At 47.4% G+C, this 103,382-nt stretch overlaps 1 protein-coding gene across 1 annotated transcript; it reads left to right on the top strand.

The window, feature by feature from the left end:
* The first annotated feature begins 12,202 nt into the window (after positions 1 to 12,202).
* On the top strand, positions 12,203 to 85,855 carry PDLIM1 (PDZ and LIM domain 1). The gene is made up of 7 exons (XM_006263962.4): positions 12,203 to 12,340; positions 34,497 to 34,648; positions 56,360 to 56,444; positions 73,460 to 73,656; positions 79,561 to 79,715; positions 82,843 to 82,960; positions 85,312 to 85,855. Exons 1-7 carry the CDS (start codon positions 12,245 to 12,247, stop codon positions 85,496 to 85,498), a joined length of 990 nt encoding a protein of 329 aa, XP_006264024.1. The 5' UTR covers positions 12,203 to 12,244; the 3' UTR covers positions 85,499 to 85,855.
* The last annotated feature ends 17,527 nt before the right edge of the window (positions 85,856 to 103,382 follow it).

The raw sequence follows: 103,382 nt of genomic DNA, 5'->3' as shown, positions 1-103,382 counted from the left end.
TTTGTTTTGTTTTTGCTGTTTCAAGCTTGAAACGCAATGAAACAGCTTTGAAATGAAAGACCAGGAGAAACTTTGCACAGCCCTAATACTTGGTAGACATATTGGCCAGTGTTGTAACAGGCAGAGTTTGTGCCAACCTTGTGGGAGGGTGGGGGGGGAGCACATGCAGTTTTGAGAGTGGTGTGGGGGGGAGGGGAAGCACAGCAGTTTTACCCATGCCTACAACTCCTAAACAGTGCCCAGCTGCGCTGGCCCACCCCAGCCTTTGTTCTTAAAGTAGACCATGTTGGAGTCCCTGGCATGGGTAAGCCATAGGGCTGCTCTTCCTGCTAGGGCACAGACTCTTTCAGGGTGAGGGGTGATTCTGGTGCCCCTTCTAACTTGGCACCTGGGGCAAGTGCCCCTGTCACCCACCCCTAGCTATGCTAGGGCTTTTGGGGAGCTATGATCTAAAGAAGGAAATGTTGCCTAAAACCTTGTCCAAAGCTCTCCTAACGATGCAGTCAGTACAATAAAAGATATGACAAAAAACTCTTTCCCTTTTAGGATGAATCAGAAGAGGTATGAGAGAAGCTATATGGAAGGAGACAAGAAGAGGGCTTGCTGTCTAACAAAATTAAAGGGATTATCATTGCTATACATAAGTACATTAGAGGGGAAAATGCCACTGCCAGGGAAAGAAAAGAACTATTTAAGTTCCAGGACAGGGTAAGCACAAGAACAAATGTGTTAAACCTGACAATGAAATGAAGACTGGCAATTAGAAGAAGGTTCTGACCCACTCAAGAGGTGAGGTTCTGGAGCATCAGGCATAATGGAGGCAAAAACCCTAACTGTTTTTAAGATGGAGCTCAGTATGTCTATGACTTATACGACAGTGCCTGCAATAGCCATGGACTGCAAGAGATCCTGTGCATTTAGCTACAATGCACCTGTTGGCGAATGCTCACTGCTACACAACATTGTTTTATTAATCTGTAATATGTTGGGCCCATTCATATAAATTATGTCCATGGACCCGGTCTATTTGACATGCATATGTGCATCTACATCCTTAGAAGAAACAGGGGCTGGCTCTGAGCCAGAGCTGCCATCAGCCCTGCATTGCTTTGGCCTGTACCAATGAGAAAGGAAGCCTATTGACGTGTTTTATGAAAATCTAAGTTAGGATATGCTTCTAAAATACTGACACAGCTCCACTCTGGCTCAGAAGTCTCCTAGCATAACTCAGGATAATGTATAGTGGCCCAAAAGTTCATAAGCATAACTGTGGCTTGCCAGGCATGTTTAGCAGGGCACTTTTCACCTTGCCTTCATTTTGTGACTGGTATGTGACAGGCCTAAGGTACAGCCACAAGGGGGCAGGCTTTTGCATCCCCGAGTTTCCAAGGCCAATGCAAAAGTAATAAGAAGGCACTTGTTTACAGACACAACTTGGTATTTACTATGTAAAAAAGATTCACTATCCATTGCTTTGCTTGGTGTTGAAGAGTCAGTGTCATATCACAATAGGATCCCAACCCCAGTTTGGGCATCTAGCATCATCATAAAACTAATAATAGTAATTAGAGATTTAGTGGGTGTGTCTACATGAACATTAAAGCTCTTTTTTCTAATGAACATTAAAGTTAGTACCTCCGATCTGAGGTACTAAACAAATGCACATGAGGCTGCCTTAGTGCACAGTAACCAAGGCACATGGTTTTAAAGTGATGCTTAATGCACTGTAACCTTTTTACTGCACATTAGCATAATTGCACGGTTTTTTTACTTGATGCTTTAATGTACAGTAAAATAGGCTACACATGAAGACAAGCCCACTGGGCACATCCACATGTGCAGACATGTGCACTTGCAGCAGCTCAAATAGGAGTGGCACAAATTTCAGCTGGGGATTTTTGCCTCAGCACACGTGCCCCGACAAGCACTTTGGTGTGGGGCAAGTTGAGCCACTAGGGGCAAAATAACCCTGCCCAGCTCCTCCCAGATCTGCAGCCAGGAGGAGCTAGAGGCTGTGCTGGCCCCTGAAGTATAAAAATCTGCCCTAGCAAGCAACTCAGGGCTACTTTCTCTCAGGAGCTATGCTGACGATGGGTATGTCGATGATGTATTCCTCACCGTCCAAGACTCAGGTGACCTGGCATGGGTGGAGGCCTGCCAGGCATTGTACTTGGCAGCCTCCACTGCCCAGGTCAACTGGGTCAAGAGCTTTGGCCTCACAGTGAATGACAGGTGGCAGGGGGGCTCACTTTCCCGCACACTCTATGGGATCCACTGATGCGTGGGCTCGCTGCTCTATCTGGAGGTCTACCTGTTCCCAGCAAACCCCTTCCCACTGGAGTACTGGCACCAGCTGGAGGCAAGGGTGGTGAAGCAGCTCTGGGCATGTGTGGGACTCCTGGGGTGCCTCTCCCTGCGTGGAAGAGCACTGGTGTTGAACCAGCTTGTCCTGTCCATGCTCTGGTACCACTTATGTACCCTGCCAGTACCTCCCAATGTCCTGGCTGGGCTCCAGAGACAGGCGCTGGAGTTTTTCTGGCCAGAACAGCACTGGGTCACTGCGGAGGTCCTGAGCCTTCCCTTTCAGGAAGGCAGCCAGGGCCTGGCTTGCCTGCGTAGCCAGGTCCTGATGTTCTGCCTTCAGGCCCTGCAGCAACTGCTATAGAGTGTCAGTAGCCATGCAGCATAGGGCCACCTAGGGCGTGCCTTCCTCCGCTACTTCTGGGGGCTCCAGTACAACTGGCAGCTCCTTGGCCTGCAGGGCTTCTCCCTGCAGGACCTGTGAGGGGTACCAGAGTTCTATCAGAACCTCCTCTGGGCCTGGAGGATGGTCTGTGCCTCCAGGTGCCCTGCAACACTTGTCCAGAGTGCCGACCTGCTCGTGAAGCCCCCCCTCTGGAACCCCCAGCTGGAGGTGCCAATGGCAGAGGCACCCCAGTTGTGACAGAGGTTGATCCTGGTTGATCACCTGTATTGGAGACCTCCTGGACTATGATAGGCAGGCATGGGTGGACCCCACTGCGCTGGCCTAACACATGGGTCTACCCACGATGAGTGCGACCTGCTACCTAGTCCAGAAGGTGAAATCTGCCTTGCCTCCCAATGCCCTTGCCTTTGTTGACCAGGTCCCGCTTGATGGCAGTCCCTGCCCCCCAGTGTCATCCAGCCTACTGGAATTTGTCATGGGACCAGCACCTTGCCCAGCCTTGTGGTGTTTCCCACTCCACCACCTGAGCTGGCTGGAGGACACCAAACCAGTCCACTTTTCCACCATCCATCACCGCCACCTCTACATACTTGTGCACCGCAAGATCCACCATGCTGCCCTTGTATCCTGCCCAGACACTAAGTGGTGGGACCTGCTTGGTGAGGGCATAGCTGGGACACTCCAGTGGCTGAGCCTGTACTCCACCCTCATCCCACGAGCCACTGGGGACCTCAGCTGGTGGCTCCCCCATGGAGCCATTGACACAAGCATGTATGTAGTGAGATATGCAGACACCCTGGTCTCCTGCCCCTTCTGTGGGCAGAGAGAGACCCTGGCACACATGATACTTGAGTGTACCAGGTTGCAGCCCCTCCAACTCCAGAAATTCTTCCTGAAGTTCTGAATGCACTTCACCCCCCACCTTTTTATTTTTGAGCACCCCATCCATGGCCCCACCAAGTCCTGAGACCTCCTGGTCAACCTCCTTCTGGCCCTGGCCAAGTGGGTACTGTATGTAACCAGGAATGAGGCTCTGGCCGGGAAGGTGCCTGGGGACTGTGGGGCTCTCACTAGTCTGCGCACACCTCCGAGTGGAGCACCATTGGGCGGTGACCGCCGGCTCCTTGAATGCCCTTGAGGACCGATGGGTGCAGCCCGGGGGGGCTCTGCTTGGTGACCCCTCAGGAGCATTCATTCTCATGTTTTGACCCTTTGCCCACATGACACTCCCAGCCTGTTTTTTGCCTTTGTTGTCCCAAGATATTTAGTTGGATCTTCCACCCCTTAGCCCCACACAGTAGGGGCTATTAGTTAGCTGGGTGGGCCTTAAGCCAACTTGGGGGGTCTTGATGCTGGCCTACGGGCAGCTGCCAGGGGCCAGGTAGAGCTGGGGCTGGGGGCTGGGTGCCAGGTGACATCAAGGTGACTGGCAGGGCCAGCACAATGTCCAGGATGTGGCGTTCCTCAGTTACCTTCACTGCCTAGTGCCCCAGGGCACACTGGTCCTCCTGGGCCTTGGCCAGCCACTCCAGGAGGGCTAGGTGCCTCTTCTGGAGGGCAAGCACCCTCTCCTCAAGGGCAAAGTGCACCCAGTCCCTCTCCTGCTACCTCTTCAGGTCTGGGCTCACCAGGCCTGAGGGTCCTCCAGGTACTCCTCTGCCACAATGAGCAGCTGCTCCAGCATCACTGTGCAGTCCTCGGTCTGGTGCTGATGGTGCCACCACTTACAGAAGGCACCTACAGCTGGTGGCAACGTCCTTGGGCCCCCATCTTCGCTGGCGGCTGGTGGGTTTCCCCTGCATGCAGCTGCTGGTCCTGCAGAGCAATGGCAGACAGGCTCTTTGTGAAACTTTGCAAATTTTCAGAGTCTCTGCACCCCCTGGCCTCAGCTCAGAGACTGTGTGTGCACAGGTGCCCAGGGACCTGTAAGTTGCCCAGGTGGGCCCTTTTACAGGCACCTACTGGCTGAGCCCTCCTTCCACAGCAGGGGTAGATGGGCCATTTGCCACAGGCAGCCTGCCTTCCCCATAGCCTACCCAGGCCAGGCCAGGGCTGGCCCCTGCCAACAGCTGCTGCAGTGGCTCCAGACCAGCTCCCCCACTAATCCTCCCTACAAACCAGGCAGTTTGCTCCTGTGTTGCCAGGCCTGTGGTGCCTGGGTTCTGGGCGTGAGGGCTCTCACCCAGCTGGATTAAAGAGCTGGTCATGCCCCCACCCTCCCCCCTGCAGGCCTCTCTGGAGAGGTGCCTCTGGACAAGGTCCTTGCTATATGTGGTCTGTGCCCCAAGCATGCCTGTGGTTAGAGCATAGGCAGAGGGGGAAAAATTATTTGGGGGAGTCTGAGTGCATGCATGCATGTGTGCATGTGCACCCCCTTCCCCCTGCCCAGCAGGTAAATCTGTGGGGGAAGGGGCGGGGGGAGGGCCATAGGGGGGTAGATTGAGGGGTGACCTCACCCCCCTGTGCAGGGCCCATGGCTCCAGGCATACAACCCAGGGGCAGGTGGGTGAACTGGTGTGGACATGGGCGACCATGGTGCACCCCACCCTGGTCCTCCTCCCTGTGTGGGGCTTACTGGGCAAGCATGGTCAGACTCCATCTCCAGCTTTGGAGAAGTGATTCTGCTGCCTGCGGTGTCCCAGTGCACCAAGGCATGGCACCTGGCCACCTGGGCAGTGGCCTCCTCCAGGGAAGAGCTGGAGCTGGTTGGTTCTGGGGCCATTCTTGGCTTGTTCTTCTCACTGCTGGCCACTGCCGGAGTTGCCAGGGAATGTGGTGGCCTGGGCTGACCAATCTGCCAGATGAGGCCGAGGGTGGAGCGCATACTGGGACCTGATGCTGGAGCCCCCGCTGAGTCCTCATGCTCTCTGGGCTGTGGTGCAAGATACAGCAACCCACCCATGCTAGAGAACACATGCTAGAGAACTGGTCTAGCTTCTGCAGGAAGGGCATGGACCTGCAGGCAGCCCCAGACCACCAGTTGTTGTCCCTGACTTGGACCCACTGTGCCTGTGCCTTCACCTTTAAGTGGCACAGCTGGCCGGGGTGCTGGTGGCCACATTTCCACGTGTGCTCAGCCATGGCTATGTATATGTGGACATTGGCCCTCATGGGCCCAGACAAACTGGCATTGGACCTCCACATTGCCTCAAATGGCAATAAGGTCTGTGGTCTCCTTCTCAGTCCAGTTTGGCCCCCAGGTCACTGTCTCCACCATGAGAGCCTGACGTGGCAGCTGCTGCCAGGGGCCTCAAGGGGTCAAGCCGGGGCTCTGGGTGCCAGTGTTAGTTGGCATATGCCTGCTAGCATGGGGCACACTGCCTGGGAGGCAGACTCTGCCCATTAGGAGTCCCAAAGGTCACAGCTGGGGTACACAGAACTGCAGTGCCCAGCATGTCCGTGCATTGGTGGGGCACAGAGCCTATGGGGCAGGCAGATGCTAGCACAGGCTCTGGGGGTCAGGCCAAGAGTCCAGAAGCCAGGTTCAGACAGCCAAAGATCTGTCCCTGCTACATGGCTGCAGAACCTGCCAGCCATGTGGCTCAGCATCAAGCAGGAGGCTGGCCAGGGCTCTGTGTGCTGGCACACCCTGCTAGTATGGCTGTCCAGGCACAGTTTACACCCAACATCAGCGTCTACATGTGCACTACTGCACATTAGTTTAACGCATTATTTTTTTAGTACTTGTATCTATTGGTAGTAATGAAAGGGGCATTAGACTAATCTAATGTGCAATAATTGCCATGCACATATAGACAGTGATGTTTTACTGCACATTAGTCTAATGTACAGTAAAGTGTCTCATGTGGATGTGCCCAACATGAGCGTTTGTGAGTCTGAGCTCACTTCATCACATGCTGTGGATCCCACTACCCAGAATCCCTACAGGAGTTTTGGTCTGTTTGTATGTAGAACATTACAAATAAAGCCTAGTGGATAATAATAAGAAAACCTCAGTCGCTCTCCTTAGAGCAGGGCTGTCCAGCCTGCAGCCTGGAGACTTCATGAAGCCTGCAAGGGAATAATTGGCAGCCCCTGGGCTCCCTCCCAGCTGCTGATACCCGCCTCATTGGGCAAGCTGCAGCAACAGTCAAGGTCTCTAGGCTCCCCCTCCCTCCTCCAGCTTCTACTTCCTCCCCACCCCAGGAAAACCTACAGCCAGGGGCACCCTCATGGTTTAGTACAGTGCAGTGGATGTGGGTGCCTACACAACATAGCCTGGCAGGCCCATAGCTTCTGTTGGTGCAGCCCACACAGTGTTGGACAGCCCTGCCTTAGAAAATCCCATGGAATTTCACAAATGAGAAAGAGATGACACCAGAAATGTGACATCCAGGAGGTGAAGAGAACTATGAGAAATGTGACACGGGGAAAAGTGTCACAGGGCCTCTATCATGTCCTGTGGCAGTGCTGACATGACTCATATTGTGGAGGAAAATTCTAGGCTGTTTCCAAAACATGCTTCAAAACACATTCCCACACATCTGTCTTCTCAATGACTTGTCCCAAGCAGGTTTGGATAAGCATGAAAGGGAATCCATCAGTGTTGCTCTCTTCATTGCCAGATATTTAATCATAGAAAAGTAATGAAGACTGAATGTTTGCTACTGAAGTCATAACAGACATACAATAATGATTGTCCTGCACCCACCCAGATGGCTTCTTGCAAACAATTGCTTTTTATTTTTTAACCAAACTACGCCGTATATAGATACTTGAACTCAACCCAAGAGCACAGACACTGTTGCATGATTTGCCACCCTGGTGGCTGGCCTGTCACCACAATGGTTGTACTTCTGAATGCTTCTGGAGCACACTGTTAGCATACCTGGCCCTGCCCCTGGACAATAAGTTGAGGAGTTTGAATAATGAAACCACAACAAGAGCACCCTTATGACTAGTTGGGACTCTATCCACATGGTTTGTGTTGACTCAAAACAGTCTTTGTTAGTTTGTTTTTCTTGGTTCAGCCAAAACAAAACTCAGTGATTCACAATTGTACCCTACTCTACTCCTTGGGGTGCTGAGACGCTGTCCTAATATAATCAGTAAATCCTGATCTATTCTCTTATCTGAAAAATGCCTCAACTACTTTTCCTAATTTCTCTCCCCTTCTCTGAAATATTCTGTGGGTACAGTTAGTATGAATGATATTTTACAGACGAGAAGTGAAATCCCACACTCCCTGGGGCTGACAGGGGTGGTTGCTACATGATGAACTTTAAACTTCCTTCAACTTCTGTCACTAGAAACAAAACCTTCAAAGCATGAGTTTTATTCCAGGCTTTGAGAAAAGCCAGAATCTTGCTATCAGGCCCTCTGCTGATATAAATCAGAAACATTATCTTTTCTTCCACTGTGCTATCTGCTCACCAGCCAGTAATTAGTGGCCCTGAATAAAACTAAAACTTTTATGTGAGGCCTGGAGCAAATACCATGCAAAAGTCTCACCTTCCTCTTGGGTTTTTGACTGCTTTATTACTGTAAACTGAATACTTACCACCTGCACTTGCTTCCTCTGGTTCCAGTTACAAGGGTTATTAAAATGGAAGAATTCTTTTAAAAGGCATATTTTATTGGACACCAGTTATTTTATGGGGCAGTTGCAGAAATACAACATGTTATTTTACAGAGTGATTAGACTCTTGGGGTGTTTATAGATGTGCTTGGGGGGTGGGTGGAGGGAGCGCTTAATTAGATCGGCTATAAGAGCTGCTGTAATTAAAGAGCCTGGAGTATCATGCATATCAGTGTGCCCCCACTGAAAAATGGTGGCAGGGGCGCTTTAACTAAAGTTCGTTGAACAAGCTTTAGTTAAAGTGTCCCTACTGACATTTTTGAGCAGGGACTGATACACATGACGCTACTCCTGGATATAATGTTTCTGGTGTCATCTCTTTCACGTTTGTAATTACCATGGTCCAGCAGACTCAATTAATCTGGAATTACAGTGCATCAGAGCAGCCTTGCTGTACGTGTATAGGCGCCCTTGCATTCTATGATGGAAACAGAGTGGTGCAACACATAGGGAAACCTTATTAATATGCGACACTGATAGCAACATGATTGAATTTGTGAAAATGTAAGCATACAGTTCAGAGGTACAAAACTAAGAAATAAAGACACCATTTCCCCAAAGATACTTTGGTTTGAGCAATAGTTCTCAAACTTTTTAGACTCAAGGCATCCCCTAGGTGCCAGCTTTTGGTTTTCACCTAGTTTTTGACTACAGGAAAATAAATACAGCAATTTTCTCTTTGCAAAGAACTCAGAAAGACCGTAACAATCAGAATGTTTTTAACACTATGGATTCCTATCTGAAATCTCTGGGTTTATCTTGTGAATCATACCTGAACCCCTAACAGTGCTAACATTGCGTGGCTTGCTGTGGCACCCTTGAAAGGATCTCAAGGCACCCTGAGGAACCTCGGCATATTAGTTGAGAGTCACTGTGTTAGAGGATGCTAGTACATTTCCTGTGATTTCTTGTCAAATAAACCTTGGTAACACAACATCTTGAGCTATCATTATTATTTACAGTATATTAGTTCATGGGAAGGCTAGCTACAGTACTTTCACTTCTTGTGAGGTGAATGCAGGGGTGGATCTAGAGGGTGCAGTGGTGCTTTATTCAAACTCTAAAACCAACTCCTTGAGAGGAGCAGCAGTATTTCTATTCAGACAGCACTGACAATTGACTTCATGGCTCATTATAATCTATCTGAGGTCTGCTAATATCTCTTCATCCGATAGGTGTAAAGTGACCCCCTCTCCCTTTTAATGGGCTTGATGTTCCACTATTCAAATGATCCTTTCTTCTGCAATTCTGCTGTACAGTAACAGCAGCTAGATAAGGGGGTTCCCTGGGGAGGAGGCATGGGAAGAGGGCTCGCTTGCAATTGCCTCTCCTGCTGTCACTGTCCCCAGCTGAGCCTATCCCAGGAGCATTTTGGGCTTCTATCACCCCAGACTATGGGGAAAGCAGCAGGCAGGGAGTTTCATAGATTCATAGATGTTTGGGTCGGAAAGGACCTCAGTAGATCATCAAGTCCGACTGCCTGCCATGGGCAGGAAAGAGCGCTGGGGTTAGATGATCCCAATAGGTGTGTGTTTAGCCTCCTCTAGCCTTCTCTTAAAGACCCCCAGGGTAGGGGAGAGCACCACCTCCCTTGGAAACCCATTCCAGATTCTGGCAACCCTTACCATAAAGAAGTTCTTCCTCATGTCTAACCTAAATCTGCTCTCCGTCAGTCTGTGGCTGTTGTTCCTAGTTACTCCAAGGGGTGCCCCGGTAAACAGAGCATCTCCTATTCCTTGCTGCCTCCCCCTCCCCGCCTGATGAATTTGTAGGTGGCCACAAGATCACCTCTCAGCCTTCTCTTGTGGAGGATGAAGAGATCCAGGTCCCTCAATCTCTCCTTGTAGGGCTTTGCCTGCAGGCTCCTAACCATACGAGTGGCCCTCCTCTGAATCCTCTCAAGGTTGTCCACATCCCTCTTGAAGTGCGACGCTCAGAACTGGATGCAGTACTCCAACTGCAGATTGACCAGTGCTGCATAGAAGGGAAGCACCACCTTCCTGGACCTGTTCATTATGCACCTGCTAATGTATGATGAAATGCCATTAACTATACTGATCACTTTGTCACATTGATGACTCGTGTTCATCTTGATGTCAACAATGATCCCGAGATCCCTTTCTGCTGCTGTGCTACTGAGAGGGTCATCCCCCAGCCTGTAAGTGTGTTGGTGATTCCTTCTTCTAAGTGCAGCACTTTGCACTTGTCTTTGTTGAACTGCATCCTATTCTGTTCTGCCCAGTTTTCCAACCTGTCCAGATCCACCTGGATTCGTTCCCTCCCCTCTAGTGTGTTAACTTTACCTCATAATTTGGTATCATCTGAGTTGGGGGGTGGTGAGGGGGGCAGCAGAGACTTGCTTCTGAGCACAATGGGGAAGGAGGGGGATTCTTAGGTGCTTTGGAGACTTTCAAAAAGTCCCCAGAGGCTCCTGAGCTGGATCCAATCCAAAAAGGGGGGTGGGGGTGCAGCCACAGCCCTGCCTCTCCTCTGGATTTGCTCCTTCCCGCCTGGATTCAGCCCTGGGCAGTGATTGCTTTGAAGGCAACGCTGCTAAAGTCATGGGATTTCCCCGAGTCTCCAGTGTGTTTGTGCCTACTTTAGAAGGTCAAGGCTGCCTTGCCAGACACTGCCATCACCTACATTGACTAGGTTGTGCACGAAGGCAGCCCCTGTCCCCTGGTACCCCTCAGCCCCCCAAAGCTTGTTGTGAGCTCTCTTCCTCAGCAGGGCCCATGGCACTCCCTACCATACCATCTCAGCAGGCTGGGAGATACTAAGCTTACCTGCTTCCTTACAGCCCATGACTCCCAGCTCTACACGCTCATGGTCTGCACCCTCCATCATCCTGTCCTCATGGCCCGCCCACACACTAAGTGGTGGGATGGCCTTGGCGAGGACAAAAAACCCTGGAGGACGAGCCTGTATTCCACCCTGATCCCCCAAACCACCGCTGGCAGCTCCTGCACAGAGCCATTGCCACAGGTCAGACACCCCTGACACCTGTCCCTTCTGCAAGCAGAGGGAGATCCTGCTGCAAGCCCATGTGGCGTGTGCCAGGCTGCAGCCCCTTCATTGCCTTCTCCAGACTCCCCTGCTGAGGTCCTGGTTGCACTACGCCTCACCCACAGAGCCACCAATCCTGGCACCTCCCGGCCATAGCCAAACTCGCCATCTACCCGCCCAGGAAGGAGGCACTGGCTGGGGGGACCCTGAGAGCCATGAGGCTGTTTTCCCGTTCCTGGTCCACTCATGTCTTGGGGCAGGGTTTCACTGGCAGCGTCCACTGGCTCCTTTGATGCGTTGAAGGCCAGTGGGTGCTGCTTGGTGTTCTCTACCCGGTGTCCCCCCTTGGGGCACTCATCCTGCACCCGTGACCTCCACTCCTGTCCCTGTTTCACCTGCTCTCTCCCAGGTCATCCGTGACTGGCCCCCTTGTCAAGGGGGCTTTGGCGCAGGCTCTGGGCTGGCACCTCAAAGGGCCTGGGCAGCTCCCCCCGGCCCTGCCGAGCTTGCCACGCAGCCGAGCAGGAAGGGAAGGAGCCGGGGGCCGTTTGCCCGTCCCTGGTCTGCCCCGTCTCCGGGCAGTGCCCAGGGGGTCCGGGTCGCGGCGCAGGGCGGTGAGGCAGGCCAGGGCGCTGTGCTCGCTCCCGGCCCCGGCTCCTCTTCGCTTGTCCCCGGGACCCGCCCGGCACCGCCGGCCAGCGCGCCCCATGCTTCAGTGCGCCCCGGGGCCGGGGCCGGGGCCGGGGCCGGGGCGGCTGGTGCCCGGCGCCCCCCACTCGCGCGGCGGGTCCTGCGCGCCCCTGGCCCGGGGCAGGGCGCCGGAGCCCTCCGCGGGCCAGGGCGGGGCCGGGGGCCGGGCCACACCGCAGCCCCCGCCCCGGGGCGGTGCAGCCGCCGGCCGGTCCCCGCAGCCTGGGTGCCGGCCCGGCCAGTCCCGTCCCGCAGCCGCAGCCATGAGCACGCACCGCGTCTCCCTGCAGGGCCCGGGGCCGTGGGGCTTCCGCCTGGTGGGGGGCAAGGACTTCGAGCAGCCGCTCACCGTGTCCCGGGTAGGGGCCGCGAGGGCCGGGCAGGGCAGGGCAGGGGAGGGGAGCCCCGCGCCACCTGCCGCAGCTCAGCCCCTCGCTCGGGCTCGGCTCGGGGCGCCGGGTGCGTGCGTGCGTCTGTGCGAAAGCCCTGTGCATGTGCGAGCCGGGTGCGTGTGAGTCTGTGTGCGTGTGCCAGCCGTGTGTGTTTGCATGTGTTCACGCAAGCTCTGCGTGTCTGTGAGTGTGGGCCGTGTGTGTGTGTGTAAAGGAGCGCACTTATACATGGCATCTGCTGTGATGGCCTTCCGTGTTCCTGGCACTGGATCACTTCCCATCCTGAACAAGGTTTGCAGCTCTGAAGAGTTCATCACCTGAAAGAGATTTAATAGAGAAGTGAAGTTATAATGCCCTAGGGTGAGTAAGTCCCAGGAGGGATGTGAACTGATTAAATGTGTGTAGTCACCTATGTTTCAGTGACTTGAATTGCAATACACGCCCCCCCCAAATATTGTAAAATACCTTATTTTAGTAGAAGTGGGGCTTTGGGGCTGTGCTGGTGAGGATAGATGCGTGGCCAGTAGTTTTTGGGAGGTTTTAAAACCTTTGTGTTGTTTTAAGAGACCAAAGGTACATCCAGGGTGACGTAATGCTGAAAGAGACAGGGTCAGAGGTGTGGGCAGGGATTGTGTGATGTAAAACCTTGAAAATGTGGCTCAGTGCCCTGGTTGAACACCTGCCACTAGGCAAAAGCACCTTTTGTTTTATCCTGTTTTTGAAACAATTTATTTTAAAGTAGTGCTAATTTAAATGGTTAATCTATTGTAATTAAGATAGCATTGACATAAGGACTTCCCCCCCTCCCCCCCCCCCCCCACACACACACTCTGTAAATACTTACCAGATTTGGAAATGCTATATTACAGGGCTTCCTCACTGGACTTGCAGAAAGGAGAGAAAAACAATTCTTAAGGAAGAATAATTAGCCTCTATTTATCTTAATGACTAGCTGAATCAGAGGCTAGGATGATGGTTTAATTAGCAACTTTCAGGGCTTGGAAAATTCACCTAAATTTGAAGTCTAAGCCTTCTAGCCAGAAACTGATGCTGTGGCAGATGGTTGGGGAAAGAGGTGATTCTAGATTTCAAGACTATTGGCAGCATTACACAGTACAGTGGGAAAATGTCAAGCCTGGCCTACATTCATGCAGCCACTAAGAGAGCTGCACAGGTGGTTGTGTGAAAGTAGGAGGGTTCCCAAAGGAAGTTCAGCATAGAGACAGCTATAGGACTCTGTATATAGGATCATCTGTTGTCTTTATAACTGTAGAGTCTGAGAGCTGCACATACACGTTGATGACCTGAGGTACAACTCCCTGTGAGATAGGAAGTGTCTTCTTTTTGGAGGTGGGGAAACTGAGGTACAAAGAGAGCTCAGCCAGGCACTTTCATCCAGCCCATGGCACCCCCTAGTGAATTGCACCCCACCTAGCCCCTCTGCCCATGAAGGTGGGAGCCCATGTGTACATACACCTCCAAACATATCCTATTGCACCTCACTCTCACCTTCATGGGTGGAAGGGCCCAGCCAGCATGCAGCTTCTGGGCAGAGCTAGTGGGTGCCAGCCTGTCCCGCAGCTGCAGCCGCAGCCATGAGCGCACACTGCGTCACCCTGCAGGGCCCGGGGCTGTGGGGCTTCCACCTGGCAGGGGGCAAGGACGTCGAGCATCTGCTTACCGTGTCCCGGGTAGGGACCGCGAGGGCCGGGGCAGGGCGGGGAGGGGAGTCCCCTGCCACCTGCTGCAGCTCAGCCCCTCACTTGGGCTCGGCTTGGCTGGGGGTCTGCTCTGCTTCCCTTGCCTCCTGGTTGCTTCAGACAGCAGGTAGGGAAGTGGCAGGGGTGGGGGCTGAGCTGCAGCTGGGCAGGAGCACGGAACCTGGGGCTGGAGATGGCAGCAGCATGGAACCTATGCCCAGGGGGGCAGCAGCAGCTTGGGTGAGCAGTGTGGGGGTGAGGGAGGGCTGGGGGGTGTGGGGATCCCCCCCACATTTCCCCCAGAAGATGGTGGCAGTGGCAACAGCAGCAGCAGCATGTAAGGGTGCTTGTGCCTGGTGTTGGTGCTAGTGCCCAGCGGGGCACAGCTCTGGCCAGCACTGCACGTTGCAGTAAGGGGTGCAGCCTCTGCCGGGCAGTCTCTATTGCTGGTATTCCCCACCACGCGTGAACAGCCCCCACACTCGCATGGCACTGGAGGCAAGCCCCATGCACTGAAGCTGGCTGCTTTTCCTGCCACCCAAGGGAAGGCACCTGGGGCATCCCTCCTGTAATGCTCAGCCCCGGCAGGGAAGGCAGCCAGCTCCAACACATGAGGCTTCCCTCCCATGCTGTGTGAGTACAGTGGCTGTGCGTGCATGGTGGGTAGCACTGACAATAGAGACTGCCCAGCAGAGGCTGCACCCCTTGCTGTGATGTGCAGTGCTGGCTAGACTGCGCCCCGCTGGGCACCAGCGCCTGCACCTGGCATGAGCACCCTGAGTGCTTCCACCCACTGCTGCTGCGCCATGGGGAGAGTGCAGAGGGGAGTCCCCATACCCCCCACCCTCACATCCCACAAACACCACATACCCACACCCTTCCCCCATAACCCCCCATATATACATAACTGCCCAACATACCCTATGCCCCAACACACACAGCCACATCTCCTCATAACCCCCCACACCTTTCTACCCTGCTATATACACACACACACACATCCACACCCCACCACACACACACACAACCCCACAATATACAAGACTAAGAATTTATTTTTAAGTTATTATGTAATCACCTTTACATACAGTATACGAACACAAATCATGACAAAAATATTTTTTGTAATAAAATTAAAATATGTTATAGTAGGTGTTTTGACTTTTAGTGTATGAAATTGGTTTTTTTTCTGGTTCTAAGATGGCAACTCCCCTCCCAAAAGGAGTATTTCCAGGGTGAAGGGTGGGGGGACTTCTGGTGGCAAAGGTCAGGGGTTAGGGATGGGACTTCCAGTCCAAAGATGATAACCAGGGGCGGGGCAACTGTCAAGGGGTGGGGCTATCCATATGGCCCTTGACAGCTCAGCAAAACTCGTTAAGCAGCCCTCCACCTGAAATAATTACCTGCCCCTGTCTCAGACCCTACAGTTATAAAGACAACAGATGATCCTATATACAGCATCTACAATCTATAGCTATAGTCCTGGCCTCAGCATTGCATTGGAAGCCTGTAGCAGAGCCAGGAACTGAATCCAGATCCCTCCATTGAGAACCTTCAGTTCTTTTCATCTCTCTCCCTGCTCACTGTGGGATGTTTCAGTCAAGTGTTTAACAAGGATTTCATTACCCACAAAGTAATAGCTGTAGAAGTCAAGTTTGTGTGATGGCCTCTCAGGTGGCTGGATTGCTGCTGAGCTAAAAACTATTTTCAATAATGGAGATCAATTTAATGTTACTCTTAATTGAAAAATCTGACTGGCTGATAGAAATCATAACTGACTCTGGCCTGTGACTACATTGTGCCAATATTTTAGCTTTCATGTGCCAATTCCTTTTTAAGGCCAGTAATAAAACCCTCCTAAGAGATCAAGAGAATTGATTTTTGTGAAGGCTACTATATATGCTTGGTTTTACAGGCTATTCTTAGAGGATTTTTTGAGTAACTCCCTTACATTAATGTGATGTTTAATTCTCATATTTTGCTTTCATTGTTAGCTAAAACCCTCCGCTTGTGTTTACAGATGCTTTTGTAAACTTCTGTTGGCTGCCTTTCCACGTCTCCATCAGGAAAAGAAAGAAAGCAAGCTAGGAAGTAGGTTAGAGGGCAGTTACAAGGGGAGATGTTGCAACAAAATAATTTCATTTGTTGTCCCCAAATGGGTAAAGTGAAGTCTGGAGTATTTTGCAAGGTGCTGAGTTGTTCTCATTAGTATTACCCACTGGATTCATACATCTGGCATTGTGCGTATTGTTTGTCTATGACAGGGGAAGCCAAGTTCTGGCATGGGCAGCCTCTGTGTGTGACATGAAGCTGTAAGTGGAGGGAGAAAATCTTATTGGGGGGGCTGAGTAAAACTTAAACTTTAAAGACACACACACACACACACACACACACACACACACACACACACTGCCCAGCAGGTAAGTGTGTAGGGGGGAATGGGCACAGGGGAGGGAAGGGGCATGGGGGCAGATTGAGGCCCCCATGGTGAGGGAGTAGGGCAGGTGCAGGGGCAAGGGCAGGGGCTGGGTTGAATGGGGCCCTGGGGTGGGTCATGGGAGAGTCAGAGGCCGGGCGGCTCATCCAGGAGTGCGGGGTCTCCTCCTACTGTGCACACCCCTGGGGCAGGTTGAGGGGCACATGTCCCCTGGATCTGTGTGTGGGGCAGAGGTGGGCTGCAGCTGTGGGCTGGGGCTCTGCCCTGCTTCTGGTGCCCCAGCAGCTGCTCAATGCCACATGCCTCCCGTTGCTGGGCAGGCAGGGGCCTCAGTGCACCCAGCACATGGCAGGCGTGGAGTCGCATAGCTGCTGGGGTACTGGCAGCGGGGCACGGAGCTCCAATCCACAGCAGCAGCCTGCCTCTGCCCTGTGCACAGATCTGGGGGGTGCACGTGCCCCTCATGTCTGCCCCAGAGGTGCGCACAGTGGCATGAGTCCCCTGCACCTTTGGATGAGCTGCCTGGGCTCCAACCCTCCCACGCCCCACCCTGGGGTCCCATTCACCCCAGCCCCTGCCTCTGCCCCATCCCCTTCTTCACCATGGGGGGCTTGATCTGCCCCCGCCCCCATCACTTCCCTTCCTCCCCACTTCCCCCCTACACACTTACCTGCTGTTTAGGGTTACCATATTTTCAGGATCAAAAAAGAGGACACCCGTGGGGGAGGGGGCAGGGAGCCAGCAGGGGAGACAGGGAGGGGTATATGATTGCAGGGGTGGCAGTTATATGCCTGTGCCCTGCCTCTACCCCTGCACTCCTAAGCCCCTGCCCCTCACTCCTAAGCTCCAGCCCTGCCAGTGCCCCTCACTCCCGACCCACAGCCCTGCCTCTTCCAGTGCTGCCTGTGTCCTGCACTCCAGACCTGCAGTCCCTGCCCCTCAGCCCTGTTGGTGCCCCTCACTTCTGACCCAGAGCCCCGTCTTCCCAGCCCTGCTGCCTATGCAGCTACTGCCTGTACACATGCACACACACACACATACTCACTCACTCACTCACTCTTACTTGCCAGGATCCGCATGCATCCCTCCCTCCCTGCTGCAGGCATCAGAGCCTGCACCCAGGCTGCAATGGAGGGGAGGGGTGCACACAGACACAGATGAGCAGCCAGAGCCTGCAGGCAGCCAGGAACTCAGCCTGGCCTGGCCATGTGCGGAGCAGTGCTAGGATTACCATATGTCCGAGTTTTCATGGACATGTCCTCTTTTTTGGCCCCCTGTTCTTGTATCCAGGTGGGTTTTTAAAATCTGAGCAAATGTCTGGTTTTTGCTTTGCCTCTGCTTCTCCCAGGCATGAGCAACTTGGATGCTTGGGGCTGGGAGCAGTAGGCAAGGTGACTGGCTGTTGGAGGTCACATGCTCTGTGAGGGTCATGGGTAGGGCTGGGGTAGGGCAGGGGTAGGGGTTATGGGTTGGGAGTGAGGGACACTGGCAGGGCTGGAGCTTAAGAGTGCCACCGCTGGCCCACATTTTGCGGGGCTAGGCCCCATTAGCCCTGGCCTTTCACCGCCTATGCATGCAGCAGACTGGGGAAGGGACAGACAGCACTGTGGCAGGTAAAGGAGGGAGCAGAAAACAGAGCAGCAGATTGGTTAGGGAACAGAAAGGAGAAGTGGAACAGAGTGTCTCTTGAGGAGGATGTGGGGCTAATTTGTGGCATGCCTGCCAAAAGGGTTGGCCTCTGCTGATCTATGACTTGTGTGTTTCTGTTTTATTTGTACTGTAATAACATCTAGTGCAGGGGTGGCCAAAATGACAGATCCGGCCGACAGCCAGACTCCATTTCCCACGTTGAGATTGGCCCCAGCAGCACTGACAGGGAGCACAGTTGGGCGGGGAGCTGTTTTGTGGTGGCCAGGACTGGGATCTTGTAGTGGTGACTGCATGGCCTGGAGCTGGGGCACAGCTGTGATCCACTGCCTCGTGCCCCTGTCTGGGTTGTGCAGGCATGGCTCTGTGCTCCAGCCCCGGAGCAGCACGCCATCCAGCTGGATGCCCTGCCAGTGTGCTGGGGCTGGTCTCCATGGAAACCCTGCACCCACCCCCATGTCCCCGCCCTTCTGGGGTGTCTGTGGGAACTGGCTGCAGCAATGTGGGCAGGGGTTGTTGGGAAATGGAGTCTGCCACAGGCCCGATCTGGCCCATGCGCTGGACTTTGCCAGCCCCAATCTAGTGTCATATTCCCTTTGTGCTAGGCATCAGGCAGGTAGATTTGTACCTTATAGACTAACTAAATCAGAGATGTATACTATGAACTTTTATGAGCTGCTGTACATCTCTGACTTAGCTGATCTTACAGCAGTAGCAGGCAAAAAAGATTTTTTAAGAAGAAGCACGTTTAATTTGATAGCTCTTTAAATGTATAGTTCTGCTTCTTGCTGTTGTCAGTGCTGATGGGTACATAATAACAGGGTAGCTTTTCTGCCTTCAACTTCACTAATAATTGCAGAGTTATTCATGTGAGATTGTGGCTATAAGTAAAGCTAAAGAAAAAAATACAAAAATGATTGCATGATTTATTTATTCTTGTATTTTACCCCCAAGGATTCGAGACATGCAAAGTTGGTTTTTACTTAACTTTTTTTATTTTACTTTCACTTAATATTTCAAGTACTTGCTTTCTCCCCTTGAGTTCATTAGCAATGATGATAACAAATGGTAGATTAAATGACTTTCTTAAGGATGTTTGTTGTTGAGAGCAAAAGTCTCCTGAGTCCCAGTACAGTGCCCTGAATGCACTGATAGCAGCAAATGGCATTGAGATCTTATTTTATTTTAGATGAGAGAGATGCAAAAGTCTATCATGTTTCCACTGTGCTTCTTATCGTTTACTTAGATGCTTGAAACTGCTTCGGGCTCCAGCATGCTAGGGTGTCTTCTCAGTCCAATCATAGTCTGCTCCCAGATCTCATTAAATCACTTGAGTCATTGGTATGATGTTTGGAATGGAGCAGGGAGGAGTTCTCAACACCTCTTCACGATACTTTCATGCTGAATTCAACTTCCTTTTTCAAAAATGTCTCCAAAAATATTTTAAAGTTAAGTCAATTGTTTCAAGTTCTTTTTACATAAAAAACAAACTACCTTGCATGGGCATACTAGGAAGCAAATTTAGATCAGTTTGTTCATGCAGACAGGGCTTGGCCCCATGTCTTTGTTAATCTTTTGAAGATGCTGTGCTGTGGATTGGTAGGATGCATCTTATCTCAAGTACTTTTCAGGCTTTGGACTGACACAATACAGGGTAGTGGATTTTTGGGAGTTACTCTGTGGCTGTTTCCCCCCTCCCCTCCCCCAGATAATGTCCTATGAGATTAGTGGATCTGGTGAATGGAATTAAATCAGATTTTGAATGGGAGGAGGCACTGATAAGCAGGGATCCTGGTTTTCTCTGATTAAAAATTGCAAATTCTCTGATTAAAACCCCCAAATCCGTGATAAAAATTAAAGGCCCTCTACAGCGCTGCTGGTGCCCTGCACTTCCCCCCCACAGCCTCAACAGCCCTCCTGATGCCCCTCATAACAGCCCCCCAGACCCACACATGCAGGCACAGACAGGCAGACACAGAGGCACACATAGACACTGATACCTGCCCCGTAGGTAAGTGTGTCTGGGGGGGAAAGGGAAGGTGCTGGGGGGTAGATCAAGAAGCGGGGAATGTGTTCCTGTGCCCACTCCCAGGAGCAGGGCCAGGGGGTGAGGGCAGGGGTGCCCCTCTGCAGGGGGCTTTGTGGGCAAGTGATGCAGGGCGCAGTGTGGTGGTGCCCGCCATGTGCGGGCCGCACACATGCCGCCTGGCTGGCTGCCCAGGGGAGAGGGAAGGGGAGGCTTGCATGCGGCTGGCTGCACAGCTTTATGGCCAGCTCTGCAGTGGCAGTGAGGGATGGTGGCTGGCGGGGCTGGGGGGCTTGCTCGTGGTGGCTGCTGCCACTTACCTGTGGGGCCGTGCCGGCGGAGACGGCCACTGCATACAGAACCTTCCCGCGCCGCTGTGGAGCCGTGCCCAGAGCTGTGCGGCTGGGTCAGGGCGGCAGTAGCAGTGTGGTGGTGGTTGGGTGGCATGCAGCCATCCCCCCACCACTGTCCCACCCGCACGGCGGCCATGGCCACCACCACACTGTAAAAGTCTATTTGTTGGGACATATCATCAAACACTTTGCATCCCTAAAACACTGTGCAAACTAGATAACCAGAAAACTGCATTTTCTCTGATAAAAACAGGGAATCCGTTGTTTTCTCTGTTCTTCCATGGGAAACAGGAAACTCGGATCCCTGCTTATAAGGTAGATGTCTATATAAAGGGCATACACATCATAGAACCCTCTCTGACTAGGGACTAATGAAACATGGATTATTTTCTCTGTTTCATTTCCATCTTATGTTGAGGAACCTCCTGGACTTGCTTATCTTCCCAGTTGCAAATGTCTGGTCTTATCCTATAAACCCATGTTCTTAACCTAATTTGTGTTCAATGCTGTGCTGATCCTAAACAGATTTTTGATTGAAATAATGCAGGCTCTATGGATTTTGGCTTCAAACCATGTCATATCATAACAAAAACAGTCTTGCCCATAAATTTAAAAAAATCCACTGTTTTCTCAATAAAAGCAGTTATGTGGCAGTCCAGTTTTGTGGACGTGTTAAAGATCTTTGGGATCTCAGTGTTATGCCTATCACTAATTTCAACTACAGCATCCTGAACTAGTCTAATGTACTGTCTAGTAATGAAATTCAGCAGTAGAGGTAGCAGGAAGTAAAGGGAGATAAAGGGTTTTTTGTTTTTTTTTTATTGCATTCATAAAGTTTATTTAACCTCAGTTTTTTCTGTAGCTTGGGCAGTGTGATTTAGAGTTATAATTTGGATTTTATTGCCCAACATTAGACTTGGGGTCAAATCCTGCTTGCCCTATTCAAGGGGAAAACTTGGCCCATTTAAATGCATGTGAGTATGCGGTGTGAAATTGGCCCTGGCATAAACAGCTGCAATTTTCTTTGCATCAGTGCAGATGTAGCTGCCTGTGCCAGGCCTGAGATTGTCCTGAGATTGCTAGAGAAATATTTGAAGAAAAGAGGAGAGGACCAGCTCAGGGGAGCAAGCTACAGGCTGCCTTGAAAAGAAGAATCATTTCCATGTAGTGAGCTGCTCAAGGAAACTGAACCCTACGGACTAGCTCTTTATTCACCCTCCCGAATATGGGGAGGATTAGTCATAATATGCTAACATGCCTTGGGGCCACGCCAGAATCTAGGATGTAACCTTTTTCCTGTGCAGAAAGAATAACCTGCAGTCATGGTATGAAATTTAAGGAGAAGACTAAGCTAGATATGGGATGGGCTTTTACACCCAGAGAATATCTGGAATGTTACACTGTCTGCCAAAGGAAACAGTGGGTGCGGTTACTTTAATAGGTTTTAGGGTTGGGCTGGCTTTCCATATGGAGAAGATAGCCCGTGTGTGTAAGCAAGGAGAGAGCTAAGAGCCAGGAAGGGGGAATGTACCTAGGATTGTATACCTACCACAGAACTATCTAGTTCTAACACTTTGGTGTTTCTGATTAGAGATATATAAGGCTTCTTCTTCCCCTTGTCTTTCAGATGTCTTGTTAGAGGCAACAGGCTGGGAAGGGGCTTTGGGGAGGTGCAAATGTGGCTTCACGTAGTCTTCATACGTACATTTCTGAAGGATTTTTACCAACCAGTTCTTGACACATGAATTACACTCAGAGTACATGGTGCTACAGCAAAACTAAACCTTGCAACATTTATGGCACAGCTTGGGTGAACAGAATTATACTGTCCATGAACAGTGAAACAGTTAACTAATGGGCAAATGACTCGAGTTATTTGTAGAACACCTGGCACATCAGGTAGATGCAGTCAGTGACTTCTGATCATCCAAAAGATGACAGAACAGCACTTGCTGACTTTAACGATAACTGAAAGCCAGCACTGAACTCCACTGTGAGAAGGGAAGGAGTAGGTTATCAGGTAGATTGTTCAATAGAAATACTGTGTCTCAGCACTCCTATCACAAGATATGACAGGGGGGCCTTGCAACCCTTGTATATATGTGTGGTTCTGTTGACTACAATGGGGTTGTTGTCTAAAATATACAGGTATGAGGACTCCTTGTTCCTGGTCAGTAGGGAATTTTCCTGGCTTGGTGTAAGGACTAAAGCTAGCAATTTGTGCAGAACCCACACTGTCATTCTATGCATGAAGGTAATCTGTCCTGTCCAGTGCAGTCTGCCCTGGCTGTACACAACAGCCATAAGGCCATAAAAAGTGAGGGAAAGATCTCCTTTTCCTTCTTTCCAGCAACCAGAGGGGTTCAAGCTTATCAGTAGTCTGAAGTGGAAAGCCAGGTGCAGTGAGAGCACCCTAACAAGAAATTGTGGAGCTCTCTTCCTGTGGTATGTAGGTCTTCTCATCAGTTGGTTGTTTCTAGACTCTGTGCAGAGATAGGCTCACCTCATTTTTTTGTCATATCCCCATGTCTCCAAGAGTCCTTCTGTCAAGAAGATGAAATAAGGAACTTGTATACAAAATGAAACACAAGGCAGCCATCACACCGAAGTGTGTTTACTTTCACCTTGTAACACAGCATTAGTACAGCTGCTTTGAGGAAGCTGTCTGTGGGAGTAGGCGGGACGCTGATGCACAGTAGAACAATATTGGTGATGTAGGTCCAGATTCTACTGCATCTCCTCCACACTGCTCTTTTGTGAGTCAGCCTTAAAGATGAGATGATGGCCTGTTACAAAAACAGGTTCCTTAATGGATTTTCAGGGACTTGAACAGAGTGGAATAAATCACAGTTAGGTACCTGATTCCACTTGGATACCCAATAGGTGGAATAGATTCTGGTCCCCAGTCTCTCCAGTCTAACCCAGTTGTGGAGCTCTGCTTCATTCTCTTGCTGGTGAGTACTGTCCTCTCCAATTTCCAGTGTGTGTGGAAGTTTTCTGGTATGCAGAGATCTACTGGTGGATCAAGATCCACTGGTTGGTGACCACTGCCCTAGACTCTTGCTTGATGGAAAGCAATAGCAGGCCTTGTCTGCTGGTCCAAAAACAGGACCTGAATTTCCCCTTAGTACACCTCTGCTGTCTTAGTGATGGTGGAGGATTTAGTGTAGTCAGTCACAATGCAGCTGGCGGCTTTATGGTCCAGACACACATTGCACAGCTGCCATTTGGATGTTGGCTTAAACCCATTTCCTTACTGACTTGCCAGCTTGGCAAGGCTTCCCCATTTGTCCCTGATGCAATGCAGAATCAGATACATATAAAGTAGAGGCTTTAGAGCAGGGGTGGGCAAAATATGGCCCATGGGCCAGATGCGGCCTGTGAGGCCATTCTATCCGGACCGTGGGGCCCCTAAAAAATTTAGAGAATTAATATTTATCTGTCTTTGGTTCCTGTCAAAAATGACAGGAAGAAGGGGCAGTAGGACCCTAGGGGAAGCCCAGTGGGCTCCCAAAACAGCAAGGCCTGCCCTTCCCCACCTCCCCAGCCAGAAGCCCCAATAGGGGCTTCTGGTCTGGGACCATGTGGCTGCCCTGGCGCTGGAACCTCAGGTAAGGGGGGGGGGGGAACAGGGGAAGGAGCCCAGGGAAAAGCAGCCCCTCGCCTGCCCCGTGGCAGGCGCTCCGTGCTGCAGCCGCTTGCAGTCTGCATGGAGCTGTCCTGAGTAGGCACAGGCAGCCTCATGCTGGCTGTGAGTGGCTGCAGCGTGGGGCACCAGTCATGGGGCGGGTGAGGGGCTACTTTTCCTGACACTCAGCACCAGCTTGTAACCCAGCCCCGCTACCAGCCTGGGCCCTGTCAGGCCTGCACACAGCAGCTGCAGCCCCCCTGCTTGCCACGTTGGGTAGTGTTGGCTGCTGCTGCTGCCCAGAGCTTGTGTGCTAGGCAGCCCAGAGGTGGTGGTGGCAAATGCTGCCCGGTGCGGCAAGCGAGGGGGCCGCAGCTGCTGCAGCCATGTGGAGCCCCGACAGGCGAGCCTGGAGCCGGCATGGGGCCCAGGCTGGCAGCGGGGGTGGGTTACAAGCTGGTGTTGAGCGTGGGGAAAAGCGGCCCCTTACCTGCCCTGTGCCCAGCGCCCCGTGCTGCAGCCCCTCACAGCTTGCATGGGGCTGCAGCACAGGGCAGCCCTGTGTGGACTGCGAGCAACTGCAGCAGGGAGCACTGGCCAAGGGGTGGGGGAGGGGCCGCTTTTCCCCGCACTCAGCACCAGCACTCAGCACCTTCTCCCTTCTAGTGCAGGCCAGCCCAGCTCCACAGACCCCTGCCAGTCTGTGCCCTGCTCTGGTCCCTACTGGTGCTGACCCTGTGGACATTGGTCCCAAGATGGTGACCAGGGGGCGGGGCACCTGTCAAGGGGCGGGACTACCCACGAAGCCCTTGACAGCTTGCCAAAACTGGGTAAGCGGCCCTCCACCCGAAATAATTGCCCATCCCTGCTTTAGGGAGAGGGACAGTTACTGGTACTGGGGGTTAGTGGGGTGGGAGAGAGGCTGGGTGAATAGAGACTTATACCGACCAGTAGAATAGCTGCTAGAAACCCACCTTGGCATGAGACTCCCAGTGGCATCCTGGAAACTACACAATACCAGGCTATATCCACCTGGGGATTATCTACTGCTATAAAAAGGGGCAGGGCAGGGTGGCACCTGGGGTGAAGGTACTGCACTTTCAAGATGATGTTAGCTTGTTTATCTGCTAAGGGCTAGTAGGTTATTCACTTATCAGATTTCAAGTGTATTATTTTCCTAGGGAATAAACTGGAAATTTGCACTGTTTTCTTCAGGGCAGTCCACTATCTCCAGTGTCAGATGCCTGATTTTTTCCCTTTTCTACATGCGTGCTTTTTGAGAAACCAAACCAGCAGTTCTTCTGGGGGCCACGTGGTCCCATCCATTTAAATAAACAGGCTGAAGACAAACAGGAACATGATAATGGCCTGGGTATTGCCAGGGATTATTACACAATAGAGCACTGACTTCAGGGAAACTTGCTGCCACTGTTAAAACAGGTTTCTCAGGAGAGTAATAGAATTGCCACTTAGACTTGCTTTCTCCTGGAGCTAATATGTAGATAGGTCAATCAAAAGTAGCCTGCAATCTTCCTTCTGCTGCAGTGGCTGACTAAATATTCCCCTAACTTGTTGCTGTAGATGATTAGACGTCAAGTATCACAGAATGATGTGAAAGGAACAGCAGTGCCTGTTTTTCCTCTCTTAATGAGACAGGAAAATTTATTTGCCTGAATTCTCTCATAGCTTCTGATCTCTGCTGACCCAGCTGTATGCATTCATTGGCAGAAAGCATGTTGCTTAGCATAATATTCCAAATGCTGAACATATTACTCATGGCCAAACAGAAGCATGTGCGGGTGGAGAAGGATTACATTTAGTGTTTGAATTTGTCTCCTAGGTGGTGATGGATCTTACACCTATGTAGCCATTGGCTTGTCTGACCAACATCTGTATAACTAGATCAGTGGTTTTCGTTTTCAACATTTTTGGACTTGTTTCTCAACTAAAGAAAAATAATAGAGCAATTCTTTTGCTGCAAGTCTCAGACCACAATTAGTCAAAATATTTATTGACACTATGGATTATTCCTATTAGAAATCTCTTCTTTTATTAGCTGCTAATATTGTGTAGCACTCCAGGATGCTATGGCTCCCTGGTTAATAATTACTGATCTATTATCTCAGGTATCCAGGTTGTAGCCGTATTGGTCTAAAGGCAAAAGGAATCAGGACTTCTGGTAGAAGTGATAGCTTTTATTAAACCAACTAGATTTTTGAAAAAATGTCTTTAATTGCAAGCTTTCGGGCACAAGGATCCTTCTTCAGGCATGGGAGAGAAGATTGTACAAGTTCTCCTGGGTAAAAATGAAAGTTCATATTTCATAGGAGAGTTGAAGGTGTGGTAAACTCACCTGTTTGGAGCAGTTCATTTTATATGCAGATTGGGGTCAGAGAAATGTTGGAATAGTCTGTTTACCTCAAAGTTGTTTGGTGGTAAGCAGGGCGTAGTCGTATTTCCTTCTGGTTATGGTGTTTCATATTTCACAGAGGAGTAAAAAGATGGAATGCTCTTCTGGGCAGGTATTTCTTATGTGGTTAGGTGTCTCTGAGCTCTGTGATGAGGTTCTGTGATGATGCAAATTACCTTAAACAAAGGCAGAAGCAGAGTCTCAGGTTTCAGGTGGTCAAACTTGCTTCCTCCTTGTAAAATTATGAAGATTTAATTTAAAAAAATGGCTAAAATTCAGTATCTTCCTTGAGTCAGGTATTCAGGTCGTAGCCCTTTTATGTGTGGATCTCTTCCTACATCAGCTCATTTACCTTTTCTGCTCTTGTTTGTTTCCTGATTACCTTCTTCTGGCTTGTATGCGTGTGGACCAGTGGTTTACCAGGGGCTGTGGAGTCCCAGAGAGAAGTTGAAAGGATAATGCAAACAGGGAAAGGATGGATGTGATGCATTTGTGGATGGGAAGGGTTAGGCAACCCAGTAGAACTAGTGAATGAAACCGATAGACCTCCTCATCACTTGCTTCCTACCAAACCCATTGGGCCACTGTCCTTGATAATGCTGCTGAAGGGCGATCTTCCCTTTCATTCCATAGAATGCCAGATGTCTGTCACAGTGCAGTTTAATTGTTAAATTAGTTCTTGGTAGAAAGATCTCACTATATATAGTTGTCAGCCTCAAATCCTTGTGGTTTCTGACTTTCCATGGTGAGGGAGTGGCTGAGGACAGCAGAGAAGGCATATGGGATGACTGGTGAGTGCTACCTGATTTGGGAAGATCAGGCTTATTGGCAAACTTTGACACTGCTGTGGGGTAGGGGGTTAGTTGACATATGGTTACTTTTGGCTGAGGAGTCCCCTGTGGTTCAGTGGTAGACTCCTTATCTATCCCACAGGAGACCAGGGTTTGATTCCCAGACACTTATACAACTACAGCCATGGAGGCACCAAACATCTGGACTCAGTCTGGTTCTTGGATTCTGTCTCAGTGGCCTAAAGGGATGGTGACAGGTCTGGGTAGCCTCCACTCCTCCAAAAATGCCTGCCCAGGCATATGCATGGAAGGTCTGGGTGGCCCTCATGCATACACCATGATCCAGGAGATTGACAGTTGCCACCACATTTGGCTGATTATGGGACAGAATTTTCAGAGGCAGAGAAAGGGTTTGAGATGCTGCTCAGAAAGGGTGTTGGAGGTTGAGGGAGGCATGAAGCCTCCCTCTCCCTTTTCTTCCAACCAACCAAAAGCAGCTGGCTTCCCAATGCTAATTGAGTTACACAAGCACAGGCTGCATACTTAAGGTGGTCCAGCCTTCTCTCCCATGCCAGTTAATGAGGGTAGTTATGGGCTTGTCTACACCATCTCAGTACCATGCCTAAGAGTACTGCTGTGAAGCAGTAACCCAGCCCTCCCATATTTGCTCCTGTTTCATGAGTGGAAATGAGGCCACATTAGGGCAGCAGGAGTATGCCCCAGGAAGCAGGCCTGACACAGAGCTTCAGAGATCAGGGCTGTGGTAAGGCAGCTGCACTATCTTATTTCCAGGAGTTGGCATTTGTGCACAGTGGGAAGGAGTGGGCGGGTTGGCTTTCTGAGACACTTCTGTTAGGCACACCTCCGCTTTGTCCTTTGAACAGTGAGATGACCCAAAGTGAAAATGTTGCACAACTGTCTTTGAGGAAACAGGGCAACATACAGCAAAGTTTGTTTGAGAAGAGCCTCAGGCATGATGTTGCAGGAGCTGCTTTATCTCAACACCTTTTATTACGAGTTGAGAGAGTTTTCAGTGCTGAACAGAGATTGTGCTTGTGTGCGCACCAGCAGCTGTTGGCTGGTTACCTACAAAACACATGAAGCTGAGCCAATCTGAGCCAGCTCTCCTGCAAAGTCAGGTTCGCTCCCCTCCTCTTACTGCCTGGGAGCTTGCATCTTTCTCCTTCCTCCATCAGCCTTTCAGAGGCCATTTTTGTTCAGAATAATGTCACCTGCCCTTTTCATGTGGCTACCCACTCTCTTCTCCCTTCTTTTCATACCTTCCCACCGCCAGTCAGCATTTCCAGCTCAGTCTGCCTAGTGGTCAGGAGGATGCAAAAGGCAGAATGAGAAAGCAGAGGTGTAGCTACCCATTTTTGTGCCCTGAGCAGAAAAGGAAGGGTAGGAAGAGAGGCAGAGGGCCATTTTGCTGAGCACTAGAAAGATGGGGGAGGGCAGAGTCTTAGGCTAGGGATAGACATTACTCATAAACCACTTTAAGTGATCAGAAACTGGTTTAAACCTGTAACAGAATAGATGTTCACTGCACATAAACCTGCTTGAAAATGGCTAAAACTAGTTCAAGATAAACCTGGTTGAATGTAGTATCAGACTTAGCTGATTTGGATTAAACCAGTTAATGCAATGTCTGTCCCAGACCCCTTGCTGGTTTAAGTTAAATTAGACTCCCCCAGTATCCCAGCATGCTCTCTGGGCTGGGCAGGGCTCTCTGCTTCACAGCAGGGCTGGTCCCTTCCCTCTGCTCCCTGTCTGGAGCTCCAGCAGAGACTGCAGGCTGCTCCCCCCCCATCCCTACTCCCTGTTAAGCAGAAATTCCTCCCTCCCCTTTGCCTTGCTGAGAGGTGTCTGTGTATTAGCTAGCAGACCACATGTGCTGTGGCAGACAGGACAAAAGCAGAATCAACAGGTAGCTGGTAATGTCACTCTGTTGTTTTCTTAATGGGGTGATAAACACTGTGTTACTTATTAATTCCCTGCTGGGCTGGGGTGGGGGAGGAACCCAACCCTAATTGGAGCATCGTGCTGGGGCCTGGCCACACCCTCCTCAGCTCAGCACTGTGGAAGGGAAGGGAGGGCTGGTCTAGCACCCCCTGGCTTCTAGCCTCAGCCACTGCAGGTATTTGCCTGCATGGTCAGGATGTCTGTGCAGTTACAAACTGAAGTAGCCTAGCCAGGTTAGACTAACCTGCAAAGATTGAATCAGCTCAGGCTCAGGCTTTTTGGTTGTCTGTCCTGAAACTCATTGGCCATGGTGCAGGTATGGGTTCAAGTTGCAGCTCTGGGACAGGCTCCCCACACAGGAGCAGTGATGGCATGGGCATTGTGGCGGCCACCATTCTGGTGCCCCCTCTAAATTGATACCTGGGGCTGGTGCCCAACTTACCCACCCTTAATTAAGGTACTATGAAGAAATTCCAGCCTTGGTAAATTAGACAGAAATGTACCCAGCTGCGTCTGATCTACAATGAGGCACAACTAGCATAGGTCATTGAATTAACAAGCAGTTAGAAAGCTACGTCCACTATCCTCATGTCCTGCTTTGGTGGGGATACTTTCCAATATTTTGTCAGTTCCTTCTGGAAACCTCTTGCCCAATTGATTTTTCTGTGTCTTCAAAGCTGGCTCTCTGAATTGAGTTGTCATGGTGCATTGTCTTTTGACCTCCAGAATAAATTTAAGCTCAAGTTAATTTTGGAAATCTCTTATTGGGGTTTGCTGGTCAGCTGCTTCATTCTGCAGCTGAAAGTGAGCATTTTTCAAATAAGTTTGCATCCTGTCATCTCAGTCTCCTCTTGCTGCCACACACCTCTCTCTCCATCCTCCCAAAAGGACAAGTCAGGAACATCACTAAAACTTAGCAAAAGCACCAATAATAAAACCACAATCCTATCCTATTTCTTTAACGCTTGAAATGTCTTTCAGTGACTTCGCTTATAAGGGTGAGAATTTCAAAGGCAGCATTGCCAGGCATCTAAGATATGGCATGATCTCTGGTCTGAGTCAAATGGAGAAGAGAAGAAATTTTGTTACTCATTATTAATAATTTAAGGAGGGACTGGTTTACTTTAGCAGTCTGCTCTTGTTCTGACAAGTTTCATCCTGGCAAAGAGTGTATGTTCTGGAAGCAGCATGGTAAAGGTTTTAATTAAGGTGACATTTCGGGGTAAGTCATTACTTTAAGAAATACATAAGAATACCTCCCATTTTCAGTGAGTCGGCTTTTATCTTTTTAATTGTGCATCCTTCTGGCTTTTCATTAGGGGAGATGTTTGCAGTGTACCTGAATAGCATTCATCTTCCTCATGCCCAAAATAGCATTTATCTGATACAGCCACAATGCTAGCATTCCATACTGTTCTGAAGTGGGGAAAGTAGGGGAACACAATACCACGAGTGTTGATGGACTGGAACAGATATTTGCCCGCAGACCCTACTAACTCAACCTAATGGCATTTTGATTCACTGGGCCTTCTTTAGAAGGCTTAGCTATTTTAAAACCTTCGTTTTCTGTCTTGGTTCTGATATTTTTCTTAGTACAGGATCATTCCAGATAGCGGGCCTCAGAAAGCTTTAATCTATAAAGTTGCATAGTTTGGTGAAATTCTTCCAGGGATATTGGTAATATATTTTTTAAGCATTTGGCAATATTAGTATCCTCTCAGTTAGAGAGAATGGCAATAATCATCTGTAAACCTCACTGCTCTTTATGAATGCAATGCAGTTATCTCTGTTCTACAGTTAGAGAAACAGAGGCAAAGAAAAGCTAAGTGACTTGCCCAGGGTCACAGAGGAAGTCAGACTAAGTCAAATGTAGAACCCCAGAACTCCTCTGCACTGGAGCACATTGGCTGGCTCAGTGACAGTCCCAGTCTTCATATCTTTGGATCCAGACCTGATTTTCCCAGAGCTAGGTCTTGAATTTGGGCAGTCTTAATATTTCAAGGAGATAGATGTGTTGTGTTCTGCCTAGCAAATAGCATAGCTATTGATGGGGCATGCTGTCTATGAAAAGTTAATTTAACGTGTTAGGTAGTTTTCTGAACACTTTCTGAAGATCTCTGGATTAGTGTTAAATGTCTGTATCCAGCTATGGTGAAACACATCAGTGTCCACCTTGGCTTGACACAAAGCTCTGTTGTATAGCAAAGAGGCATAAAGGAAAAAACATCTAATTCCATGACACCCTTCCATGTGCAGGGAAAGTGTCCTATTGAGGCTGGGAAGGGATACCCTAAGCAGCCTCAGTCTGGCCCAAGAGACGTGACAAACCCATTAAACAGTGCAGCACCACAGTGATGTTGATGCATATCAGTGTAGATTTCTCTCTCTCTCTCTCTCCCCCTCACCCCAAGGGAAGTTCTTTGCCTTGCAGCCCATACTAGGCATGCTTTCTTTATATTCTGTAAACAAGGTATATTTATAACTGAAGGCTCTGCTGGGTTTCCTCAGATAATTCATAGCTAGTCTGGTGTGCCAAGAAGGACTGTGAAACCAAAGGATGAATAATTATGGCAGTAGGTTCTCAAGTTGGGCATGTACCAGCTCTCAGACTTGCTTTAACCTGTGCTTGTATTTTGGATCAGTCCACCCTTTTCATGTCCTTGGGCTGCCTGCATCAATAATTGATTAAAGCTGGTATAATCACTGCCTTCCTCCCCCAGAATCATTTAAGCCATATAAGACTTCCCTTAGCGGTTATGGAACTGCAAGTGGATGTTTGTGCTGTAGGCCGTGACTTTGCAATTGGATCTGTGCACACAACTCCCTCACCCCATTAAAATCACTGGAGCTGTATACAGGGACATCCATCTTTTTGTTCTGATGCAATGACAGAACCACTGGGGCTTAGTTTTTAAAAAATCTCCTTTTTACATGGCTCAAGCCAGAAGTTGGGGGGTGGGGGGAGGGGGGGTGCTAAAGCACAGCTCTCTGGCACATAGCCAGCATGGGCTGTGTGCTCACTTCCTCTTCCTGCTGCCTCTAAATTCTCTGGGATTTGCAATCCAGACTCACTGCAGCAGGACTCTTCAAAGTTGCTCATCACTTCCTGTTTTCAGGTGCCTCTGGGATTTGTAGTCCACAGTCACAGCCAGCACTAAGTAAGCAGGGCAGGGCAGCTCCATACTTGGGGGAAGGGAAGTTTAACCCCCGTCCCTGGCCCTAGACCCCAGCAGGGCTTTGCCTGAGGTGGGGCAATGAGCCAGCCAGTGAGGCCATGGAGCCAGTTCTCACTGCTCCAGCTAGGGAGCAGAAGGGCAGGACCAGCCCTGCTCTCTGGAGCAGACAGCCCAGCCCAGCCCAGCCCAGCCCAGCCCAGGGCTGCAAAATGCTGGGGGACTCTGATTTAACTTGCACCAAGAAGGGGTCTGGGACAGAAGTTGAATAAACCAGTTTGACCTAAATCAGTTAAGTCTCATACAACATTTAACCAGGTTTATCTTAAACCAGTTTTAGCCATTTTGAACCAGGTTTATATGTACTGTACTTCTATTCTGTTACAGGTTTAAATCAGTTTCTGATCACTTAAACTGGTTTATGTATCACTTCTGTCCCTAGCCTAGCTGTTTAACAGCACGGTAGTTTAGGATGAGAAGCAAAGAATACTGCACTGAGCTGAACATGGAAAGGGAAATTTTCTGAAGGCAGAATGTCACAAGCATGAGTTGGTTTTGTGGATGTAGGCTAGGATGCTGGAGTCAGTTCCACTGTTCTTACAAAAAGAGCTTTGCATAAGGGCTGATGAGTTACGTTTAGCTTCTTACCTAAAAGATTATACTTCTGGAAATGCTGCCCCCTCATCAGTCTGCTGATTAAGTCAACACTGTCTTTGGAGAAAATCAAAGTCCACTGCAATTAGTGGGAGTCTTTACATTGATTTCAGTGGACTTTGGAACAGGCCCATATTATAAGCATCTTATACTAAACTGCATGCTAGCTGGCTTATGATACCTGACTTGATCACTGCACAAAGTGGCAAGGAACTTCACAGATGGAACGAAAAGTGGCCATTAATGCCTAGCTATCCTCAGCGGACCCAGAGAATAGTTAAGGATGTTCCTTATTAAAACTGGAAGAGATCTTACCGCAATCCACTCTGATGCCCAGCAAAATATATTCTGCAGTGCTTTCTGGATCATTTTGGTATCCATAGAAGAATGGAAATCAGCCACAAGAGCCTTGGGTAGATACTCGAGTTCTGCTTTAACTAGGCAAAGTCCAGTATCTGGGCTTTTTGATTATCTGCACCATTTGTTGATCCTCTGCTCCTTTTTACCTTTATTGGATCTAAATGATACCAGATTTATTGCAGCCCTTGTGGAGGGGTTTTAAATTTCTGAAGCTCTACCATTTTATGCAACAGTCCATCCCGTGTTGCTTCTATTTATATCTTTATGCAAACTGCTTATTTCAAGCTGGAAATCCCACCTGGGTTCTTTTTCTGGGTCTTACTGATTTATTAAAAGCAAAGGTGAACCCAAACCAAAATCTTGGGTCTAAGCCTGACTCCCTGCCTCACTGTACGCTGATTTCTTAAAGCTTGTTCCAGAGCTGAGTCTTTGCATTTGGCCACTTTGGTGTTTGCTGTTTTTTCTATATTCTCTTTTTTGGGTGGACTGTATCTTTCTATTTGTAGAGCATCCACCTCCCTGATTGTCCGGTGCTGTACCCTCAATTTCGGTGCCATTGCTTATGCTAGATGTGAATGAGTCATTGGGTGTCTGCTCTGTCTCTCTCATATGTGTCCCCTCTTGTCTGTTGTTTTCTTTTGTTCAAAATCAGTAATTGAGGCTGAAAAGTACACATTTGAGCTTTGCATATAGGGAAAATGTAACGCCTCCATTTCCATATGGTTCCGAGGCAAAATGCTCGATTAATACTTCTGGCTATGGCAGGAAATTGAGGTTCAGATTCAAATTTCATTAGCTCGGGTCCGCTTTTATTCATAATCTACTCTAATTGATTTCCACCCTTTCACTTTTTGCTTTAGCAAGGCAGACCTATGGGCTATCCTCTGTTACTGAAACATTGTCTGGGAAGTCACCCGGGGTTAAAATGTGTTTGGAAAAGCTCCTGTTTCTCTGTAATGGATCCCTTTTTGTTCCACCTTAGGTGACTCCGGGAAGCAAAGCTGCAATAGCCAGTTTATGCATAGGAGACGTCATCATGGCAATTGATGGAGTGAACACAGACAATATGACACACTTAGAAGCACAGAACAAAATTAAGGCCTGCATAGATGAGATAAATCTGACAGTTGGAAGGTAAGTTACTGAGATGTGCCCATGTGGGGGCAGGACTTGTTGTTTCTTTATAGCAACCACACCTGATTAGCTTCCCTGTCTTGACCTCTCTGGACCACACGGGCAATTATTTCGGGTAGAGGGCAGCTTACCAAGTTTTGGTGAGCTATCGAGGGTCGCATGGGTAGCTCCACCCCTTGACAGTTGCTCCACCCTGGTCACCGTATTTGGGCCATAAGTCCCACCCCCCAACCCCTGATCTTTGCCACTGGAACTCCCTTCACTTGCCCAGGAAGTACTCCTTTTGGGAGGGAGGCTACTGCAATCTTGAAACCAGAAAAAAACAATATTGTATCCAAAAAAAATAAAACATGTACTATAACTTATTTAAACTTTACTTAAAAATATTTTTGTACTGTTTTGTGTGTTTGCAAAGTGTATCTAGAAGTGAGTGCATAATGGCTAAAAATACAGTCTTACTGTATATTGTGTGTGGGCAGTAAGGGAGTATATGTAGGGGGGTGTGGTTGAGGAGTCAGCGTGTGTGTGTGTGGGGTGGCGTGTGCATATGGTGGGTGGGTGTAGATGGGTGTGCGATATGTGGTTGGGGTGGGGGCTGTGGGAGGGTGTGGGGTTATAGTGGGTGGGGTGAGAGACAGAGAGAGAGAGATGGGGCCAGACCGTGTGCTGCTCTTGAGGACTGCCTCACGCAATGCAGCCAGGCAGACCCTGTACCCAGGCTCCAGGCTCCTGCCATCCCATCCTGGGTCCCCACTGGCCCCAGGGCACTGGCATGGACTCTGCGCTCCCGCCCACTGCTACCATGCCACCGTTGTTTCCTTGCTTTCCCTCCCACATGCCCACACACTGCTGCTGCCGTCACCGCTTCCCAGCCACCACCACTGCCACTCCCCCCGCCGCTGCCGCTCCCTGCAGCCCCCCTGCCACACCCCCTGCCCGTGCCACTCCCCACTGCCACACCTCCTGCTATCGATGTTTCCTGTGGTCCCCTTGTCACTCCCCCCCACCACTGCCACTTTCCGTGGCCCCCCTCACTGCTGCCCCTGCCGCTCCCCACACCACTGCTTCCCATGGCCCCCGCACTGCTGCTACTTCCTGCGCTGCTCCCTGCTGCTCCCCGCACTCCCCTGGGGAGTAAGCAGAGCAAGACTTAATTGTTGTGGGAGCCCATAACCACCCAGTTCCTCCCACATATGAGGATGATAGGAAAGGTTGTGCATATCTTAAGACTGAATGGAGTTTTTCAGCCAGAGAGTACAGGTCGGGTGGTACCTGCAATGCTGTGTTTTACTCAGATTATTTTCAGGAGCTCTACACCTTTGACCATCTGATACTGTCCTTGGCTCATCATGAACTGTACTGGAAATTACCTGTATGCAGCCTCACAACAATCCATGTGGATGGCTGCAAACTTAGTTTTGCATGTTCCCAAGTGGCCTCACTTGAGTTTACTGAGGTCCAGGAATGGCATTCCTTTAGTAACCCATGGACAATCAGGACAACCCCAATCTTATTTTTTTCTTTTGGATAAAGCATCATATATGTCCTTTTCTGGAGACAGGGAGAGAAAAATAGCCTCAGGAGGTCCTTCAAAGTTTATTTAAACCTCAGCCCATGCTCATATGCTTCACATTATCCAGCTTTGCTTTCAAGCACCTGCAGGTTCCCTCAAGTCACTTGTGTTGGGTACCACTGTTGGTCTTGTGGGTTTTCTTTTGTTCCACTCTTGAGTCACTCTCTGAATGGGATTATACAAGCCCAGCAGTGTGCTCTCAATCATCCATTCTGAGCTGAGGAAAAAGAGACTGGCCTGTTCCCTCATCACATACTGCCTAGTGTTTGTACCATAGTGGGAAGGGGAAAATGTAATCTTCCTTTCTACCCTTACTTTTTAAAAAGAGGTTCTGAGAACTTGCAGCTACCATAGTTTTCAGTGGGATCTCTGGATATGAGCATGGTGGCAGAGTCGGTCTTTAGAAGCTGCTTTCTTCTGCAGTGAGTTTTAAATCCTTTTTCCTTTCCCTTAAGGGCATTTGTAAACCTCCAGCCACTGCTGTGGGAGTGCTTTCTTGGACCTAATGCTAGAGGGCATGTGATAGGAGATCATAGCTTAGCAGACCAGAGATAACTCTTAGTGCTCTTAGTCCACAGAGTTCTCTTACTGATGTTTGGTTGATGCCAGTAGCTCAGTAGACACTTTACAGTCCAACAAAAAGTTGTAGTTCCAACCCAAAATGATTGCAAAACAGTGTGCAATATGAAGATGGTAGAGAGAAAATGACATGAAAGCAGGGTGTACGGTCACTGAATGTACAGTGTTTTATTAGCCCCACTCTTTCTCATGAAAATTCTGAATTCAGTAATCATTATCTTCATGCAGAAATGTGCTTATTGGCCTTTTTGAAATCACGTGTTTCCTAACTGAACAAAACAATACTGTGTGGTTCTGGCTGAGTGAAAACGGGAGGAGAGGGCTGTTTCAGCCCATAGGCAAGTTCACACTTTACAGATCATTTAGCTTGTGAATGTGTTTGCTAATGTTAATCAAAAAGTTGTTAACTTTATGACTACCCAATGAGCATTCAATTAGATCAGGGCATAGAAGCTGCCCTGGAGAATAATTCTAACTGGATGTGTAGTCATGCGGAACTATGGAATGGCTCTGAATGAACAATGCAACTTCTTTTTCAAGTGTGGCCTCCTTATGTGGAATCAAGCTATTTTATATGAACTTCTTCCTTCATGCTGATAGGCTCAGGCAGCAAGACCTACATTACCTGTGAGAAGAGAAGGAGAAATCATAGGCCTTTCTTATACTTCTGTTTAGGTAGACTTGGGGTGATGTTTTGTCTGTCCATTTATCTTTGGGTAGCACACTCCTGCCAAAGTATGGCAGAAGTATACCAAGGTATCTAAGTGCATTCCAAGTAAAATTAAGTCCAGTCCCTAGTGGACTTCATGGCATCCTTAAAGCAAACAGAACTCCTCAAGTACTTCATAACTCATAGAGATCCAATCCACACCCCAAGCAAAAATTTGACTACTTCATGGAGTTTATTTTGTTTTGCAGGGAGTTGGTAATGGTTTTACAAAGGAGGGTGTATTTTTTATGTTGGAAAAGCGTGTCGTGAAAGAGAAGCTCTGGATTAACCTGAACTCCTTTGGGAGATTGATCTGTGTACAGATCCCCTCAGCTGAGAGAACTTTCTTTCCAGCTACCCTGCTTCTTTTGATCTACTTGGTCCCAGAAGAGTGCAGCTGGTTGTGATGGCTCACAGATTCATGTTTGGTCTTTGAATCAGAAGCTTGATCTATTAATTGCTTTGAAGATTATTACTAAGGCCTTAAGATAGCATCAGAAGCCTGCGGAGAGTATATAGATGTGGTGTTCTCATGGTGGCCTAACCCATGGGGAAAACAAGCAGGTGCAGTCTATGCCATTTGGAGCTTGTGCATCATCTTCATGTTCAACTGCACATAGAGTGACTGTCGCAGAGCACTTAGGTGCCCTGCTTCTTTAAAGAGGGGAAACTGCTAGGGAAAGAGCTCTAGCAGTGAGTGGGGAGCCCCAGCTGCTGGTTACCCAGGCAACCAGAGTGAGCTAGTGGCCCACCCCTGCCAGCTATCAGCTGACCAGAAGGGGCAGGGCCTGGCTCACATATAAACCCCAGGGCTGAGGCCAGGATAGCAGTACCCTACCAGCAGCCAAGGGGGAAGGAGCTCTCCCAGAGCAAGCAAAGGGGAGAGGTCTGACTGCAGGTACAGCCCCCGAGACTGGTGAAGGATGGAGCACCCCTGGCGTGGCTTGAATAATGTTCTAGCCAGGCAGCTAGAATTTGTGTTATAGCCCTGGTTTTGTTTGCTGTTTAGGATCGGTGGCTTGGGTGAGGCTGTTAGGGGAAGGACGAGGCCTCATAAGGGACTCACAGCAGCATGGGGACCCCAGTGCCAGAGAGGGCGCAGCATTGAGGGTGCACCGACCCACAGCGCCAGAGAGGGCGCAGCACTTTGCAGGGCTGTGGAGGGCCCGAGCGCCAGAGAGGGGCGCAGTGTGAGACAGGACTGCGGAGAGCCCAGGGAGGACCAGGGGGCCAAATTATAACAAGGCCCAGACCGAACAATGTCAGTTCCATCTGCGAGGCTTGCGGCATGGTAGAGGGGTGGTTGGAGCCACGCATAGCCCATAAGGCTAGGGTGCCCCAAAAACACCTATTGCAGAACGGGACCCACAAGGGGTCCGGGAGTCCACGGGGTCAGATATTACAGCAAACCGTGTCCAAGAGGACATAAAGGCAGTGTCCCTTATATATATTCTCCATCAAAGATGTGGCGGGTGAGAATTGAGGGTGCCCATTGGGTCAACTTGGCATGGTAAGGGGGCCTTGGGGAGATCATGATCATCCTGCAGGACCCTGCGCTGTGACAGTGACTTACAGTGACCCAGCATGGAGGTGACCTGTACAGAAGCACTATGACCAGGTCCTTCTCCAGGAGGAACAGATGAAGTTTGCTAGTGAGCTGGAGGTGAAGGGTTGCTTTTGGAAAATGATGCTGCCTGGACATCTAATATTTTTTTTAAGGTTTCCTGAGCTTTGGCTTGTGCAATCAGGCCAAACTCCATCAGGATGTCCAGGGTGGACAATACAGTCAGGTTAGGTTGGATTTTTCTCTCCCAGTTAGTTTGAAAACTGTTTGATCTAGGGGCTAGGGGAAGAAGTTACACATAAACCAGTTTAAATGATCAGAAACTAGTTTAAACCTGTAACAGAATAGAAATACAGTGCACATAAACCAGGTTCAAAATGGCTAAAACTGGTTTAAGATAAACCTGGTTGAATGTTGTATGAAATGTAACTGTTTTAAGTCGAACTGGTTTATTCAATTTTTGTCCTGGACCCCTTCTTGGTGCAAGTTAAATCAGAGTCCCCCAGCCTCCCAGCATTTTGCAGCCCTGGGTTGTGCTGTGCTCTGCTGTCTGCTCCAGAGAGCAGGGCTGGCCCTGCCCCTCTGCTTCCTAGCTGGAGCAGTGAGAGCTGGTTCACTGGCCTCACTGGGTGGCTCACTGTCCCCACCCCCAGCAAACCCCTGCTGGGGTCTGGGGCCAGGGAGGAGGGTTAAACTTCCCTTCCCCCCAGTACGGAGCTGCCCTGCCCTGCTTACTTAGTGCTGTCTGTGACTGCAAACTAAAAATTCCAGAGGCCCCTGGAAGCAGGAAGAGGAAGTGATGAGCAACTTTGAAGAGTCCTGCTGCTGTGAGTCTGGTCTGCAAATCCCAGAGACCTTAGAGGCAGCGGGAAGAGGAAGTGAACACATAGCCCATTAGTGCCCCCCAGCCTCTGGCTTGAGCCACTTCAGGCGTGTGGCTGTATTTCCTGAATCAAAAGTGAATGTCTGTTCATTTGTTTATTGGTTCAATCTTTGCAGCTTAGGCTAGCCTGCAAAGACTGAATCAATTCAGCCTCCAGCTTTCTGACTGTCTGTACTTAACCCATAAGCACTATCTGCTACCTGGTCCCTGCTTGGATCTGTGTCTCTGGGTTTCTACATTATTAGGTAGCTCTGCTGACTGAGACAATGAGCCCTACAATCTGGTCAGGCCATCAAGCATAGTCAGCACTGTGTGTGCAATTTGTATGAGCACTGGAAGGATTCTCAAGGGAGAGAGGAATTTCTGAGTTCTCCATTTACCATGTACACTAATGCGTGCACTTTGTAAAAGCCTAAAACCCTGGTGATTTTAATATTAGATCCGAGTTATTTGAAATGATGGTTTGTGGACTAGGGCTATTCCTCACAGTCTGCGAAACATTTTGAGAGCAAAGATTGGGAGGAGAAGCTGCCGCAGTGCTCTGTTTAGTAGTTAGTGCTTTTAGAGTCATGGATTTGAAACCAGCTGATTTAGGCTCTCATGATGGTGATGGGGATTTCATACATGCAGAGATAGGTAACTCTGAGTGGACTCTTTTATAAAGTGTAGAGCAGAAAGACATTGATTTAAAGTCTTTTTCATTAATTTTTAAATGTCCAAAAACCATGTAGGTATTATACAAGTTTACTACTACCCTTCAAGGCTGTGTATGGGGTTAGCCATGCAATCCACGTATATTTTAGTGGGAATTGTGTGGTTCATTTTCCCCTATCCTTGGATATACCTACATTAATTAAGAAACATTTAGCTGTAATAACTGGAAACACGTAAAAGCTTCTGGTAAAGGAAATGCTGTTTGTGCTGTGTACTTGATTACGAATATCAACAGCATTCCAATGTTTCCTGTTTCAGCATTTTCCTTAATGATGGTAATAGCCCCAAAATATTTCAGATTAGATTGTAGTCAGGAAGTACAGTTTAACACACAATGCTGCTGGGAGTGGATTAATTTACTGGCTTAAGAAAGCATGAACATTCTGCTTTTCTACCCAGTGGGGAAAATTCATCCCTCGTGAAAGTTTGCTAACTTCCAAGGAGTTAACAACAAGCATGAGTTTGCTCTGCTGAGTGCAATAAATGCACTGCCTGCTGTTTTGCTCATTGACGTGATGAGAAACTTTGGAAGATTCTGTTCTCTCCTATTCAAGTGTGATAGTTCTAGAATGTTGATACTCTGCCCGAATTCCAGCTGGATTTTTAGTGTATGTCATTCATTCTGTCATGACCTTGTTCATGTGTTCACTTGTTGTCTAAGGTAACCAAGAGAGTGTTTTAAAGATCAGGTCTCGAGAACAAAAAAATATTTTCAAAGGGCATGGAGAAATGAACAAATTAAATCAAATTAAAAATAGAATAGGGAACTTAGTGCGCATCAGCTACCGTTTGCTCCAATGCCATAATAAGTGGAATCTAAAATGGCAGGTTACTTCTCAGTGAAACAGCGCAGTCATGTTAATTTAGATTCCATTTACAACATGATAGGGGCATAAACACAAAACGGTTACTATTGAGCAGCTGACATGCAGTGAGGCCCCCCCCCCAGTTTAATTTGTTTTTCCATGCATAGCAGACATAAATGGTAAAGTTCTCTTCTGTCCACTGGTGAAGGGCCAAGCTTTGTACCTCAGGTTCCTTACATAGCCAGAAAAGTACTGATCTATAGCAGGTGATCTTTGGAAGTGACACGGTGAAAGCAGCATTTGTAGTAGAGGAATCGGGAATTTCATAGACGGGGTTCTGAGCTTGTCCCATTCTTGGAGAGATGGAGCTTTTGGATCCAGCACCAAAGCCTTTGATCTGAGTCATTATCTTTTTTTATTTAAGATTTGTTCTTTTATTCTTGTTCATATTCTTACTGGGGTTTCGGAGCAAAGTAAAACCTCTCTTCCAAGGCTGTATCTATTCAGAATGGGTATCTGATTTTGCCATAAGGGGAATAACAAGCAAGGCAGGAGCAGCAGAAGAGAAAGTCACCAAGATATTGAGGAAATTTGGTTTGGAATATTTGGCAGTGGAATGGAACCCACAAGGACCAAGGAACAGAATGGGGAAGAGAGAACCCCAGGGAAGCAGCCAAATTAATTGCTTATGTAAAGAGGCACCATTTCTCTAGCTCTGGTGGAAATGCACCTGCTGAACTTGATCCTGCTCTATGCAAACTCTCTGCATGTCTCTAGACACAAAAGAAAAAATGGAATTAGATGATCTAGACAAAAACTTGTTTCACTGAGTATCCCAGGTTAGGGTTAATTTTAATTGAATTGGCTCTTCTTATTTGCTCAGCTAAATTAGAAAGGACAATAGTTTGGACCTGTGGTGCCAGACTGGTATGTAACAAAACTTGCTGAAAGGCCAAATTCTTCATACATTTCTACATTTAAAAAAATAAATAGTCTTTTTTTATTTGAATGTGCCTTTTCCTGCTGTGACTGGAAGCACACTGGGGTTATAATAATATATAAATACTTGCAAAAAGGATTACAAATGTGTAACCTTTCTCTCAACTCCTATCACCTTTTTCATCAGATTGCCTAGCTGCTCCTCCACAGCTCTGCCGCCAGTACAATAATTCTTGCTGCACTTAAAAGGTTGGAAAAACAACCTGGCAGAACCAGTTACCCTAGCAGAACCAGTGCCAAGAAGAGAAATTGCATGTTCATTCTGCTAAACATCCAAAAGCTGATGGAAGCTCTGCTACTAGGCTGTATCAAAACAAAAGTAAAAACTGCAGATACCCAAATGCTGATTATGAGGAGGACAAAATATGGGGCTTGGCTTGAAAAGATTATATAAAAACAGTTTATATATGTCATGTCCTTGCTACTGGAGACATCAATCCATTTTTCTCATGTTGCCAGTTTTCAGCGTGGGGACCACTGTATGAAGTCACAAGAGAAAATAATCTATGTTCCAGGAGACCCATGGATTTTGTTGACTAACTGTGGTCTGCTTTTTGTCATCCTGCCAGCAGGAATTTTCCAGCCTTGTCATATTACTAATAATTCTTGTGGCCCTGGGAAAAAGTGTGATGTTCTGTATATGTCTATATATGGACATGCAGATTGTTCAATGCTCAGCTGTAAGGCCCGAGATCCCTGTGACTGGCTCTATGTTGCATGGCACTCCGTGTGTACTGAGAACTTTCTTTGTGATTGGTGCATTCAGAATGATTTACAAGTAAAATCTGCATTGTGACTCATTTCTATAGACTTTCTCCTTCATACAAAAATAGTTAGTTCAGTAACTAACAGGTTGGAAAGTGGGTTTGAGGGGCAGTTGGATCTGTATTATTTTAGGGCATTTTAAGAAAATGCTTGACTTTATTGTGGTCCTCTGTTGTGGCTAATGGAAGGATAAGCCTTTTAAGTCGAGAGCTAGGGTCATGTGCTTCTTGGATCAAAATAAGTTGGTAAATTCTGTCCTCATTGTTCCCATGAAGTTCTGAACACCCATAGTGTGCAGCCTTCTGGCAGCCAATTTAAATGGCATCTATTCACCAAAGTAAATCAACCATATAGTAGAAAACTCAATAAATGTTATTGCCTGTTACCCTTTCCCTAGGGCTTGTACCATGCTGCTCTTAAGGGCTAAGGACAGACATTACACACAAACTGGTTTAAGTGATCAGAATTAGGTTTAAACCTGTAACAGAATGTAAGTTCAGTGCACATAAACCAGTTTCAAAATGGCTTGTAACTGGTTTAAGAGAAACCTGGTTAAAGGTAGTATCAGACTTAACTGATTTGGGTCAAACCGTTTTATGCAATGTCTGTCCCACACCCCTTCTTCCTTTAAGTTAAACCAGAGTCCCCCAGCATCCCAGATGCTTTGCAGCCCAGGGCTGGGCTGGGCTGGGCTAGGTTGTGCTCTCTGGCAGACAGGACAAAGGCAGACAGAACAGTGTCCACTTAGGGTTTTTTGGAGCTAATCAACAGGTCAGTTGGTAATGTCCCTCTGTTCTTCCCTTGGAAAAAGCTGTTTAAGAAGAACTTGACCTAATGAGATACTTTTGCTCTGATGATGGGCTGATAAACACTGTGGTTTTGTCAGCCCTCTGCTGTCAGGTTTGCTGTCAGGTTTGCGGAGAGGGAGATTGAAAAGTTCAGTATCATCAACAGATGCATGCACTGCACACTCCCCTTTTCCTCAGAGTGCTAGTCCAGGGATAGGGTCTGGCAACACACTCGTTGCTTGAGCAGCAAGTGGGGAAAAGCCTGAGATGGTGCAGACCAGGGTGGGGGTTTAAACCCCTCCCTAATCAGAGCATCCTGCCTGAGCCTTGCCATGCCCCTTCTCAGTTTAGCACGGGGCTGCTCTAATGCCCCTCCCCCCTCCCCCCAGCTTCTAGCCTGAGCCACTGCAGGCATATGCCTGCATTTCTGTAATGAAAAGGGAATGTTTATCTATCTCCAAATTGGTTCAAGATTTGCAGGTTAGACTAACCTGCAAAGACTGAATCAATTCAGGTTCAGGCTTTTTGAATGTTTGTCTCTAGCCAAGAAGTCTTGTAAAACTCATGAGTATAACAGCACTTTGCACAGAGGTTAAAAATCCATCAAAACTGTGGGTGTTTGGGGGTTTTTTTCCTTGCCCATTTGTATCTCCTGACTCCTAGTCTCAAGTTTTGTTCTATCCAAGGAACTTTTATACTGGGTTTATTTCTTTGAGATATTACCTGTTCTGTTTCAGCCTAACAGTTCCAGTGCCCGTGTTTACATGAGACACTGACTGTGCAGTAGCCCAAGACTACTGTGTAGTAGCGTCGTGTGGCAGAACCCGTGATGCAACGCTACTGCGCAGTAGTCTCAGGGCTACTATACAGTAGCATTCTAAAAACCTGTTTGTCAGCACTACTGTGCAGTAACTTGGGTTATGGCACAGTCACTTATTACTTATTTATACAAATACTAAATTAGGGTTACCATATTTCCAGGTCCAAAACAAAAGACACCTATCATGAGCAGGGGGAGAAGGGGGCAGGGGGGATTATGATGGGGGGGGGAGGGAGGGGGCAGTGACATGCTGGTGCTCTGCCCCTGCCCATTCTGTTGCCCCTCAGTGCCAAGCCACAGCTGCTGCCCCCCTCCAGCTGGTGCCCCTAATTCTTCACCCACAGGCCCCTGGTGATGCCAATGCACCACACTCCCAGCCCACAGTGCCCCCCACCCACATGCCCCTCACTCCTGATCTGCAGCCCATGCCCCCCCCCAGCCCTGCCGGAGGGGCCCCACCTGTCCCCATCCTGACTGGGCCAGAGCATGTGCCTCTGATTCATGCAGGCAGTGGCAATGTGTGTCCAACCCCAGCGTGGGCTGGAGGGAAGAGGTGCACCCTGCCCTAGGATGGAGTTGCCGCACTGTGCCAGTCAGCTTGGCTTGGGCCCCCACCCTCCTCCTCCCTGTGGACAGTGTCTCCTGGCCGCTCAGCCCCTGTGAGCACAGGCACCAGCTTCTGTGCTACCAGCCCAGCCACAGAGTTCCCCGCTGCCCTCAGAGGGCCCCCATTGCCCCTTTCCACTGCTAGAGGGGCAGGCAACCCCTTGTCACCCCCCTTCCCTGCTGCAGCCCCAGCCCCCAACCCTCCTGCCCTGACCAAATGTCCAGGATTTTGCTTTACTCCACTGCTAGAAGCAGGGGGAGGGCTATGGGAGGCAGCAGAGAGCACAGATGTACTGGCCTGCAGCTGCAGAGGTGCGTGCAGACCCATGTGGTGCTACCTGCTGCCTCTAACTGCCCTCCTGCTCCTACCAGTAGAGCAAAATGAAATCCCAGACATTTGGTCAGATTTAAAAAACTCACCCGGGCGGACACTGGAGGGCTTAAAAAGGGGCCATGTCTGGGTTAACCCGGATGTATGGTAACTAGAGGTGCATACATCAGTCTGATATTGGATTGGCACCGATGTAAAGAAAATTGACTATATTGGAAATAGGCCTGATGTGGCTGATAAATGCCTGTGCGTGCGTGCAGCCACACCACAGCATGCAGGCAGCAAGGAGCAGAGCCCCACAGCATGCAGCTAGTAAGTCTGTTGTGGTAAAAGGGGAGGAGGTAGGGAAGGGGCATGGGGGGGCAGATCAATACCCCCTGCAGCAAGGGAGGGAATGGGGCTGGGGCTCAGGTAGGCACTGCCTGGGCAGGGCAGGCGTAGGATGGAGTCACAGCTCATCTTGGGGGTGCGAGCTAGCAGAGAGCAGATTAGCTAGCAGAGAGCAGATTTAGACTGGACATTAGGAAGAACTTCTTCACAGTTCGAGTGGCCAAGGTCTGGAACGGGCTCCCAAGGGAGGTGGTGCTCTCCCCTACCCTGGGGGTCTTCAAGAGGAGGTTAGATGAGTATCTAGCTGGGGTCATTTAGACCCAGCACTCTTTCCTGCTTATGCAGGGGGTCGGACTTGATGATCTATTGAGGTCCCTTCTGACCCTAACATCTATGAATCTATGAGCAGGGCTCCTGCCACTGCACACCAGTCATCCAAGAGGGCACGGGGGGAGGGGAAGGGGGAGTGTGTGCCACTGGATCTGCGCAGGGTGGGCCAGGAGGGCTGCAGCTGCGGGGTTGGGCCGAGGGCCACACTGTGCTGTGCTCGGGGAAAACGGCGGCACTGGGAGGAAGCTGCGGGGGGAAGCTGCTTGGGGGGGGGAGGTGCTACAGCAAAATTTGGGGTGGTTGCAGCCCCCCTGTGGCCCGCTTCCAGTGCTGCCACCACCCATCCTGAGCACAGTGCTGCAGCCTTCCCGGCCCACCCAGTGCAGATCCAAGGACACATGCCCTCCCATGCCCTCCCGAATGAGCAGTAGGAGCCACCCCTCCCTCCCAGCGTCCCCCCGAGATGAGCCGTGGCTCCATTCTGTGCCTGCACCCCCAGTGAGCAGTGCCTACCTCAGCCCCAGCCCCACTCCCTTCCTCACCACAGGGCCTTCATCTGCAGCCCCACCCTTCCTTCCCACCTCCCCTTTCACCACAACAGACTTACCAGCTGCATGCAGCTGTATCAGAAATCTGATTGGTATCAGCCAATATGACTCCTGAAAAATTGGCTATCGGTATCAGCCCCCAAAATCTGTATCGGTGCACCCCTAATGGTAACCCTAACTGAATGACTGCACAATAATGACTATGCAGTCAGCGTCTCGTGTACATGTAGCCAGTAAGAATGAAATCTGTTTCTCCCTTTTATGGCTTTTATTTACACAACCTCTTGATGAATAGCATGAGAGGAGCAGTGACCAGCTCTGAACTTTCCTAAATGTTTAGGCCTATCTCCATGTGCAGAATGCTGAGAACACACTGAAGTCTTTTAGATTCTTACTGCATTTACAGTATATCATGTTCAGGCCAAGTTTTTAAAATGTTCAGAATTTTTTAAATATAGCTCCAGGCTCTTGTCTTAACTTGCATGTACTTTTTGTTTTCCCTCTCATCAGTTTTCCTCACCCCACCCCTTTTGCAGCTAATTCCTTGTAAATATATGTTTTGGGATCTGAGGTCATTCTCACTTGATCTGGGTTCTTGGCTTCTGCTTTGCTGAAACAGCAAGGTGATGACCAGGGATCCTAGCTTTTCCTCATAAAAAATTGCAAATTCTCTGATTAAAACCCCAAAATCCATTATTAAAATTAAAGCCCCCTCTCCTGGCCCTGCTGGTGCCCCTCACTCTCCCCACAACAGCTCCACAGGCACACACACATAGGCACACACACAGGTACAGTCACACACCCCAACATGTAAGTGTGTATGGGAAGAAGGGAAGGGGCTGGGGGGCAGCAGATCAAGAATAGGGGGAGGGGGAGTTTGTGTCTGCGCCCGCTCCCAGGAGCAGGGCCAAGGGGGTGAGGGCAGCAGTGCCCCTTTGCGGGCTACACATAAGCTGCCCTGGGGGAGGCGGGCTTGCACATGGTGGCCACCACTTCAACTATGACACCACTTGGCTGCGGAGCCATGCAGCCATGAAGCTGTGCCTGCAGAGCTTGCCCACAGAGCCATGCAGCTGGCCACAGGAAGGCAGTGCAGGGCGCAGCAGTGGCAGTGAGATGGTAGTGACTCTGCAGGCAAGTGTCACAGCTGGCCGGGTGGGGGGGGGGGGAGCTCACATGCGGCAGCCACCACCCAACTGCTGCTGCTGCACCCTGCACTGCCTTTCTGCAGCTGGCCACATGGCTCCATGGGCATAGCTCTGTGGCTGCATGGTTCCAGAGGCAAGTGGCTCAGGGCGTGACAGTGGCAGCAGTGGTGTGATGGTGGCCGCTGTGTGCAAGCCCCCTCTCCCCCAGCCAACCAGCTTGTGTGCAGCCTGTGGAGCTGTGCAGCTGACCATGGGAAGGCAGCGCAGGGCATGGCACTAGCAGTGTGGTGGTGGTGGCCACCGCATGCAGCAGGTGCGGCAGCAGCAGGCGGGGTGTTGGCAGTGGTGGCCACTCCAAGGCTGCTCCAGTTTCATGCACCACCAACTGGGTGGCCACTCTAGAGCTTCCCCAGCACCTTCCTGCTCCCACCCAGAGTGCCTGGCCAGCTGCCTATGGAATGCAAGTGGCTTGAATGGCTCAACCGTGCTTGGCGCCTCCATGTGTGGCTTCCTTTAAGGACATGGAGGCACTGAGCCCAGTTGGGCTGATCAAGCCACTCCTGTTCTACATGCAGCCAGCACTCCGGTGGGGTGTGGTGTTGTGTTGGCGGAAGACACTGAGGACTTGGCAGGCAGCACATGGAACGCGAGTGGCTTGATCAGCTTGACCCGGCTTGGCTCCTCCATGCCCTTAAGGGAAGTCGCACATGGAGACGCTAAGCCAGGTCAGGCCAATCAAGCCGCTCATGTTCCATGTGCAGCCGGCCGGACACTCCGTGTCTTTCCCTAATGCCTCCGTACTCCCTCAGCCCCCAGCCAGCTCCCCTCCCAGCCCTCCTGTGCAACCGCCCAGCCCCCTGCAAGCCCCACTTACCTTACAGAAGGAAAGTGAGCCTGAGACAAGCCTAGGACTGACTGAAAGCCTCAGGCCACACTCTGCCCCCTCCCCCTTTCTCTCAAGTCAGGGTTGGGGCTTTCCTGCCCTTTTTGCGGTCAGCTCTTGCAGGCTGGAAATCTGCCCACCTGCAGAACTCTTTGCAAAAGCGGAAAATCCACCGGCTTCTCTGCTAAAAGGGAAAATCCACATTTTCTCTGATAAAGATGGGAAATCTGTTGTTTTCTCCATTTTTCCGTGGGAAACAGAAAACCAAGATTCCTGGTGATGACTCTTCCTCTGTCCTGTCATACTGTTTGCTGTAGTAAATGAAAAAGCATGGAAATCTGGGTTGCAGACACAACATGGGAGTCTTTTTCACATGTTCGTGTTTGATTTGCATGGCACAAAATCTCTGGTTTATTTTTTAATCTCAGAATGAAACATTCTTAGCCTTTCTCTTCCTCCTGGACTCTGACATTTAAACTTTCTTTGTTTTTTGGAAAGTTTGTAAAAGGAAATTTGTAAACCAAATTCTTAACAATGAAACTGAGAACTTAGGCTGGGATTTGTGAAGGATTATTAAGGGAGTGAGGTGCTCAATGAAAAAAATCCTATCAACTTCCAATGAAATTTGGGTGTCCAGCTTCCAGAGGGGACTTGGAAAATCCCAGACCTACCAGTGGTGAAAAGCGCAGGTCTGATGGACCTGCAAATACAAGACCATGTACATAGCAGCAGGGACAGCTTTCTCTCTTAATGGTCCACCAGTACACTCTTGTCTCCAGCAGAAAGGAGAAACAGCAGGGAAGAATGTGAAAAGGAGAAACATTTAGTCCTGCCCAAGCTGATAGCAAGGGTGGGAAGGTGGTGCAGTCTTTCTGGTAGTTCTTATGGTTTGGACTCCTTTGCAGGAAGTCTGGACTGGAGACCACCAGTTTCTTGTCTTTAGGACACCAGTCAGTTGTTCAGTGACTTTCAGGATTTGTCTGATGCTATCTAGGCTGGATTTAAACTGATCACTTTTTAATGAGCACCTTTAATAGTAATTCAGCAAGTCATCACACTGCATATGCTCTATAGAGTATAGTTGGAGAGGGCATGTCAGTCTGTTAAAAGAATCTACTCTCTGAAAATGTGTGGTGCAAATGTCTCCCCTCCTCATCCCTTATCTGGTGCTGTAAATGGCTCATTGTGTGATTGACTGAAGGATTTTGCTGCAGCTGTTCAGAAGACAAAAAGAAACCTTATCCTCTCTGGCCAAGGGAGATAAAAATGTTGACTATTTAACCTTTTTGTTTGGATAACTTCTAATTTGGAAAGAAAGTTAAACCCATTGCGACTTTGCTGTTTCCACTTACATCCAGTGATAAATTGGAATGGTTCCAAACCTGGAAACCAAACATCTTTTTGTATTATTTTAATCAGAAGTCAAATTAATTAAAGTACCATAGGCTGCTATAGCTGGTCATACCTTTACAGTTTACTGCTCTGTGCGTGTCCTTTCACAGCATCAATGAACTGAGGTCAGGTTCGGAAAAGCTTATGCTGCTCTGATTTAGTCAAGTCAGTTAGAGGTCTCGTCTTAATGGCATGCATGCTGAAGCATAGGGGTTTTGTTCTTGATCTCTGGGCAGAACCTAGTCACTGGATACTTATTAACTGCCACCTCCACCTTGGAAGGGGTTGCATTTTGATTGGGTTATGGGTTATATAGTGGACTTCATTCCACGTGCTTCACACACCGAAAACTCCCAACAGAAGCCAAGAACCCAGGTCATCCAGTTTGTAGTGTATTAATACAACATCTTGGCTTTCATAGTGGGTTCTGGTGGGTTGGTTTTTTTGTTTTGTTTTGCTTTTTTTAAGGTGCCTGGCACAGCAGGCAAGGTTCACTATGTTGGGATTGCTGGTTGCAAATCACAGTCTCTTTCTACTTCTCTAAATAAAGAGTTCCAGCATATCATGTTTCATTAGAAGTCGGTTCTAGCGTTTAACATTTCAGCTGCTTACAGATGTAAACACCCCCAGAAAAACAGTGCTTTACTTTAAATTCCTTATGCCCCCATGCCAAACCCAGCACATGCCCAAAAGAGGCATCGTGTTAGTGAACTTGGCTCATCCAACGTCTGTATAGATCAGGTGCTTCCGCGGGGCTTATCTGGAGCTTTTATCTAATACCTGATTGAATCAACTTTAGATAAAAGTGCCATAAAGCCCCACTGAAGCACCTGATCTATATAGATGCTGTGGAGCTGGGTCAAACTAATGTGCTGCTGCTTCCAGTAAAGCATGTCATCCCCCACCATGTCTGTCAGTGCCCTTCATGTACAAATAGATGCTAATAGCAGGCAGTTGCTGTCCTCCAGTCAGTGGTTCTCAACCTTTTTTGTACCTTTTTGTAACATTGAAGGCCAGTCCCAACCCAGTAAATAGTTTAAGTGGAAAACAGCTCCCTGGCCCTGCTGATCGGTGCCCCTCACTCCCAACCTGCTGCCTCCTGGCCCCAGGCCCCAGCCCCCCAGGGTATGGGGCTGCAGTGGTAGTGTGGGGCTGGGGGGGAGGGTGGGCATGGGGGCCCTAAGCAGCCCCTTGCAGACTGGAACCCTGACAGCCGGCAAGGGAAAAGCCATGCTTTCCCACATTTTTCTCTTGTAAAGGAGAATGCATTTTTAAAGTTTGTTTGCAACCCTTTCATATGTTCTTGTGACCCACTTTTGGGTCGTGACCCATAGGTTGAGAAATCTGCTCCACATAACTTTCTCCTTTCTCCCCTGAAGTGAAAATCATACCTTTACATAATGGTCAAGCAGTTTCTAAGCTACATTGTGGTGAGATTTTTATATTTTGATTATTTAAAATTGAACAGCTGCTTATTAAATTACGTGGGTTAAATTTATCCCTGCCCAAGCAATTAAAGTAGAAAGTAGCCTTGTATTTACTCTCTGCCCTTTACTTAACCTTAATTGCAGGTGCAAATCCATCTGTTTCACCAACTAATTTGTAGGTGCAGGTAATTCATAGAAATTGAGAAAGCAGAGTTTGCAACCCTACCAAGTTCAGATGAAAAACTGCAGTTCATGACACAGGACCTAATTTTCAAAACTTGTCCTAAGAGCTTTTCAGCTGCCTGCTGACATGTTTTACAGCATTTACCATTAAAAATGAGCAATGGTCTTCATTTATCAAGGTTACAGCAAGCATGTTCCTTGTAATTGAGATACTGTAAAAAACAGCACAATTTTTTTTCTTGGACTGAATACATATCACATTCTGCTCTTCTGAGAATCTCAGATAGCATATTGTTAAAGTACTATATTATAGTTTTCAGACTGGCCAGCCAAACTTCCCCTCAGTGTTAGTGTCTAGCTATCATGATATTTGCATTGAAGTGATTATCTTTGTTTTAAAACAGAAAGCTGTTAGCAAAGTTTTTTTTTCCTTTCTCTTAAGTTTGATACTTAGCAGAGCTGATTTGAATCTCTTTGTAATCAAAAAAACATTTGGGAAGAACATTAGGAAGATTCCAATATTATTTTCCAAATTAATTTCCTTCTTCCTTTTCTTGGTTTCTGGTGGAAACATTTTTTAAAAATCATTAATCTTTTCTATTTTTAAATATGGGGAAAACTCCTGCAGAAACTTTTTCATTAAAACTCTATATGTTCAATAATTCATGACAGCCTGTGTCTGGAAAGAGACATTTGGAGTTACCTGTATGTCTTAAAGAGCTTCACAAACCTTAAACAAGCATCTTATAATACCTGTGTGTGGTAGTTAAACGTTGTCCCATTTTATAGATGGGGAGGTCAAGGCACAGAGGAGTGACATGCCAAGAAGTAACATCCTTCAGACTGGGATCCTGAATTCCTTCTGATAATTAGATTCTCCTTAAAAAGGGTACTATAACACAAATCAGACGTGCTGTTTTCAGCATCTTTACTTGTGCTGCAGGCTGTTTGGAGTGTTCTTGAGAGTGACCAGATCAGTCCATAAACCAGCAAAAACAATGCAGCCTTCTGTCATGGATCCCTTTGGTCCTGAGTGTACGGAGTCGAACAATTCATTGTATAAGCCCATAAGAGGCATCTGTGGGCATCTGCTTGCTCACCTGTAACAGTCTTTTATATACAAAAAGAAGAGAACTCTGAAATCACAAATCAGAAACTATCTTTATAACTGTAAAGAACAACCTAGCTTAGAGGTATGACACATTCACTGTTTGTATGTGTGGGACCATTTACTGTGTAGTCACAATGGCTTAGACACACTGAGGGTCCTACAGCCTTGCTCGCTTGCTTTTTCCCACTAGAATCAGGTACTTTTCCCATGAGTAAGGGCCACAGAGTCAGGTACTTAGTGGGCATATCTATACAAGATGCTTTACTTGAGATTAGAGTAAATTACTGTGCAGTAAGCATCACCATCTACACGTATAGATATTTACTTGGTGCATCTACAAGTTCATTAATGCACCTTAGATACTGGGATCTATTTTGTAGCCATGTTGGTATAGGAAAAAAGAGATCAACACGGCTACAATCAGACCAACATGGCTACAAAATAGAGCCCTGAAACATGGAAGATACCATATTTTCACCGTTTTTGGAAAGATAAACTTCATTGCTAAACAAGAAAGAAAGATTTTGGTGCCTCCCTGCCTGCCTCTGACATCTGACACCTCCAGGGATGAGGGCAGCCTTATCTGTACATCAAAGAACAACTCACACAAAAGGACTCTCCCAGACCCAAGGAAATATATTTCCAGCCTAAAACTTTTCCTGTGCAAAATGGAGCTTATTTTCTACCTAGGAGGAATTTTTACAATCTTTGATTACTCCTCAGCCTGAAGAAGGGTGTGTACACCCGAAAGCTTGCAAAAGAGAGAATTTTGTTTGCTATTTTTAGTAATAAAAGGTATCATTTCTGAACCAAGAGTTTTAGAATTTTGTGTTTCCCTTAGATACTGCACATTTAGTTTAGTACTTGCTTAATTAAGTACTAACCAAATGCACTAACAGTAATGCCAGTGCATGGTTATTTTGTAATGCTTACTGTGCATCCGCCTAATTACACTGCGCAGTAGGCTATTAGCATAGTTTTTAACTGCCATACTACTGCGCAGTGTTATTAGGCTTACAATCAGTACGCATCTTGTGTAGTAAGCATCTCGCCCACTACACAGTAATCATCCACTACACAGTAATTTGCGCTAATCTTGAGTAAATTTGCTACCTGTAAATGCAAGTAGCAAATTTACTTGGGAGTAATTACTGTGCAGTATGGCATGTGTAAGACGGCCTTTGCTTCCAGTCAGCAGGCATCAGGAGATTGCTCCCAGCACCTGGGAGCTCCCTGCTGCTGGGGTGGGTTCTGCCACTGGAGCTCCGCAGGGACGTTGTCCCCCTGCCCTGGCAGCAGGGAGCTCCCAGCCCCTGAGAGATTGTTGTCTCCCAGCTCCCACTGCAGTTGCAGAATGGGAACTGGGAGCTCCTTGCACAGGGAGAGTTCCCTGCCCAGCCTGGAGCTGCATGCACAGCCCAGGGCTGACTGGGAACTGTCACAGTTAGGGGCAGGTCCAAGCCCCATATCCTGATTGGGCGATCGAGGCACTGGGCTTTGAAAGAGCTGCAGGGGAGGGGATCTGGGGCTGGGAGCTCCCTGCTGCCAGGGCAGGGGGATATTGACTCTGCCTGGACTCTGGTGGTGGAGCCTGCCCCAGCAGCAGGCAGCTTCCAGCGGAAGGGAGCAATTTACTAGCCCCTGCCAGGAGCCCATACTCCCTGCCAGCCACTGGACTAGCACCCAGGAGGAGCCTAGAGCTCCCCCTGGCTGCTGCAGGGGGCTGGTGTAAGGCCGACGTGGGGCAGGTGCAAACTGCTGCTATGAGCAGCAAATCTGCTTCCACTTTCCTACATGTGTAGATACCTGCCCGGGGGGGTTTACTCTAGAGTAAATTACTGTAGAGTAAACCCACCCCAGAGCATTTGTGTATCTGTTCCCAGTGTGTATACTATTTGCTTAAAATATTTGGTTTAATACTGTCTGTTTGCCAATCACTAATAAATGTCTATTGCAAACATGACTCTATATTGCATCCTCAGTTCAGCTTGTTAGTAGTGCTGTGTAAGAAATGAGGGTGTGATCCAAAATCTCACATCCCAACACCTTCAGAAAGGGGCACATTAGCCCCCTTTACACATTTGGAGTTGAAATGTGGATTAAAGTTGTTTCTATCTGGCCCCATCTATGTTCTATACAGTGAATCCTGTATTAAAAAACCTAGTCTTCTCTTAGAAAAAACACCCTCTCAGGCCTAAGCCATTTTACAATGTTAATCTCATATTAAGTGACTCTTTCTCCAACTCAAGCTTAAGATGCCTAGAACTGTTCCCTGACAGTAACACCATCTGAATGCCCGAACCGCTTTGGAATTTACAACATGCGATTTGCGTGTTGCCAACCATAAGCATTCAAAAATCAGGAGTCAGGTTCCAGAAATTGGCTTAAAAACCTAAATAAAAATCAAGGCTTTGGGTAATTGTTCAACTTGGGGGCCACATTTTCAAGCTTTTTCCATAAATATGAAGTCTAGACAATCGTTTTAAGTGAAAATTTAGAGTCTCACTCAATCACATGCCTCCAGGAGCTAAGGCTTTAAGGAGAGAGAGAGAAGGAAAAAAAACCCAGACAAACTAAATATCATATGGCAGTGGTTTTCAACTTTGTTAGACTGAAGGCACCCTTTGGAAAATGCCAGCTCTCAGCTTTCACTCATTTTTTACTACAGAAAAATAATAGAGCAATTCTGTTGCAGAGAACTCTCATAACAGGTCAGAGAATGTTTTTGGTGCTGTGGATTCCTATGTGAAATTTCTGGGTGGTACCCTGGTTGAGAATCACTGCCATAAGTGGTGATTGGGTAATGGAAGCCAACAGTGCTGAATTTGTATGCTGTCGATGCTGCACTTTACCTAGTTCCATGTAATATTTCATGTTCATCTGCTAACAGTTCAGAGGGTTTGTATTTTTGTTAAGAATGTTTCATGTATCCAGTCAGCAAGATCTAGTCTCATGCAGTAAAATTTTCAGGCTGCCTCCTTTCTCTGGTTTGGAGTTGGTCTTGTAACAGATTTCATTTTGCAATTGGTTCTTGATTTTATACCTCCCTTGCTGATTCCTTTCTTTTCACTATTTTTTTCCAGAATGTTTTCCAGCTGTTGCCCTTTTCACCTGTTACTGAAGTCCTGTTCTTGAAGTGTTTAAAATTATTTTGTTTAATTACTGTAATTTTAGCTAGTGAAGAAAACTGCCAAATTAATCTTTAATGCTATTATATTTCAGAAGTGAATCCAAAATCTGGTCACCTCTTGTGACAGAGGAGGGAAAAACCAATCCATATAAAATGAATCTGGCCTCTCAGCCCCAGGTAAGTACTGATAAATCTGCACTATTTATTCTTGCTTGACCATGTCCTATCATTGTGTGCTTGCTAGCCTGGTGACCTTGGGACCTAGTAGCTTCAAGATCCATCTACCCTAGGAAAACAGAACACTGTTATGTCTCAACTGAGGTCTAAGCTAGTTTTTAAATATATGCCCTGGCCTTATCTATTCATAGTAGTTTTTGCTCATTCTGAGCTGAGGCATTGTGAGACCCAGCTTGGCCTCCTCATGGCTTTGGAACCCAGGTGTGATAAAGTTTAGATTGCACTTAAACCTGTTAAAACAGAGGCGGGCAATTATTTTGGGCCGAGGGCCGCTTACTGAGTTTTGGCAGGCCATCAAGGGCCACATGCCAGGCAGGCAGGGGCAGATATATTAATTTTCTAATTTTTTTAGGGGCCCCGCAAGCTGGATAGAATGGCCTGGCAGGCCACATTTTGCCCACCCCTGCGTTAAAACATAGTTGGCTCCCAGTCATTTCTATGTAGCCTCAGAAGTGCTTTAAATGGCTAGGTAAAAGTCTGGGGCCATGAAGAGTTTATCTAAATATCTTGTCAATGGTGAATTATTCAGGGCAGAGACTTAGTTTTCCTGTGTATATAGGCACATTGGAGCACAACTAATAAACAGAAGCACTTTAATTCTCACCCTTGCTAAGTGTATTTGCTTTTCTTGATAAGAGGGTTTCTTAAGGTGGAGCAAGGGACAAATAATTCACTCTTGCAGTGACTCACAGGGAGACTTCAGCTCTTTATCTCAGATGTCCCTGCAAGTAGCATGGCCTGGGCCTGGTATCCATAGACCATTCTTAGATGTGACCTTGATCCACTAAACTACTGCCTGTTTCAATTAAATGTTGGTAAATTTAGGGGAGATTTACTAGGTACTAAAAGCAGTTAGGTACCCAGTTAGGTACCCAGTTAGGAAGTCAGTGAATTATAATTAACACAAGTCACATCTATATGAGACACTTACTGTGTGTTAGCCTAATAACACTGCGCAGTAGCGTGCCAGTCAAAAACCTTGTATTAGGCTACTACAGTGTAACTGTCACAAAAAAAAACTGTGCGCCAGTGCTACTGTAGTTACTCCACATTTAGTTAGTACTTCATTAAGGAAGTACTAAACTAAACGTGCAGTAACTACTGTGCATTAATCACTGTGTAGATGCACCCACAGTCCCAGTGGCACCTTTGAAAATTTCTCCCCTTGATTGGCATGACTAAGAGTATTTGCAGTACAGGTTTCCTTTGATTTATGCGGGTTCTTTATATGTGAATTTGCTCTTATTCGATGAGCATATTTAGATCCATAATTCATTATATGCAAGGTAAATTCGCTCTTATGTGATCAGCATAGATGCTACCCCCCCAAGCAGGTAAGTCTGTGAGGGAAGGGGAAAGGGCTGTGGCCCCATTCACCCCAGCCCTGGCTGCAGCGGCTCCAGGAGTGGCCAGTGCCAGCTGCCTGCAGCTGCTGGGCTGCACCATGCTCCGCCTGTCCCCCTATGCCTGGGTCACCCCAGCTCCTGGGCTGCATCATGCCATGGTGCAGGCAGCTGGTGTCGGCTGCTCCTGGGGCTGCTCCAGCACAGGTTGGGGTGAGTGTGGACAAGTGGAGCCCTGGGTGGCACAGGGCACAGCACTCACCCCAGTCCTGGCTCCAGCGGCCCCGGGAGCAGCAGACACCAGTGGCCTGCAGCCACTGGGCTACACAGTACTCCACCTGTCCCCACTCACCTCTGCTCCTGGGCTGCACTGTGCCCTGATGTAGGCAGCTGGCGCCAGCTGCTCCTGGGGCCGCTGCAGCTGGGGCTGGGGTGAGTGCCACTCTGTTTGTTCCCTCTCCTTTTGCTGCCTTATGCAGCCCCAGGAGCAGCACCCCTTCCCCCACCCCTTTCCTAATCCCAGCTTCACTCCCTCCCTCACCACCATGAGAACCTATTCCTATTTGTTACATTGTAAAGTGGCTTTGCTTTATGCGCCGTTCTCCGGGAACTTATGTACAGCATAAATCGAGGGAAACCTGTATGTCTGCATTATGGCATAGGATGTGGCTGACCTTGTCCAGCTGTTCCAACTCACATGCTCCAAACCCAGAAGTGCAGCAGTGAGGCCACTCCAGAGCATTACTGTGCAGTTGCACACCAGAGACTGAGCTCCTGAGAGTGACCTCAGAGGGACACTGTGGACTGGCTCCACTGCCAAATTTATGGGAATGTGGGAGTAGATGAGCAGGGCATACTGGGAAGTCCTTGCCAGTCCGTTTTGCTTCTGCCATGTGGTTGTACCTTAAGTGGTACCAGATTTAATAAAATGTGTGGGATTGGTTTTAAACACTCAAAGATAATGTGCCCATTTTGTAACACTGTCCAGTTCTAACTTTTAGGCTGCCTGTATTTTTACGCCAGGAGGAAGTCCAACTTTTAGGCTTGATCATTTTGAGAAACACATTTTTTCTCTTTTACACTCAGAGCTCTTTAAAGTCCCTTCTACTGTGGCATGGCCTTACTAGCACTTTTATACAGCCACTTCTGCCTAATCCCCAGGGGACCTGGTGAGGGTAAAAGGGCATTTTTTGGGCCAGTTTCAGAAGATTATACTTGTGCTGATTTGGAGCACTGACATCAGCAGAGTCACTCTGGATTTGCATGTGTTTGTGAGTGTTGTGTAGAATGGGCATGATCCACTCTTGTTGACCTCCAATAAAGTTGGCACTGAGACTGTCCCCCTGCAGGAGACTGAAAGCTGTATCCTTTTGAAGGGACAGGTGGAAGTGACCCCTGGAGTACTGTCTCTCTGGAAACTAAAGACCCCACAGCACTGTTCTAAAAAAGGAGGGATTTTCTTCCTATCCTAGCTAGTATCTCCTCTTCCAGTGAAACAGGTACTGTACTAACTTCCAAGCAAGAAACTATGGCTGAGCTTATGCCATCTGCTGCATTTGCCTATATAGCTGCTTCACTACTTTCTGCTTTGTAAATTCACTTCGAAATGCCTAGCAGGGTATTTCAGTTTAAGAAGGGCCAGACTACCGTCTCTTGGGAATAAGCATTTTCTAACACCTGCATGGACAAAATAGGGCCTGCATAGTCTTGAATTGCAGCCTTTGGCTGTCTTGCTCCTCAAAGTGCCAGGCAAACAGAGAATTCATCTGTCTGTAGGTTTTTATTGCTCATGAGATGACATGCAGTTTCTATTGGTCTATAAAGAAGTATGAATGTAAAAGCAAATGTTAGGGTCATGCATATTTTGTTAATCAGTACACTTACTGCTCCAGGCTGATTGACGCAGCTCTCATGGCCTCTTTTGCCCTTTGGCCCAAAGAGACTTGGTCAAAGTCTGTGCATTGATCCTCACATCCAGGTTGCCATTTCTCTGCTCTGTCTGAGACTGTTAAAAGTGAAGTCGATTGCAGTGCCCTTACCTTGTGCAAGAGTTATCCATAATAATTCAGAGCATGGGATTCTTGTTAAATGCCACTGTCCCACTCTCTTACTGAAGCTGGCACAGAAAGTGAACTGGCACAGTGAGGAAGGATATCTACGGTACAAACCACAAGATCCCATTTAGTCTGCTAGCCTCAACAATGTGTCTCTTCAGTACCTCACACCAGTCTGCCAAGGAAAAGGGAATAATGTCATGAATAGCATCTGCTTTAAGTAAAACTTAGGGTGCTTTTGTATTCGCCTCTTTTTGTTGATTGACTGCAGTAAGTGACTCTGTAGTAAGTGACTCAGTGAATGCAGTAGCAGCTCTAGAATACTAATTTCTCTTGAAAAGATGGTAGACATGCCATGTTAGCTAATTTGGGGCTCTGTGAAATACCAAATGATGAGGGGTGAATGATTTTGCCAGCTGCAAATGTGTTTATCCATCATCGTGCCCCAAATAGGATGTGGTATCTGTCACCCTTGCAGAGCTCCTTACTCCTGCTCCTTTTTGAGGTGGATTTTCAGACTGCTAGGTTTAGAGTGCTTCCCTCTAAGTTCTTTCCATCCCTTACATAGGATTTAAATTCCAGTTACTTTTTAAATCTTTGAGTTGAATTACAAGTCTCCATACTCATATGCCTGGGTACATCAGTCCAGTTGACTTCACTAAGCAGTTCTTTTACTTTTTCAAAAGTCACTCTTTTGAAATCAAAACCCCTAGTTATCAGCCCTGTTTTTGGTTATCCTTCCTAGTCTAAGCTGATTTCAAAAGTGATGATAAAATCAACTTTTTCAGAAGGGCCTACAACCCTTCTGCTGTGGTAGGTCAGCCAGTTGATGCAGCTTTTGTTTTGGGTGTGACTGTGGCAACAATGGAGGAAGGAAATGACTTTTTCTGTTACATCGTTTGCATTTCACCCAGGCCTTAAGGACATGAAATTCAGCATCATTTCCCATAATTTATCCTTCTTTCCACCATCCCCCATGAAAAGGACTGTAACAGACCCATCTGATAATTGTGCTATATATCTCTTTTTAAACATGATCCCAGTATAAAAGAAAACCTAATATAAAGGTTAAGGTGATATACTGGGATTGGGGGGGCAAAGAAGTTAAATCCTTGGCTCTGCCTATGCAACCCTTGGGCTGGGTACAGACATTACATTTATCATGCATTCAGCACATAGAAACACTTTACAGCTGTAACAGAATAATTTTTCTTGGCATATAAAGCACTTTAAAAATGGTGGATCCCGCTCTAAGTTAACTTTGGATAGATGAGGTATAAGACTAAAGCGCTTTAGGTTGGAGCACTTTATCAAATGTCTGTACCACATCCCATCCTGAGTCAAGGTAGGTAGCATTATCCTGGCATCCCAGGAGTCCTTCTCTGGTTGGCTTGCTAGCCTCAGCCAGCGCTCGTCTGCTCCTGGCGAGCACCGCCCAAGTCCCACCCCCAGGCTGTCACAGAGAGGAGTTAGAAAAGGCTCTGTCTCCTTTCTGCATGGCTGGGCAGGGGGTAGGGGAATGAACCGTGTGGGTCCCCTTTGGGGGAGCCAGGCTGGGTCTGCGCAGCAGGGGGGCTCCATGCTGAAGCTCCTGGCTATGCTGCTTTTTGCCCTTCCAGGAATTGTTGCCAGAGGGGGCAGGAAACTGAGCTTCTCTGCCACATGGATCCCACCTGCAAACTTGTGGGCTCAGGTCTTGTTGGGGGCTGGGCCTAGTCCATGTGGCAGAGAGGCTCTGTTTCCCTCCCCACTCCAGTCACAGTTCCCAGTGGGGTGAAAAGTGGCACAGCTGGGGGAATGGAGCCCCCATGCTGCACAGATTCAGTCTGGCCCTCCCCAAGACCCAAGCCAGCAATCTGTGGGGGGTGTCCTTATAGCGGGGGGGTGAGGGGGAAGCTCAATTCCCCCCTCACCCACCCTAGCCACTGCTGCCAGTCACCAGCTGGCAGAGGGGTGGGGCTGGGGAGCATCCCCAGCATCCAATGCAGGCAGGCTCCAAGCCCTGCCCCCCACTAAACAGCGAATGTCTGTTCAGTTCTCTCCCACTCTAACTTATAGCGCTTTAAGTAAAATGATAGAGTACTTCCTTCTGGGGCTTTTTGAATATCTGTGCATAACCTTAGATCCTCAGTGCTTTTTGGGATCTGAAGTTGATTCCTATTGAGATCTCTTACTCAATTCCCTCTTTGCAAAATAAGAATAAATCTTCCTTCCCCCTAACCTTTGTCTTTTCTGCCTATTTAGACTATATCTTCACTGGAGCAGAGACTGTATAGCTCTTGGCCCAATGGGATCCTGATCTCAGTTGGTTTCTGTAGAGAATATATTTTTCGCTTACACTGTATAGCACAAATATTAGAACATCCCAAAAGAATGTAGACAGAATATCCAGGCTTAAGATTAGAGAGAGAGAGAAATTGTGTGGATTTCAAAACTGAAGACTGCTGGCTTTTTGAATTAAATGAGAAACCCTGTACAGAAATGTGATCTGGGTGGTTCTGGGGGTGAAACACAACATCAGTGGGATGGCTGAAAATAGCTAGTTATTTTCTTTCTCAAGGCTTCTTTAGATGGTGTCTATCACATCATATAGGAATGATGTAATTGTTTTCATTTTGTGTATTTGTCTCCATGGATGTCTATAAGTAATTTGGTGTAGAAACTGGGTGTGTTGTTAGTCTGACCTTTGATAAGGCCATGGGCTTATTGGCAACATGTATGAAGCAATAGGTATATAATATAACACTCTCCCATTGGAGATGACTGAACTCTTTTGGCTTGTGGTGACCTATTGTTTTTGCTTTGTTTGAGCAGCATTACTACATGCACATGGAATGCTTTAGGAAAGTCGAAAAGAGAGGATGTGGGAAGCCAGACAGACATGTTCTTTTACCCCTTTCCTTCCCTCACACACAATTAAAAAAACAAACAAAACAAACAAAAAAACCCCCAAGACTTCCAAATTTCTATTTAAGTTTCAAAGCGTTAGAAATTTTTTTTAAATGGGAAAAACCGGCGGCAACAGGGAGATGGAACAGTATGAAGAAAATCCATGCTGGTCATAGTAGTGATTATAGCTATGACATAAACCATGTATTAGTGAGAGAGTTTGCCACAACAATTTTTTTGAAGTTGCTGGATCTTTTGGCTTAATCGTATATTTGTCAAATGTGCTTGTGAAGGCACAGACACAAAATAGAAGCACTGCCTGTGGCTGAACACGGAAAGGGGGTAGTGAGCTGAGAAATTTGGCTCCAATCTGAATTCCTCCTCTTCTCTCATCTCCTTGAAAACAAAACTGGAGCTCATCTAGATCACTGGTTTTTGGGTTTGGGCCTGCCTCTAATTTAGAGCAACATAAACATTTACACTGAGAAACGTTTAAGCTTCTTTTTATTGGAGCAAATGTTCAGCTTCTGTATCCAGGACTGCCAGCCCCAGCTGTTCAAAATCATGACTCAAATCCCCCCCCAAATCTTGAGATGTTAAAAACTCTAGGTTTTGTTTCTTGCTTTCTGATTTTTGAGCCAAGGGAGGATCATGTTTTGTAACTTTTCTCTGGTATCAGAATGGCAAGACACCACCTTTTTTTTTTTTTTTATTTAAATGAAGTCTGGGATTCTTACATAATCTTATGACTCCAGGTATTTGGGCCTTAAGAACACCAAATATGACAAGACCCCAAACCCGCAAATGCTGAGGACAAAGAATATCTGATACGGGTTTTCAGCAGCATTGGTCCTATGAAAATGTCTTGCGTATATCAGTACAGGTGCCAGTCATACGCATTGCAGCTGAATTGCAGGAATAGGCGAGCAAGGTTCTTTGGGCAGATGTGATATCTTTTAATGGACCAACTAAATAGTTGGAAAAAAGTTCTTTGCAAACTTCTTGGCACAAACACCCTTCTTCAGGCATTGGGAGACTGCTGCTGTTATGAGTTCTCCAAGGTAGAAAAGAAGCTAAAGTAAACAAAAAGTCTGTGAAGATGCAGATGAGTAGAAGTTTGGAAGACAAAAGGTAAAGCTAGGGGGATGACTCCCCTCCTATCTCTAAAAGCTTGAAAAGATCTTTTTTCCAACTGTTTAGTTGGTCTAATAAAAGATATCACATCTGCCCAAAGAATCTTACCTGCATATGTCCTTAGACCAACACAGCTACAACCAACAGGCCTGCTGGGATAGGCAACAATTTTTTCTTGGTGTGTTGCTGCAGGAGGAATACTAGCAAGAAGACTAGGGCTTGTCATTCAGTTGGTGCCTGGAAAATGGCCACTGGAAAGACCACTGGCAAAATGAGACTATAGGGAAAGTGAACAGCAAAGGAGAATGTAGGGGTCAGCTGCAGTGGAGGGAGAAGCTTGCTTCTCAAGGTTGAGCTAGGTTTTGGAGCTGCTGCCATTACAGCTGTGCCAACTTAGCTATGGAAGTAAAGTCCTCTAGTGGATATGTAGCATTTGGCAGCAGAAAGGTTTTTTTTTTCCCTGAAAAAGATCATTCCCTCAGCCAAAATAGCTCTGCTGACAAATCTTTGTAGACTAGATCTGCATCTCCTTTTTATTTTACCTGTTAAATGTAGCAAGCCTTAAGGTTATCCTGATCCTTGGGATCAGGAGGTCACTACTATAAGCTGTTGGCCATGGCTGTGCTACTATGCCAAAACCGAAGAGTACACTGCCAGTCAGTATCTGGACTGCCGAGACTTGCAAGCCCAGTTCTTTCAAGATGAGTCACCCAGGAGACCTCCACTGGCTATTCATTCTCTGTGCATTAAGTGAGGGACGTAAGTGGGTCCCTCTTGCATGTGCTGTGCTTATGAATGACTGATGTAGGATCTGGTGCCTCACTAGAAATAACTGCATAGTTGTCAGGGGCATAGATTTAGGGCCATGGAAGGCAATTGCCCCAGGTTGCCATTTGCTTGGAGACCCACTAAATACCATCCAGAGGGCATGTCCTTGAGACAGGGCACACCTGCACACACGCGGATCCAAGAATGGGGAGGAGCTGCCGACACCACTGAAATTGAGGCAATTCAGAGGAGGCGCATCTTCAAAGGAGGTGACTGCTCACTCTAGCCTGGCTTACTCTGGATATCCCACCCTGTCCAAATAGAGCTGTCATAGGAAATGCCCAATCTAACCAAAAAAGGTGACACAGACAATTTTGCTGCATCCATCTCTTTTCTGTGCTGGGAGGATGACACAAGAGCCTCATTCAGGGGAACCAGCTGTCCAAGCTCAATGCTTACTGACCATCAAACTGGAGGTGATGACAAGCAGTGATTGTAGGGAGTTTACAAGCAAGGCTTTGATTTCACTTGGAACTGAGTAGAGTGGGTGGGACAACTGGGAGGAAGCAGCCTTTGTTTTTCCACTTTTTCTCTATGGCACTGTTTTCTGCCAACAGAGTAGGAAACGCTGATTTGTCTTCCTGTTCTGGATATAAATGTCTTTTTCCACATCATCATACTAGTCTGGCACCATTCATTGCAATTGGCAATTGGCTCAAGGAAGGTCGGGGACTGGTCACTGTCAGGATGTGTTGAAAGAACCCTCCAGGGACCATCAACTGGAATAGCATATGGTAATTAAGGTCAGGGACAAAATACACGAGTATAACAAACTAATATGCTGGTAGAATGAACTGGCTTTGAGTATGTGAACAAGCAGTACTGCCATCTAATGGGCTCATAAATGAAAAGAGGCCTTTGTATTACTCTGTTAAATCCATATGTTTTGTTCCTGACTTCAACTATCGTATTCTATCCTTGATGGTTATTTAATGTAGCATGGTATTGATCAGTCCCTGACCTTTTCCAAGCAGAGACTGCTAATTGCAATTAAGGGTGTCAGACTTGGTTTATGGCTGCTGGAAAGACAGACCCACTGCACACAGTAAAAAAAATAATAGCCTTTGAGAACATTTTCTGCAAGGTGATGAGATGAGCAGTCACATGTGGTTCAGAAGCAATCTGGCTATCCCCGCTTCAAAGTACAACTATAACTCAGGTACTTGATTCAGCCTTCTGTACTCAGCAGGTTGAGCAACACCTATCTGTTCCTGCCACCTACCAAGAGGTAATCACAAGCTGTGTTTCCACAGCAAACCCCAACTGCAGGCATCTGGTTCACTCTTAAGACCAGGTTTAGCTTGTTTTTTTTTCTTTGAACAAGGAGGGATTTTTCAAAAATGCCTGTACTAGTGGGTCCCTAACTTTTTGGACCAATGGATAACCCTTTAGCTTCAAATCTTCTCATGCACCCTTATCATTAAATTTACCATTGAAAGAGATGCTGTCCATGGACCACTTCCCATGATCTTTTGGGCCACTGTTTGGGAACTGGTAGTCTAAAAGACCAGGGAATCATAGAAACATAGAGAAGTAGGGCTGGAAGGGACCTCCACAGGTCATCTATTCTAATACAACACCCTGCTTGAGGCAGGAATGTCCCTTTCCAAACAGTCCAATCCATTGCCTAACCTTTAGTGAAACTACCACAGTCAACCCTGACAGAAACACAAAGCATAACAGCTTAATCTGCCATAGGGACACAACTGCCAGTGGGACATAATGCTCCTCAACCACCTGCACAAGACAGACAGTTCAGATTACAGTGGGGGTGTGAATTCAAAGAGTTGTTGCTATTCCGATATAATTCTGTGTGGCTTCTTTTAATTGGGAGCATGGGGAATTACCAGTTTACATAGGAACATTCAGAAAGTTAATGTGGATTAGTTAGACAGAATAAAAACTCAAAGTACAGAAATTAAGGCCACCTTGATTTTGAATGAGTGTCCACATTCCTGTTTGATGTATTTTAATATATTACTGTGTTTTAAGAAACCCACTTTTAAAAGTTAATTCATATTATTTTTTCTGAATGTTCCCATGTAGACAAGTCCGGAGTGTCTGCATGCATGTTTGATTCAGTTCAACTTCAGCAGTTTATCTATAAGAGTACAAGTATAGCAGCATACTTGCTTTAAAAAAATCATGCATAGACAAGCCCTTAGATGCTTTAGTTTAGAAAACCCTCCCTAGAATCTACAGCACTTTCAGTTGCATCATTCTTGCCCAAATTGGCAAGAAAGATAAATGCCACTCAACACATTGCTACCCTGGGGCTATGAGACCTGTGCAAACACGGATCATAGCCAGGAAAGTGAACCACTGAAGTCTCTTGCAGGATGGGTGGGATTGAGCACTTTTGGATTTGCCTTCAGGTAGTAAGCATTCAGGAAGAGAGCTACTATTGTGGTTCTACTTTACTGAGAAAGAAAATGTGTTGGGGAAATGCAGGATAGGAAGAATGAATGTGCCATGGCAGTTTCTTCACTGCATTGAGCTTAGGGACTTTTTTACCTGCATTGAAATTAGAGACTACATTGAAATTGGGGACTTTTTACCTGCTCCCTAAAATCCACAAACAAGGGAACCCCCATAGACCTATCATTTCAAACCATGGAACTGTAACAGAGGAAATATCAGGTTTCATTGAATCCATCTTAAAACTGCTTGTCTCCCAAAGACTGAGTTTTATCCAAGACACAACAGACTTCCTATGAAAATGCAAAAACATAGACCACCTTCCCAGCAATACCCTTCTAGCCACCATGGATATCACTAGTTTATACACCAGGATAAGCCTGCCTCATGTATCTACAAGAGCTAGATTACAACTCAGAGTATAGACCTCAGGATATCATTGAACTTCATCCTCACACACAACAGCTTCAGTTTCAACAACCAACACTTTCTCCAAACCACGGGTGCAGCTATGGGCACCAAAATGGCCCTACAAGATGCCAACCTTTTTTATGGCCCAGCTGAAAGAAGAATTCCTCAAGAACTGAACAATCAAACCCTTAGTATACCTGAGATACATACATGACATCTTCATCATTTGGGCAGAAATCCTGCAGTCTCTGATTGATTTCCACCAAAAATTCAACAATCATCACCCCCCCATCAGACTATCACTTGAATAGTTTAACACCAGCATTTTCTTTTTGGACACCATGGTCAATATCCAAAATGGTAAAATTCAAACCACAATATATGAGAGGCCCATGGACCAACATACATATCTACACAGAACCAGCAATCTCTCTAAACACACCGAGAAAGCTGTAATTTAAAGCCAAACTCTCCAATAACATTGAATTTGCACCAAGGAGAATACCCACAATTGTCACCTCACAAATCTCAAAAGGGCCTTCACCCAACAAGGATGCTGTTCCAGAGAGAGAGAGATCGCACTTTTGAAAGAGCCACCTGGATACCACACAAAGATTTGCTGCAGTACAAAAAGAAAATCCCCACAAATCACACACCATTAGTTATAACATATCACCCTTCCCTGGAACCTACATGGAAAAGCCTCAAACAATTGCAACCCATACTAGAAGAAGACCCAGGTCTTAAAGAGATCTTTCCAGAACCACCCATTCTAGCCTTTAAACAAGCACTGGACCTCGCTACCCTCATCACCAAAAGCAAACTCCCTTTGATCCAAACCACACCTAATGGATCCAGACCATGCCAAGACAAGAAATGCAAAACCTGCAAACACATCTCCAGTACTCCCACAGTAACCACACCCAACAGAGCCATCACCATTCCTGGATCTTATACCCGCACCTCTAGTAATGTTATATATCTCATCCAGTGCACCAAATGCCCTGATGGAAAGTTTGTAAGAGAAACCAAACAACGACTGTGCACCAGAATAACCGTACACCAAAAATCTATCAGAGACACAAATACCCAACTACCTGGGGCACACTTCTCACAAGACTATCATTCCCTCTCCAATCTCTCGGTTCTAATCCTCAAAGGGAATTTATAAAACACCTTTTGTAGATGAGCCTAGGAACTTCACTTCATAAATCTACTGGATACAAAAAATCATGGACTCAATATAGATATTAGATTTATGACACATTACAATCTACCTGACATTTGATCCGCAAGATACCTGCCAGACCTAACCTCTTTTTGGGTTGATATCAAATTCACCCAAGGAACCTTGTAGACCTAACCTCTTACACTTTTCTTTCTCTCCACTTCTCCTTTTCTGCCCTTGTCTTCCTAATTTCCAGCTATTTACTTTTTCACAGTCATCCTCTTTTCTACCTTGAATTACTACTACTGTAGAGCAGGGGTTTTCAACCTTTTTTGGTCAGGGCACCCCTGGTGGGTGGTTGATAAGTGGGGGGAGCAGTGAAACTGGAAGTGCTGCTGGCTTCTCCACACCACTGCCACATACCCCCTGGGGCCTTCCAAAGTACCCCCAGGGCTACACGTACCCCCAGTTGAAAACCCCTGCTGTAGAATCACCCTTACTCACCTTTGAGTTTTTTCCCCCCCCTGCTTTTTTCCTTCCTCCCTTCCCTGCTCTACCTTTTATTTTCCTGATTTTCACCTAATTACATTCTCACTGACATCCTGTCACACTTAGCTTCTTTCATTCCTTGGAGTCTCAGAAAAGCAGAGACTTCCTATGCCTGAAGGAGGGTGATTCTGCCCAAAAGGTTGCAAAGAACTTTTTTCCAACTATTTGGTCTAATAAAAGATACCACATCTACCCAAAGAACCTTGCCTTCACTGTATTGAACCATTGCCTTATGACCTGGCAGCCTGTTCTTTCCTCCAAAACTGAATTGATGTTAAAGCACATGCTTTCCAAGAAACCTAGCTCATTTTCATCACCGGCTTCTTCATAAAGGGGACTTCTGGCTCTTCACTTAAGGTGTATGATGTGTGAAGTTGTGTTTGCTGTCCCCTTCTGGGCACATGGAGCTGGGAAGGATTTTTTTCACTCCTCTTGCTACAGAGATCAGGGTTTTTGTTTTTACCTATGTCAGAGGCTTTGAGTGTTGGTAGCAGCTAAGCCTGGGGATTTTGACTGGGGTGTCCTCCTGCTGAGACTTAAAAAAAAAAGAAATCCAGAAGTTCCTAGCTAGAGAGTCTTGCTCCTCTGCTCATAGGACCAAGGAGAAGATCAGAGAGGAATGGGCTATGAGGGGCCACTGGGAAAGGAGGCATGAGCCTCTTCCTTGGATCTCTTGAGTGTATTTTGACATGCTACTTCTGTCTTTGCAGTGGCAAAACATTGACAGTGTCCTCAGCCCCCCGCTTTACTCACGGCAGGGTAGAGTGTACTTGGTGCCTTGGGGCAATGGGAAAACCTGTCTGTAGAAAGTTGAGCAGTACTGTAGAGTTATGATCTTTTCTCTGTTTAAAAATTGCAAATTATCTGATTTAAAAATCTAACGCATGATTTCCTGCAATTAAAATGAAGTGCCCCTATATATATTGGTATCAGTTGAACACAATGTTTTATGGTATATTTACAATTGTAAAGCTATTTGGAAGCCTACCAGTGCCTCAATCATTATAATACAATACGTTCTAAATACCTATATATTTTGGCATTTCATTATGGTTTTTTTATCATAGAAAATCAGAACTCCCCCTGCCCTCTCCCGTCTCCAGGATGAGGGTCCAGTTGTGGCCGCACCCCCCACTGCTGTTTTGTGGTGCTGAGCAGCCTTGATATTCTGGTGCCCTGCCCATTGCATTGCCCCTCACTTCCAAACCACAGCCCTCCCAGCCCTGCTGGTGCCCTTCGCTCCTGACTTGCTGTCCCCCACCCCCAGCCTTCCAGTATAAAGAAGGGGGTAGGTGTGTGGGGAACAGGATGGGTGTGTGGGAAAGGAGGGGTGTGGGCACAAAGTGTGGGGGGCAGGGTGGAACAGGTGACTGGTGGGGGGATATGTGCCCCCCCAAGATTTATGTTCCCACAGCAAGGCATAGGGCGAGGGACAAGGGGCAGGGGCTGGACCAGCTCCAGGCAGGAGCCACCTCCACGGCCTAGCAGGCAGGACCCAGCACAGGAGGAAATGCTGTGCTGCCATGGCCGCCAAGGCAAGTGTGGTGGTGGCACGGAGTTGTGCCCCCCACTGCTGTCAGGTGAGCAGGGGACACCTCACTTTAGTGACCGTGGTGCTCCCTCCTGCGCCAAGTCCTGCCCACTGGGCCACAGATGTGGCTCCTGCCCACAGCTGGTCTGGCCTGGCTGTAGCCCTGCGCCCTGCTGTAGGCACAGAAATCTGGGTGGGCATATGCCCCCCCATGCATAATCTATCCTCCTCCACCCCACCCCAGGTGTCACCTGTGCTCCCTCGGTTCCCCGCCTCGGTGCCCCCCACCTGTGCCTGCGCCGCCCCCACTATCTTGCCCCGGTAGACGTATGTGGAGGGAGCTGATGGAGCTGCTCTCTACCACTGCCTGACTGCCACTTGTATGTGTGAGTGCACACATGCGCGTGGCGCTCCCTGCTGTCTCCGGCCCCAAGCACCCCCTTGCAGGCTGGAACTCAGCCAGCCTGCAAGGGGAAACCCACTATTTCCTGGGTTTTTTTGCTTTACAGGAGAAAATCTGGGATTTTCTCCTATAAAGGAGAGCATCTGTGTTTTTCCACAGCCAATGGAAAACTTGGATCCCTGGTAATAAGATCATTTGCTTATTTCTATCAGGGAAACATAACAAGGCTAAATCAAAGCAAAGAGATGGCACAGGATCTCAGTAAAGCCTTTAGAAACAAGGGGTGAAATTCTAAGCAAAATAGCTCCCTCCTTTTGGTTGAATTGTCAATAGAAAAAATGGCATTGCTACCATGACTTTTAAATTTTTTTAGCCTATAGATTGTACCTATTTAGCAATATCCTATTTTATGTTGCTAAGAATCAAGTGACAGTGTAAAAGAGTCTCATTAACACTTCAACTTCCTGGGCTGATAACCTTCTACCTCATTTAATACAACACACCTCTACTTCTACATCTCTATATCTACAGAAATGAACTCCACTGACACCCAGAAAACTAGGCTATCCAACACAAAGCATTTGTTATGTGTACAGATTCCCCAAAGACTTTCTGTTATGTATTTTTTCTTACATTCCCAAATTTTCTTAACTAGCTGGCTTCCATTCCCAAAGAGACACACAAAATACTATTGCAAGACCCTCAGGTACCACAATGATGAGTACAGTACAAGAGCCTGTAGAGAAGATAAAAACAGAAAGAAACCCATTCATGAGTATCAAACAATTTGAAAGAAATTACTTTGGCAGAGTCACCCAGGGCTGGGGTGGAAGAAGCTGTTCTTGCAAGCATCTCAAGGCAATGTGTGTAGAAGTTATCCATGTAGTTTTCCCCACACACCAGTGTAAGGCAGAACCCTCAGAATAATTAACTAATCTCCCTTTGTTAAAATCTCATTCAAGGTGCATAATACTGGTATCCTAACCATAAAAATAGCCTTTCCCATGGCAGAAGCTGGGGCATATCAGCAAGAAATGATCATGACTTCAGTCTGTAAATTACACAAGGGAAGAATTGATGATCTTACATTAACAATTGAGGTTCTTAATAGAATGCCATTAAGAGGATGTGAATGGTAAATTGATTCAGACATGTATGATAGTTTGCTTATTGAAAGCCAGTTCAGGAGTTATATTAAAGGAGGTTATATTATTAGATCACATGGCTTAGCATTTGGATCACATTAGATTCTTCAAAACTTACAAAAGCATTTATATTTTAACTAAGAGAAACCAAATTATGTCTCCTTAATATCTGTTCCAATACCATGGTGAAGGGCATGATAAAGGAGACCAAGAGGTCTGAGCAGTTTAATGATAAGGATGTGTGGGGCAGGGTGTGCAACATTGTGTACAAGAAAATCCCCATATTTCATGTATTTTGGAAACACCAAGGGTTTATTCACAGAACTGGAAGTCTACATAGCCTAGACAGTCCTGGAGAGGAGCATGACAGAAGTAGGTTAGGAAGGGGGATTAGATGATCATAATCACTAACCATTCTGCATCAATGACTCACCTCTAAGTTTAATACTGACCCACCTTTTGTAAAGTGTTTTAGAAAGTTTCCCTGTTGACTTTGTGTGATCAACTTATACCATGGTAAAGGAACATGAATTTCAGATAGCACTGAACACCCACAAGATGGGAATGGCCTCTCTTAAAGTGCACAAGTTTGGGCATCCAAAAAGTAGGCACTTAAACTTATAGTGGATCCAAAGGGAAGCCTAGTTGCATGATAAACCTTTGCACACCTGATCCCAGGGGATGAAGCAAGTTGCCTTCACTATATCCACAATGAGGTGACAATGTTATCTCATGATCCAGAATCAAAATATTTAATCAATAGATTGAGACCAAATGCAGCTAAGATAGCGCAGGCAGCTCCAAGTGTTAGTCTGACAGGTTTGCCCTCACCCCTTCACTTCAGCAAGACATTGACTCTGATGCCAAAAAATACTCCTTGGATCACTAGTAAATGGGTAGGGGTGATGCTCACTGCGATGATCCTCACCATCTCCTGAGAGTTCAGCCCTATTTGTCACATTGGGGTGACAGTTGGGAAGTAATTCCTTTGCCTCTTGTGGTTGCACATTTGTCAGGCTGCTCTGCACTCCCCACCTGCATGTCAGACACTCCTGATTTTGCCTTTGCCCCCTTGCATGCAGGAAATAAGGCACATAGGAAGTGCGCACAACCGGAGTGCTATGCCATTCACTGCTGCCACAGCTTCAGGCACTGCACCCAAAGTGATCACTGCTCAGTACAACAATCCAGCATGCCTGTACTCCTCAGAAAACATCCAGACCTTCAACAATGCTGTGGAGTCTAAGTCAGCGGGGGGTGTACAGGACCCCAGTAAAACGTAAGTCTTTCTCCACTTTTCTATCCTTGTCCCCAAACTCGACAGAACGTATGTTGTTGCAAAGCCAGCTTTGGCGCAAGGATATCAGTTCTTTAACCTGGAGCAAAAATCTCAAGCCTCTCTCTTTCAGGAACGTGGAAGGAGCTCAGGCATGATACTGGATGCAGGCCATGGGGAAGCAGCTCCCTGTGGTGGGGAATGGCCTTCAAGATACAGAAGAGAATTTAACAATGTTGTGTTTCTTTGTTCACCAGAGACCGAAGCAGTTTCAGCGTGCATTCAGCATGACATGCCAACCCTTAAAATCGCCCTCTGGCCCAAACAGGTGCCTGACACTTTATCATCAGCACTTTGTAAAGTTAGTGAGCTGTTCTGGCTTTGCAAGCACACGGGACAGTTTAGTAGATGGGAAAGAGTTCCTTGATGGGATGGGTTTCCTTTCCTGTACCCTCTGGGTGTGTCTACACTGCACCCTGAGGTGGGGTTGCAGCACAGATCATCTCCCTAGCAGTGGAAAGGCAGCAACACTGACTTCAGTGCAGGCTGTGGAAGCCTGCAGCAGGCCCTGGGTATGTAGTTGAGTTGCTACCCCACCCTGAAGTCCTGCCACCATGTTTTCCTGCTGTTATTATCCATGCTAGGTAGGTTAGAGCCAGCCTCGGGGTGCCTATAGGTACTGCAGTAACACCTTTACTGGCTGTGCAGACAAAGAGGTGGACTGAAACAGCAGTATCAGTCAGAAGTCTGAACCTAGAGAGGATCTTTGTTATGGCATGCTTTTCTAGTGGAAGGAACACCTAAGCAGGTTTAATGTGCTCATTTCTGTATTGCTTGGGAACTGAATGTAGACTTTCATTAATGTCTTCCTTCCTCTCTTTCTTTCTCCTCTGTATTTTTCTCTCAACTCTACAAATTAAAAAAACTAACCAACTAAAAACCCTGGTAACCACCTCCTGTCTGTAGCCGTTTATCACCTACGGTTGCACTGAAGGCTCCCTTCGCATCAGTCTATAACCCTCTACAGCCAAAGGCCTCTGCATCTCCATTGCAGCGGAGGCACAGCACCTCCTCCATCCCAAGCCAAGTCCGAGTGGGGCCTGAACGGCTGAAGGAAGCCGCCCAAATCTGCCCCAACAGCCCTGTGGAAGTGGAGGTGCCAGGACTCAAAGTGCTGCATGTGCAGTTTAATTCTCCCCTGCAGCTCTATTCACAGAAAAACATCCTGGATACTTTACAAGGGCAGATCTCTTCCATTAGCCCGACTTTTCTCAGGTAATATTTGCCTGCTGCCCATGTGGCTGACTAGACACGTGTGCCACCCTCCACATCTTGGTCTTCACAAATGATTCATACTTGTCCGTTACTCATGGTGTTGGCCTGTCACGCAGACTAAGTGTTACATCTCACCTTTGAAACTTAGCGCATGACTCTTCACAGAAGGGCCCTTGCCATCGTGTGTCATACACCACATGAAGCACCAGTGTGTACCAGATCAGTCTGGCACTGTCATCTCTTGTTTTACACACACAACCAGTGTGGTGAAATCAACAGAAGTGGTTGGTGGACCTGGCAGAGTGATTGTTTTGCACGTGCTGGTTCAGTGGTAGGGGAGCGGGGTGGAACATGTGCCTCCAGGAAGTGGTATTTCTTCTGGATTTACCCAACCACAAGGGTAAGTGTAGAACCTTTCACCCCTTCTCCCGAGTTTGCCAGTGGCTGGAAATCTCTGCTGTCTGTCAGCTGGGAAGAAGCTTAGGTGAAATAAATCATGAGCCATGGGCCAGGTTGTTTATGTGCATCAAGACGTGCAAAGGAAGTTGAGGCCACTTATTAAGATGAGTTGATCTGACCTCTGGCAACAACAGCTTGCTCCTCCCCAGAGCTTGCCTCTTAGTCAGGTATTACCCTGTATTCTGGAGCAGTATGCCCTAGTGTATAGAGTTTTGACTCCTGGCTCAGTTTCCCCATCTGTAAGAGGAATGGAGAAAGATGTTTATCACCTTTGGTCAGTGTTTGGGGGCCTAGAAATGAAAGCCCATTTAAATATCATATTAGCTTACAGCAACCTGTAAGGATCCTGGGCAATTCCTAATGTTGGCCCTAGCACTGTATCTCAGGGTCTTGCTTCTGAGTTACCCTAAATCTTTGTGGCCACCGTGTGTCAAAGACAAGCCATCCTGTTGTTCAGCATGCACAGCTTTGGAATTGTGGTGCTGGGACCTAGGTCTGACCATCTCAGACACCCTTGTAGAACAGTTGAGAAGCCAGATCCTTTCAAATGAGTTGGACATCTGAAATGGTTTCACCTCTTCATTGTTGGAACAAAATAGTTTGCCCCTGTTTCAGTGTATAGTACATTGAACATGCCACTGTGTCCAGGTTCATTCCCTTCTATTGGATGAACTAGAACTGCATGACCGCACCTCATTGGTCTTATTCTGCTGACCGTCATGTCTGTTCAACTGGCAAGGGCCTTTTCCTTTTGGAGCAGAAGAGTTCTTGCCCCACAGTCACTGTAAAGATGCATGCACCCAAATGCTGTGGTAGAACAACAGCTGCAAAAGTGTGGGCAGCCCTAGATTTATTACAGTAGAATTGGGGACATAAATTGCTCATGGTAAGTCACTTTTCTGGCTTGTTTTGCATAATTCTGGAACAGTAATACATCATTAGTTCTCTTGGCAGTTCCAGGCCACTGGATAATGTAACAGAAAACCCTAAGTGGTCTCAACTAACTTTGTAGCAGAAGTTTAGTGTCAGTTGTATTAAGCAGTGTCTCTAGGACCTTAGTTACCTTTGCATATTGTGTCACAGTATGATAATCCCAGTGTTAATCAAAACTAGGTCGTGCTTATCAAAATACACTTTGTGACACTGCAGGTGTGTCTATGCATGTGCATTTAGTGAGCAGTAACTGAAATTACTGCATAGTACGGGTGTGCATCTACACATGCACACCTGTATTGTGCAGTAAATATGGTGATTTACGCTGACTTGAGTGTAAATTTGATATCTGCATTATGCAGGTATCAAGTGTATACCTGGTTAGTTACTGCGTAGTAACACATGTGTAGATGCCTTCCTACACAGTAACACTGCATGTGTGGACTGACCTGGGACTAAAGTTACACACAGCATTAGTGTGCTTTAATGCCTGCTTGTGTAGACGCTGGCCTATTCCCACTAAATTCAGGCCAGTGTAAATACACATGTAGACACGACCTGTATCTTGTAGGCTTTTATTATTCTGGCTGCTTTCTTGCTAATTTTCAAAGTTTATTGTTTCAGCTAGTTGCTATCGTGAACTAATAAGGTTCTGCTGTCCTCTTTTTGGAACTATGAAATCCCCACAAAAGGAAGTTGGAGTAGTCTTTTACAAAACGGTTGTCTCTATGGGCTCTTATTTCTAATATAAGTCAAGAAGTATCTACCTGTCATTTTGTCTCACAATCAATGCGTACCCTCTTCTGAGAACACACATGAAATTATTTTTGTTCTGTTGTTAATGTCTCATTTTCTTTAACTCCCCCCAACACCCTCCCCCCCCACAAAACAAGTAAGTATCACTGCTTATCACTGAAGGTCTGAGTTGTACAGTTTTGTGCATTGTCACAATGCATGGTTAAAATGCTCTGTGTTTGTTTTGACTCAAATGTTCCTGAAGACAATTTTGTGTTGGCTTTTTCTGTTCACATGACTAAATAACCTTAGCCCTCCAGATGGGCATCAGTCCAGTATTCTGAAAGGTGGGACAGGCAGTGGGAGATCTTCAGGTTGCAATTTACATGATTTAAATATAACGGGGGCATAGGATAATCTGGGGAATTTTCTGTATAACAGATATCTTGTCCTGAATATGAGTTCCAGGTAAATGTGACACATTTGAAAAGTTCATATATATGTGTGTACATGTGGGTGTCTACTGAATGTTGTACCATGGATTCACCCCATAATATTATACCAGGATAGACCTGTTTTATGAGACTCTTGTATGGTAATGTGGATTATAACATTTGCAATCAGTTTACCTCTAGTGCTTGTAGTATTTCAGATGCCATATAACCTCTGGATGACTTGTATACACATTGGCATGGAAATACATAGTTGTATCATCGTCATGAAAAAGATTTTCCTCTGCAAATTAGTCTGAAGTTCAGGATGTTTATATGCAATGCAGGCAATTCCTGAATGCAAGAATGATGCTTTTTCCTCACCAACCATTTAAATTTAATTATACTTTATGTGACCTAGCATTCACAGAGACTGTTTGTCAAATGTCCCATTCTTTTCAGCTTTGATCTTGGGTAATGTTTCCCATTGCATTTTTAAGATGCTTTATTTGACATAAATGCCTTTTATATTTGAGCTCCAGTGTGGTTTCTATTCAAGCAGAGTGTGCTGAGTAGAGTGTACTTCTCACTAGGAAGGTAATAAAACACTGGAACAGGTTACCCAGAGAGATTGTGGAATCTCCTTGCTTGGAGGTTTTGAAGACCCAGCTAGACAAAGCTTTGGTTGGGAAAGCTTTGGTTGGCAAAGCGCAGGCTCAGGGGTGATCTGATGGCCACCTATAAGTTTATCAGGGGTGACCACCAGTATCTGGGGGAACGTTTGTTCACCAGAGTGCCCCAAGGGATGACGACTAGGTTGAATGGTCATAAACTACTACAAGACCGTTTCAGGCTGGACATAAGGAAGAATTTCTTTACTGTCCGAGCCCCCAAGGTCTGGAACAGCCTGCCGCCGGAGGTGGTTCAAGCGCTCACATTGAACTCCTTCAAGAGCAAACTGGATGCTTATCTTGCTGGGATCCTATGACCCCAGCTGACTTCCTGCCCTTTGGGCAGGGGGCTGGACTCGATGATCTTCCAAGGTCCCTTCCAGCCCTAATGTCTATGAAATCTATGGATGATCTAGTTGGGGGTGGTCCTGCTGTGAGCAGGGTGTTGGACTAGATGACCTCCTGACGTCCTTTCAACCCTAATTTTGTATGATTCTATGAGTATTTGCAGTACACGAATGAGAACAGAAATGTGAAGGTAGTCAGTGGGGTTGAGTAGATGAATCCGGAACATAGGCATCAGGAAGTGAAACTTTATTTCTGAATCTGCCACTGGCTTGCTTTGTAACCTTGGGCAAATTGTCTAAGTGGTTTGTGCCTTAATGTCCCCATTGTAAAATGGAAATGTTAACTTTCACTTTAAAAAATAGCACTTTGAGCTTGATCTCTTGGAGTAGCTGGTGCCAGGTCAGGCCCTGCCTGCCTTCATGTTCCAAGACACTGGGCAGCCCTTATTGCAGTGAGTCAAGCCATTTTTTTGGAAGCAAGAGTCACGATCCCCATTGCATTGAAGCTTAAACTCAGTTTATATTGTGAAGCCCAATTTTAACTTTACATTTTCTCCCTCATTCTTAAATTAAACTTTCTCGCCATGCTCTGTTCTCTGCCTATGTGAAAGAGAAAGCCATGTAGCCTTCTCTCAAAGGGGCTGAGGAAACTCTGAGGGCAGCCTGATCATCTGTAGCACCGAAGGCCATTATTTTTCAGTAGAACTATAATTTCTCAGAAAGTAACTATTAGTTCTTTAACTGAATTGCAGCACTGCCTGGAGCAGGAGTGGGCAAATAGGGAGCCTTCAGAAAAAATGCATTGAGGAATGATGGCAATCCTTCAGAAATGGGAAGCTCTAATAGGCCTCGCATAGGCTAGCCTCACCTATAATTGCAGCTTTCGTATGCAAACACAGCTAGCACTGCCAGTGTTTTATGGCACGAGCACGTATGTGTGCATGTGCGTATGTGTGAGCACTTAGAAATATTACATTATGATACATCTGTACGTCGGCAATAGTGTCACTTTAATCATCACTCATTTATCATATGTGTGTGTTAAATTCTCCTCAGCTTAGAGCAACCTCATCAGCCATCAAGTAACATTGTCATAGACAAGGAGTCAGAGGTGTATAAGATGCTGCAGGAGAACCAAGAGGCAAATGAGCCACCCAGACAATCTGCTTCCTTCCTGGTATTGCAAGAAATTTTGGAATCTGAAGAGACAGGTAAGCAGTTACTGCGTTGTCAGTCTGGCTGGCCTGTTCATTGCCCTAACATGACCTGTAGGATATACTTTATGGTTAATAACCACAACAAAAGCCTATGACACTCTTCTTCCTCAAAATATGGTTGTTTAAAATGGTATTTGCATATTTTCAAAGAAACTAACAGTTTCTTTCTTAACTTCTGCACCACATGATATACTTTTCATATAGTTCCTCTCTATATGTGCCTATTATTTCTAACTTTTACTGCATGGACATTATGCTGACAGACACTAAGGTGAAAAAATACCAGGAAGTAATCCCCAGAAAATTTAGGGAATGCTGAGGACCAGATTTCATCATTTTACATTAAGAGTTGATTTTTTAGTTGTGATACTATAGAAGGAAGGTACCGTAAAAGAGCAATCTTCCTATGCATCCTAAAGGGTTTAGTTTTCATTTCTGTGCAAGGAAAGGGGAGAAAATCAGGTTCAGTTACAGTGGAAAAGCAGCAAAGTAGAAAATCTGAGTTATGGCCAGAAGTTAGAAGTTTTTAGCTAGACATTTTTAAACTTTTGAAATGCCATCTGGCCTTCACTGGGCTGGTCTATGCCTATACTTAGGTGAGGTCCAAGTCAGAATTGTGGTTTTTTTTAAGAAGTTAGAGAAACAAAAAACTTGAGTAAGAAAAGAAACATGGTGTTGAACGTTCCTGCGATGCCCATAAAAACCTTCTTTTTTAAACTAAGCTGTACGGTGGCGTATTTAAGTTTGTGTATGTTAGCCTGAAAGTGAAACAGATCAAGCAAACTCCATTGTTTAAATTAAGTAATCTGCACATAGAAGCAAATTAGATTCTTACATTCTTTTGCCTTAATTCAAGATAAATTCTCGTGGCTGTGGTGTAAAGAGGGACGCTGTAATTAGGATACATGTTTTTAACGTGTTGCTGGGAGTTCTGCCTGTTTGTGGGAGAGAACTGATTTGTCTGGATCTCTCATTTCTTTTGTTAACTACAAAGCCAGTATCCACCCCTTGCTCAGTAGCACTGAAGAAGATAAGAGGCAAATGCCTCTTTACTTTATTTTTTTAAGGATTTGTAGCATTCCTGGAACTCTCTGGCCTGAGATTTGCCTGTTTGATAAAGAGTCAAAAGTGGCCTTTTGCTTGGTTTCATCTTGATCTGATTACTGCTGGTACTCAGCAAGAGCGGAAAAGTTATGCAGACCTGGAAGAATGTTTATTGCCAAGAACATGCTTCCCCTAAAGCACATCACCCAGGCTCTGGCATTCCAGCTCAGATGTTTCATGCTGCATAATCAGATAATATTTGCAGTGGTAAACTCATTGTTTATCACTGTAAATACTGAAAGATACTATGGCTTGTAAGCAGCAAGTGAGCCAGATCCCCAGCTGGCGTAAGTCATGTTTTACAGCTCCACTGGCCTCACTAGCTGTGCTAATTTACCCTAGCGGAGAGCCTAACCTGTTGCTTGGGATCGTTATTAACCTTGGAATGTGGATGTTGTTAATAATGTTTGAAATAACACCGCTCCTCTGTATTTTGACTCGCATCTCTCTCCATTCTTAGAATTGGCTTGGGGGGAAGGGGGTAGCAGGATTAACTTTCATGTAAAAGGCCTTGATCATTTATTACATTGCTTTGGGGTTTATTTTGCTAAAAACAATTAACTAAAAATATCTTTGAAATGTGCAAATGTGAGCCAGTTTCTGAGCATCTTTTCTGTGTGCTCCTTCTTGATTGAACATTAGGAGAGATGCTAGAGGAAGCAACAAGAATTACATTAAGGAAGGCACGCCAGTGTCTTCTTGACTTGGAGGTGGTGCTAGATCTTTCTTGGCATGTGGTGAGGCCTATACTGCTTTGCCAGACTTCTCTTGTTGCAAACATGAACATTAATGAATTGCCCTGCTGCAGAGTGGGGTTCTCACTGCTGCAAGATAATCTAGTAATGTGCTGAAGGATTAACTCTGCTAGCACAAGCTCTGTTTCTTTTTTCCTGGGACACTGCATCAGCATCAAGGGTTGGTACCTTCGTTGCTTCATTGATGCAGTTACATCACTATGAAAGTCCTTGTGGTAGATAAGAGCTGTGCTAGCCTGCTGGCCTTAAGGCAGTATTGAAAGGCAGAGCTGTGGTACCTACAGGCAGACTAGTGCAACCTCAGTCTTGTACAGCATGGTTGGCATACTCCAGCCTTTCTCTCTGCCACTGAGGCATGGCTGGCAACTGCACAACAGACCTAGCTTCCTCCTCTATTATCTCCTCAGTGTTGAAGAGGCAGGGTTGTAACATGATTTGTCTCTGACTTTATTGCTGTTTCTGTGGGTTATTCCCCTGATAAGGCTGGGTGCAGGCCACACTCCTGTTTGAGTAACACAGGAGTCAGAAAGCTGCAGGGGTGTCACCTCCCCTCCCTTTCCTGTCTGCACTAAAACAGATTGCTGGAGGGCAAGCTTATTCTATCTTGACCTGTGGTGTGTCATATCTCTTTCCCTAAAAACCTCTTTCTCCAATCCTTCTTTGCTGCCACACTGTATTGAGTGTTCTTTGTAATTCACTTTCTTTTCTACCCATGTAGAAATATAAAAATATTTTTAGAGAAGCTGTTACTTTTTAAAAGAGCTCTAAAGCACCTTCATATTGATGCTTGTGTAAACTAGGCTTCTTAGGTTTTTAAGGTCAGATCATCTGGTCCAGTTCTCCTCAAATGATTTGGGGTCATGTGTCCCTTTTAAAACGTGTGATATTGCTCTGTATCACTTTGATGTCATGTTACAGATAGTCCCAGCACCCTGTAACCTCTCCCACAACCTACAGACTATCTTTTTTTTATCCCTTTTCTTCCTTTTTGACCATTTATATTTCCCCTTTCCTTTCTACTACTTTCCTATTCCTCCTTCTGGTAGATCTTGTAGAAGTTTGGCACATATCCTCGGGGGCTACATGCTCCAGTTTGATAATCACCAACCTAGTCTAATCTTCAACATTACAGACCATCAGACCCCCATGGATTAATTCCTCCTACTTGACCAGTGGCTGCATTTAAGCTAGAAAAATAACATCCATTTTTCATCTGAAGTTGGTGCAATCACCTAATCCTTGTGCTCTCTCCCCATCTACAGGAGACGCAAGTAAACCTTCTGGCTTTAGAAGCGTGAAACCCCCCACAACCAAAGTGGCCTCCTCCATTGGGAATGCCCAGAAGTTGCCCGTATGTGACAAGTGTGGATCTGGCATTGTGTAAGTTGTTAACCTGCCCCAAGTGTTAATAGAGCAGAACGTACAGGTAGATGTGCATGTCTGTAGGGGTGAATTTTCCGGGGCTGATGCAACACCTCCCTGCTTCTATTCAGCTCAGATGGTGCTATGGGTGCTCACCACTTCTACAAATCATCTTGGCATTTTAAAAAGGGTTCTGCATATCCCCAATATCCCTCTCTATGTGGTGGGGTTAGGTTTCCCCCTGCATAAAGAGCCAGGATTGGATTTCTCAGTGTAGATGGATGGCTTCTGGGTTTCAGGTTAACACAGAACAGATACAGTTGCTACATGTAACATTCGATATCTTAACGGATGCATACAACCTACTCTGCCACTAGGCACGGGAAACAAAATGTCCTCTCCAAACCGTAGTTGATATCTTTTTGGGTCTGGACATGTGACACATTAACACTTGTGGAATATACATTGGTGTCCAGAACACACAGACAGTGGGCTCCCCCAGGTTAGCCCCTGCTGTAGGTATTATTACAGAACCTACCCCTAGGTGATGTTTGAACCAAAAACAGTCTGTTTAATTGAGCAAACAGCTACTCAGGGATAGAAGCAGCCTCACCGCACCAACACCAGTGTAAACAACAGTGGGTTAGTTTATGCCTTGATTTTTCCTGGAGTAACTCTGTACCAGATTCTAGTAAATTACCTTGATGTAGGGCTATAAACCTCTCCTAATTCACCCCTGTGGAAGGGGAGAGGGGTTGCACTGGTGTAAACCTGTGGTGTGTCTAGGCCCTACATCTCAGCTCTTCCAGATATGAAATCAAGTTCCATGACTTGCTCCAGGTGGCAGGGGAAGGGAGGCAGCATGCCTTTGTGTGTAGGGCACTGGACTGGGAGCTTAGAGGTCTGGGTCTTATTTTCAGTGGGTGCATGTAAATGTGCCAGGAGGTTGATCCAATGCTGTGTAATTACAGGGCCTAGACACAAATTTGCTCCTGGTCAGCCAGGCAACAGAGGGTGGGAGATTGCTCCCTGCCCCTGGGAGCTGCCTGCTGGTGGGGTGGGCTTTGCCACTGGAGCCCAGGTGGGAACAAATGTCCTCCTGCCCCAGCAGTAGGGAGCTCCCAGCTCCCGCTCTGCAATTGCAATCACAGGGGGTCTACACGTACAGCACTGCACAGTAACTACTCAGCATTTGCAGGTAGCAAATTAACTGCCAAGTAGAGCAAATTACTGTGCAGTGAGGGTCAGCATGTGCCCCCTGAGTCTCTTCACATCCTCCTGCCCAGATCCCTTGTGCCATAATCACACAAACTTGGGAGAGCTGGAACACTGATGAGTATAAGAGATGGGCCATAAGTGAGCTCTGTCAAGAGGACTGTATGTCATGTAAAACATGAACTGCTGCAGATTCTGCAGTTAGCCTCCCAAATGGGTAGATCTTGAACACACTCTGCTATAAATAGCACTGGACCTAATTAATTTATGGAAAATACAGATTGTGGCTTGCGCCAAATTATACTCTTTGTGAATTGCTGTGGAGCTTTTCCCAGTAGCTGCCGAGTTGCTGTGTAGTTTCCATTCCTTCTTTCAGTTTAAATGATTTGAAAATACTCTTGTTTGGAGCTTTCCTAAAGGAGGCAGCTCATGTTAAATGAAGCAGTCTGGTGCCACAGCTGCAGTACTCCCTGCAGTGGCTACCATCCACCACAACTGAAAATATAGCTTGGGAGCATCCCCATATACCTCTTCCACAACCATCTGGCCGACTTTTAAGTTGCCAATTTAAGGTCTGCCCTTTGGTCCTGCAGCCTTTAGTTCAAACTGGCTGCATTGCAGTCAGTTTTTAGTGGAAGGTATTTAATCCTGACCCTTACCCCTGTCCATGGCCTCCTGAGCATTGGGAGCTGGTGCCATTCCAAGAGGATGAGGAAATTCTTTTGTGCAGGAATTTGAAAATCTGGGAAGAACTGTTCTAAAAATGCCTTCTCAAGGGAGGCACAGGCCAGACAGTCATGGGGCTGATCCTCAGCTGGTGTAAATCAGCATAGTTCCACTGAAGCCACTAGGATATCATCAGTTTACATCCACTAAAAATCTGGTCTGTAGCATCTGCTTAGCCAGGGGGTAGGCATACACCCTGAACCCCTTGAGTGAGGAGAGGAATGCTTAATCTCTTGGGGGTTACCTCTCCTGCTCTTGCTGGCTGAGGGACAGCATTCTCTCTCTCACTCGCCGCTTTGCCCTTCCCATTTGTGTGCTGCCAGCTGTGATTACCATGGTCTGGAAGCACACATGGCCCAGCAGTGGGGTGGAGGCCTGTATGGACTGCCAGCACTCTGCAGCTGAACAACATTGTTTGCTTTCCCCAGGGGCGTGTTTGTGAAGCTCCGGGACAAGCACCGTCACCCGGAGTGCTACGTGTGCAGCGACTGTGGGACAAACCTCAAGCACAAAGGACACTTCTTTGTGGAAGATTGCATCTACTGCGAGAAGCATGCCCGGGAGCGGGTGACTCCCCCTGAGGGCTATGAAGTGGTCACCGTCTTCCCAAAGTGAATGACTGCATCAACAACACATTTTTTCCCCTCTCCACAGCTGTTTCTCAAAAATAACCCCCCCACTCCTTTCTGAATTCTCTTTGCAATGAGGAATATTAGGCATGGCTTTTTATTTTGCTGCCACATTAATCCTTCATCTGTTAGCAATAGCTGCCACTAATTGTTCCACATTTACTTTCTTTTTTTTAGAAGAGGAAAAAGCTGAGGAACTCATTGGGATCCTTTTTTTTACTATCCGATCCTTCTCCTTTCACTGTCCATTACAAACAGAAATTGGGAGCCAAAGCCAAATCACAGATGTGCTGTGTCTCAGTTCTTTGCCTTCTGTTCACTTTCAATAAATGGGGTGAATCCATGTGGCAAACTTGTCTGCATTTCTTGTGACAACACACATTGGACTCCTCCCCTCTCTGCAAACATGTTCCTCATTCTGTATAGATGGGAAGTGCTACTTAGTATGTTGTCCCCTCTGTAAAGAAATGTGTGTGGCCCAGAAGCACTTCAGAAAAGGAATTATGATGGTGAGCCATAATCCTCTCTTTGGGTCCCCTGCATTGCTTCACTTCCTTGTTCATCAGTGGGTCTTACTGCTCTCCTGAGCAGCAGGCTGAGCATGGAGATGAGTCTCTATATTCATTGACCCTATTCGCTCACCTGTGTGCTTGTGTGAGAGGCATAGAGTGGCAACCCCTAGGACCTGCTGTTCATCCCCATGCTGTGTCCCCTTTACTCCTAGCATAGCTTATAAGGGCAGGTTCCAATACTTCAAATATGTCTATCAAAATATTTAGGAACTACCAAACTTGCTGTTTCTGCAGTATATGAGTCAGTGCATTGTGGGAAGGAACACCTGATTCTTCTATGAAGCCAAGGAGTCACTGGTGTTGAATGTGGGCAAGCAGCATATGGCCATGTGTGAATTGTGGGCAGAAAATAGTTTATATTTTAGCTGTGGGGGGAGGGCGTGACTTGATTCCAGGTTGTATCTGGTTTCAACAACCCCCTCCCACCAGCATATGGGTGTTCAGGAAAAGGTTTCAGTTAGGTCCTCCACAAAATACATTGTTTATGATCAACAGCCCATGACAGTAAGACCCATTTAGATGCAGCATGTCTAGCCCCTGACCTGGAGGAAAGCAAAGTCGATGTGGATGAAAGAAAGGAAAGCTCAAACCTTCTAGAGCAACAGGTGAGGAGGACTTTTGATGAAGGAAAGTAGGATACTACCTGCCTATTGAAGAGTGCAGTGGCCACCTGTTTGACTATTCACAATTGCACAGGCATCCTACCACCTGATTTACAATCAGTTAAGATCCACATGGCAGCTATAGCAATTGCTTTCATGAGATAAAGGAATATTAGGGGGAGAGGACTTTGTTCATAGCTGCCACTTGGCTCCATTTGACTAGAGACCTCTCCAAAGGTACTGATGGTTCATGAACCATGATTTGGGCAACACTTTGAGAAACTATGCACTAGCTTTTGATTTTGATGAGTGTCTGGGCTTGAGAAATTACCCTGCTCAGCACAATAAAACTGACTTTGCTGGGGGGCAGGGAAACTCGAAGTGGAGCATGCCTGGGGACTGGCACACAGGAAAGCTCCCTTGTGGAGGACACTAGCACAACTGTTTTTGAAAATGTTAACCAAACAGTTCTCTCACAGCATCCCAGGAAATCAAGGGTGTCAGTTGGGGGCCTCAGCTGCCTGTACACCAATGCCAGGAGCATGGGAAACGAGCAGGAAGAGCTAGCTCTCCTGTTTTCTAGTGGGCAATATGACCTGGTAGGGATCACTGAGACCTGGTGGGACTCCTTGCATGATTGGAGTGTAGCCGTAGAGGGCTGCACCCTGCACAGAAGGGACAGAGTAGGGAGAAAAGGCAGAGGGGTAGTTCTCTATGTGAGGGAGCAGTACACCTCTCTGGAGGCTGACATTGACTCCAAAGATGAGCAGCTTGAAACCCTCTGGGTCAAGCTACAGAAGGGGTAGTGGTGGGGGTAACTGTAGGCATTTACTACAGGCCACCAAACCAAGGAGAGGAGCTGGATCTGGAGTTCTCTCAAGAACTGACAGAGGCCGCGTGTGCAAGGGACTTGGTTGTCATGGGTGACTTCAATTGTGTGGCTTGAATGTTGAGGGTAACCTGGGCAACGGTGACCATGAAATTATCAGGTTCGACGTCTGCTGCAAGGTTGACAAATCAACCAGCAGGATTGAAGTCCTGGACTTCAAAAATGCTGACTTCAACAGGCTCAGAGCATTAATAGGGGAGGCGATGCAGGACCAGGAAGGCAAGGCAAATGGGGTGCACGAAGAGTGGCCATTGCTCAGGGACACGATCCTTGAAGCACAAAAGAAAACCGTTCCTGCAAAGAGGAAAGGCAGCAGAAGGGCTGGCAAGCCCTCCTGGCTTAATAGGGACATTGCAGTCCTCTTAAAAAAGAAAAAAGAGGTGTATGCACAGTGAAAGCTAGAGAAGGTCCTCAAGGAGGACTATACAACAGTGGCAGGCACTTACAGAGAAATGATCAGGAAAATCATGGTGGCGATGGAGTTTAGGTTAGCTATGGAAGTCAAGGACAATAAGTCCTTCTTTAGGTATGTAGGTAGTAGAAGGAAAACAAATGGAAGTGTGGGACTGTTTCTTAGCACTTTGGGACAGCTGGTAATGATATTCACAAAAAAAATGAACTCCTGAATGCCCACTTTGCTTCAGTATTTCACTGGACCAAGGGGAAAGTCAAGTGAGATAAGGCTCATAGGGGACATGACAGGACTGACAGCTTCCCCACTGTGGATGCTGAGTGCGTGCAATACCAACTAGAAAAGCTAGACATTTATAGGTCAGCGGGACCAGATGGACTCCTTCCGAGAGTGCTGAAGGAGTTGGCTGAGACCATCACAGAACCCCTGGCAAAGCTTTTTCAGAATTTGTGGTGCACGGGGGAAATTCCTGAGGATTGGAAGAGGGCCAACATTGTTTCCATTTACAAGAAGGGGAAAAGGGAGGACCTGGGCAACTATAGGCCTGTCAACCTAGCTTCCATCCCAGGGAAAATCCTGGAAAAGCTCATTAAAGAATCTATGTGCGATACACTCTCAGAAGGTAAGATTCTGAACAACAGCCAGCATGGCTTTGTCATGGGTAGGCCTTGTCTTACCAATCTCATCTCCTTCAACAACCAGGTCTCTCGCCACCTGGACACTGGAGACACAATAGACGTTATATACCTGGACTTCCAAAAGGCTTTTGATTTAGTATCCCATGATATCCTTGTGGGAAAACTGGAAGGTTGTGGGCTCAGCTGCTCGACAGTTCAGCAGGTGGGAAAATGGACAGAGTAGGACCCAGAGAGTTCTCATGAACGGATCCATGTCGTCTTGGTGATAAGTGGCCAGTGGTGTCCCTCAGGGGTCTGTGGTTGGACTGGTGTTTTTCAACATCTTTATCAATGATTTGGATGGGGGAGTGAAAAGCTCTCTGGCCAAGTCTGCGGATGACACCAAGTTCTGGGGCAGTGTGGTCACCTCAGAAGATAGGTTGCAGATACAGGCAGACCTGGACAGGCTTGAGAGTTGGGCAGACTGGAACCAGATGAAGTTTAACACTTCCAAGTGTAAGGTGCTCCATCTGGGGGCAAACAACCCTCAACATACATACAGGCTTGGTGGTGACAGCTTGACTTGCACCATGGCCGAAACGGACCGAGGGGTAATGATTGACCGTAGTATGAATAAAAGCCGTCAGTGTGAGGCAGTGGTCAGCAGGGCAAACAGCATGCTGGCATGCATCACCTTATGCATCGCATGTAAAACTAAGGAAGTGATATTCCCGCTGTACTCAGCACTGGAGTACTGTGTCCAGCACTGGACACAGTTGGAGTACTGTTTCCAGTTCTGGGCACTGCACTTCAATAAGGAAGTGGAAAAACTTGAGAGGGTCCAGAAAAGATCAGGGACTTGCAAGGCAAGCCATATGAGGAAAGGTTGAGGGACATGGGCCTCTTTAGCCTAAAGAAGAGAAGGTTGAGAGGGGACTTGATAGCAGCTTACTGCTATACCAGAGGAGTGCATCAGGAGCTTGGTAAACAACTGTTCATTAGGGCACCCCTGGGGAAGACCAGGACCAATGGATTCAAATTCCTGGAAGGCTGCTTCAGGCTTAATTCCAGGAAAAACTTCTTCACAGTCAGGGTGTCCACACTATGGAATAAACTCCCTCCAGAGGTGGTGCAGTCACCTACTCTGGTGGCTTTCAAGACTAGACTAGACAGTCACCTCTCTGGGCTCCCCTAACCCCAGTTGTCTTCCTGCCTAGAGCGGGGTGGGGGCTGGACCCGAAGATCTGCAAGGTCCCTGCTAGCCCCCAGCAATCTATGAATCCATGAATCCCTGGAGTTCTGCAGCAGAATTCCTAGAAGCCTGTACCATGTATTGCAGGATTCTACGAATTCTGCTGCAGAACTCCAGGGATTGTTTTGTAGCCACTTCTCATCGACATCTTCCACCCTTTTGTCCCCCAGCAAGTCAGTCCTGTCTTGGGTCTCATTTATTTTCATTATCACTGCATTATGCTGAATCACTTCCCCATATTTTCAGTACTTTGATTCTAATCCCCTTGGATCAAATGACTCAGGGAGCCATTGTTTACAGCTATGAGGAACTTGGCTAGTCTTGCCTAAGCTTGATATGTAGCAAACGGGGCTGTCCGCTTTGGCCACCAGGACAAGAGGTGCTAGCGGTACGGCTATGCAGCAGAGACCCTCCCCCATGTGCTGTGCAGCTGCAGGCCACATGCCAGAGCCTGGCAGCTCTGCCACAATGTTGTCCATGAGTGCCTGGTGAAGGCCATCCTGGCTGCAGTGGGGGAGATCTCTGTGAACCACACCATCCTGGGCTGTGAGAGCCAGATGCACCCTGTCATCATCATCACCCATGAGCAGGCCAAGAAAATTGTGATCGTGGATATTACCATTCCCTTCAAGAACCAATGCCAAGCCTTCACTGGCTCTGGGGCTTGCAAGTGGCCAACACCCTAGTATTCTCTGTAACCTAGTTGCGTTCCTCTCCTCACCCTCTCCCCTCTTATGTTAGTCCCTCGCTCAACACATGGGTTGAGACCTGTTTGTGCTCAACAAGTCTTTGTCATGGAATATGATGGAACAAGATGCGTGAAGGAAGTGGATTCAAATGGATGATGGATACATACATGAGTGGTTAAACTTAATGCAAAGTGTATAGGTCACAGTTGGTTTGGAAGCAGCAGACTCGTACAAGCCCTGTCTGAAAAGCATTTGGTCCAAATATTCTTCGTACTTAATAAGAATGGGACCCCAAATGAATTACCAGATGGATTTCATCTCAGATTTCTATTAACAAATTGGTCCCAAACCTCTGTGCGTCTCTCTGAATAGGTTTGACATTAAGAAAGAACATAAGTAAATAGCTTAAGAAATTTTCAGCCAGTCAATTCTATGCAGCCTATATGTCTTCACTGCATCTAATTATTTGCTAATCATTATTTGTGGCATTTGATTGGCTGATGCAGTTTGACTGGGACACTAATGAATGGTTGCTACTATGAATTGCCATCCTCATTAAAGCTACTGGAATTTCATTGGTTGGTGTGAATAAAGAGATTTATCTGAATTCCCAGGAGAAATGGGTATGAAGGACAAGAGTGAACTTGTTTACATCAGTATCAAATAATTGTTTTTTGGACTATTCAGTCTGTTCTACCAAGAGTGCTAGTTTTTAAGGCTTAGCATCTGCCAATCTTTGTTAAATAATCCTCATAAATCACCGTGACTCAAGGGTGTTTTTAACATAGTGATTTTTATTCCTGACATAAACTGCTCCCTGGCATAAACAGCAGTGACTGAGAATGCCTGTTACTGATGCACTTTAGTGTTTTAAGTGCGAGTACCAGCCATGGGGTGTAGAAAACCCACCTTTTAAGTAGAGCCTCATTCCAGTTAATGCTGATATGTACTAAGGATCAGAGCTTCAGCAACTATAAACCCATAACAGATTCTTTCTACAGAGCATCCCTTTGTGGAACTAGCAAGGGCACCTCAAAGCCTTTCATAGATTTCATAGATTCATAGATGTTTGGGTCAGAAGGGACCTCAGCAGATCACTGAGTCCGACCCCTGCCTTGGGCAGGAAAGAGTGACCCAGTCAGGTGCATGTCTAGCCTCCTCTTGAAGACGCCTAGGTAGGGAAAAGCACCCTTGGAAGTTCTTCCTGATCTCTAACCTAAATCTGCTCTCGGTCAGTTTGCAGCCATTGTTCCTAGTTACTCCAAGGGATGACCCGGTAAACAGAGCATCTCTTATTCCTTGCTGCCCTCTCCCCCCGCCCCTGATGAATTTGTAGGCAGCCACAAGATCGCCTCTCAGCCTTCTCCTGCAGAGGCTGAAGAGATCCAGGTCCCTCAGTCTCTCCTTGTAGGGCTTTGCCCGCAGGCCCCTAACCATATGAGTGGTCCTCCTCTGAATCCTCTTGAGGTTGTCCACATCCCTCTTGAAGTGTGGCACCCAAAACTGGATGCAGAGCCCTGCCTGCTCCCCCAGCCCCCCCCCCCCCCGCCCATTTCCCCGGCCCCCCATGGCTGCCCCTGCCCGCCCCAGCTCCGTTCTTTAGAAAAAAATCTGGTGCTCACCAGGTGCTGCCAGGCTGGGGGAGGGGGGGCGATCCCTGCTGCCCTCCACTGCATGGAGGGCTCTGCACAAGCCCCCTTGACCCTCCCCACTCACCTGGCCGCCACACGGCTGCCCCGCCTGCCATGGCTCTGGCCCTTTAAGGAAAAAAAAAAGCCGAGAAAAGCCCTGGGACTCACCACTCCTGGTGCAGCCTCGGGGCTCGGGGCTCGTGCAAAGAGATTTGAATCACTGAATTGAATCACTGTCCCCTGAATCGGGCGAATCCGAATCCAAAGCGAATACTAGCTGCTTCACACAGGCTTAGTAATTAGCTACCCATGTAAGAATGAGCTCTCCCAACTATTCAGTTGGTCCAGTAAAAGATATCACAGAAAAACCCTGCCTCTTAGACATTTCCTGGACCATCATGGCTACACCAGCACTTTAAGCCTACTGCAATACCTCCTTGGTTATCCAAATCCAAAAGCTGTTTGAAGATATGAAACTGTGGGATCTTATGAGGAGTTATACATACTAACACAAGTTACATAATGTAAAAACCATACTAAATTTAACAGTAAATATACTAAATGCAATAAAACTTAAAAGAGAATAGTTTGTTATATAGTTACAAGACACACTCACAAGTAAGAGCTGCGATGCAGTACTCTATTAAATAGAGTTTAAAAGCAGTTACAACTCTAGCAGTTACAAAGTACAGCACCATATGAGTAGAGGAGAGTGCTAGTGTCTTCTTAAATGAAGACTAAAACCAGAGGTTTTGTTATACAGTCCCAGCAGTTAAAAGTTAATGAAATGAAGTTGCTGCTCAGATACCCAAGGGTTGGATACTGGGACAAATATAACGGCAAATATTCCTGGAAGGGGGTGGGAGAGTGTTTTTTTTTTCTCCTCCATGTGTGAGATGTATAGAAATATCAACTGGATGAATTTTCCTTGTTATGTGTAAAGACCACAGAACTGCTACACCTTGTAGGTTAAGGGGGGGGAGGGTGAGAGGAACCCACAAAAAAACCCCCAAAACCTTCCAAGTGCATATGGATGGGTGTGTGTTCACATGTGTGTATGTATGTATATGTGCATGAGTGCACGTGTTTGCAAGGGTCCAAATGATTTATCTCTTACCAGCTGTTTCACTTACAGCGTTGGCAAAGTAAAGAAAAAAAGACCTCAGATGAGGTATCTAGAGTCTGTTTGAGGGAGAAAGATGCCACACCTGAGTTAATGTTAGCTACATACACATGTTCAAACAATCTGGAAGAATTCTCCCAGGCTTGTTCCTGTGACAGAAAAACTTCTCCAAAGCTTTCTGAACAGATATTTGAATAATTAGCCCTTGAACAGCAGAGAGCTTGCAGCACTGATGCTGTGTACCCATAGGGGTCCTTGTCCTCACTTCTCAGCATACTTTGTAGGCTCCTTCAGTCTTTCTGGCCACAGTTAGCAGCAATGCACAGGGGTGCCTGATTCTTGGCTGGAACAGAAGAGTCTAACTTGAGCAACACACTGTCTCTGTGCCAGGAAGTTGGAGTCAGAAGCAAAGCACCATGGGATGCTGGAGGACTATACTGTGGTTTCTCTCAGAAGAGAACGTGTACAGGCATACACTCTTACAGGAGAAACTCTCCTGGGACTAATTTAAACCTCGTTGTTCCCAGATTATTTTTTTCCTAGTGTGGTCATTTTTGCTCTGAGAGAATAATCCTGAACATCTGTACACTCATTGTTTCTCCTGAGAGAGCAGAAACTTTCCCAGGAGAAACTGCATGTCTGTACATGGCTGACAATGTGTGTGTGCTTGCTCATGCATATATGTGTACACATAGATCCACATCATTAATGAAAATGTATGTGTCTGCATAGGCAACTAGTGAAGGGGGCATGTGCCACCCTCGAGATTGGTTGCCACCGCTGCCGGCCTCTGTGGGCAGTTGCCACTCGCTATGCCACCGCTGCTGGTGTCTGCGGGAAGTCACTGCTCGCCACCCCCCTCCCCCTGCTGCTGCCAGCTACTGCTTGCCACACCACCACTGCTGCTGCTGCCACCGCCACCGGCTTCTGTGGGTGGTCACCACTTGCCACCCCCGGCCACTGCTGCTGCCGGCTTCTGTGGGCGGTTACTGCTTTCCACCCTTCATGCTGCTGATGCTGCCGCCAGCTTCTGCAGGTGGTTGCCACTCTCCAACCCCCCCGCCCCACTGCTGTTGGCTTCTGCAAGCCACCACTGCTCACCACTCCGCCACCAATGCCGCCAATGCTGCCGCCCACAAACTGTGTCCCCCCCAGTCTCAGGAGGCTCCAGTCACCCATGTGTGTCTGTATAAAACTTATTGACAGAAATCCCCTGGAGGGCATTGGACTATGATTATGGAGGCCAAGGTTCTATGCTGGCTATGACACTGGTTTGCTGGATGCCCCAGGGCAAATCTATGCCTCAGTTTCCTCGTATGCACAACGAACAGTACTGTTCTTTTTTATAACATGCTTTGGGCTCTACCAGTGAAAGCTGCTAGGTCATAGTAATTGTTTTTATTATATTTTCCTATGTTTGAACATGACACAGTAACAGAGTGGTCATCTGTCCTGCTATGGCTCCAGAACTCATGAGTTTGTCTTGTTTGGCCAGATTTCTGCCAACACAGCAATGAATGAGTACCTGGTTATGGAGACTGGGGAGCCCAGAGTCACTAGATGTGATTCTGGCCACATCATTCCTTTGGATCTAGAAACTGGTGTCCTTCTGAATTCAACCAAGCTTTTACAGTCTAAAGTTATTGATAGTCAAACAGTGGCTAAAGGATGAGAAACTAAATGCAGGTTAAATCACCCACCCCATTCTGTAAGATCATCTGCAGACCTCTAGCTCCAAAAGTAACAGCCTCTGTCCTGAGCTGAAAGACCAGGTCTGTTGGCTCTCAGCAGCAGAGGATGTGCTAAATTCTATACATTATAAATTATTCTCTACACCAGCGTTACCATCTGATTTTTTTGTGTGGGTGATCAGCAGCTATAATTCCCACCACACTTACTGGGCATTGAGGATGTTCAGGTCACACTTATCTGGATTGTGGGGACTTCCTCAGGCACTGTTTTAAATACATTTTAGTGCCTTCTATGGACTTTGGTGCAAATGTTTCTCTAGAGGGATGCACATGCTTAATGGGAAACTGAGGCTACTCTAGACTCAATGAGTGGGCTTTATGCAAGGGGAGTTCCCAAGACAGCACTACTGTCCTGCTAGGCTTCCCAAGGGCAACTGCTTGATCATTCGTCATTCTTTGTTGGCATAGGATGCTGTTTGGTTTTAGTCTCAACCACATTAGGGGAAGGTAAAGAATTTGCCCTTGGGCGTAGCACAGCAAGGAGCTATCTAAACTAATCGAGGCTGTTACAGACTACTTATTTTGTAGGGAACCTCAGGGAGTTTGAGGACTGTGTGGAAATTTTGCTCATCCCTCACCTCCCTCCTACGTTTTATATCCATATTATCTTCCCAGGGACATTCCTGTGAAATTGTTCCTTCTCTACAGGACAGCCTGTGCTGTGCATGTGAGAGAGACCTCCTGTGGTATCTCTTTATCATGCCATGTCATCCTTTGATCCACAGATTTTATTCTAAATATTCTCTTTGGCCTCACTGGCTATGTTTTTAACTGGACAATCACATTATTAAGCAACTATCATAACTTATTGGCATGGGTGACTGGTGCCTCCCAAGTCTGGGAGGGTACCAGATTGCTGACCAAAGGGGAGTCCCCCAGCAGCCCATTGCTGAGCTGATCACCTGGCGGGGGTCCCCCAGCAGCTGATTGCCTGGAGCTTCCAGGGGATGCATGGCTGATCTCAGGGGGTGCACGTACACACGTTGCCAACGTTTATTGGTGTGCGAAGATCTGTAATTCCTCATGCCAGCACTGCACAATTGTGTGCAGTGTGCCAGAACTGCTATATCTCAAGCAAGAGGAATGTATAAACTGGACGGAGAGGGCTGAGCCTGGATGATTTAGAACTGTGTTGCATGATGCAGTTTGAGATGGCCCTAACATGGTACCACACTGAGCACTGCAAACTTCCTGTTGCTAACTTTGTCAGTGGGCCCAGAGCTCTTGGCTGCTTGCTGCTGGGTCTGGCGTTTGCCTTATATAAAGAAAATGTTGCAAGAAAGGGTTGGTCCATTTCCCTTACGCAAGCAACCCTCACTGGTCTGGGACCTTTGAAAAGGGCCTGCAGTCTGGGGAAAGTTAGTAAAACTTTTCCTACTGTACTGAGTAGGAAAGAGTCTGTTTGCTAAAAGTGCCTCATTGCAGATAACCTCTGGGGCTTGTGTTTGCATCAGTGGGTCAGACAGGGAAGGCTAAAACATGAATGGTATTTCCCCTCCACTCCCCATTAGCAGCCCCTCAATGTAAACAGACAACAAACCTCTCATTGTCTAGGAACAAGTGCTTTATCTCACTGGCAGAGGAGGTGGGGGTGGAATCTGTCATCAGCTCTGGGAAAACAATGCTTCTTGAGGCAGCAGGGGGCACTACAAAAGCTTTGTAGGCTGGGTCTTGAACAGTAGGTTTCTGCTGCAGACCCCAGAGTTGATCAAATTTATTACTGTGGGAACAAGGGCAGCCAAGTTATTCCATATTCATTACTCTGGGAAATCTTCTCGTCCTCCTTGGTGGCTTCTGTGATGATGAAAATGGAATGTTTTGGATTTTATGACATACTATAAATACTTGGAAGTTGTATTCATTCAATGCCGACTGTCCAAAATTCTCCTAAGAGACAGCTGGAACATGCCAAAAAAGAGTGTAAGGGCAAAACTAAAAATATGCTGAGCCTCCCACTCAAGAAGTTAAAAATAATTTAAGATATATGTAAAAGGGGACTGGGTGGAAATGATCAGCCACAGCTGCTGAGCCAAAAAAAAAAAAAAAAAAATCTTTGAAGCAGGAACTGCATACCTTCCCACCCTTTGAGAATTTGAGGATGCCTCAGCAGGTTTGTCATATCCCCAGTGACTGTGTATCCTTCTGCCCTCTGCTGAGTCAAGGTGGAAATGCTCATGAATGTATCAAAAGAGCTGTTTTCGCTGATGTGGTCTGCTGTTAGCATAGCTATATGGGTTGACCCTGCAGAGGATGAGCAGCAAGGGTGACGCATAGGGGTGCACACAGGTGCATGTGCACCCCATGAGCGAGGCAGTGTAGCGCCTGTGGGCAGTCACCACTTGCCACCGTTCTGCACATATGGGGAGGAGACACCAGGGCTGGACTGTATGGATTGAAGTTACAACCTATGCTCTTTTTTGCCCTTATTCCTACATGCATTTAAAATAGGCCAAATCCCTGAGAGCACTGAGAAAAATACATGTGCAAGCAGAGCTCAAGGGGTTACTGTTGGCTTGTGTGGACAGATGTGATGTGTAGTTAGGGAGCTTAAAAGTGCTAGTGACTGTAAGCAGTCAGAGCTCTATCTTTCCCTTTTTATTCCTCTCTCTCTCTCTCTCTCTCTCTCTCTCTCTCTCTCTCTCTCTCTCTCTCTCTCTCGCTCTCCAGCCCCTCCCCCCCAATAGCATTTGCAAAGTTATCTTTGTGGCTAGGAACAGAAGTTACACACAAACTGGTTTAAGTGATCAGAAACTGGTTTAAACCTGCAACAGAACATAAGCTCATGCACATAAATCAGTTTCAAAATGGCCAAAACCAGTTTGAGATAAACTTGGGTAAATGTAGTATCAGAACTAACCAATTGAGGTCAAACTGGTTTCTGGAAGGTCCCAGATCCCTTCCTTGTTTAAGTTAAACAAGATTCCTCCAGCATCCCGGCATGCTCTGCAGCCCTGGGCTGGGCTTGGCTGGGTTGCCTGTTCCAGCCAAGCAGGGCTGGCCCCACCCCTCTCCTCCCTAGCTGGAGCGCTGTCACTGGGTGGGAAACCCTGCTCTGGAGTGCGGCTGGGTCTGCCTGGCAAGGGGGCAGCCGCTCTTGCTAGGCATCGTCAGCCCCCACATCCCCCTCACTTCTCCAGCAGCAGGAGCAGGGACCGGGGCAGGCCCGGGTAGCCTGAGGGGAAGTGGGGAGTTAATCCCTCCATTACAGTGGATGGGCAGCACAGGACCAATAGGCTCCACTCGTGAACCTGGGGGTGTGCACCCGGGGCCAGGGTGACTAGATGCCAGGAGCCTGAGGGGAAGTGGGGGTGTAATCCCCCCATTGCAGGAAGCAGCGGTGGGGGTACTGACATGGTGCCCTGGGCTGAGTCCCTCTGAGGAGCAGCCAGCTGACCGCAGGAGTGGGCAGGGATGGGGGATGGGACCTGGCTGCAGCAGAGAGAGGGGGAGAGCTGGGGTTAGTTACGGAGCCCAACTCATCCCTGCCTCCCGCTGGGGCAGCACAGCCCAGGCTGGGGCAGCCCCAGGGTGTGGGGTCAGTATCCACTGCCTCCTGCCTCCAGCCCCACACGGGGGCTGTGGTTTGCAGGCGGGCTGCAACTGCAGCTGGTGGCAGAGTGAACTCTCTCGGTGGGTGGAGGCGAAGTGCCTGTCACCTGCTGTCTGCTCATGGCAGCGCCAGGTGCTCAGGGTGGGCTGCCATGGGCCCGGGGTGTGGGCAGCAGCAGGGGGACGCAATGGACAGTCGCAGCCCAGTGTGGTCTGGCCCGGTCCCGCAGCCCAGGGGTGTGGGCAGTGACTGGCCAGTGACAGCCTGCTTCTCTCTCTCCTAGTGGCACCGACAGAGCGAACCATTGCAGTGGGTGGCGGTGAGTCACCTGTTGCCTGCTCTCAGTGGCACTGGGTGCTTGGGGGTGGGTTGACATGGGCCAGTTGCTGCTCATGCCCCTGGGCTGCAGGGCTGGGCTGGGCTGGGCTGGACTGGACTGCAGTGGTCCACTGGCTCCCCTCACTGCTGCTCCTGCCCCTGGCCTGCAAGTTTGCCATGAGCACCTGGCACTGCTGTATGCAGGCAGTGGGTGACAGGTGCTTCACCTCTGCCTGCTGTGACGGTTTGCTCTGCTGCCACTGATGCAGGGAAAGGGAGAGGCCAGGGAGCTGTGCTGCAGCTGCAGCCCACCTGCAAACCACGGCCTTTGTGCGAGGCTGGAGGTGGGAGGGAGTTGGGCGGGGGGGGAGCACTGACTCCTGTCCCTTGGGGCGGCCCAGCCTAGGCTGCACTGCTACAGTGGGAGGCAGTGCTGAGTCCCCAGCTCCCCTCATTCCCTGCCTTCCTTGCAGCCACATCACATTCCCCGCCACTCCTTACAGCCGGCTGGCTGCTGCTTGGAGGGACTCAGCCCTGGGTGCCCATGCCACTGCTGCCTGCAATGGGAGGATTAAACCCGCTCTCCTGCCCCCCTTTCCCTTCAGGCTACTGGCATTTACCTGCCACCACCCTGGGTGCACAAGCGGAGCCTATCGGTGCCCATGCTGCTCCCCTGCCCCGTGCAATAGGGTATTAAACTTCTACTTCCCTTCAGGCTACTGGGGTATGGCCAGCAAGTGAGTGGGGGTGGGGGATTGGGGACCCCTGACAGGAGCTTCATTGCTTGGCAGTTGCAGTTGCAGGGGGACAGGAATGGGGACAGAAGTCAGGTGTTTACTTCAAAAAGGCACTGGGGAGGCGGACAGGAGAGGGGCTGGAACAGCTAACAGCAAAGTATCCCCGATTCAGCAACAAGACCCTGTCTTCCTAGGCATAGCTGTGGGTGCAGAAAGCCTTCCTCCAATGCCCACAATCTGTTAGGGTATGAGAGCAGTAGATAGTCACGTTAGTCTGAAGTGAGGCACAAGGCAGGGAGGGAGGTTTGCAGGGGGACATTTTAGAGACTCATTTGTTCAATGAAGCATAAGCTTGCATAGGCAACAGCCCACTTGGTCAGATGCTAGGGTGAGAGAACCCCTGCATCCCAGGCCAGAGGCTATTGAGTGTCTTATTAGTATCATGTCTTTGGAGCAGAGTGCATGTGTGTGTGTGTGTGCATGCATGCACGTGCACGCGTGTACACACACGCTCAAACTTTGAGGTGCTTGTCCAGGCACAGGGAATAGGTCAGGTTGCTTTGATGATGATGATGATGCACACAGGAAAATTAAGTGATGTCCTTGTGGAGATAGCAACATTCATGGGGTTGGCTAGGAGCATCAGGGTTAGGGAACCAACTGAATGATGAAAAAAAATTGTATCTACACAAACATTTTATTTGACTGGTGGATACATTTCACTGAATAAACTATACACCAAACAGCCAACCATCTGTTCAGCTGAAAAATTAATTACTCACAAATATGTAGATTTTATTTGCCCTAAAATACCATCTACCAGGCATCAGACCATGTGCAGATGAATAATTCAACATCCACTCTGTAGCTACAGCTTCTGCAAAAGTGAACCAAACTTAATTGTGTTGCTGATGAAGGAGTCAGATCATTCTGCCCTTCCCATGCTTCTATCAACTTGCAGTCCTTTGAGGAGTCAAAACAGTTGATCTCACAGAGCAGGCAATGAATTTGGATTCCCTAAGAATCAGTTGTTTAAGGTGGATGGAAAGTCAGCAAGTTTACTTGCATCTTCGTGACTGGAAACAATCCAAGATGAACTACTAAACAAGTTTCAGAGATGGGAAAATAAATGCAGTTCTCAGGTTTTGGACAGCTTTCCCCTGACAGCAAAATCTTATTATGATGAAATGGGAATTGTAATATTCAGGCAGAACCTTTTATCATATCAGTAGGTTGAGCCAAGTTTCTCTCAAGTGCAGTTATGGCCTGATTACATGGAAATAATGGCTTCCTACTTCAACCAAGAACCTATTTACCTTAGAATTTGGAATTTGACAAGGATTTAATCCGCTGCGTTCTTGTTCTGCAATACTATGACATCATGGGCTGGGGCCAAGCATGTTGCATACCTGCTTTGACCCAGCTGCGCATAAATTCTCAGCATATTTGCATGTAAAAATGTTTGTGTTAGTGAGGCGGCAGCAGTACAGTTTATGTTGTGAGTTGACCTTCTTTGGCTGCTCATGGAAAACATCTGTGCTGTGATGCACAGGTAACGTTTTACAAGACTGTCACCAAACTCTGTATTCTTCTGTGCTGACCTTATTTTGCTGTTGCTTCAGAGTTGTCCATTTTTTAGACCCTTCACCATTTCTCAGGAAGCAAAGACCCTACTAAATCCTGGTTTGGTTATACTGTGAGTAATAAAAGCTAATTCTACTTAATTCAAACTATAGATTAAACATAGATACAGGTACTTCTAATAGGAGCCTCACATAGGTCACAGCATACAGCCCAGATCTGAGACAGACATTTCTGTTGCAGCTTCACATAAATAAGATTTTTATTTTATAATACTAAGCTGCACCTTTTTTGGCTACAAAAATCAATCAAGCTCACTATTTATTTTATGCCATGCCTGCTCACCAAGTCCTCCATATGATGCAGATTTTTTTCTTGTATGATATCTACTTTCTTAAAGATATCAGAGAAAAAGTAGGACTAACACGCAGGAAGAGACAGAAGATGGTGGGGCAAATGGATCATAGTAACATTAATATCTGTTTCAATAAGGCGTAAAACTTTGCACTGTTTAGACTTAACTGAGTTTAACCAATTGCATACTCTTCCTTGGCAGTAGGCCTTAATGACTGAATTAATTCAGCATAGACATAAATTTCTAAAGCACTCTTTAAAACTTCTGTAGCATTTCTCCCAGCTTAAATGAAAAAGTAGTTAAAATAGATTATGGATGTTAAAGTCATCTGACCCGGTGGGCTAGATGAGTGGCATGGGGCAGGTTCACAGGCTGGATTGGGTGTGTGAACCCCTTTTTCCCAGCATAGCTGATTTGATGGTTGCTCCAGCAAGTCTGGAACCTGCACTACCTGGAGGAGGGTTCACCACATGGAGCACAGTGCCACTCCAACTTGCCTATACCATGCACATTACCTGGCCCAGATACTTTGGGATCTGTGTCACATGTAGCACAGGTCCCAGATGTGCTGGAGATGCTGCCAGATGAGGTAGGCTGGCAGAAGGGAAAGAGGGTCTATAGGCCAGATCCAGCTCAGACTGCCCTGTGCCACAAGTGCACACTTGGACCCACATGACTCTAATCCAGGGGTGAGCAATTATTTTGGGCGAAGGGCTGCTTACCCAGTTTTGGCAAGTTGTCAAGGGCTGCATGGGTAGCCCCGCCCCTTGACAGGTGCCCTGCCCCCCGGTCACCATCTTGGGACCAATGTCCCAATGTTTCAGGGCCAGCACTGGTGGAGCCCAGAGCAGGGTGCAGGCTAGCAGGGGTCTGTGGAGCCAGGCTGGTCTTCACAAGCAGGGAGAGGGGGGAGCTGGCCCGGCTCCATAGAGCCTCTACCAGCCGGGACTCCTGCCACCCTGCTCTGGGCCCCGTCAGAGCTGGCCCCACGACCCCGGTGTCATTTTTGACAGGAACCAAGGACAGATCAATATTAATTTTCTAAAATTTTTAGGGGCCTCGTGGGCCAGATTTTCCCCGCCCCTGGTATAATCCGACTTGCGGCATCACCAGGGACCATACAACAGGGCCCTGCTGCCTGGTCCATCCACCCTGCACCCACCATCAGGGGGCACTGGATGGAGTGAGTCTCCATAGAGTGGCCTGGTACCTGCATGGGCATGGCCTACTTGGCTGGGCGGATGGCATGGGGCAGCAGACAGGCAGGGAACAGCATCTGGGAACCAGGGTAGAGCCACAATCCATGCTCTGCTCATTCCTGTGATTGGTGCTGGTTCTGTGGACAGTAGGGCTGTGCAAAGCTTCGGGTGCTGATTTGATTTGGAGGAGATTCGGCCCGTTTCAGTGGCCGAATTTCTGAATCCGAATTGAATCAGAAGACAAATTAAAAGGTGTGAATTGATTTGAAGCTCTTAGAATTGATTCAGAACAGATTCGGAGAGGTTTGGTGTTTCGGGCAGTCCCCGCTCACTGCAGCAGGGAGCTGGACCTGGACTTGGAGCTGGTAAGTAAGGGGTGGGGGAGGGGAGACCCCTGCCAGGCCCCATCCCCTGCCTGCTCTCCCAGCCTCACCATGGCTGCCCTGCCTCCCCCAGCCCCCATAGCTCCCAGCTCTTAAAAAAAAAAAAAAAAAGCTCCTACTTACTGGGTGCTGCCAGGCAGGGGGGGATCCCTGCTGCCCCCTCCCCACTGCATGGGAGGCTCTGCCATGAGCCCCCCTGACCCCTGCCC

This window comes from Alligator mississippiensis, chromosome 6, assembly GCF_030867095.1.
Source record: "Alligator mississippiensis isolate rAllMis1 chromosome 6, rAllMis1, whole genome shotgun sequence".
NCBI lineage: Eukaryota > Metazoa > Chordata > Crocodylia > Alligatoridae > Alligator > Alligator mississippiensis.
The sequence above is the reverse complement of the archived record's forward strand: the minus strand, read 5'-3'. Positions and strand labels throughout refer to the sequence as shown.

Bases quoted from the DNA above. Each gene is read 5' to 3' on its own strand.
- PDLIM1 (XM_006263962.4), top strand. From the start codon at position 12,245: ATGAGCACGCACCGCGTCTCCCTGCAGGGCCCGGGGCCGTGGGGCTTC. The intron at 12,341-34,496 runs GTAGGGGCCGCG...GTTCCACCTTAG, and splicing joins AGCCGCTCACCGTGTCCCGG to GTGACTCCGGGAAGCAAAGC. The intron at 82,961-85,311 runs GTAAGTTGTTAA...TGCTTTCCCCAG, and splicing joins AAGTGTGGATCTGGCATTGT to GGGCGTGTTTGTGAAGCTCC.